At 38.1% G+C, this 144,179-nt stretch overlaps 1 protein-coding gene across 1 annotated transcript; it reads right to left on the bottom strand.

The window, feature by feature from the left end:
- Positions 1–82,339: 82,339 nt before the first annotated feature.
- On the bottom strand, positions 82,340–143,119 carry HGF (hepatocyte growth factor). The gene is made up of 18 exons (XM_086609859.1): positions 143,044–143,119; positions 128,937–129,102; positions 124,074–124,186; positions 123,364–123,478; positions 118,477–118,619; positions 116,657–116,777; positions 110,853–110,971; positions 101,128–101,302; positions 99,016–99,143; positions 97,483–97,585; positions 94,690–94,829; positions 92,627–92,665; positions 92,054–92,150; positions 88,177–88,251; positions 87,499–87,645; positions 86,704–86,810; positions 84,697–84,842; positions 82,340–82,510 (listed from the first exon to the last, which is right to left on the bottom strand). The coding sequence occupies exons 1-18, from the start codon at positions 143,117–143,119 to the stop codon at positions 82,340–82,342; spliced, it is 2,181 nt and encodes a 726-aa protein (XP_086465985.1).
- Between the last annotated feature and the right edge of the window lie 1,060 nt (positions 143,120–144,179).

Genomic DNA, 144,179 nt, shown 5'->3' with positions numbered 1-144,179 from the left:
ATAGAGGAATTAAAATAGCTCTCTTTAGCCTCAGATCCACATGGTCTGTTGTGCTTTTTGTATGTCAAATGTAATAGGCACCTTGCCACAAAAAGCCTGAGCCATACAGATGAAAGAAGTTGGACTCTTTTTATTAATTGGAAAATACAGATCTGAAAATGCTACACAGAGCGGGACTTCTCAATTCATGACCACCACTCTTCTTCATGCTATCACATCATTAACTTAAAGACACAGTTTATTTCTTCTGATCCATTGTACAAATAAAAGACAATTCAGAAGTAAAACTGCATTTTACCGAACAAATCTTTTTTCCTTTCCTTTCTCTCTCTTCTTTTTTTTTTTTTTTTTTTTTTTTTTTTTTTTTTACTTATGCAGTTTTGGTTTAGGCTAATTTCTGCTTCTAACCTTAAATTTGAAAATACTGTAATCAGTCTTCATAATGTAATGGCTTTCAGAATTGACACTCAATAACAATGAAGAGTATATTCTGATGCCAATGATTTCTCCAATTTAAATACACAGATAGGGATGTGAAAGAACTTTGAAATTTATTTCAAAGCACATGTGATTCACACTGCATGCTAGATAAGTATTTTCTCAAAAAAAAAGTAGTTTCTAAGACAGTTATAATAGGAACTGATACGTATTTGGACTAAAAAACAGATAAGCAGCATTTTGGAAAGGTTATTTTTCATTTACAAAGCATATACAACTACAACTATAGTTTGCAACTGTGGCTCTGTTTACATCCATATTGAAAACTGTGGAGCGTAGCTCTCACAGGATTGCTCTCAGCTATTTTCTTCAATAACTCTGTGAGCAGTGGCAATATGTTTTAATGTGAGAAGAATGAGCATCGGCTAATTTTACCAAGACTGACAAGTGCTGAGCTGAACTAGCTGGGCAGCATACTTCTGTTTTCAGAATGGGGGGGACGACTAGACTGTGGCATTATTTAAACTTAATCTTCAGATGTTTCAAGAAATCTTATTTTGTTTCTTTGAAATTCAGACATCCATACGGTCCTATCATCTAGTCTTTCTTTAGGTATGAAGATATATTCAGAGGGTGATTCATCCCATCCTAAAATCAATATTTTCAGGATAGTTTTGTAATTTTAATTAACATTTTATCTGTATATCAGATTTTTGTGCACTAAACAATATTCTTATATCTGAAGTCAAGCATACATCTCAGACCTACTTAAGCCTCTGTCCCATCATTCTTCTAGCTGGAGGATGAATGACACAGAGAAAGTTCCCTCCTCTGTTTCAAGGATCAATTATCAGCTGGATACAGGCAGTTAACAGTCAGGGAAATGCTGATAGTTTGACAGTTTTTATTTTTGTAAATATATTTGTCCCATCCCACTCATAGTTGAATGTCTGGAAGTCTTTGCTTCATCTCTGCAATTGCATTGTTAGACAGCTTGTGAATAATTCAAAAGATATTTAATAAGGATCCAAAAGACAGGTCACAGCAAATCCACACTTTATATTGCACATGCAATACAAACATGGACTGTGCCTTTGTTTCATACGAGTGTGTAAAGTTTGATCATATATTTGAGAAATTTGAGAGACTTTAGTCAGAAAATTCTATCTCTAGGAGGCTATTGTGTCATCTCATTGATGGAATATTCAAATCTGTCTGTTAACAATACATCAAAGTATTTAGTTACACACACACACACACACAAATTTACCAGCATGATATATTGCTTAGCACCTGTGAGAAGTGTGACAGAGATCTTTTCTTTTTAGCTGTACTTTCCTGAAATTCATTTCCAACTTCTCTGCTTTTGTGCCCTCTCCATCTTTATTTTCTGTACAGTTTTACAGACAAGTAATATAACTAAAAAAAAAAAAATTAAAAAATTGCTTTTTCAAGCTTTGTCTTGGAAAAGCGGTTATGAGCCCACCAATTTCACGGCTTGGTACTTACCACAGAGGTAGCTATAACTGGCTTTGTGGTTTGGTATTTCTCATCAAACTGCTCCTTGATACTTCTGTTCTTAGATTTATTACTGACAAATCCTTGCAGCTCACTTTATTGCTTCACTGTGATGTTTTTAAAACTTGGCTACCTCAGTACCACTTAAGTACTCTTCTATCAATGATAATTAGTCATCTGAAGCATAAACAATTCTCCACTCTAGGTTAAATCGGTGTCAGCATGTTGCGTTGGCTGGAGCCTTACTTATGTTTGTCTTCACTTATGTTAAAAGACTAGTTCTCCAACATGCCATGGGATAGTCTGTGCAGACCTCCACATGCTCACCTCTTTTGTTAAGTTCAGGCTCAGCCTTCCAGAGAGTGTTTCATTGCTAAATGGAAAGTTGTAATTTGGCTTCCCCTATTTTAAAATATACATGTACTTGTCTTCCTGGAACTCTACGATATTTCACTTGTCTCAAAGGACTCCTGGCAGACTGCTTTAATGTCATTTTTGTGTTTAACACGACTTGGCTGCAACTTCTATTTGCATGATTGGGATGGGACTTTAAACACTTTGAGGTTAAAGGATCTCTCAATAGTGGGTGGGCATTGTTGTGCAATTCTCTTTTACAGCAATTGCATTTTCATATCTGAATCCTACTTAGTCTGCATTACAAGATGCTTCCATCACCATGATAGCTTTTGAGTTTTCTGGGTGGCAAATAGATTAAATAAATCATAGAATCAAACTACGTTTATTAGAAGGCTTTTCCTACTATAAGATCACAAGATGTCTACACCTTCATAAACTACAGGGAAATTGTTAATAATGCTATGGAGACACATTTTTTCATTGTTGTTTTTTTTTTTTCCATCATTACAGCTGGTCATGAATAGTACAATGCAGTCAAATGACGATATTTACTCCAATGTAATAAAATCTTGTCTTAGAAACCATAAAATGGATCTCATATCTGAGATACACTTGACTGAAAATAAGACTAAATGGAATAAAAGCAGCATGTTTATTCCTAGTGCTGACCTATATTTGGTTAATTTTCAGCAATTGATCTTTTTTCACAAGTGCACCTATAACACTTTGCATGATTTGAGCCTGGTAAAGAAGCTTTTATACTGTAGTCAGTTTATAAAATGGCCTCATTGTAACTAAGTATCTAATCCATAATTTTACATCATGTCCATTAAATAAAATCAGGAATTGCAAAATGAAAACTCGTTGACTTTACTAAAAACATGGATGTATACTAAACTTGAGAAGACTAATAGAATCTCGTTGTGTGGCTACTGAGAAATAAAATAAAACTATTAGAAGCTGAAGAGGTAAACCTTATTGAGAGGGTAGTTATTGACTAAAAGATGATATAAGGTTCTGACACCATCATATAAAATAGTGGTCCTTAAGCAGAAAAATAAAGAAAAGGACAATATAAAAAAACCCTACAACTTCAAATACCTCAGCAAAGACAGCTATTAACAGAGGTCCAATGTATGAATGTAAATGACACTCTGCTATAAATCTTAAAGTTGAAATTTGAAATTGTATTAAAGTTATTAATTGTGCCAGTCAGTCTCATCTCTGTGCCCGGCAAGGTCATGGAGCAGATCCTCCTGGCGACTATGCTAAGGCACATAGAAAACAAGGAGGTGATTGGTGACAGCCAACATCGCTTCACTAAGGGCAAATCCTGCCTGACTAATTTGGTGGCCTTCTATGATGAGGTTACAGCATTGATGGATAGGGGAAGAGCAACTGACATCGTCTACCTGGACTTATCCAAAGCATTTGAAACTGTCCCGCACGACATCCTTGTCTCTAAACTGGAAAGGCATGGTTTTGACGGATGGACCACTCGGTGGATAAGGAATTGGCTGGATGGTCGCACCCAAAAGGTTGTGGTCAACGGTTCAATGTCCACGTGGAGGCCAGTGACGAGTGGTGTTTCTCAGGGGCCAGTGATGAGTGGTGATCCTCAGGGGTCAGAACTGGGGCCAGTGCTATTTAACATAGAATGGTTAGGGTTGGAAGGGACCTTCAAGATCATCTAGTTTCAACCCCCTGCCATGGGCAGAGAAATCCTCCGCTACACCAGGTTGCCCAAAGCCTCATCCAACCTGGCCTTGAACACTTCCTTCCTTGAACACTTCCAACATCTTTGTTGGTGACATGGACAGTGGGATCGAGTGCACCCTCAGCAAGTTTGCAGATGACACCAAGTTGTGTGGTGTTGTGGACACGCTGGAGGGAAGGGATGCCATCCAGAGGGACCTCGACAGGCTGGAGAGGTGGGCCTGTGAGAACCTCATGAAGTTCAACAAGGTCAAGTGCAAGGTCCTGCACGTGGGTCGGGGCAATCCCAAGCACAAGTACAGGCTGGGCGGAGAATGGATTGAGAGCAGCCCTGAGGAAAAGGACTTGGGAGTGCTGGTGGATGAGAAGCTCAACATGAGCCGGCAATGTGCACTGGCAGCCCAGAAAGCCAACCGTATCCTGGGCTGTATCAAAAGAAGTGTGGGCAGCAGGTCAAGGGAGGTGATTCTGCCCCTCTACTCTGCTCTCGTGAGACCCCACCTAGAATACTGTGTTCAGCTCTGGAGTCCCCAACATAAAAGGACATGGAGCTACTGGAGCGAGTCCAGAGGAGGGCCACAAAGATGATCCGAGGGCTGGAACACCCGTGCTATGAAGACAGGCTGAGAGAGTTGGGGCTGTTCAGCCTGGAGAAGAGAAGGCTCCAGGGTGATCTTATAGCAGCTTTCCAGTACCTAAAGGGGGCCTACAGGAAAGCTGGAGAGGGACTTTTTACAAGGGCATGTAGTGATAGGACAAGGGGCAATGGATTTAAACTGAAAGAGGGGAGATTTCGATTAGATATAAGGAAGAAATTTTTCACTCTGAGGGTGGTGAGGCAGTGGAACAGGTTGCCCAGAGAAGTTGTGTCTGCCCCATCCCTGGAAGTGTTCAAGGCCAGGCTGGATGAGGCTTAGGGCAACCTGGTGTAGTGGAGGGTTTCCCTGCCCATGGCAGGGGGGTTGGAACTAGATGATCTTTGAGGTACCTTCCAACTCTAACCATTCTGTGATTCTATGATTCTATAAAGGGTAAAGAGCTGACCAGCAGAAGTAGAGGCTTCAAACATGACTGTTCTGTCTTATAGACAATCAGAAGCCCAGCAGTAGAAAGTGTGACATTGTTTTACTAACATCTAGGACTTGTGAGAATTTAATTTAAAGTTTGTTAGTCCTTTATAAATGGAACTTCATTACAAATAGTGACCAAATAAGCATAGTAATTAAACAACAGGTGGCCTATCCTACTCACAGATAACAAAATCTTCCTTTCACAAGTCTTTAATTTGCTATGCTCACTAGAGGGAAGTAGACATCTGGAACCCCCAAACTAAAGCAAACATCTGCCCTGCTCCTGGGGCACTCACTGGGTGGAGTTCATCCTGCAGGGAGTGCCGAGATTGATCAGTCTGATCGGGCCCAGTACAGCTGCAGCGGACACAGGATTGAGGTATGAGAGAAACAGCTCTGCAGACACCAAAGTCAGTGCAGATGGAGCAGGAGGAGGTGTGCCAGAGCTGAGATTCCCCTGCAGCCCATGGTGAGATGTCAGGCGTCCCCCTGTCGCCCGTGGAGATTAATGGTGAGATCCACTTGCAGCCTGTGGAGAACCCCACATTGGAGCAGAGATGCCTATGCCTGAAGGAGTTCATCCCAGGAGGACTGTCTCCTTTGGAAGGGCCCTCCACACTGTTCGAGACTGATGGTGAAGCAGAGATGCATCTGCAGTCCATGGGAAGGGAATCCACGCTGGGGTGGGTGCTTGCCTCCTAAGAAGCTGTGACTCCGTGGGAATAAGTCTGCACTGGAGCAATCTGATGGGTAAAGATTGCACCCTGTGGGCAGGATTCCTGTTGCAGAAGTTCTTGGAGGAGTGTCTTTGCTGAGGAGAGGTCCCACACTAGAACAGGGGAAGAGTGTGAGGAGTTCTCCCCTTTAAGGAAGGAGCAGCAGAAACGGTGTGTGATGAACTGACCTGCAACCCCGATTCCCCATCCTCCTGTACCACTGCGGGGAGGAGCATATTACAAACACTCTTTTTTTCCCTGTGCTACAGGACAGAGAAAAGCTGAAATATAAATTAGTGTGTTTATTCCTGAAAAAAGGGATTGTAGGAAACAACAAAAATCTCACACCTGAAACCCCCCAAAAGCATTTCTCCTCCAGACTTACAGGAGCCATCTCTGCAGCCTCTCCCCTGCTACCAAAACCCCACCTCATAAACCCAGCACAGAAGATCAGAGACTTCTAACAAGAGATGTAAATTAGGAATATATAAACATCTTGGGATAGTGGACCTTACTAGTTCCATTAAGAATGCCACTGGCAGAGGCTTATGTCATTTTTAATGATTTCTATAAATACACATTAGCATTTCTATACAGCCAAATTATCAGTCACATGTTCTACTCCACAGCAACTTTCTGGGATTTTAGGTTTTTTCTATTTTATTTTTCAGACAAATCTGCTCTGTGCTGGAGACAGTGACACCATCATTTCTACAGTACTATGATTTAAACGAGGACTGGATCTAGTTAGAAATGGCGTTCTAATGCTGAAGCATGCAAGGCAATAAGCGCTTTTTTGCTGGCAATCTGAAAATGTCATTGTGCAACCACTAAACGATTAATAACATTATTTAAATGTGACAAGACAGAAAAAAAGAAGAGGGAAGGGAAGGGAAGGGAAGGGAAGGGAAGGGAAGGGAAGGGAAGGGAAGGGAAGGGAAGGGAAGGGAAGGGAAGGGAAGGGATGAGATTATAGTACCAGAAGACTGAAATTATCTGTCTATATGCCAGACATCGGACTAATGAAATATCCAAGCTAATTTTCAATGATCGGAATCACTGATAAAAAAGAGAGTTTCACATAGGTCAGTTGCCTATAAACCAAACACTCTAAATATTTAACTTTAGCATAAAACCTATGAAATACATTTAAATATTTAGCGTTTACAATGTTGTTTTACTTTCTGATCTGAAAACTTGTCAGAAACCACACCAAGATGATTTACCTTCCATGTAAATAACTCCTTGTATTCAACTTGTTTCCTGTCTCTAGGCAGTGTCATGTTCAGAACTTCACTTCTTTTTGGAGAGCTTCAGAAATACATTGTTCTTGACAGTTCTTCATTCCAGGGGCAGGATTTTGATGGAATTCAAGCCTCTCAATATAGATCTCTAAAGCAATTTGTCTTTATCAATCTGTGAACTCTCTCTCCTTTGAAGTTTTTAAAGTCTCACGGCAGGTTCAAAGCATTCTCAAATGCTCAAAAAAAATTTCTCAAATTCTTGAAGAGTGTTAAGACAGGTTGTATAAGGCCATAGCTTGATGACATGTTATATATGGATCTGGAGAGAAGACAGAGAGGAACAGAGGAGCTGGAAATGGATATGAACCGCTTCTTCTGGCAGAAAAATTGTTAAATCCTTTGATCTTTATTGTATTATTACTCACTTTAGGCAAAGGGAAAATGGGACAGAAAAGGAAGGAGATATAATGGCAGGTTAAATGTTTACATGAGCTAAGAAATGCTTCCTTCCTTAAGTACCAGCAGCACCTCAGCACTTCCAGGATAGAAGTATTAGAGCCTCCATGTGGAGCCAGTGATTATCAACACATCTTGTATAGGTTGGAACTAAGCTAGGTAGAAGACAGATGAGCACCAAGGCAGAAACACTGAACAAAAATGTTTGCTTTAAAAGATAAGAAAAAAGTAGATGCAGAATATGCTTTTTGTCTTTATCAATTATTATTAATGATATTATATGTATAAGCATTCTCTACTTATATTACATCAAATTGTTAAACAAGAGTGAGTTACAGCAGCAGAAAGTATCACTTCAAAACTCAGTTTATGATTTTCACAGGTTTTCTTTTATGGAATTAAACCAAAAATCACAAGCAGTAAGGTAACAAGAGTCTTGACTATTTAAGACTAAGTACACATTAACTTCTTGAACATCAAATAAATTGGCATTTATGTCTAATCCTATGGGGTGATGTTTTTCATGTTTACAAACATTTATTATAATTATTTAAATTAAACAAAACAGAAGAAAAGAGACATTTTATATAAGAAACATCGAATCATAGAAAATGATCAAAAAAATTAGGCTGGAAAAGACCTCTGTCTGTCATCTAGTCCAGGCCTCTGCTCAGAGTAGGACTAATTTCTGAGTTAGAGCAGGTTGCTTGGGTACATTTTGATTCTGAAGATCTCCAAAGCTGGAGATTCGCCAGCCTCATGAGTTCTGAGTGGAAAGAAATACCCTCCTCTGGTTATACGTGTCCTGATTATGTCCAGTGTGCAACTAGCCTTTATCAATACAAGGACATTGCATATTTGTCTTCAAATCATCTACATCATATTCAGCAAAGCTGATATATAGCTACTCAATTCATAGTCTCCACTGATCCATCCCAGATGCAGGACTTTGCATTTGTCTGTGCTGGAACTCATCAGGCTCCTTTTGACTCATTTCTCCAGCTTATTAAGGTGTTTTTGAGTGGCAGCTCTGTCTTTCAAGATAACACCTGCTCCTGCAATTTGATGTCACCTGCAAAGTTGATGACGGTATTTTCCATCCCATCATCCAGAACACTGGTGAAGGTTTCAAATGGCATTGTCCTCAGGTATCAACCCCTGAGAAAGGCCACCAGCTAGGATTCGAACTATTGACCACCATTTGACCCCAACAGTTCATTTAGATTTCTGCACACCTTGTAGTCCTCTCATCCAGTTCATACCTCCCCAGTTTGGCTACAAGGATTGTGCAGGATGCTATGTTGAAAGCCTTGTTAAAGAAATTGACAGCCATTGCTTAGCAAGTCACTTTGTAATAGAAACCAATCGTGATCAGGCAAAATCACCAGGTAAATCTCTGCTGGCCAAGTCTCCTTTCTGTCCTGCAACTGCCTGACACTGATCTTCATAAGGACTTGCACCACAATTTTCCCAGGGACTAAGTGGAGATTGACCAGCCAATAGTTTCCTGGACTCTCCTTCTTGTCCTTTCTGAAGATGAGCATTATGTTGTCTTTTTCTGTGACTGTGTCCTTTGAAAACAAGTCACCTGCATCATCTAGCTATGGGCCCACATGATCTCCTCTTTGCAGCTGATGATAAGCCATTATTTTGCCTTTAACATCCTTCACCAGTTCCAAATCAGGCCAAATCAAGCTTTAGTCTTCCTAATTCCATCCCTATGTGCCTGTGTGATCCTTCTACATTCCTTCTGGCAGACCCTCCCTGCTTTTACCCTCCCTAAATTTTCTTTTTGTATTTCCTCTGGGATTCTCCATTCAGCTAAGCTGGCATCCTGCTATTCTTTATAGAGAATTTCTCATAAATAACAGTTTTATGTTACAATAAACTGTTTTTCAGAGCTTTCAGTCACAGGGGCAGATACTGACATCAGTTAATCTGCTTAACTCCACTGAGTTCAGTGAAGGTACTTCAGTTTGTGTCAGCTCTGAATCTGGGTCATTCACAGACTTTTAATCAATTATGATTTACAATGATGAAATTATATTATTTATGACACTGTGCAAAATGTATTGACAATGTCTTTTATGCAGTAGTTTGATGCAAGAGTTGATACATTGAAGCCCTAAAGAAAGAATATATGATTTTATGAGAGGCATGACTGTTTTGCAATATATTCCATAAGTTTCATTTTTTCGTGTGTGCTACAACATTATTGCATTGCTGTGGAACACAGTAAAATTTTTAGAATACTTACTTCTATTCTAGTTGGGAATTTAATATTTCATTTTAAATTTCCTGTAAAATCTGTCCTTAATGCGTATATACGTGTTATCTCCTTCTAGTCAACAACAGGGATTTACATATCTCTATAGACATAGATATGACATTATCTCCTCTGTGTGCTCAGGAAATGGAAAAAAAGATACAGTTATATATTCTGCATGATATTTTTTTTCAGTCTATGATATAATCTCATGTTACTGTAACTGTGGTTTTCACACACACAGTCCTTCCTTTGAACAAACCAATAATGGTTTGTAGAATTTTGCAATTGTAAATTCAAGTATCCAATGGCACATAATGCATTTTTATATGTGAGAAAAAATTCAGTGTTATGTTTCTTTCTCTATAGCTAAAAATTTTGTTCAGTTCCTTATAAAATTGGAAATGCAGAACTTGAAGAGATCATATTCATACTCGCCAGGTCTAACTGCAATACACTAATTCTACTTCTGTAGTTTTAATATTCTTTTCTGCCTATTAGTTGACATCAGAGGTTTTTTAGGCTTAATCCTACTATAAGAGGGAACATATAAATCATCTTATTTACCAAAACATTGACTGTGATGACAGCAAAGGCAGTCTTGTGTCTGATGGGATCAAGTTTAGTGTTGCTACACAGATCTACTGCTCTAGCTGAGAGGGAATACTGAGATTCTGCACAATTAAAGTCTTCATGTACCTGGTAAACAGCTGTATATTTTTATCAAGCCAGATTTTTAATCAATTGCGGGGCAGGATAAAAAGGTCTAATTTAACCAAATTTTAACATAACTTTAGTGTGCAACTCTGAATAATCTTACTTTCACAGATTTTTAGACCATCATTTACTGTTATAATTAGATACATAATGGAAAGATTAAAAAAGAATTCTGCAGATGTGCAGATTTTTAAGAATGGATAGAGTCTGTATCTGACTTTCTATAAAATGCAAGAAGGTTTCCTAAACTGCCTCCAGAAGTAGTGTACTTCAGCTTCCTGAAGTTGGCCAGTCCTGATCTCCAAATATGACTCTCTCAAACATGGAGTCTGTGCAGCTATTGTCAAAAGTATTAAACATGTTTGTGTAAGCACTGGTGGCCTGTTTGTTAGTACAAATCTCTTTCACAATAACTGTGGCAATACCTGAGGAAAAGCAAATCAATTTATAATTATCGTATGATTACACATATTAGGAGACAGGACAACGCAAAACACAAAAGAAACCCAACAAAAATAGAAAGATGGATGAATCAATAGATAAAGCTTTGCAGCTTCTAAGTAGTCCTGAAAGGAGAACAGTTGTTTATCTCTTGACTGTCTTGTTCCCAGGTGTACTGTTATATATTTCTCCAAACACTTCACATGCCCTGCACTGACAGTGGTAAACGGCACTTCCCTGCACAGCACAAGCCGGTGGGTCTCCCGGGGGAGAGATTCTGCGTGCCAGCTGTGGAGCCTGATCAGCCTCTGGCCAAGCTGGAGCGTAGCTCTCCCTGTGGCATGCTAGTCGAACGAGGCTAATGTTGCCAGGGTCTTGGCAGCTCGAGCTTAACACTGTAACTTCTCAGCCTGCACTCCTCATCAAAAAGGACCCCAAAGTGCCCTAAATTCCCTGACATTTGCACTGTGTCCGGATCCATTTAGCTAGTTTAAATCAAAGCAATCGCCACAAAGAAATATGCTGCTTTAAACTAACGGATGGTTTGCTCCTAATTGTATATACGACTATATACCCAGCATTAATAATCTGTAAAAATATATTACCAATTTACATGTTCACTAGCAAACAATTAGAGTTGGGGTATTGTAAAAATACATAAAAACAATTTATTGATCCATGATGTTTGGGTTTTATATTTTTATTTGCAATGCTTGCCTCAGTTTTTGACAACTGTCTCCTTTTACAGCTTGAGGGAGTGTGAGTCTGTGGAAACAATTCCTTTATACCTAAGGTATTTTTGTGAAGTAGATGGGACTGTAGTATATTATTCCTGGACAAATGCCTTGGGAAGAGCTTAAAAGAGGATGGCTTAGTCACTTGACCCAAAAACTATTAAGTCAGAGAAGGTGATTGCACAAATTTAATGTTCTTATAGATGGTATACAAAAAAAATTATGCTTAACTTGTGAGCTATCCTTTCATGTTGCTTTCCCACCAACACAAAAGCCTTTGGGATTTCTGGAGCTATAAGTCAACTACTGACAGTGCTTAATTTTACATAAAGGCGTAATAAGCAAACCTATGTCCTCTGACATCATTGGAATCACCCCACTTGGCTTCAGCAATGTTTTCGATTTCAGCCAAGATGCAAGTTGAGTTTTCCTCTTTGAAGTAAGTGGTGTTAAAGACATTTCTACTAACTAAAAATGTTGTATTACTGTCAACAGGTACAGCTTATCTGTGAATAGATAGTACATAGAAATGTATTTATCTAGGGGAAAATGAATTTTCTACTTTGCTAACAGAATTTAAGAGAAAAAAATGTTCGGTCAAGTTAACCAGGAGGATCTGGCATGAAATATGAAAGGAGTTTTTTTGAGTGGTGGTGTTTTGGTTTTTTTTTTTTGTACTAAGAGTTATTTTCCACAATAGGAAAACTTTACACAAGCATTTTGACGAGCACTTTGAGCATGTATATCTTTCAGCTGCAAAGTAGTACAATTTATATCCTGTAATTATTTCCAAGGATTGCAAACGACCCCTTTGAAAGGAACCTTCTATCAGATGCATAGATCTTCAGTGTGTGCTAAAACTGCATCCTTGCAAAAGTGTCAGGATCACAATGTAAATGCTTAGACTCAATCTTTGGTAACAATTTAATCATATTAATATTTTTTCATGCATCTAGAGCTAGCACATTCTTTTGTATATGATTTATACTGGACTTTGAGGAGGGCTAAATATTATTATGTATGTTGAAATGCATTTCAGAGTATTTTCCTTGCATGTAAGTTTTATCAGCCAGATACTACAAGAAACATCATATTGCTTTTATTTGCACTTCTATTAAACTGAAATGATTACACTGCTAATACATACTGTAGGGTCTTTTCTTCTACAAAGACAGATACAGACATGCTTTATTTTACACAGCGTGAATGTGTATCATTAGAATCAGCTGGACTATTTACGTGGCATAACACTAGATAAACTCATAATTGTTTGCTGGGCTGAGGCTTAAATATATACATAAGTCCTTAATTCATTACAGCTTTATAAAGCTCCATTTACTTAACTGAGTTACTTTTAACACTTACTTAAATTATAAAAAGAGTCAGAAAGTAAAGAAGAAAGAGAAAATCCTTCATAGACAGATGCTTGGTAGTGATAAGTTTGCAACAAACTATTGAAGTCTGGCAAAATTATAATAAAATGACAAAAGGTAACATGCCTTCAGACATTAGGTTACGTTAAATGGATTTTACTGCTGCCATAATGATAATTACTATGTAGAACATGTTATGGAAAAATCAGTAAGATTAATAACATATTATTCCCCTTGTTCCGCAGTTACAGGAATACATTTGGTATTAATGTTAATACATTTAATTTAATGGATTAATTTGGAGTCAGTGCGCAGAAGTTATGGACATTTAGGAAATGATCATTTTGTAATTCCATATGTTTAATATTAAAATAAAGTGCCTCACACTGGTACTCTGGTCGATGTCACTTCACAGTGAATTAAAATTGCTTCAGACCTCAAGAATCAAAGAAGAATTCAAAATTATACTGCTATGTAGTCACACTCACGGATATAATTAAAGGTCTGTCAGCACTTTCATTACATAAAGCCATTTTAAAGCAGTTTGTAAGTTGGTCATGACATTTTGCTTAAAGCTGGAAATGGGTTGTGAGTCTCCTGCCCAGGAGTGAATTTTTGTTTCTTATGAATATAATTGGAATCAGATTGTTTTCTGATGTTTCCTATCCATGTCAAAGGGGTTAAAGAACATTGTCTGGTTTTTTGCATTCCTCCCACATGTACAAAATAGCTCTGTGCTTTAATTTTGCACCTTGCAGATAATTAGACTCAATCAGAATACAGGCAAACAAAACAGATCCAGGGCACAGGCTGGATCGCTGGCCCATAGACGTGTACTGTCTAATACGCAGCCCTGCCTACCCCAGTTAAAGCTTTCCTAGTGTTTGGGGGCACTTTGAGGAATACCACAAGCTAAAGGAAGGTTGGATGTAACTCTACAGTTTTGGAGGTTTGGGGGAAAGAGTTAATCATAACTCAGATGTAAACTGTGACAAAATATTTGGCCTCAGGGCCAGAGAAGAATCCCATTTTATTTACTTTTTTTTTTTTTTTTTTTATAGATGGCAAGTAGATGAGCCTGTTTTATTTGCCAGTATAGACCTACCTTTAGTATACTTCACAGAGACAGGCTGGTCAAAGATGTTTCCAGTATAACACGTGCTCACCATATTAGCTGGTATACAGTGGTCTATAACCATTTTAAGACACCAGTTTGGTTTGAGCTTAATTCTAGATCAGAAGAAGTCAATTTCCATGGAGGTTCAAAACACAGAATAAAATTGCTTAGCTATTAATACCAGTACTTATCCAAATGCATTATTAGTTAGACAGAGCTTCAAGAAAATCAAAAAGTGAGATTATGAAAAAATTATTTAAAGAAGGACAGTTCACAGATACGCTGCTTAATTGGCTGTTGTGGGCTTTGGAGGCCAGAGGCAAGACGAATGTATGCGCAATCACTGCCAAGGAATCCTTTGAAAGGAAAATGCTTGCTCACTCCCAAGAGAAATCATGAGATTGCTGAAGAGGTTAAAGGAGCTCAGCATGCCCATCCTCCATTCAGACAAACCTTTTCCAGTATATGGAATATTTCCAGCACTTCTCTCATCACCTTGAACAACATCCCAAGTGGAGTCACAAGTTGTTCTCACGACTGACAGATAAGCAGCACGGACTTCTTTATTTATGAGCAAGTGTCATCATAAATCAGGAAATATGAGTGAAACATTTACTTCAATTTCATTAGTAGTCAGAGTAATTATTTAATCATAAAACTGACAACGAATTAAATCCTTGGTGAGAAGAGTACTGTAGCCTGTTCCACCTCTACCCATGTGTGAGAAGGTAACTAAGAGTTATCTGAGAGGAGCTGTTTTGGGAACGTTAACAACATATGCTTTAAAAAGCCATTCAGAAAACTATTAACAGCAGATTAGTCTGTCTTACAAACATACAAGCAGCGTGGTAACATGACTTTTGACACACACTCTACCTAAACTAATGTAGTGTCACCTGGTCACCTAAGATAGAAGGAAACAATCTGCTTTCACTCAGAATGAATATCTGTAAATAAATTCAGTGGCTGAAGAAAGGAGAATCCCAGTTACAGAAGTATTATTGTTGTTAACAGAAAAAACAAGGAAAAAGGTTAGATCATGCTACTTCTGCAAAAAACAAGGATAGGCACTTGCTTATAAAATTGGGAGCAACATAACAAAAAACAGACAAGCAAACAAAAATGCAAGAAAGAAAGAGCAAAACAAATGACCAAGGATCACTTGAAACAGCCCTTTCCACAGATGCTTTACATTTAAGGCACATCACAGGTATGAGGAATGAGGAGAAGGATTCAGTAAGAACCAAACAGACAACAAGGTATGTTTTCCTTTCAAAAAGACCATGGCAAGCTGGATCTGCCCTTACAGAGTAGTGATGATGGCCTGGAGGAGCAAACAGCAGGGCTCAAAAGGGAAATTCTCCATTGTAGATTGCTTCGCTAGCAAAGTTAACTAAGCAATTAAAGAAATTCAAGGATTTGGCTTGAGACTGTCACTCCAAGTTAATGGAAACTCCAGACCTACTGAATTATGGACTCCATCTGCTGTGATTGACTCTCAGCGAATTGGAAGCAAATATAGTCTCTGTGTCTTACGCAGATAAGCCATGTGTTTTTCTTGCTATTTTTCCAGTGTTCACAAGAACACTTAATGCAAAATGCAATGTTGATGTTTGTCTGACATTTCATCTGATTGTGGGGTGACACAACATAGAAAATTTCTGAAAAGAAAGGGGAAAATTATTGTCTACATGAAGTAACAGGTACTTTTGCAGTGGTAAAATATATTCTGTTGCTGTCACTGTTCTGAAGCCCTCTGGTGAGCGGCAGCAAGTCATAGCTCGAGGAGACTGTAATATAATGGTACCTCAATGAAACATATTATGAAGAAATAAATAAATGAGTAGATAAATCAGAAATGCAGTTATTAAAAATTGTTTTGGGGTATCCTGTACAAAGCCAAAAAGAAAACAGAACATGAGACTTAAGGAACCATTGAAATGGGAAAAGGCCTGTTTTGATCATTTGAAAACTTACTACAGCATCCTATGCCAGTTCGTGTAAGGAAAAGCATATTTAGCCTACACGAACTGTTAAATACTGTTTCAGACTTGGCAGTACTTATTTACTCCTTCCTCTGATTAAGAGAGTGAAATTCAGCAGTAAGCACATAAGTTTTTTCCAAGTCAATAAAGAAAGTGATTTTTCTTGTTTAATAGTTCTCAAACAACCTCTTGTGACCTATGCGATCATTAAACAGTCCATCAAAATCTTTTGCAATTGCAAGATCTCTTTTTTTTTTTTTTTTTACCCCTGGTCTAAAATCTGCACAGATTTTGCTTTACAGTACACTGGCTAGATACAAGCTAGAGCATGGAAACAGGGATATTTCTTTACTACATAGCTTGTGTGTCTGAGGGGTTCTGGAATAATCTTATAACTCAAAATATGAATCAGATGGCTTTATCTGCAATTACCCACTATAGTTTTCATATTTTGTTATACAAGGGAATCTGGCCTCTATTGTTTACTGTACTATTCGAATACCCATTTCATTCATGCTCTGGGTTTTAATTTAGAACTTATTCAGAAGGGCTATTTGTTCTTAAAATATGTGTTTACCACTATTGAATTCCTCAAGTTGCATTTCCAGAATGAGAAAAAAAATCTTGAAGTGAATCTGAGATCTGGTCCTGGGACTAATTAGGAATGTGAAGGATCCACGCAAACTGGCCATAAGACTTAGGAAGAAAGTTGATGTCAGAGGAAGATTAGGCATAGCATGGCTTCGTCCTCCCATGGCCCAACACATCCAGAAACCTTCCCATCTGATAGTAGTGACAAAGTGGAGAACAGGGATATGGCTGGTGCTGATGGAAACAATTTCATTTCTTCATCTACACTAATAAGGCGTTAAAGAAGTACTGTTCTGCACATGGGCAGCTATTTTAAGCTCACTTCATTTCATTGTGCTCATTGAGGACTAGAGGAGAACAGAGAAAATGAAGAAAAAAATGCATGGAAAGCATCATAATCTTCATTGAATTTTTAATAATTCAATCTTATTGTCTAAATTAATCTATTTAAAATATTAAATATAAAAGAGAAACATTATTGACTCCAGGAATTGCTCTTGGTTTTTTGGACTTCAGTCTTTGGACGTTAAAAGTTGTGCGGGCTGTAGGACAGAATCTCAGCCAGCGTATATTACAGTCAACAGAGTGAAGCTTATTGATTAAGCAATCATTTACTTCTCCATTAATCTTATTATAAGTCTATAGGTTTCATGAATTTATGATGGGCTTTAGGCACCATCCAAGGTAATGTAGGGTGTCATATGTGCACTGCCACTCTACCATGAAAGCAGCGGTTACTTTAAAATGGGTAGATTTTGATTCTCAAACACGTTGTTTTGAATCTCATCTTTGGGAATACATTTTTTTATTACTTCACCCGTTCTAGTATTCTAGGAATGTTAAACAGTACTTTAATAATTAATTTTATAATGCAGCTTATAGACAAACTTTCAGGCTCTTGTAAAGACGTATCAAATGAACAGCTCAGGAAAATGACAAGGTATGTTTTGACTCTGTCGCAACCTCTCTGTGACGCAGAGATTAGACAATGTTTTCCTTTAAAGTCTATATAACATATAGGTACAGTAATACGAATACTACTGTCTTAAATAAAATGAAACTTCATCTTAAGCTTCATGATGGTGTATTCCAAAGTTAATTAGTTTATTGCAAATTCTTTCTTAAAATAAAGTCAAGCTATTATAAAAGTAATACAGCGTTATTGCTCTTAATAATCAATTATTATCTTCTCCAGTCCTTGGCCAGTTTAATGCTGTTTTCTTATTTTCAGGCCAACTGGCTGATTGGCAAGCAAACAACACAGCTGCAAGGCCTGCTAACTTCAGCCTAAACTCTGAGTGTTCAGCTCTTCTGAAAATTAAGTCAGACGGCTGAGGTCAGAGTCTGGACTGCTATCTGTTCCCTACCTTCCTAGTTTGGACTGTGTTAAAGAAAAAACTCAGACCGGCTGACTGAAGAAATCTTTTCTGGCTTTGAAGTTTATGAAATTATTGCTAACATTTTTTTTTTTTCAAAACACGAGGACTCAATTTTTTTAAGGTCGAAGCAAATGTAAATAAAAACATTTGACCTTCATAGGCCGATTTACATTCTCTGAGTTCATGAAAATGGTGTTGATGCAAGAGGTCATGCTGAGGTCATTATTATTGAGTACAACTGAAGGAAGATTGTTCCATTTGTACTGAAAATTTTCATTTTCCTAAACATTTATGTGAAAAAATATTTCTGAAATTAAAGTGATTGCTCTGGGAAAACAGGAAATTTCCATTTGTCTTCATTCCTTTTGTTACTTCATTTGACTAGTCAGACACAGGACAGGGAAAATAATTTTAAAAGTATAAACATGAAAAATTTCTCACAGTCTGTAAATATACCGAAGAACAAAAAGCTAGGATACTTTACTGAACAAACCATGCAGACATTTCAGTCAGGAAACCTAATCTTTTTCAAGGAATGTAAAATTTTTGCAAAGTAGAAATTATAAATTCCAACTGTTCTACTCAAGTTTCAAAACTCTTCTCAACTCGTGAACTAAATATTTCACTCATTAACCATCCAGTCTTCTGCCCCTCTAATTCTGAGTTCAAGATTCTAGTAACCCCTACTTTCATTTAAAACACAACATCACTGTGCAGATTCACAGCAACATGGGACACACCTTGATGTGTTTTAGGTCTTCAAAGACTATTAAGAGAGTGGATTTATATTTGGAAAGGTCTGTATTATTCTTTTTTTAGAACATTGTGTACTTCTGTTTTTTTAGCTAAGCTATACAGGAAATCACTGTCAGAAAACTTACTCAAGAGCTTGAATAAAAACTAAGGCTGGTTAACTCCAACCAAGTTTGGGACTATTGCACTTAACTTGAAGAAATATATGAAATAAAGACTTTGAAGTTAACTATCTCCCTAAAAAAACTGTGTTCATTTTGATTATTGTATTGTCGGTCACATCCCATGCTCACTTTCGGACTTGGAATGAACGTGTTCATTTTCATAGTCTGAGGTTTCCATATCCTAAAAACAAAGTAGTACAGGTATGACATAACGCAGTACAGATCCACTATTCTGCTTCTGTGTTACAATAGACGTGATTATCAAAATCCAACAGAATAGATTAGCTCTGATTAGATAATTAATTTTCATCTCCTACATCATTCTCCATGTTTAATATATACAGATGCTTTCCTTTGCAACATTTCCATTAAACAATTTTTTGGTGCGATTTTGATTTCTGTTACATAGCTGAAACTCCAGATTTACATCTGCATGCCTACCCATTAAGCTAATCAAAAGAGAAAATCAAATAACAGCAGTATTTTGTTAGTTTTAACAGTTTGAAAAGTACCCCTATAAAGCCAGATAGCATCTTACATCATGAAACAAAAGACATTCTTGTTGAAGGCAAAATAATATGTTGAAAATAGTGATTCTGAAGTAATCATTGAAAATAACATTGATATTATGTTTCATTCATCTATTAGGAAGAACTCCTCAGGCACTAGGAAAAGCAGACTTTCTCAATTTATTTTTACTCTTAAACTCCAGAAGCATAATCAGTATCTAAAATGTCACCTTCGATATTCTTTTACTTTGATATTACTGCTTAATTGTAAATAACGCTTCATATTTTTAAATATTCCTGGTCTAAGAAGAACTGATAGATTGAACTTGATCAAACTGCTTCTTATTGGTTTGGTCTTGTTGCCTGTCCCACTCCTGACCATCTGATCTGCTTTTGCTACTCCAGAGGTTAGACTTATTATTATGGTTTGCAGCAATGCTATGCATATTGCTGGCCAGCACATTTGAATTAATTATGTTTTCCTGAAGAAGAAATGGGATGAGAAACTAGGCCAATTATTCACTGTTAACCAACAAAAACACATTTACACTAGTGGTCCCAAATGTTCTTTGGGCCTCTGTTTAAAATTAATCCATCAGAAAATCACATGGAGGAGCTCAAGACCCCCCTGCAAGTATTTAAAATCATGTCATTAAATCAGACAAATGCTGGCACTGCAACTCAGCAGGCACTAATTTAGCCCATATGCTTTGGGACTGTTCCTACATCCTTTTTTCCTAGCCAGAATTTATGCAAGAATTATTTTTTTTCCTATAAAATAAAATTGTATTACAAGATAACCATACAATTTTAAGCCTGATGGGTTCTAAATGGAAGCTGGATAAATACAAAAAAAAACTTCAGCTCAGCAAAACATCTAATGACTTCTTGGAGACTAATATCACAGAAAGGAAGATTGAAAAAGTGCCAAAAATGTGAAGACTGGAGCACAAGCATGGATGTCCTGCCACCATGGAATTATATTCCATAACAAAAATAATCAAGATAAATTCCTAGAGATACATGATATTATTCTGGAAATACCCTACTGAAAATATTAAACGTGTGCCTTCATCTCAGTCTCATAGTCACCTTCCTTGTCTTTCTATGTTTCTCTCTTCCATTTCTTCATGTTGTTTTTTTCTTCATTTTTTCCTGTTTTGTCTCTTTTTAAGTATTTTCCCTTATTTCTCCTCGGTTTTATCTTCTCAGATAATTTCCCATTCTTTCCCATGTTTAGTATACCTTCCTTTGAAATCTGTAGTGAAAGAAAGGGACAAAACAAGTTAAAGCTTAACATAACCGGGATTTTTCTAAAATGATGTTGTCATTATGCACAACACATCGTGTAAATAACCAATACATCAACTTTACATATCGGGACTTCTAATTTATGTTGATTTTTATATGACTTGGTAATGAAACTGTGTGATTTTTGGTATTTAGAAAAATGGTAATGATAAAACAGCACTAACATTTTTGGGTTTGTTAAATACTAATAAAGAGAAAAAGGAAAAAACCTTTTCCAGTGTAGTCATGGCTGGTGATAATGCTCCATTGGCCATTTACTATGTGGTTAAACATGTTTCAGTGCAATAATCCCAAAAGGATGTTGCAGGAAGTACCTACCTACACAAAAATAATGGTTCTTCATTATTTCTAGTTTTGATATGTGTTGTGATTGTGCCAGTGCACGATTTAGGAGGTTTATATGGGGGGGTTTGGTTATTTTTTTGTCTCTGTAACCATAACTTGCCATCTGGAAATGCTAAAAGTGCATAAAAGAAATAGGATTTATACGCAGAAACAATAACCTCCTTCTTCAAACTTTCTTCAGTCTGAGCTATGCTTTTGTATGCAAGTTGCTCTTCCCAACTGTCATTTGGGTTTTGTTTTTGTAATTGGTCGCCACCATGAGACTCAAGTATATAATTCTGTGAACGCTTCTGTGTATCAATGAGTGCTTCAGTTGTCTAAAGAATAACTCTTTATACGAAATTCAAGGGATGTGTGCAGTTCAGGCTGAGATACTTCATTTTTGCAAGCAAATTGGGAATTCTGAAGAACATTTCCTTAAGAAAAATCAAAATACACTATTAACAAAGCAAGCTCATGTCTTGGATTATTAACTTTTCTATAAATCTGACGTTCTCGTCAAAGTCGTACAACTGAGAACAATAGTGAGCTTGATAAAAGCTTGGTTACAAAATGTGATGCGTGACTCCAGATCTTGCTGCCTCAGGGGAGAATTTCCCTCAGCCACAGACTGTGGGATCTCATCCCAGGATAACCAATCCTTCCTTTGCAGAGTTTCTAAGCTCTTGTAGCCTGCTTGCCCATAAAGTTCTTGAAGTCATAACTGGCAAAGGCTTTCCCTGCTGCCTTTACAGAGCATTGTGTTAGTCTCCTCTCTTCCTGATTGGTTATGCCCTTCCCGGTTGACATGCAAGTACAAAAAGCAATGACAGAGGATACAGAAACTAGAATTAAAAAAAGTAATCGACACATATTTATAGTAATTTCCATAGGAAATTTCCAAAGGTGAACTGGCTGAACCAACAGTATGGAAAGCTGAAGGATGGAGACTTTACAGAAGTAGTAGAGAGAGCAAAGGAAACAGTTCATACTAGCGGAAGTTTGAAGGCTAAAAGGGTACGGACTGTGTAAGTGACACATTGCTGATGGATGGATGCATTTGCAGAGTTACCAGAAAACATCAGACAGAACAGAGAACACCTTTAACTGGAGATCTGCAGGAATTATCTTTAATGATTTTTTTTCGCCACTATGACTCATAGCTGGGAGGGGCGGCTGGATGTGATCTTCCTAGGGTATTGGCTCCACAAAAACTGTTGCTGCTCAGTTTTTCTTCTCAGTTAGCAAAGTGTGGTATGACTAAGAGACCTGTGCAGTCAGGAATCTGTGCATACAGGCCAGCACCAAAATTGCCCTTAAGCTGGTCCTGCTATGGTAATTTGGAAGTTACCAACTGCTTTAAAAAGGATAATACCCTCAATAAGCAAATACTTCAGCTCTCAGTCAAGACAAATTCTAAACCCCTATCAGATGCCCATCTTCCTTCACATATTCTCAGGGCAGCTGTATGTTAGCAACAGTCTAAAAAATTCCCCTGTATAGCTGCTTTCCACCGGTAGATCATTAGAGGAGTAAACAGGAGCTTAACGTTTTAGTTGTGTTAGTTAAAACATGACTGAAATGTGCACAGTTACCAGAGCAATTAATGTGGTATAAGAACACATACAAGCCAGAATAACAAAGCTATGTGATAATTTATACAGCTTTTCTAAAAATATTTACATTCTTTTCCTTCTCCTCTGAGCGGCTGTAAAGCATTCATCCAGGAGTGAAAGTATCCTCAGCTTTGTTTCAGGGGACATGTGGCAAGACACACTTGTGTGATACTCATACCTCCATGGAGATGGATATATACTACCTGCTCAACAAAGCTCCCTTTACAGTTAGTGAAAAGAATAAGGCATCCCAAGTAGGTGATTAATGAAATAAATAGTTTATACAATTATATATTTTAACTCATTTGAGGTAAATCAGGCTTATTTAGCTCAAAACTAGACATCTGATCATCTAAAATTCAATTAAATATTTCCCTGCAAGTGTTTTCTTCATGTCTGTCTTTTTGCAGCGTCTAAATGTTGCATTCTGCATGCTACTTTGGTTTATTTTTTATTTTCCACAGGAAGTAGCTTCTAATATATAACAAATAATCATTCCATGGTACTTCAGGTTTTTTGACAGAATCCATGTAGAGGTAGCATTAAAGGTCTTGCAACTCAATTCAAACCTCAATGAAATCAACTGAAAGTCTCCCAAGTTTGTGCACTGGAATCATATTTAAAATTTGTTTTTCTAGGCTGTGATTTTCCAAAGAATCTCTCCTCAATTTCAATTTCAAGGAGTTTGTAGTGAAAACATATGTTAGTATGTAGTTTTGGACTGAGAACATGCTTCTATAAATATCAAATTCAGCTACATGTTAACAGCTTTGCTACAAGGTAAATTTCATCTAAAACAAGGGTCTGTGGAATTTGTAGGAGTAAATTCTTTCTGAAGACTTGCCTTTTCTATTGTCTAATCCTCTTCCTCTCTCCACAGGACTTTTATTGCACAATTGATCTTAGAGCAAAATTCCTCTTTAAAATCAATAGAAAGAAATAGGAAGAGTTTAACTATATTTTTGGAATAAACATTGTTTTCAGATCATTTTGTAGTCTTACTTTAAGGTCGGTTTCATAATCCAGAGCTAGTTTGGAGGTTTTATAAATTATTCACTATCTGGAACCACTAAAAAGAATGTAGTTGTTTTAGCTAAAGAATGCAGCAGAGAAAAATGAAAAACAAGATAGTTAAATGAACAACATGATTTTTTTCCTTATGCCTTTTTAAAAAGTACTCTTGAAAATAACATACTGTGAGCTAATATTAATCATATGAGGACAGATCACGTAAACAAAGACTATCTAGTGATCTAGTTCCAAACGTCAGAAGGACTGTGAATCCTGTTAAATTTTCATTTTTATGTCTTCAAACCATTTTTATAATGTAACATTTATTTTTGATAATGCTCAGAACTATAAATCATTTTACTTTACAACCCATGAGTCTTAGGGTTTATGAATACAGAAGAAAATCTGTTTCCTATTTGTACGCTCTACTGTTCGGAATTACATGCTAGTAGAAGAAAATCTATCCTTATACAAAATGTGATAACACAAAAATATATGAAGGTACCCTTGCTTAGGTATGACTAGTCAGCCTCAATTGAGTAGATCTGGTGTGTTATTTTACTTGAACTATATAATGATAAATAAAGCTTTTGGCTCACAAGAAGAGGAATGCTATTCTGATATATATGGGTCATATATTTCATTCTATTTCTGTTTTGTGACTGTAATTCACTGTAAGACTCAAAGGTTGAGGATCAACTGTTCCCAGTTTAACATAAATTTATATCACCTTTATTCTCAGTGAGTCTGCAGTCTGGGTACAATTTGTCTTAAGGTGTAAGTTCCTTTCTTTGATTCAGACCAAAATTCTATTGTGCACCTAAGTTACTGTTTTCCAATGCAAACTATTAGGCATTCGTCAAGAATTTATCGTCTTAAAATGTAAGAATATTAATGAAAAAATTCTCAAGCTCCCATAGTTGAATGCAAAGTAGCTTGCTGCTTTTTAAATACAGCACAGAAACATACAGTAAACGTACTTGCCTTTTCTGAATTGGTACAAAAAAACCCTCCATACAGCAATAGGCCTAAATTATTAAATAAAATTCCTTTATTCCTAATACACTTAAAAAAATAATTAATTTGAAGATAATGTGCAATTTATGCAGACTTCATTGGCAGAACTAGAATTCCATAGTGTTACAATCAAGATGCTTCCGCAATCACTGAATTCTTTTATAAAGTTACTTGATCTTTTACATGCTGAAAATTTAGATCTGTGAGCAAGGAGGATGACAAACAATATCGAAAGTCAAGACAACTTAGTCTCTGAAGGCAGTGACACACACAAGAAAACGTGTCTTCATTTTATGGTTTCTTTTCCTATGGGATTTCATAGAAAAAAATCAAATGTGGTTACTTAAGATTCTTTCAATAACATTTCAAGAGCATATCTTTAGACTTAGACAGATCAACCATCCTTCTGCTGGGAGTGAAAGCAATTTCACAAGAGCACTGTGAGCTTCACAACTCAGCCCTGGATTGAGTAGGTCAAGAGAAGAAAGATTAGGAATATATGACACCGGAAAAGAAAAATCTCCTGAGTCAGCGGCATTTTCCTCTCTTTTATGACTGTGAGAAGACTTATACCAGCTAGGAATGTTAGCAGGATTTCTGAGGTCTCATCATACAGTTTCATGTACCTACTGAAATCAGAGTTGCATTTAGACACAGAGGTCTACCCAATTGTCGCTACACTGCAGTTGCAGTATCTTAACAGAAAAGAAAAAGTAAATGAAAAATACCAATTTTATGAAAAAGTAATTAAAATAATTTACATTTTCAGTCATCCACATATATAATTAGCCAAAAATACATTCTCAATGCACGCTTTATCTCTTGCAGCATATGTGCATTCTTGTGTTCCGTGTCCTAATACTTACATTTAAATGACATTCCTATTCAATAATCCATCTGCTCAAACGATGTTTCAATCAATGGTAGTCAAATTCAGTTTGACAGACCTAACAAGCTACATCTTCTTTCCAGCGATACCTCCCTCACTGTTTTCCACAAGGATCTAGGTAGAGTTCTGTTTATCTTTGGCTTTTCTCAGGCAAAAATGTGGAAAAAGGGTATGCCTAGGCTGCATAATGCGCACTGCTTGCAAGTCTTGAAGTCCACAAGTCTATTCTGGAGAAGAATGGCATCACATCAATTTAGAAATTTTCCCATGGGAGTCTCCATCCAGGCATTCTCTGTGAGAAATCAGGACAATTTATGCAGCTCTGTTGATTATGTAGGACACTTTTTTCAGAGTGTTTTATAATCTATTTCAAGAATTTCTTCAGGATATGGATCTCTTGCAAAAACTGTATAGACAGCTACTGAAGTGGTACATATTTCAGGAATCAATGCTGATATGCCTAGGACATCAAATAAAAATAGGAAAAATTACTTTGAAGTAAGTTTGTCTATTTTTTTTTTTTAAAGTCTGATTTTATTTACATATAAATATGCATTGCATTAAAGTTGTCAACACGGACAACGTCAGTGCTTCAAATAAGTGCTTCAAATAAATGTGCTTCAAATAAGTGCTTCAAATAAATCTACCTTGGCTGCTACAGGAGGTTGCCTTAGTATCTAAAAAGAGGCCAGGGCACTTGTTCAAACAGATCCAGTATCCCTGGCTCTTAGCACAGCTAGCACGAAGGAGATATAGCCAGGCCATGTTTTGAAAAGCAGCTGTGAAGTGAGGGGTTATGTAAAAGGCATCTATTCTGACTCTCATCTTGGCAGGGGTGATTTCCAGATCCTCAGTTCCATTGCACTCTACCTAAACAGATCCAAGATACTTCAAATTTAAGTGACTAGACCAAACTTGTCTCAAGAAGCTAGCTGAACAGGCATGATGAAACACAGGAGTAGGCACAGTAATATTAGTTTACTTTGTTTGTTTATCTTTAGCTGCCATGCAGCATGCTGTAGGATCTGTTTTTTGCTTGTCATATTAACACGCGGTCTTCTATTGGTTGTGTCATTTCAGCTTTACTGTCTCCAATATAGGTAACACAAGATTTATGAAAGGTCATATTTTATAAATTTTATATTCCTTGTATACACATTGGTAGTTGCATCACACTGTTCTACTGAATAAACTTTGAAGTTCAGTGTTAACTTACTTGATCTTACTTTTCTGTGTGTTTTGGGATGTGGTTTTGTTTGTCTGTTTGTGTTGTGTTTTGCTCATTTTTTTAGAAAGGAAAATGAGCAAGGTCTCATTGAAATACACCATAGATTGCTATTAGGATGGCAGCAATTTTAACTTTCCTAGATACTTGAGAATGACAGCCTATGATATCTTTCTATTTATTTATTTTAAAATAAAATAATAATATTGGCTTAGTATGTCTTATGGAAAAATCAATTTCAGAATGTGGCTTGTAAAGAGAACATATTAAATGCAGAAAGCAAACAACTTTTTTTAGCAGTAGTCTAGTTAATATCCACCAGAACTGCTGAGACTGAAAATAAAATCTATCAATAATGTTGATATGGAAAGAGACATTTCAAGCATTGATAATGAATAAAATATGTCCTTGTGCTGCACAGCCCAGTGTGACAACTAAGATTCTTTCACAGCAGAGAAATTTCCAGGTAGTCTAGAGTCAGCATAGCTATTTTATGTCATTTCCAGGCTCAAAGTTGAATATTCATCAAATATTCTAGTTAGGGAGTGCTTTGTGATGGGAATAGTCACAGGCTGTCTTCCATGAATATTTTTTTTAAATATTTGTGAGCATAAAAACCAAGTAATCTTCACATTGTTATTGCCAATGTTCTTTTTGGTGACATCTGTGTTAGCCTCAGTAGCAGTAAAGTACAAAAACAGGTGAAGAGATGAAAACAGTATTCTGTTATAAAATAAAATTCTTGCTTTCACTTCTTGCGAAAGTCCTTAGCTGAAATTTATTTTATAAAAGCAAAAAGGAATCCTTGGAACTAAAGAAAACCCACATTTAAAGTTAAGAATGTGCTGAAAAAATAATTATTTTATCCTTGAAAAAAATCAAGAAAATATTGGATCAAGGCTTAAATGCTGTAGATCTAAAAACTGAAATACTACAGAAGCTGGAAATTCTCACTTAGTTTGACGATAGAAAGACACTAAAATAAAATAAGAACTTAGCTGGCAGAAGTTTTCTGGAATAAAATGAATATGTGAGAGATGACATAAGAATCATGAGTAGCTGGATTGAAAACATATAGGATAAACAGCAGTTTATAACACTGTTTAGAAACAGGAAAAGACATCTGGGCTTCAAAGAATTATGCTGAAGAAAGGAGACAAATTTCAAGTCTGCTCAAAAGAGATGACATTTTGGCAACTTCCTAGGATGGTTCCTCAGCCACATGTCCTCTTCATATTGTCCTAGTTCTGCTGATTTTCAACAACAACAAATATCTGCCAAAATCCACCTGAAATCTATTCTGGATACAAAATAGAAGATTACCAATTTAGTTAGAAGCACAAACCCAATAAAATGTTTTTAAAATTTCAAGAACCATGGTATTTTTTGATTTATCCATATAAAATACTGCTCTTTTTCATATACGTGAGAGATTTTACTGGTATTAAACAGCTCTGGGAATTGTCACTGTCACGAAGGAGATTAGTGTTTTACTCTGTCCTTACGGTATTTTCAACTTCTGAACCAGCCTGTGACTAAATTTTTATAGTGAAAAACGTTTGCAATACTAATACTGACCTCATTTATCTCTTAAATGCTAAATGAACTTTAACCTTATGAATTTAAAAATTATTCTGTAAAAACAAAAATCTGATCATTTATACATAGAAATAGAAAATATTAGACTTACTAGTATCCAAGTAAAACACTACCTGTGGAATAGAAAATGAACGGATTATAACACTATTAGCATCTCTTTCTTTTACTTTTAATTTTGTTAGATTTGTTCCAGTAGGTTTATTTTCAGTCACATTAACAGAATGCAAAGGAATAGTATCTCCCAAAGTTTTATTTCTAGAGAAAACACTACTGTCTTTTACTCCAAAAATGGAGTTTTGTAACTAGATTGTTGTGAACATCTGTTTTATTAGGTAAAATGAAGTAGTTTCAAATGTTAAATAATACCCTATTCTGCATGCTTTGCATTTCTTAGTCATCGTTAGCAACAACTGCATTTCAGAATTCAGGACATTGAGGAAGGAAGAATTAGTTCCCTGAAAGAATAACTCTATTCTAAGTATTAAAGCTCTAGTCACTCTGCTGACTATTAATGAAAACATCTATGTCTGCCTGCTTTTCTGAGTAACATGAATGAGCACAATGGGTACAAACTGAATCACAGGTGTTGTCTGAACATCAGTAAGCACTTTTTTTTTACTGAGAGGGTGATGGAGCACTGGCACAGGTTCCCAGGGAGGTTGTGTACTCTCCATCCTTGGAGATATTCAAAAACTTCTTGGACTTGGCCGTGGGCAATCAGCTTTACGTGGCCCTACTTCAGTAGGGAGGTTGAATAAGAAGACCTTCAGAGGTCTTTTACAAACTCAATCATTCTGTGATTTGGTGTGATTCTGGGTATATCATATGTTTATGCTTCTATTTTTCCAACTTTACTGGAAACTCCTATTTATTGTCTGTTTCCATAATGCTTAAAAAAGAGTGGGTAACTGTCCTGGCTTTAGCTGGGACAGAGCTAGCTCTTCTTTTTAGCAGCTAGAAGAGCTCCGTGTTTTGGTTTTACTCAGAGACTTGCTCTGAGAAGAATGCTGATAGCAAGCTGATGTTTGTGATTGGAAGTGAGACTCCAAGGACTTTTCAGTGTGCCGTGTTCTGGCTGGAGTGCAGAAGCATAGCCGGGACAAGGGGGCCACGATTCCTCTTGTGATTTGTGGTGGAACTTAAGATTGAGGGCCAAACTGGCCAATTAGTATTCCATATCATGCAGCGTCATGCCCAGTATAAAAGTGAGGGACAGCCGGAAAGAAGGGCTTTTTACACTTCTGCACTTTTGTTCTATTGCCTTTTTTTTTCTCTCTCTCTTCCAGTATTCCCAATCTTGGAGTACTATCTCTCTCCCTCTCTATTTTGGGGCCTCATGTTCATCCAGGATTGCAGCTTTGGGACGAGATGGGCTTCGGATAAGAGGGGGTGGTGAGCATCTACCCTGTGTATTACTTATCTGTATTAAATTGTTCTTATCTCAACCCTTGGGTTTCCCGTTTCTCCTTTAATTCTCTCCCTCATCCCTGGGGGTGGGGGAGGGTGAGTGAGCAACTGTGTAGGGTTTGGTTGCCAGAGCGGCCTAACCCATGACAGTAACTAATAATTACATAGACCAATTATCTTTCAGCCATAATACAAGATGAAGAGATAAATTACACCCTATGCCATTCATCTGTCACTATTTTCAATATCCTCATCTGTAGTGAAAATTTTTTCAGATTGAGTGAAAAACTGGATAATTCTCATCAATATCTCTTTTGGTTGTAAATAAAAAATAAAACCTTTTTGTTTTTCAAATATTGTTCATAAGTACTACAATAAAATATGAGCAGTGCAGACACAGTTGTATCTGTCTTTTGTTTCATGTTCCTCTAAAGCTATGTTCTGAAAAATGTTTCAGAAGTTCAGTCCAAGAGGAAAGCATTTTTCAAAACTAGTACTTACTTTAACCTTTTGCATTGGAAAATCTATGAAAGTGAATCTGGACTGATTTGGAAGTCAGGTCTATTTTTAAGGTTTTTCTATCTATTTTCCACATAACAACTTTAATTATTACCTTAAGAGTCACTGAGTTTTGATCAATACTAATCAGTCTCAATATATTTTTCTTAAAAAAAAAAAAGTTTTTATTTTAAGCCAGTCCAGGCTTATCCTTATCTAAACCTCTATAAGAATGGCCACAAGGCCTCATTTCCATTTAATTTAGCTTTAGCTGATGTTCATTGATCAGATTCTGTCCTGAACTGTCTTTATGATTGTCGCAGATGGAATGTTTCCACATGGTTATGATTTAGCAGCAGTTCAAAATTTATTAACCGTGTGAGATAAAGCAAAGGTTGAATTTTAGCAACACTTAATGATTAACCAATTTAATGATTAGCAAGATGATTCAGTAGAATATGTTATAATTAAAACAGTGACTTAACTACAGATTGAAAACTGACAAGATCCACACTACTTACTACAAGATATTCTAAATCAAACACAGAGGTAAGTACAGAGGTGGACGGAAGAGGCTAGCCTATAGGTAAAATTTCCCTGTCGAGTTGAGAGTAAATACAGCACATTGGTATTCCTCAATGTGTAGCAACTGAGACTTGAGAAGAATAACTCACCTTGGCCTTCTATCAGCTTTGTTGGCAGAGATCTGCGGAGCTGGCATCTGAGAGGTATCTCAGCTCAGCGGAGATGCTGGTCACACTCCGCTGAGATCCAGGAGAGCTCAAAGGGTCTCACTTAGGATTGCTATTTATAGGGTCTGAGATAATCGACTTTTGTCACATATTTTTCCAGTTTGACCATAATTCTTCTCAGATAATCTTGACAGCTTTCAGAGTGGTTTGCAATCCAGGCAAGAAGGGTGCATTTCCCCGGTCGCAGGAGTTCCAGGTGCAGTTAGAAAGTGCCTAACCATTCCAACTGGTTGTACTTGTACCTAGGACCAAAAGGTACCAGAGTGTTTCAACTCACTGTTCCAGTAGATGAGATCAAAAAGCATCACATTGTCCCAGCCCACTGTATCTGCAATTGAAGCAGGAACGACGTTGGCTGCTGCTGAGGCCCAGAGGGTGGGTTGCGCCACCACAATGATAATAACAGTGGAGAGTTATTGATGTTGTTTTCTACTTACACACGGAATATTGTAACAATGGACTCAGTCTATACATCAATGTGAACAATGTGAAGCTACTTCAAACTAAATCAGTAAACCAGATAAATAATTAATTAATCTCATTTCTAAGTGATTAGTCTCAATTCTGCTGTCAGTGGATGAAGACATACTTCATTACAATGAGCACTAGCTAATTGACAACCTTTTCTGAGCATTCTCAAAGACAAGTTAAAATCTGACTGTCCATAAAGTCTGAAGTTTCTTCTGCATGGGGAATAGGTCTCCTTATGTTTGAGATATGGTAGCAGAAAATGATTGGGATATTTTAAGACTTTCATTGTGTATTACTACTTCATTAGAGTCAGAGACACAGTTAGAATCACCCCTCAGTCAAAACTAACGAACAAATGCTCACTTCTATACTTGATTTACAATCAGCAGCACTCTCCTGGCCAGCCTTTGTACTTCAGGGGAAACTCAGCTGTACTTGCTCCTAAACATCAATACAATATTGTCCCGTGACTGTCTTAAAGCATGCCAGATAGAATGCTTGCCTAGGAATATTCCCTTGGTCCTATCCTAGGAGAGGATCATTTCCTGAAAGGTCACGGTGTATATCTCTGACAAAGGCAGGCAGGGCTATTTTCTCTCAGAAAGCTCATGTCATTCATAATTCAGCAGTTACAGAGAAAAGAGTTTGGGGAAGAAGCATCATCCTTCAGGTGTTCCTTTGTCATGGTTTGATGTGGAGGGGGGGTGGTTCCGGTGGCAGGAGAGGGGTTTTGCTCCCTGCGACCTCCCCGGTTTTGGAACCGGGTTAGGTTTGGTTCCAGCCACCAGATCAGACTGCCATCCCCCTCGGGATTGAGCCAATAGGGCGCCTCTGCGAATTGCCCTATTTAAGTCAGGACAAAGGGACCGGAAAAGGTGCTTCGCCCAGGATCGAGCAGAGAAGGGAGGAGGGCACTGCCCCCGCTCCCTGGATCCCGGCCGGGCAGCTGCCTGCGTCGGGCCAGCGCCGCCCACGGAGAATGGCGGCGGCGGAGCCAGCTGGGGAACTCGAGGGCACCCCACTCCCGGGGTGCCCACTGGGCTGAGTTCACCTGGAGAGGACTGAGATCTGAGAGAAACAGCTGCATCGACAGCAGGTCAGTGAGGATGGAGCGGGAGGAGGTGTGCCAGAGCCGAGTTTCCCCTGCGGCTGATGGTGAGATGGCAGGCGGCCCCCCTGCAACCAGGACGGCCTCGGTGGAGCAGAGACCCACTCGCAGCCCGTGGGGAGAAGATGCCTGAGCCTGAGGATGGTCGTGTTGGGGTGCACGACAAGGCAGAGAGGCATCTGGAGTCTGTGTGACGACCCACGCCGGAGCGAGTGGCTACAGCTCCCTAAGTACCCGAGACTGTGGTAAAGCCCACACCGGAGCAATCTGTGGGGAAGGATTGTTTCCAGTGGGCTGGACTCACACTGGAGAAGTTTGTGGATTTTTCCTCGTGGGTAGGGGATCCATTGGAGCAGGGGAAAAGGGTGTAAGGACTCCTTCTCCTTTAAGAAAGAAGCAGCAGTAACAGCACGGAATGAACTGACCTGCACTCCCCCAGTCCCTGCCCCCTGTGCTGCTGGGGGGAGGAGGTAGAGCCGGGAGGAAAAGGAGGGGGGGGGAAGGTGTCGGTTTTAAGATCTGGTTTTGTTTCTTTCTGTCCTCTCAAGTAATCGGTTTTTGTTTCCCTTTGTCCTTCTAAGTAATCATTAATAAACTGTTTTGCTTTGAGAAAAGCTCTGCCTGTTTTGCCCAGGACCATGGTTGGTGGGTGCTCCCTCTGTTCTTGTCTCAACCCTCAGTCCCTTTGGTTTTTTTTTCTCTCCTCTCTACTTTACTGGAGAAGGAGAGACTGTGTGAGTTTTAGTTGCTGGATCAGCCTAAAACCACTACATCCTTCAATAAATTTAGGACCAGTTACATGTGAGTTTTTCAGGAAAACAGAAAATATTTATTGTGAAATGCTTTCTTTCCCCATGGACAAAACATTCTTTCAAGTCGTCGATTCATACCTTTTTACATTCAGGACTGAACATGCTGTTATTTGTAATGACACTAGCACCTGAAAAAAACATAGATAGGCACAATTAGGTAATTTGCATACTTTCCTTGTCATCTGAAATGTGATTTTCCCTTAAAAAAGTATTTTAAATGATTTCACATGCATGCCAGATACTTTGAAATTTCACATTTGTAAATATGATTTCTGTGGAATGTAAACAGAATAAGGCAGAAGTCCACTGTATTAGGTAGAGGAAGACTTTTGGGAGATAGGAGAGGTGGGCTTTCCCTTTACTCTCAGTGAAAGATTCCCATGTCTATGTTTTGGATTGAACATCAGTAGCATCATTGGCATAGTCCAGTTTAGGTTGTTCTGGATCAGTTTTTAGTTATAGACTGTAATTTTAAACATATCTTAGAACCTCATGTTTTAAGAAAGTAAAAATTAACTAAGTACATGAGGGCTTGTAGAACTGTGGCTCATTAAAGGGACTTCTGTCTACTTCTACTGTCAATGCTGCATAAACTTCTAAAGGGCTTCCTTTACTGAAGTACATTGTAGTGGAATAGGAGCATACTCGCATGTTGTACTTGATCATGCTTGTGGAATGTCTTTTGTAAAAAGAAAATATTTTGGAAGCTACATCCATGGAATGAACACGGATTCAAAATCTGACTGTCCAGTGAAGTTGCCAATCAGAAATGTACTTAAATGATTGAGTAGGAAGAAAATTCAGAACTCACTGGAGTCAGTGCTGAATTCTTGCAAGTTGCCAACAATTCAGTAAGATTTTTTCCTGCCAACAGCAATAGGATTGTAAGTTTGGCCTGGTTTTGTGGCAACAGGCTTGATCTTATTGAGATTCACTGAGCTAGTGATAATACAAGATCAGCTGTAACCTTAGAAACCAAGATAAACAGAGAGACTGGAGCAAGTGAGAACCTTTCTAAAGGCAGAGGAAGATAGTGACATCTTTGTAACATAACAACCAAACTGATCTTCACTGTCAGAAGTTCTTCCCTCCAACATTAATCGAGTCTCCTAGCTGAACATCTTATTTAGGCACTGACTTCCATGCACCATACAAAAGAGCTGCATCAGTTTAAGGCAGCTCAACTTTCTGCTTCGTTTTCCTGCCAGAAGGTATGCAATGGGACTGGGTGATAGAAGCAAACGTGTTTATGCCTCAGTACACATTAATTGGTGTAACTCCACCCCTTCTACCTTCAGAGATGCAAGTACACATTTCTTCTCTCACCCCTTTTCAGATTGTCCAGCAAAGTGGACAGGTAAAAACTATCTTAAACCACCACAGGTAGATTTGCCAAAGGTTTTAGTCCTGTTATTTCTGGTGACTCATCTATTACCCTTATTGTTAATGTATTTTTAAATGTTCCACTTTTTGTATTGTTTCTCTTGGTACCGAAGACATCAGTCCTGATTGCAGTTTTCCTCAAAAAGACCCAATCACAGCACAACTCATGAGAAAGGAAATTTCCAATATAATTTATGCGGAGCTGTTTTCTCTGATGTTACAATCAGAAAATTAATGAAAACACACTTAGTTTGTATATTCTTGCAAACTCACTTTATGACAACCAGGGACAAAGTAGTGATGTTCTTATTCTCTATTTTTTTCTCTTGTTCAGCTACCAAGAAGTCAGCTTCCAAAAGTGAATGACTGCTTAGCCTCTCTCAGTTAAAAGTGATGAGATACACCAGGAATTTGCAGAGGAAAGAGAACAAACTGAAGCTGGTGAGCTGTTGTCTCCACGTCTTAGGTTTTATTATTTCATTCTCAGAATATCTGCACTTTCATAAGCAAAATTAATGACATATTCAAGGTCTTGTTGCCACAGATTTAAAGTACTTGGACAAAATGAAACACATTGAGCCAGGTCCTAACCAAGTTTCAAGGAAGCAACAACAGCTCATCCCAGCTCAACATGTAATATTTCCTTTGGATGTTTTCAAGCATAATTTACATTTTTCATTTGGACATATAGCGATTTTCTGCCCTCAATGTGCAGCTAAACTAGCTTATTAATATCAGGAGAGCAGGAAAAAATAATGTTTCAAAATTGTGTTCAAACCTGCTCCTGCACAGGATATGTTCTCCTGCTTCCTTTATATGAAATTGCTTAGAAACGGAACACAGTTGAAACAAACACTTCAGTAAGCTCCTTGAAATAACCCAAAGCCAGACATTTTTTTTTCTAAGGGGCTGCAAATACTTAGGTCATATTACAGTTGATAGTGGTTTGTTTTGTTTGTCTGCCATAGCTGCAGATGACAGAGATCCAAAACCCATTGCCTTGAATAGGCTTTGGATTGACTGTGGGGAAAGGATTTCCACTGTAGATAGGAATGCTAAAAACATAATCATTTAAGGCTCTAGTTTCAGAAAAATGATTCCAGCGTCTCTCTCTCTTTCTCTCTGTCTTGCACATACACACATTTGCTTAGGATCAAATTCTCTCTCCTTTGTTCGTGTCAGATAACTATAAAATCACTGAAGCCATTCAAAGAGCAAGGTGCAATCCAATGTGAATAAAGCTTTAAATACTTGCGTAAAGGTGGGATTTTTCCCTTCAGGCTTTGTTGAAAAGCTATCAGGCGCACCCTCAAATGAGGTCAGCAGATTCCCATGTGTTTCTACATACAACATTGTCATCAAAAAAGTCACTTGTATTAAAATCACATTAAGTTGCAAAGTCAGGTACTCCATGGCTAGGATATGCCAGAACTGGAATTGCCTTTTCTTCACTAGACAGAAACAACCTAGCCTCAGGCTGGCTGTGCTTTTCCAGGACTATAACTCACAGAAGCAGAGTGGCTGGTCCAGACAGCACTCACCAACACATGCATGTCTCAGACTTCCTCAGAACAGCTGAAAACAGGATTGATTCAGTTACCAAGAAAAGAGGACTGAGGTAAAGCAGCCAAGTAGCTTGCTGCTATCAATCTTTTATTTTCAAAAGAAAAGAAATGATTTAAGAGGGCCAGGGGTGCATGAGAGGAGGAGAGTAATAATGGGGAGGGAGAGAGGAAGAGGGAGAAAGGAAAGAGAACTCTGACTCAGTCGGTGAATCACTTTCTTCTTTCTCTAAACAAAAGTTCAGACTTATCATGAACAACTGAAGATCTTCTGAACTGATAACTTAAGTATCCCAAGGAGACAAACAGTAATCTTCAGTTTCATCTTTTTATTGTTTTTCAGTGATAATCCGAACAAGTCATAGTTAAAGGATTCATTAAATCCACAAATTTCTATGCTAACCAGATACTAATCCATCAAGATAGCACATAAATTAACTTGGAATGGGGAAAAATGAAATAAATTAATTAATTACCTTAGGTAACACAGAAATTGAAGGCACACAAAGTGACTGAAGCCCTTGGTGACTTGGTGCATCCAGCAGGACTTGCTGGGGGTTCTGGAGACTTAAGTGCTCTTCCTGGCTCTGTCACTGGCCCACGGGATTAATATGGACTAGCCATTTCTACTTCTGTCAGTTTACTAATGCCTTTTTAATTCACTTTAGGATTGATGGCAGAAAAACATTATATGAGATATGTTTCACTCAATATTTTAATATATCTGTTCCCTGAAAAAGCAGTAGACAAAAAGGATGTCGTTTTAATGTAAACAAGCCATGTTATTAGGATGTGATACATGACAGCCACTGGAGTGGACAGACAGAGGAAACTGGAGCCTGAAATCCATCTCACAAAGACACCTAGATTTACACACCAACGTGTCAGTGAGGTAAATAAAAATCTAGTCAATGGAATCTAGAAATCTCTTTGGGATGAGACCAGTGCATAGACATAGACAAACAGAGCCATTGGATACACTCTGGGGTAGCCCTCCTTGCCTCCAGCTGCCAGAAGGTTATGGACGTCCCAGAAGTGCTGTATCATATCTGTCAACTCCATGAAACTGACTCTGAGTCAACAACATCAGATGTCCATATTTAGTCAACTGAATCTTGCCCAAATACTTGTTTACTTTGAAGATACTCACTTTAGGATGACTCGAATAGGCCCTTGGTGTCAGTGACTACATTGTATAAGGACTAAGTACATTTGCCCTTATATTGGAGTATTTAGTGCCATTTAAGATGCCTTCAGGTGTTCTACTTGGACTCCAGCTGATGGTCCAGAAAGGCACAGTGTTTCCATGGGTCCTACGTCTTACCTGTCTCATCCAGGTATGCATTTGGGTACCCTAGGGCGGATATCCCAGATGGCACTTGAAGCTTATGTTAGGTTAATAATGCCAGTGACTGCAATGGGAATTAAGATGCTTATCTCAGACATAGACACTTACATTTAGATGCCTCAGGCTATGAGCTGGGTCTTATTTTCCAAACCCCAGTAAGATTTAAATTTAGGATGTGTCAAGTTTCTCTGCACAGGCATAGAAGCAGCTCTGTCAAAGCACAACAGAGGAATACATAGCACTTGCAGCACTTGGGGACTGATCAAAATATCCAGTATGTGATAATCACCTAACTTAAAAAGCAATACAACTGTAGTTTCTAGCATTAAATTTGTATCTGTAAATTCTACCTAGAATCTTGATCTGGCATCAAAGCAATTTTTGAAGTCTAATCCTAATTCACTCATGGACTAATGACTATTATTCTCTCTGATAATGGACCTGTTGGTAAGTTAAGATACAGTTTTAAGTAACTAAGGTAGGAACAGGTGTCAAAATTTCAGTTTACATACTTCAATTCATAGATATTTTCCATTGTTTTAGACGGCTAAGGTTTATTTTTATTCAGAATTCTCTGTGAAAACTTTCTTCTGAAATATAAATTTCCTGCAGTCTTTTTTTCCATTTCTGAATCTTCATAAAAATGTATGCCACAAGCATACTCCCGTTCTTATCTCCTCTCTCAGTAAAATAAAGAGAATGGATTGAGATAACTTTAGAAAACTTGTGTTCTTATTCCATACATTATTTTGTGAAATAGCATATTGTTTGAAACCAAAGCTTCCTGATTAAAATCCAATGTATCTATTGCATCCGCATGATAGTCAAAATTGTGAAGACACATGCTTTCAGTACTATGGACTACATGTGAATTAAACATCTGCCTAGTATTATAACATTAATATTAAAAAACCTCAAACTATTAGAGCATCAAATTATCATCTTGCAAAGCTGGGAGACTCATCCTCTCTCTGGGAACTTCAAGATGTTAGACTGATGCAATACTTGTTCTTAGCCAAGTAAACTCTGCTACTTTGTTTCATTATGTATAAATATGTACATGTATTGTTTATAGACTGTGTATACTAAGCAAGGTCAGGTCTGATTCACAGCTGTGAAATTAATCATGTTCTATGTACAGGGGATTTCAGGGAAAATTGTTTCATATCAGTACTCTGACTCTTCGGTGTTCCGTTTCTTGTGTGGTCACACAGTAAAACTGAAATATTACATCTACTATTATGTAACAGGCTCAAAGAACAGAAGATTAAAGTTACAAGCAAATAAAAGAGCACAATGACTTTAAATATATATTAAAACATAAACTTATAGCCTTCAAAACATAAGTCAACAGCTTAATGCATTAACTGTTTGTCATAAGAAAGACATTTACCCTATAAACTGTTCCTTCAGCAATTCCCTTCTCTGATGCAGATAGCAATGCACAGCAATGGAAAGTGGGCAGCCCTGCCAGAATGTGCAGGTGAGAGGAGCTCAAATGGAAAAAGATCATTAGGTGCCTCTCAAAGTGTGAGTCCAGACTGGTTTGTGAACAGCTTTCATGCACCATAACAGCAACAAATGCTTTTTGCTGGTTCATAACCTGAATTGTCATTTATAGAGTTGTGCGATTGATTGATGATATTCTAAAATTACTTTGACCATGAAGCAGCACAAACCAAAGGAGTTAAATTTGTCTTTCTTTTACAGTCAGGGAGATAAAAACTCATGGTTCTGAACAGAAATACAATTTTTTTTTTGTAAAGTAACATCGATGTATTTCAAATGTGGAGCAAGTTCTACTTCCAGATATTTGTGTGGGATTATTGGAAGGAAATCAAGAACCAACAGGGAGTCCTATGCAGTGAGATTCATTGCTGGCGCCCTATAAGACCATAGAAAATGCAATATCAGAGGATCTATGGGAATGATGTTCCCCTGGAACAGAAGCTATGGACAGAACAAGATCTCCATAGCACTGGTAATTACACTAGACAATGAAGAAAAATGAATCCTGCACATCGTTTCTTCATTTTTTCCAAAAAGATCTAGAGAGATCTCTCCAGATATGGAAGTGTTCGACGGCAGAATACCCAGCAACCTATGCAAAATACATTCTTTCTTCACTCTTTTTTTTCACCCTTCCCCTCGAGAAAGACTTGTTTAGAGGTGCTCTGGATCAGAGGCTGCGCTCTGGTAAAAATCATAAGTGAGGCAGGAGAATAAGATCAGGAAGTTCAGAGAAGATCCAATCAGCCTGCATTGCACACTTAGCAGGCTGACCCAGACTTAATGAAAATAACCAAAGGACGGATATTTCTGTCACGGATATTCTACCATGGATATTGTTGTCTCTGAGCAATAATTCTGAAACCTTGTGTACTGAGCAAAGATCCTGTAGTCACAGGACTTTTATGTCCCTCTGCTTGACATCCACATTCTAGGTCTCTCTCCAGAACCAGGTGGTTAGCATCTTTCTAAGAAATCCTGGGAAGAGACCTGGCAGCTCCCTCTAAAAGAATTTGCACAAGCAAGACTGCAGTCATTCCTCTCCTTAACCACTAATTACAGAGTAAAGCTTCCTCTTGCTTTCTCTGATTCTAGCACCCTTCTTTTTGAAACCAGCTCCAATGTATGAAAGGAGGATTACCAGCACGTGGGATCCTCTCTAGGCTTTCATTGCAGTACTGTCTTTTACTGAGAACAGATTGGGCATAGAGAGACTAGTGGGAATGGTCTGAACCCCAGAGTATTATGTGAAACGGAGAAAGTCACTCCACCAACAACTGTGTTTAAGAAAAACAAAAAATTTGGCACCTAAGCCCAGAAGAGGGTTTCAAGCACTAAACTATAGATTCATAGGCCTTCTTAGCCACAGCCTTGAGGTGTACACCAAAAGACTTTGGTGCAAGAATCTCAAAGATATTACTGTCTTTGACATTTCCTATTAATTCTTAGTGTTGTTGGGCCAGTTTCAGAGCCTGTCTCCAACTGAGTACACTGGATATGGACCAGAGATCTAACTCCATATTATGAATGCCACCTCCATGTTTTTGGTACCTGAATTTTAGGCAACGTAATGCAGAGTTGGATCAGCCCCTAACTTTTTCCTGAAATTCAAGTGAACCAAAAAAAAATATTTCGTTGATTCATTGAGCATTGAACTTCAGCAACTCTAAATACTTTTGAGAATTAAACTTTTTGTGTTAATTCTCCGTTTAACACTTTTTACAGGAAGATCTAAATTACTGGTTGCAAAATAGTAGAGTGCAAAGGATCTTAAAAATAAAAGTAAATCATAAAGTTAACAGCTGAAATTTGTAGAACTCATTGTTCTTCCTGAAGGCATAGACCCACGTAGGGAACAAGAGATCATTAAAGTTAATATTTTTCCATTCCATCTATCCATACTAATTTTAGGACTTTAGTGCTTTAGACTTTTGAAGCCAATTCATACTGAAATCATGATGTGCCATACAAAATAGAAATTGGAACATGCTTATTTTTTTGGCTCATGACAGTTAAGTAGGTGAAATCATTCTGTTTTAATTACAAAACAACTCCACCCCAACCATATTTCTTATGTTTAATGTTTTCCCCCAATAAAATGCAAGACATTATTACGATATAGAAAAACTTATGTCATTTCTTGACAAAGAAGAAATATATTTCCTGTCTACCATGTGTCTAAATACCGTTCACTTTTCTAGTTCAAACAATGTCAATGAGTCAAAAGCAGCTTTTGCATGAAACAGGTTTTGACCTCATTTAGATTCATGCTAAAGAAGATATTCAGTGAAAATGATTAATATGCTGAGAAATGTTATTCTGAAGTCACAGGACAGGAAAATAGGTTGTAGCAATCTTCTTCATGGTAAAAGTACATTTCATTTTATTTCATAAAAGTAGGATGAACTACTCAGAACCAGGTTTTGTTGTCCATTACACTGGAAATATGCCTACAAACTGAAGAATTGTCCCTCACCCTACAAGTATTCAATACATATTTTTGATTTACACCTTGAAGTGCAAATTAATATAAAGGACATCAAACATTTCTCATAACCATTGCAAAAGCTTGTATCCTGAAAATACCATTTCTTGGGCTCAGAAAACACATAATTCTACTTAGAAGTGCTGACTTCTCCTGCAAACACAAATGCCACGGGCATTCATTCAGAAGGACAGCTGTCAGAGAAGAGGAGTTAAATTCTTTTCTTGATCTCTATCTCAGTGCCAGATTATATACTCAGAGGCAAGAAACTTGAATTCAAAGCTCCTTAAAAATGAACTCTACTAGACATTTTCCTCTTTCAAGAAGAGAGCTCCAACTCCCAAACTCTGAAGATGTTGCCTGCTCCTCCTAGAGTAGCAGGAGGAGGAGCTTTTGAAATAGCCTCTGTCTGGAGTTGGAGCAAGGAAACTTCCTTCTCCCAATCTGTAAGCACACTGTTCACCTGAGAAGATTCTCTATTCCCACTGTTGTTCCTGTGTTTTACATGATTCCTCCTTGCATAGAAAGCATAAAAAACCCTGGAGAAGGAACTAAAATTTGCAATCTTTTGCTGATGTCCAGAGTAGGAAATCATATTACTTTCTTCACGTTCAATAAATTATTGAAGATTTCCCTGAAAAACAGAAGACGAGATTTTGACTCCTTCAGTAGTAAAAAAAACACTGAAGCAACATTTCATATGACCTGAAGCAATGCCTCAACTGTTGCTTTGTTAATGACTCTTTTAATTATAGAATCGCAGAATCATTAAGATTGGAAAAGATCCTTAAGATCATCAAGTCAAACCATTAATGTTTGTCTTGATTTGTTTTGAAAGGGATAGTTTAAGGAGTTTTCCAAGCTGTGAATCCTAATCTTAAATATGGTGAAACATATGAGCATCTGTAACACAAAACCTCTCTTTTCCTCAAATATGTTATTAACAGATGTCTGCCTCCCGCATACTCTGCAAACTGCTTACAGGTGGCAAGGAAATTGTTTTTAAACACTATAACAAGGGCTCACAGTAAGCATGTACCACCTACCCAAAGAGACCTTAAAAGATCCCCAGAAAGAAATCACAGAAGAATAACAGAATATTAGAAACAGAAGGGCATTCTTAAAGAAGTGGAAAATGCTTTCAAGCAAGAGAAGTGGAATTAAGTATAAACTCTGGCAAGTCTAGAATAAGATAGGCCAAAAATCACTTTGTTGAATAATTACATGAGGGATAAAAACTACGAATAAAACTTCTTTAAACATATCAAAAGCAGGAAGCGCGCCAGTTTGTCTTCAGGGTTGATAGATCATATAAGAGGAATAAAAGAATTTCTCCAACAAGATGCAGTCATAACAGAAATGCTAAATGAATTATTTATGTTTATGTTAACTATGGGGGAACGTAGGTAAGCTCTGATGCTGAGTCTTTCCTTATGGCAGACAAATCCAAGGAAATAATTCAAACTGAAGTGTGCTTAGAAGAGTTTTAGAGTTCTGATGAGTTTTTTATCATTGATAACATGCAGAAAGAAAATAGTTTTCCTTTGAAAACTCAAAACCTCAAAAATGTTTGAGATTGTCAGAATTGCTCAAATTGGCTCAGATGCTGAAAGACTGAAGATGCTGAATGAAATGGTGGGTTTTCAAAGAATCTGTCAGAAGAAATGCAGGAAACTACACACCAGTAATTCTATTCTGTCCTGGACAAAGTAACTGAACTGCATAGCGAATCATATGAATATATGTGATGTAATAGGGAATACTCAACATGAGTTTTGCTATGAGAAATCATGCTTCACTACAGACCATTTGAGAGAAACAAGGATTACAAGTGAGCTACCTAATATACTACACCTGGCTTTTCAAGGAACTTTCAGAAAGTTCCTCATCAAAGTTCTTGATCTAATAGGAAAGGTCCCCTCGCTGATTAATGGTCAGTTAAGAGCTGGGAAACAAACAATGAGAGCAAATAATGTGAAATGTAACTAGTGGTAACCCATGAAGATCTGGACTTAATGCGCGTGGCTAAATGTAAGTGGCCTGGGGTGAAAAAGAAGACAAAAAGTATGTTGATATACATTTTTTAAAGGCAGTCATGCCAGAAACTAGCTTTAGAGTTGAAGATATTGTATGATACTGGATGAGTAGATATTAAAAGGTCAAATGAAAATTGTGTTGATAAATAACAAATAGTTAAAAGAAAGTCTAATTAGAATCATAGCATCATAGAATCATAGAAACATAGAATGGTTAGGGTTGGAAGGGACCTCAAAGATCATCCAGTTCCAACCCCCCTGCCATGGGCAGGGAAACCCTCCACTACACCAGGTTGCCCAAAGACTCATCCAACCTGGCCTTGAACACTTCCAGGGATGGGGCATTCACAACTTCTCTGGGCAACCTGCTCCAGTGCCTCACCACCCTCTGAGTGAAAAATTTCTTCCTTATATCTAATCTAAATCTGTCCTCTTTCAGTTTAAAGCCATTGCCCCTTGTCCTATCACTACACGCCCTTGTAAAAAGTCCCTCTCCAGCTTTCCTGTAGGCCCCCTTTAGGTACTGGAAAGCTGCTATAAGATCACCCCGGAGCCTTCTCTTCTCCAGGCTGAACAGTCCCAACTCTCTCAGCCTGCCTTCATAGCACAGGTGTTCCAGCCCTCGGATCATTTTCATGACCCTCCTCTGAACTCGTTCCAGTAGCTCCATGTCCTTCTCGTGCTGGGGACTCCAGAGCTGAACACAGTATTCCAGGTGCGGTCTCACGAGAGCTGAGTAGATGGGCAGAATCACCTCCCTCAACCTGCTGGCCAAGCTCCTTTTGATGCAGCCCAGGATACGGTTGGCTTTCTGGGCTGCCAGTGCACATTGCCAGCTCATGTTGAGCTTCTCATCCACCAGCACTCCCAAGTCCTTTTCCTCAGGGCTGCTCTCAATCCATTCTCTGCCCAGCCTGTACTTGTGCTTGGGATTGCCACGACCCACGTACAGTACCTTGCACTTGACCTTGCTGAACTTCATGAGGTTCTCACAGGCCCACCTCTCCAGCCTGTCGAGGTCCCTCTGGATGGCATCCCTTCCCTCCAGAGTGTCCACAACACCACACAACTTGATGTCATCTGCAAACTTGCTGAGGGTGCACTCGATCCTACTGTCCAAGTCACCAACAAAGATGTTAAATAACACTGGTCCCAGTACTGACCCCTGAGGAACACCACTCGTCACTGGCCTCCACTTGGACATTGAACCGTTGACCACAACTCTTTGAGTGCGACCATCCAGCCAATTCCTTATGCACCGAGTGGTCCATCCATCAAAACCATGTCTCTCCAGTTTAGACATAAGGATGTCGTGTGGGACAGTATCAAATGTTTTGGATAAGTCCAGGTAGATGATGTCAGTTGCTCTTCCCTTATCCATCAATGCTGTAACCTCATCATAGAAGGCCACCAAATTAGTCAGGCAGGATTTGCTCTTAGCGAAGCCATGTTGGCTGTCACCAATCACTTGCTTATTTTCTATGTGCCTTGGCATAGTCGCCAAGAGGATCTGCTCCATGATCTTGCCGGGCACAGAGGTGAGACTGACTGGCCTGTAGTTCCCTGGGTCTTCTTTTTTTTCCCTTTTTAAAAATAGGGGCTATGTTTCCCCTTTTCCAGTCAGTGGGAACTTCATCAGATTGCCACAACTTCTGAAATATGATGGATAGTGGCTTAGCAACTTCATCTGCCAGTTCCCTCAGGACCCACGGATGCACCTCATCAGGTCCCATGGACTTGTCCACCTACAGGTTCTTTAGATGGTCTCGAACCTGATCTTCTCCTACAGTGGGCGCTTCTTCATTCTCCCAGTCCCTGCCTTTGCCTTCTGTGACTTGGGCTGTGCAGCTGGAGCTCTTGTCAGTGAAGACTGAGGCAAAGAAGTCATTGAGAACCTCTGCCTTCTCCATATCCCGGGTAGCCAGGTCTTCCATTTCCTTCTGGAGAGGGCCTACATTTTCCCTAGATCTCTTTTTATCACTGACATATCTATAGAAGTTTTTCTTGTTGCCTTGATGTCCCTGGCCAGATTTAACTCTATCAGGGCTTTGTCTTTCCTAACCTGATCTCTGGTTGCTCGGACAATTGCTCTGCCCTTCCCAGGCTGCCTGTCCTTGTTTCCACTCTCTGTAGGCCTTCTTTTTGTGTCCGAGTTGGTCCAGGAGCTCCTTGTTCATCCATGCAGGCCTCCTGGTGTTCCTACCTGACTTTCTCTTTGTTGGGATGCACCGCTCCTGAGCTTGGAGGAGGTGATCCTTGAATATTAACTAGCTTTCTTGGGCCCCTCTTCCCTCCAGAGCTTCATCCCATTGTACTCCACCGAGGAGATGCCTGAAGAGGCCAAAGTCTGCTCTCCTGAAAGCCAGGTTAGTGAGCTTGCTGAGCACCGTCCTCGCTTCCCTAAGAATCTTGAATTCCACCATTTCATGATTACTGCAGCCAAGGTTGTCCTTGAGCGTCATGTTCCCCACCAGCCCTTCTTTGTTGGTGAGAACAAGGTCCAGCGTAGCACCTCTCCTCGTTGGCTACTCTACCACTTGGAGAAGGAAGTTGTCATCCATGCATTCCAGGAACCTCCTGGATTGCCTATGCCCTGCTGTGTTGTCCTTCCAACAGATATCAGTGTGGTTGAAGTCCCCCATGCCCCCATGAGGACCAGGGCTCGTGAACATGAGGCAGCTTCTATCTGTCTGTAGAGGGCCTCACCTACCCGGACCTCCTGGTCAGGTGGTCTGCAGCAGACCCATACTACGATGTCCCCTGTCCCTGCTCTCCCTTTAATCCTAATCCATAAACTGTCAGTTGGGGCCTCATCCGTCCCCAGGTGCAGCTCCATGCACTCCAGCTGGTCTTTGACATAGAGGGCAACTCCTCCTCCTCTTCTCCCCTGCCTATCCTTCCTAAAGAGCCTGTACCCTTCTATTCTGACACTCCAGTCATAGGATTCATCCCATGTCTCTGTGATGTCAATAAGATCATATCCCAACAGGCGCGCACACACTTCTAACTCCTCTTGCTTATTCCCCATGCTGCACGCATTAGCATAAAGGCATTATTCATATATTATTAATTACTCATATATCATGGTGGAGTTCTCAATAAGGAAAGGGATATTTGGATCATTGATATATCTCTAGAAGCACCAGTTCAATAATCATCTGCAAGCAGAGCAACATAAGATGCTAGCAAAGACAGAATAAGAAATCTTGTACCGCTGTAGAAAATTGTGTGAAACACAAGCCTTCTATCCTATGTAAAGTACTCCTCACCATCCCGCTCTCCGAATAAATACAGTAAAATTTGTAAAGGTATAGAGAGCTGCGGCAAGGATGATGAGAGGTAAGGAATGCTTTCCATATGAGAAGATTTTAAATAGACTAGAACTCTTCTTAGAAAAAGAAGGAACTGAGAGTGATTTGATAGGTTATAAAATCACAGAAGGTGACTGGGGAATAATCATTCACTGTATTTTACAACACGAGGATGAGAAAGCACCAAGTAGAATTATCAGGCTGTAGGTTTGAAGGAAGTAAAAGGAGCACTTTTTCACACAACACCTCATTATATTGTGGAACTCACTGCCACAGATTACTTGCATTGCCAGAAGTGTAAATGGGTTCGAAAACACATTAAACAAATTAAGGATTGGAAGATCCATCAAAAAGTAATAAATCTGCTGATGTGGTGCAATCTTCAGCTTGAGAAAGCCCCAACCAGAGATGGCTAGAAGCTGTATGGCTGTGCAGTTACCAAAGCATTTGCTGACCACTCTCAACAATACGATATTGGCACAGATGAGTTTTAAATCTGACTAAAACCATATGTTTTTATATTCTAAACTTTTGTCGTAGTTTCCAGTGAGTTCCCATTACCCTGAGCACAATTTCTGAGGTACATTATCTCTGTGTTCAGTCTTTAGTGACTGAATGTATTTGGGCCTATGTGTTGCACATGCACATCCTCATTCACCTCTGACCCTTGGATTATACCCATGAAGAGAAACCGACATTTGCATTAGGTCATATCAGTCCAACCAGGACCAAATTTCTCCCTCTGGAAGCACATGTACTTTTCCCTGACCACCTACCTAGGTTTTTTAATCGGGCAATAGTTCCATTATAACAGTTGAGTAGGACAGATCTGGATGGTAGAGTAATTTCAGATTCTTTTGACTTTATTAAAATAAAAATGGAAAAAAAAAGAAAAAGAAAAAAAGAAAGGATGAGAATAAAGATGAGAAGATATCTGGAAACAGAGAGGGAAACTATGAAAATTAAGTTAAAAAAGAGGTTGAAATAATTTCTGATGATTGTTAAAACTTGAACTGTTAAAACTTGAACTGGCCAACAACATCAAGATGTAGTATTTTTTAAATGTATGTCCTGATTTCAGCTGGACAGAGTTAATCGTTATTTTTAGCAGCTAGAATAACTCTATGTTTTGGATTTAGTATAGAATTTGTTATGAGAAAAATGTTGTTAGCACACTGATGTTTATAGTTGGTGCTGAGACAGCAAGGACCTTTCAGCTTCCATTGTTTTGTCAGTGTGCAGGAGCAATGGAATATCTCATATTATATAACGTCATGCCCCGTATATAGATCAGGGTTGACTGCGAAGTTGGATTTGCTCTCTCTTTTGTGGGACTTTCTTGGTCCCTTCTTGGACTCAGACTCTTGGAGTTCTCTCACTGTCACTCATTTCAGGCCTCTCACTTACTCGGGATTGTAGTGTTGGGACTTATCTGTTTCAGGATCGCTTGCTGGGATGAGATAGGCATTTGTCACCAGGTGGCGAGCAATTACATTGTGCATCACTTTTTGGTATACATTATTATCATATTTTATGTACATTCATATATTATTTTTGTTATAGTTTTATCATTATTATTTTTGATTTTATATTATTATTATTATTATTATTAAATTGTTCTTATCTCCACCCATGAGTCTCCTTTGCTTTTCACCGTTAACTGTCTTCCCTATTTCCCCTGGGGTGGGGGAGGGTAAGCCGGTGTCTGCATGGCATTTAGTTGCCTGCTGGGTTAAATCACAAAAATATGCAATGCATTTCCACGAGTGAAAATTTCAGTCTTTAATTTTATTTTTAACTCATATTTTCCAACCTCCTATATATGAATAATATGAATAAAACACTGAAAATTATTCATCTGTTTACCCCTTTCCTTGTCATTGGACTGCAAAGGAATGCTATTGAAAGGAAAATACAGTAACAGTTTATAAAGAATTTAACTGAAGGTACAGTGAAAACTTTTTCATATGTTGTAGAGAAGACTAAACAATCTAAGCAGAAACTTTAGTGTTCAACATTTTTTCATCATATGCACTGTTTTATATTCCAGATCTTATATAGTATCTCTAAACAGATAATCCCACAAAAATGATTCAATATGACCAGGGCAGAAACAGAAAACAGCAAATAGTACTACTAAACACATAAGGATAAGATAGAAGACATTAACCTGAAGTTATCGGTCTCATTTAAAGAACAAGGGGGATCAGTACAGTTTCCCAATCAGCAGTACTGCTTTAATTATGGAAACTAAATGCATTCAAAAGATAATAAACACACTTTGCGCGAGTACTCTGGAAAAAAGAGACAAAATGCAGTAAAGTGGTTTAATTATGCCACAATGTTACCAAGTAATATAAGACCATGGCCGTTGTAGACAATAGATAGCCGTCTTTTCTCTGTTGGTTCCAATCTGTTAGGTATGGCATCAGCCCCATCTTTTCCTGTTTGGTCCAGTCACATCACTGCACTACCCTTAGACAAGAGTTTAGGAAGCCATATGCTTTTCTCCATTTGTGGATCAAAGGGATGAGCCAAATAGAGATTTCTTCTGCACTATAACATTTTCTAGCTCATCACTAGTTCATCACACAGGATGCCTCTTCTAATTCCAACTCCAGTTCAACAAGGAACTAGTGAATGACCGATCAGTATTTTAGAAAATACCTTTTTATCTTCACTAAAAGACCGATACTTATATTATGGTATTGATGTCAAAGAATGTAAGAGAGACATCCACTTTTATAGAGTGTGCTTTCATACTCGCTTCATAGGCAAGCCCAGCCTCATCAGAAACAAACCAGTAAGTCATTATGTCATGCTTATAGACTATGAGTATTTCCACCAATTGACCAATTTACATATGTCTAGGTTCCAGGGCCTACAAGAGTCTCTTTAAAGCTCTTGAAGCCACTTCCCAAAATCTGTCACGCATAAACCAGGTAATATCTTGAACTCCTTCATGTATGGCTACAATTTCAAACTTAGGTGAAAAAACATTTATTTACAGAGGTGTTCTGATTTTCATAGGTTCTGTACAATAAACCTTTACAAGGTTTTCTAGATAAAAATTGAAGCCCATAAGGCTGAAGCTGGCAAGATAACTTTTTTTTTTTCTGAGGGAACTTTTGTGGGAGACATTCTGCCTTTACTATGCCAAAGTGAAAAAAAAGGTATGCTTTGATAATAGCCTGCCTGTCTTGTTCCTGGGATGCTATTACTTTGTGTTTCAAACAGCTGGAGATTGAGAAAAGGTGTTGCCTTTCAGTACTCAAATTTCATGAAACATTGCTATTTTTTTTCCCATCACATGGGAAATCCCACACAGGAGAGAGGATATGTATGAGTACAACTTGCAGTTACTTCGAGATGACAAATACCATGATGAAACAAAAGAAATTTCCCATTAAAATAAACCACATGTTATATTTCAGCTCACATTCGGCCAGCTCTCAACTAAGGAAATATGCCTTAGCTGTAGATCACAGAGTACATACATATCTGTTTTACTCAAAGTGGCCCATAGAGAAACCAACAGAAATATGAGCTAGCCCTGACTATGAGAATAAACAGAAAAGCCTTCCAGGAGCAGGCCATCTTATGCTTTTACCAACATATCCCTGAAAGAAAGATGTACCCATCTACTTGGCTTAGGCAATACTTAATTATCTTATATCAAAATAAGCTGTGGAATTCAAGGCCAAACATATAGAGTGAATGTTAGACCTCATACCGCTCAGGATATATTCCCTGTTGCTAGATATAGAAAACATAAAGAAGTGAAGCTTTCCACAAGGTCCAGCAAAATATAATTAATTTCTTTTGCCATAGCTAAACAGATTTCTCAGAGACCTCTGTTTACCCAATTAAAAATATTAAAAATAGGTTTTGGGAGGAAATTAAATACTGGAAATAGGGAATTAAAAATAGAAAGACTACCTGTTACAAGAAATTAGCTTTCTCCATCCTTTAATTAGGCAGACTAGGAAGATATACTATGTGCTTAGCATTCAATTTAGTCCCCTCAGACTGACTCCATCCCCACAACAAGCAATGCTGAAGTGCTTAGGAATTTTTTGATAGATATTTTTTACTTTAGTAAAAAAAGCATTGTTTCCACAAGGGAAAAGATTTCTCAAAAGCGTATATATTAAAAAATTTTCTTTGAGCCAAGTTTCATGTCTACCAAGAAGAAAAGTTAGAGCAGGAATACTCTTACTGCTTCTACCTCCTCTATCTTTCTTTCACTCCCCCTTAATCATACTCCATTCTCAATTTCATAAAACCTAATTTTATCTTGACTCAGACATTCAACAAAATCTACACAATGATTGCTTTCAGGTCAGCCTCCTTTGGTGTAATTCCTTAGATACACACTGAGGAATAAAGTATTCCAGAAAAAACAGGTGAACTAACTTTCCTGACATGAGAAAAAGAAGTCTTGAATGGCTGACAGGGTTTCAGACCTGATATTTGAAATGTCCTCTCTATAAGGTACATCTTGTCCTTCTTGGATGAAAAGTCAAGATTAATATTTTTCTAAAATATTCATTTCATTCAATTGAAGACCCAGTCATGAGTAAATTATATAGGCTTTAGTAGGTCATCAAACGTTCTTTTCTCAGCTGAAGCTGTTGAAGAGCTTTTAGGGAGTTCTTCTATGAATGAGACAATTATTATCCACATACTTCATTGCAAAGAAATAAGAATGGATCTTTGGAAGGATCCTAATCTGTGTGTGAAGCTCCCATTCCAGTTAAAACAAGCACTATGTAGTAACAAAAGTAACAAGAATTCTATTTGTGGTTTTCTTTAGAAAAACAAAAGCAGAAGCAAAACCAAAACCAAACATAGTTGTATTTCATTGTAAAACTAAACAACTAAAATAATTTCTGGTGAAACACTTTAAACAAAAGTCAGACTAGGCAAAATAACTATTGTATATTTAATGGATATAGGGTGGAACTTCAATACCCACTGTCCTACTTGCAAGGCGCTATACCTTTGAATATTTGGATGATAGTAGATGTTTCCATTTCTATTATAGTGTTGACTTTATATTTCTTTAAAAGATCCCTTTGGTAACAGTTTTATTATTTATATTTTTGCTACAAACATACACTTATTGCTAGCACTTCTAACTAGATATCTTGGCTTTAAACTTTAATGATAAATGTTTACTGATGTTTTAAAACATTATGTTTATTACGGTATGCAAACATATGCACTCTCTGATTCTTTTTGGATCAAGATTTGATAGATACAAAATTTAGCTTTTTTAAGCAGAATCACACTTGCTTTGGGAATTAATTTGGTTCCCTTCTTTAGGATGTTTTACCCAATCTATTTATGTACTAATTCGGTAGAGAGTAGGAGAATCAGCTATATAGGTAATGTAAGGTACAGAAGTATTTGTGTAGTTAATACTTTCAGAGATAGGCTGATTTTCCAAGGTTTTGGTTCAGTTTAAAAATAATTTCTTCGTGATTACTCATACTAAATTATCTACACTCTTTTTCATGGTCTTCAGTATGTATTTCAATATGGGATACCTCAAAGCTGTGAGACATTAACAGTTCCTCTGCCTCTTGCTAGGTAGGCACAGATTAATTCCTGTAGGAGAGGTTTTGGTCTGGGTAATCATTTGATGCTATCAACCTCAGTTTCATCTTACTGAGAAACTAGTAAGATTCTCACACTTGTTTGCCATTGGAGGCAATGATAGTATCCACAGCATTCTTATATGGATTTTTCACTTGTGAGAATGAACAAAGAAAATATTCAACTGAGTTTGCTTTAAGCAAGAGACATACTTACAGAAGTCCATCAAGCCAGAGCAGATTTGAATATAAAATTGGAGATCAAGATACTAAAGTAATGAGCAATAATGAAATACAAATTATGATTATTTATTCCCATGCAGAGATCAGTTCCACAATAAATTGTAGATCTTTTTGAATCATGAGTAGGTAGGTCGTGTGATGGCTCCTCTGCCCAGAGTGACTTTCCCCTTGAACATTATCACTTACTCAACAAAACATTTAAGCTGACAATAAAAGAGAAACCATACAATTTTATATTCTTATAATGTAATTCTGGCCCATATTAAAAAGTCAAAATTAAAAAATTGCTTATAGTCTAAGGGTCATAATGCTCCAAAAGTCTTTAAATCGTATGCTCACTAAAACCTGCTGAAGATTGAACATAAAGACGTTTTTTCTTACACGTATTTCAGCTTTCATTGCATCCCATGATCTCCTGTATTTGCAAAATTTTGTATTATGTTTGGTTTTACCTCTCATAACTATTTGGAAAATGGATGTTTCACATGAATATAATGTAATATTTCTTTCTTTTTGATGTCCAACAGACAATGTCATCTACCTTTCATTTTTCTCCCCCATATAATATAGTTAACTTACTTAGTACTAGTTCTGCAAATACTGCCTCCCTCATCTTTGTTTCACAGTTACTATCTATCTTTTCTTCCCAAAGATCTAACTGATGACATATTTAGTAAACCTTGGAGCAATCTCTTTCTGGCTTTGAGGACTGCACCATTTTAGACGTGAAGAAAGGCTTCTGTGCTGAAAACGCTGTTTATCCAAATTGTATCAGTGGCTCTAATAAAGGTGTTCCTTTACAGGAAGCTGTCTGATTAACTGAGGACACCAATTCACTAATAAAAAACCATGGTTTCTGTTATTTATTAGTCTATATTTTATTTTTGGCTCAATAATAAAGAAGAGATGAAATGTGAATAGCAGCTAACATAGTGCTAATGTTACATGGTTAGCACAATATGACTGGCAACCTATCACATACCACTAAGAATAAATAATTCATGATTTTTTGTGAATAACCACTGAAATTTAATGTATTCACAAATATAATGATCACTAACAACTACAAGTAAAATCAGAAGTATACTGCAGTTAGTATCAATGATTTAAAAAATAAAAGACTAAGTTTTCAATGAACAACACAGCTGAGCTCAGGCTACATAAAAGACTTGGAAACATCATCATTTCAATTATAATGGAACTGTATGATTTCACCTTTTTTTGGTATTATATTTCAAAAACTCTTTGTTGAAAGAAATGGCATGATGGAGACAGAAGTGATGAATGCACTGAAAAATTGCTTCCTGTCATAAATGACTTTATAAACCTACTGGGAAATTTTTCATGTCTACATCTGGTAGATGGTGACTAATGCAGGATAATCAAATTAGAAATCATTCCGCCAGTAGGGACTAGTGACCACACGAAGGTCCAGTGACTAAAGCAAGATTAGATGTTGATATGTGTAAATCACAACAGATTCTAATCAGAAGCAGATGCCTGATTTTAGACAGGTCTTCATGGACAAAATGTCAAAAAAGATTAGAAATAATTGAGTAGATGGAGACAATGAAATGCAGACAACATAGCACAAAAAATTGACAGAATTCTATGCAAGTAGGTATACATAGTTTAAATGCAGTGTTCACAGAGAATATACATAACAAAAATTAAATTATATTCTACCTGATGATTGTGTAATTTAAATGAATAATATTTATTGTTAAATATATTGTGAAAATGTGGAATAGCTGATTAAATTGGACATATAAGATCATATTCTCTGATTTTCTGTAGGCTAGCACCATTAGAACTAAGCATTTGTTATTAATTTATAGACTAAAACTATGCTTTTGAGGATTAAATGTTTATATTTATCCTAAAACAATTCTACACTGTAAATTTACATTTTAAAATGTTCCTACCAGTGAATATCACTTAAAAATCATAGAATATCTGCAAAATAAATTTGCTGTGGTAATTATTATCTCAATTTCTTTGTTTTCTTCTGGAAATTTTGCTGCAACTCCATGAAATCTTTCTATAATTACTGACATATAACTTTCTTTTTATTTTACAGGTCCTATGTAGAATGTGTATCAGTGTCTACCAAAGAATATAGGAGCTAAATAAAGAGACAGTATATTTTTTTTCTATTCTAATCATTTTCACAATCCCTTGCCATAGTTTAGGAGAATTGAATACAGATATGTGTCTCCATCAGTACTTTGAAAAATAAATACTAAGCATGTAACACCTCCTCCTACCTTACTCACATAGGCACAGAGGACTAGATATCATGAATAGGATGTGATATTGCACAGGTTTGAATTTATGCAGTATGTCTTACGCAGAGAATGTTCTAAACTGTATCTGGAAGGATATGTGTTGCCATAGAAGGATTTCTATCGCTAACAGAACACACCAATATGCTGTCTATAAAGCCATGAGAATATTTTAGCAATAATAAACAACAGCGAGCATTGAGAAAGGCGTTTGACATTCAGATAACTGAGAGATTTTAGCAAAGTTCTTCTGAAAAGCTAGGGCATAGGGTTAATTTTACTAAATGAGACATTTTTATGATTCTTCAAATTTTAGTTCTTTTTTACTTTTGATTATGTGACTTTTCAGACTCTGATTGTTTGCCAAATTCATCTGAATATTCGTGTGACTCATGACACATTACTCACATTTTTTGATTGGCCAGCTAAGTCTCACACGGCTACATCTCCTGTCTGGATGACTGTTTTACAAATGATATTTGCTGATATTTAATTATAATACTGCCTGTTAGTACTCCTGTGAGTTGAGATTTAGAAGAACACATACCCAAACACTACACTGACATAAATGTTCTTCTAAGCCAAAGAACAATTTAGACAAAGTAAGAGTTGGAGGATATTAGTAAAATTTGAGTCAGAGGCTTTCCTGCAAGCTGGGTGGGTGGGCAAGGTTAATGGAAAGGACTGAGCTTACAATAAAGTTGTACCTTTACTTTCGCTGACTGAAAAGGGCCATAAAAAAAAAATCAAATGGATTTTTCCACCAACGTCTTGTAGTTAAATCTTCTTTACTGATTTTAATGGTAGAATCTTCAATATATGTTTGGGCATAATGCAAAAGTTTGCTTCCACTATCACATTTGTAATATGTCTGGATCCTTGCAGATAAAAGCGATATTTGAGCAACAATTCTGCACCACTAAAACAATGTTGGTAAGAGCTGGCTCAAGCTTTTGACTGCTTTAGAGCACATATAAGTCTAAATATAGTGTCACTAATCCAAGGATGAAATCATACTCCAGCACAGAAAATAAGAACTTTGACTTATCCAGCCATATACAATAGTTTCCTAAAGATCAAGACAAATGTTTGTACTTGTACTGTTTGTACAATGACTGATAGATTAAGAAAAAAAGGAATTTGTGTAAGTGTATATAAGACATATTTAGAAGAATAAATTCATGACTCAAAGCACATGTGTAAATAACATCTAAGTACTTTTCAGCTTCTGAATGCAAACACTTAGAAGCAGGAGAAATTAGTGAAAGCAGAAAGCATATTACACACACTCAACAGACAGGATTTTTCAGCATGAAAAAAAGACTCTTTTGTTAATTCTTCGAATCAACAACATATGTTGTTTACTTATTGGTGCATCTTGCAGAAAAAATAAAGTTGGCTTTTGCAAATAATGAGATGAACTTTGAAGAAAGAGGACTGTGTGGCTAGAATTACGAATACCAGACTAATGCCATTATACTGTGGGCTTAAGGTTTTTCCACAGCAAAATTATAGCCTGCCAGGCAGACAAACAAATTAGCTGATGATGGACCTCCCTTCCACAACTAACCTTTAATCCAAGACAGCCCATTTAACTAATGAGGAATCCTCCTCTCATACTACTATGATAATACAAAAGTGGTGTTGAACTGATAAGCTGAAAAGAGTCAGTCAAGTTTTTGACCTTTCTCAGAAGTGCCTTTGACATCAGCTAGACGAGAATGTGAGGACTCAGCCATTTGAGTTGGTCTCCAGTGATCTAGCCCCTAGAAAGTCTCAAATAACTTCCTTAGTCATAACAGGCACTTTGGCCTCACTCACAAAACAGACTAGCAAGTAAGTTCAACTCCTACTTAAAATTGTTAGTGGTTTGAGTTCATTTCACTTAGCGTTAACCAGCCTAAATATAGGAGTCTAGTCTAAATTAGTCACTTTCCAAGATTCCCACCTAAAGTCCTAAAAATCTTTCAGTTTCTGAATTTTCCTTGTGTAGTCCTTAGAATTCTGCTTTAAGACATGTTCAGTTTGAGTGAAATATATTAAATCAACTTATTGGCTGATAATAATAATAACTTATTACTTATTGGCTGATAACAATATAACTAATTACTTATACTTTACTCCTTTTGGACTCACAAAGCAGTTTTCCAACCTCTGACATTTGTTGACCAGTAATTTGAGAGTATATGCAAATCTTCACAGAGGTAAAGGAGGATGAAGTGCTGACCTTCTTCTACACAAACTTCTTTCTCTTTGATTGCTCAGATGATGGAGCATTCAGCTTTTTATTCCACTGTCATATGATACGGCTCGAACATACTTCCTTCACATTACTAAGACTGAGAAGTAGTAAATGTGTTAAGTAGTAAGCTCTTTGGAGAGAGGGCAAAAAGAAAGAAAGAGGTAACAGATTTTCTGCAGTTTTTACTTGGGCTAGTCTAATTTTCACAAAAAGAAATAATATTAAGCCAAGAAACAGGTGAGGGTATTTTGCCTTGAAGGCTATAGAAACAAGTGTGAAAACGTGTAAAATGTCATGTCAGTCTGATCAGAATTTGCATGACAAAAGCAAGCTACTGTAATGGAAATGACAATGTTACATTAGTATCTTTTTAAAAAATCGACAGATTTGTGGATAGAAAGTACACATTTGAGATAGATGTTCTCTTTATCTCAGTTGTCATTGAGTGCAATGTTACCTCACTTGGCAGCCACTCTGTAAGAAGACTTACAGTGTCAAAAAAGGAGGAGGGATAAAAATACACAAAGGTTTCTTTGCCCTTAATTTTTTTAAAGTCCACATTATAAGATATTCCATGAAAAAGAATGGATTTAAAATAAAGTCCACGTAATCAGGATTTTTCTTCCAAATCATCCTTTGTGTCTTTGATCCAGAGTTAATGATAAATGGCGCAGCAGATCACTTATTTTTCTCATAGAGCCACTGTGGATCTTCACTGAATAAAGTTCATATTATGCTCTGATACTCAAGAAGGAACACTGGCACAAAGCAGTAAGGATTTGTACAAGAGAGAAATTGCTGCGATGACTTTACCAGTCCTGATTTGCGTGACTCTCTTTCTAATTTCTGAAAACATATTTAGCCTCCCAACCCAATACAGCTGTCGTTCTAACCATACTCAAATCAAAGGCAAAGGGCTAGACAAGCATAACGTGAAAAGGACAATGTTTTTAGCTTATTGTTTGATATTATCTACAGAGTTGTAATCAAAGACTACTGCCATTATTGTCCTCAAGTTTTGTTATGGATTAAAAACATTATGAATTAGCAGAACAAGACCTATTTGTTCAAGTGTTCCCTTCATTCCCACAGTACAATATCATTTGAAGTGATGTGTTCTCCCTTGAAAGTGAAGCTTCCATGGTTCCTTTCAGCCTGCTTCTCCACGCTCCTGCAGATCTCACGCTTATGAAATTTGGATTAATTGTGTCCTGCTCTTTCATTTTCTCATCTATTACTCGAAATTCTTCTCTCTGCCTCATGCTTTCTCTGATAAGGTGTTTCTCTTGCAGAAAGTTACAGAGGGATTACTTGCTCCTTACTACTCCATGAATTTCCAGAGAGTATAAAGTGGAAGGACTACACCAATAAAACAATAATCCAGGTAGTGCAGAACTCTGGCTTTTTTTTTTTTTTTTTTTCACAAACCACCTGCCTCAACTGAATGTGATTTCAAAAGTCAGAACAACATGGGTTATTGGAAAAAATCCTTCAAGATATCTCAGACAAAGGCGACAAGAAATATAACATCTGGTGCTGCCAAAATATAAAAGGTTTCTCTGATAACTGCAGGGTTAAGTGTTTTGAATGACTAAAGTAGAACGGGGTCTTGTGAGACTTAGGTACAAATTATCTTCAAGGTTGGTGCAGACAGACCATGATAGTCAAAACCTAGGAAGAAGTAGATTTCAGTCTAGAACTCCCTAAAGAGAGCCAGATGAACAGCAACTACAAGAATTTGCAGTAGAAAGCAGCATAAATGAAAAAAATACCATCTCCTTTCTCAACTTATATGCCTTCTCTTAGCTTATCTGATTCTATTATTTTAATAATTTTATTATTTTTATTTAATATTATTATTTTAGTATTTTTATCACTCTTTGTGATCCACTGACCTCAGAGTTCTGATGTTGAGTGTGGATGCTGTACCCTGCTGTCTACAATGGAGTTAAATACACAAACCCAGTCACCTAAAACCTGTCAAAATCCTTCTAGAAAGCAGGCTGTGGATGCAGGATGGCAGATAGAAAATGCTTTCAACTTTAATGAAATAATTTATGCCCAAATCATTCAATCCAGTCAGTCAGATCTGCAGAATCATTCTTCTTAAGGACATATCTGAAAGACAGTCCAAGATGGACTCAGTCTACAAAGTAGTTTAGAAATGAATTAATTATTGTTGTTTTTAAATGACCCTTTAAAAAACGCAGTCTTCCTTTCTCGTGTACAGATGTCATATACAATTCTGTCATCCTTTGAAACATCAGGAGTTGGCTGTTATCAGAGGACAGATACAAACATTGATTATCCTCTAGATGGATGGGACATGACAAATTTTGTTTTGATTTGCCTTGGGGCATAGGATATTTCAGTTCTTGTCTTAAAACGATGCAATGCAAAAGTCTTGATGTGAAATAAATTGGAATAATTACAATAACTGTCTATTTATACGTGGCATGAAATAAACCTCAATTTCAATACAGTTCAGGAAAATCTAATGAGGTCTGATGTTTACACCTATTTCCTGGCTCCAAGCCAAGTTAATATTCTCATCAAATCTGATTGGCTCTGGCAGGATCAGAATATCTGGCAATATAGTAATACAAGCATTGAAACTAAAGTTTTATAACACAGTATTTTAATCCATATTTATGTTAAAAGTAACAAGTTTGTCTGTCTTTTCTCTCTTTTTCTACCACTTACACTTTTAACCTATATTTAAAAAAAAATGAATTTCATTCTCTTGGCAATCTCGATTTATAGGGATGGCTGTCCTCACTGGCAAATCAAGAACTAAAGCACAGGGTGGAATAAATAACTTGACTGAGTTATGAAAAAAAATTATAAAATCCAGAAAGCTCAGTTTTGCTTAGCAGTATGATTTGATGCACCTGTACTCATCATTTGCGCCCTAACAAGAGCTGTTGTATCAACCAACAGCAAGTTTCTGATAAGGAAGGATATAAGAAACAGCTCTATTCCCTCTTCTATGTAAACACCATAATGCTGTCTAATGCTGGAAATACAGGAGAAGCAAAATCAGATGAAATCTTACTGTCATAATTTCCCTATATGTTGGGACTTAGATCTCTAGAGCGTGCCACATCCAAAACAGCAGTTCTATTTTCCATGGCAGTTTAATCTTGTATTTGTGAACTGCCTCCCTTCACCACCTTAAAGTTCACCTCAGATTGATCACAAGTACTTCTTCTGATGAGATGACAGGCTTTTAAATAACAGCTAAAGCTCTGCTGCAATACAGTTTACAGGCAACCACACTAGAAATCTTTCTAAATGCTCTGGAGAAACCCTCAAAACTTTATGTTGTCATAATTGAAGCCAACTTTGAATGCAGACAGATACTTGCATGTAGATTAGGTAACTTTCATGTGCTAATTGACAGGTCCAGGTCAGTGCCTGCATGGTGATTCAGGTCAGCAGACCATGGCCTCAGGGAAGGAAACACTCTTTTGGGCTACTGGATTATATTCTGAGCAGAGGCTAGAGTCCTGCAGATATGAAGTATTAGTCATTTTGCAGATTTGGAGATTTCCACTTCTGCACTGAGAAAATTAGTAGGGTGCATCTCAAGTGAATGAAGGAGACAAAAATTTCCTGTTATTTCACTGTATTCTCGATGGAAAAGGATAGACCTGTGCCTTAGACTGGATTATTCTCTGATAGTGTCTAAATTACATATACAGGCTGCAGAGCAGACATTTAATTTCAGTAGCCTGGAATTCCATCTGCAGATCTCAGAAGTGTCTATTTCTTTTTAAAACTCTTCAAGGGATGCAGGAAGCTACATTGAGCTCAAATATTCTTTCTTCCCCTTTTTGGGGCCAGGCACTTCAAACTGGAAATGAACCAGTGCCTAAACTGAGTAGATTAGGCACCATTATGTTATAGCATTAAGCAGGAAATCCTGAAAGAAGGAACTCAAGTCTTTGGTTGACATAGAGACTCGAGGTCCTTGTCTGGAAGGGAAGTTCACAACTGTGAATTAAGCTGCCAACTCCCAGCATAAACCATGGTAAGAATAAGAATATGCATCTGAAAATAGGAAAAATCTGTCTGGAAACCAACTAGCAAGTCTGATTTTATGCTAAAATATGAGGAAAAGGGAAGGTTAAGCCTTGGCTTTCCATGGGCTGCAAATTTCTCTCTCCCTGTTAAAAGAAATTATTTCTTTAGGATTCAATTTCAGAATTTAATGCAGACACTCAAACTTCTTCTGGGCATTGATGCCCTTGCACAAATGAATGAGAGGAAAATTGTGCTTCTTCACTGTTGTGTAGTTATGATGAACCTTTGGCAGATGCATGTAGATAAATTGTGGGGATGTTACCTTATAATAACCCAAACCCTCTCCTTTGCCAACCTAATCTTTCCCACTAGATCTCCACCCCTGTCTTACAGCCAATAGTAAACTAATACACAAATCCCAGAAAAGAGTACTGCCATTACCTTGCCATTGCAAAGTCAAGTATCAGGGTAGGCTGTAGGAATTGCAGTCTGAACAGGGGCTGAGTTTCATGTGTCCATACCAATTTTCAGGGGAAAATATGTTGTAATACAAGCAAAGTCAATTGAGATTTGAGTACAGAAGTTGTTTTTGCACAGAAACCACAGGAAAATCAAGTAGAATTGAGACTATTGCAGTCAGAAGGGAGGATTTTAACTGATGTAACTTTTTACCTGTTGGAAATCAAGTGGACTGTCGCCACTATTCGTCAGCTAAAGGTTTGGTCTTGTAGATTTGGTTATTCATATTTCCAGGAGAGTGACTGGAGAAACCAGAGAGATGATATGCATGATACAGCCATTTTCAGAGACCTAGGGGAGATATTTCATAAATACAGGAGGCTTCATTCCTGCTCAAAAGGGTCCACATAGAATTTTAAAACTGCTGAACAATGTTTTATAAACAAAGAGAACACACTGAAGATACACTGCAAATTGAATTAGCATTTTTCTCTGTTTGCCATATTAACTAAAACATAAACTTAAATTTACACCAGAAAACTTTATATAAACTTGACAGAAACATAGCAAAAAACCCAGAGGGAGTCACAGTCATCATTTTATGTAATACAATCAAATACATTGGTAATGATTCAGAAAACATGATAGAAGTCTGCACTGTCCACGTAATTTCAACGTATTTAAGAACAAAAAAGAAGCAAAGAGAATAGTACTTCTTAGTGAGGATAATTTTACTGTTCCAGACATCACATGGGACTAATAGATCTGTAGAGACAACAATAACATTTTCATAACAATGAGTGTAATCTCACTGCTAGATTGTTGGAACTAAACTATAGTTTTCTGAACACAGTGATCTCCGTGGATCTTTTCTTCTAAATGACTACTGTGTGTTAGCCAAACAAGATTTCTTCAAAAATTACCTGGTTTATATCACTGTGTGTGCATGTGAGTGCCCATGTGTGTAACTTAGATTTTTTTAAAATAGTCTCATCTGAAGAAAAAAATCATTAAACATCACCCTAGCCACTACGGAACATCTTACAAATGAATGGGTATTGTTCTTTTTTGACTAACAGCTGCTTTTAGTTTTAATAGTTTACTGTAGCTAAAAGCTCTGACAATCCAGAGACTTTTTGCTATCAAGGTTTATCTCAACCTGCTAAAGTCTAGATAAGGGGTTGCCAGTTTTCCGGCTTCAAAGGAGACAAGAGTAATTGGAACTATAAACTCTCTCATTCATCATTAAAATGCACATTTTTATAGGACTACAGAAAGCATCTGTATCTTTACTAAGACAAGGCATGCATTAGACAGATTTAAACCGAGACTGCTCAATACAGCAGATCACTTGTCTGACATTTACAGATGTTAATGTGCACACACATTTCAGAAGAGGAGAAAATAGCACATGCTTAATCAGAAGATTATTTTATAGATTGAGGTCTTCATCCTGGGTAGTTCTTTGCTTTAGCTGAAGCCAAAGGCACTTAGTCTCACCAGAGTTGTTCAGTACCTTCCATGATCAGGCCCTATAACTTTTTTCAGTGCAGCTTCTCTCACTTGTGCCTTGGCAAAAAGACAGTTTTGCACAGCTAGATCCAAGACCCATGCAATCCTGAAGATGATTACAAACACTAAGCTTTGGCAAAGTCTGACAGTTATTCATTTTCACAGTCCATTAACAAAAAGTAGAATCTACCTAGCCCTAGTTTGTATAAGAGGTATCTATTTCCTTGTGGTCATTTTGATGGAATCTTCACTTCCTTTTTAATAGCTTGCAACATCATCAAAGACAGAAACAGTTTCAAAGTGAGTTGTGTACTTCTAGAAGCTACCATTATCATCAGAATATATAAATTCCACAGTCTAAAGTCAGAAATTCTGCAGCGTCTCTCTCCTCAAGAGAAAAAGTCAAAAATAAATAAATAAAAAGTTTGATCCCTTTCTCTTGTGCTCAATAAATCTAAAATGAGTCCCTGCTTGTTTCCACTGGAACACTGTAAAGAAGTTTGCCTGATAAGATGCCCACTAGTTTCCCTAGTAAAAGATATTTTAGTGTTATCATAAAAGAGGATTTTGGTTAACAAATCAGTGACACACAAACGTGCGACACCTCTAACAAATCTAGAGGTTTCTGACAAGTTTTATCCATTCAAATGCTGTCTCTGTATATTCTACAAATGGTGGGTTTTGCAGGATATGGGAGCAGCCTCCAGTAAGAAAGTTGCTTGTTCCATGAGAATGAATGAACAAGAACAAGCTGCACAGATGTTTTGAAGATTTTCTATATATGTGTGTTTAGATTGGTCTCCTAAGGAAACAGGACCACAGAATCACACAATGGTTGAAGCTGGAAGAGACATTTGGAGGCCATCTTTTCTAGCTCCCCCTCTCGCAGCAAGGTCACCTACAGCTGCTTGCCCAGGACCCTGTCCAGGTGAATTTTACATATCTCCAAGGATAGAGACTCCACAACATCTCTTGGCAACCTGTTCCAGTGTTCAAGCACCCTCACAGTAAAAATGTGGGGTTTTCTTTCTTATCTTCAAATGTAATTTCCTGTGTTTCAATTTGTGCCTATTGTCTCTTGTCCTGTCACTGGATACTACTGAAAAGAGTCTGCTTCTTTAATCCCTCCTGTACGGTGTTTATACTCACTGATAAGATACCCCCTGACCCTTATCTTCCCCAGTCTGAACAGTCCCAGCTAGCTCAGCTTCTCCTCATGTGTCAGATGCTCCAAGACCTTAAGTATGTTTGTGACCCAGCAGCACAGGAGGCTGTTGCCCTGTTTTGCCATGATGGTACACTGCTGGCTCATCGCTGAACCCCCTGTTGTTCAAGTCTCTCCTGGTCCATCCTTCTCTGACAACTTTCAAATCCTCTGATCAAGTTCACTTTAAGGTAAGATGGGAGTCTGCAAAACAACTGTGTTCCAGCGCAGGCAGAGCCCTGGATCACTCACATTATTGCTCCCTGTTGTTTGGTGAGACAGATTTGGTGTTACCACATAGGAAGATATTTAAGGAAGACACATCCATAGGAAATCAAACTTCCTTATTTCCTCTGTTAACAGAACTTCTTGTTTATTGTAATTGCATGGACTATAGGCATACTACAGCCACATTTGAAAAGTCACTAATGTCTGGAATTAAGTCACGTATGAAAATAAACCCTAAAATCAGTAGATTCTTGGAGAACTTAAATAGGATAATAAGGAAACTAGTCCTAAATTATTCTCTAATGAATATTATTTCTTACATGAAATAAAATTAATAAGTCCAAAACTCAAAAAAAAATTACATGTTTATACCATAAGATTTTGACAGATTATTATAAAACTTTCCATGTACCTTTTTTTATGTATAACTTCTTTAGAAGTCCTTCTAGATAGATTATTTTTTTAAAAAGAATATGTTTTGCCAGCCTTTTAGCATCTTTTATGACAAAATTATATTTTATTTGGTTTTCTTGCTTGTATCTGGTATATTATTTCTCTGTCTGAATGTGATTTAACTTATTCCTTTTCTAAAACCCCAAATGTATTTCTAATTTACTATTCTGAGACCAAGCTTTATGACAACAGCCTTTGATACTCTAACCTGGGCCTTAAAGAAGTTTTTATTTTGAAAGACCATCCCAAAAGAGAGGTTCTTCCATTATTCTGCAATTACTTTATACATGTACAAGGCCCTACTTGTGCCTGGCACTTCATGCATCTAAGAGCTTGCAGAACAGAGTTTGAGGTGGTTTGTTCAAGGATACTAAAAAAAGTCAGTGCTGAATTTCCTCTACTTAAAGAGCTGTTGCATGGCAGAACTGAATGAATTTTAAAACTCATTTTAAGATCTGGCAATCTGAACAACACTGGCATATAATTTTTCAGTAAGATGAAATATGCATGTGGAAGAAGAAAGAAAAAACCAAGATACTTGCAGTCTAATCCATTTAGCAATCTGTCTCTAATTTTAATGATGTATTTGTCATTTTATTACTCACGAAATGTCATTTATATGAAACTGTCACTATGATATTAGAGAGGAACAGCTTGTGTTAAACTGTGCAACGTCTTTGCCAACTTTCAATGTTAGTTGTGTTTTACCTCTTTAGAATTTCCCTTACGCTTTCAATTCAGCTTTAATACTTTACTTCATGTACCAAACTGTTACACATAGCTGCTGAACAAGACATGTGCGTTTAATCTTGGGTAGATGAGAAACTATTGTGTTTAGGTAATTCAACAATATGGAAATTATTCTGAAAAGCCTTGTGTAAAAATAATCTGATGTGAAATGAAAATCTGACAGGATCATCAAATATCTACCATAATTTTTAACATTATATTGAATATCATAGAATCATAGAATGGTTTGGGTTGGAAGGGATCATAAAGATCATCTAACTCCAAAGTCCTGCCATGGGCAGGGAGACCTTCCACTATATCAGGTTGCTAAAAGCCTCATCCAGCATGGCCTTGAATCCTTGCAAGAATGGGACATAGCTTCTCTAGGTAACCCGTTTCAATGCCTCACCACTCTCAGAGTGAAGAATTTCTTCCTTAGATCTAATCAAATTCTATCCTTTTTCAGGTTAAAGCCATTATCCCTTTTTCTATCACTACACACCCTTCTAAAAAGCCCCTCTCCAACTATCTTGTAGGCCCCCTTTAGGTACTGGAAGGCTGCTAGATTGTATTTCCTTCTCTTGTCTTCTGGAGAAGAGAGCCTTCTCTTGTTCAGGTTGAACAATCCCAGCTCTCTCAGCCTGTCTTCATAGCAGAGGTACTCCAGCCCTCAGATCATCTTCATGGCCCTCCTCTGGACTCACTCCAGCAGCTTCATACCCTTCTTCAGTTGAGGACCCCAGAGCTGAACGCAGTATTCTAGGTGGGGTCTCACAAGAGCAGAGTAGAGAGGCAGAATCGCCTCCCTCGACCTGCTGGCCATGCTTCTTTCGATACAGCCCAGGATGTGATTGGCTTTCTGGGTTGCCAGTGCACATTGCCGGCTCATGTTGAGCTTCTCATCAACCAAAACCCCAAGTCCTTCTCCTCCAGGCTGCTCTAAATCCATTCTCTGCCCACCTTGTGGATTCGTGCTTGGGATTGCCCTGACCCACATGCAGGATCTTGCACTTGGCCTTGTTGAACTTCATTAGGTTCTCACAGGCTCACCTCTCCAGCCTGTCAAGGTCCCTCTGAACAGCATCCCTTCCCTCCAGCGTGTGTGCCACACCACACAACTTGGTGTTGCCAGCAAACTTGCTGAGGCTGCACTCGATCCCACACTCAATGTCGCCGACAAAGATGTTAAACTGTGCCAGTCCCAATACCAACCTCAGAGGAAAACCAATGTCTGCTTATTATATTTCTATGGTCTCCTGAGGATTCAGAAGAAAACAACACCATTTTGTAGAGCATTTCAAAGCATTAAACATAACAGAGTTGTAATAAAGTTGTGTCATTGAACTCAACACTCAAACTCGAAAAAGGAAGCAATTTTTTTAAGATTAAAAGAAATTATGGCTGAAGTAAGATTAGAGATATTTACTAAAAGGATAGCATTTCTAAAATGAAAATTTCTGTTTAGGAATCTATAAACAATTTTCTTTCCACATTTTCTAATGAGTAGTCTTTGATTTTCACTTTGAAATAAAGTCGGTCCTTCAGAAAGTAACAATTTTCAGTAGGAAAAAAAGGGAATTTGAAAAGTTAAATTACTGAATGTGGGAAAGATATGGAGGATGTTTCATATTGAAAAAAACAATTCCAGCTGACACTCCTTTTCTCAGCCACAAAACCTTGACCACAGCAGGAAGAAGTATCAGAAGCTTTTTCTTGATTTTGTACTTCTTCTATTAAGGTTAAAAAAAAAAATATTATAATTATTTAAAAATAAAGAATCATTGTTATCATCGTGTGGGGAAGGCCAATGATTCCCTGGGCCAGGGGTGTCGGGAGCTCCCCAGGGCAGCAGTACCGGGCTCGTCAACCAAGACCTGTCCTTCACAGGCAGGGCAGGGCAGACCGGGCAGGACCAGCCCCGTGTATCAGGCACATCCTCCGGAATGGGCATAGGCTGATGCTGGGGTGGACCAGGGCAGGTGAAGACGGTGTCCTACGGCCTCACTGGTGCAGCGACTGATGGCCCCCAGGGCTGGAATGTGGTTCTGGGCTGCGGGTAGGGTTGAGGGAGCCCTGGAGATGGACAGAGACATGAAGGCTCCTGAGTGCTCTCAGGATTAAGACGGACAGTCAAAGTAACTCTTGACAAGCAAGAGGCAGAGTCAAAACTGAATACAACTCAGCTAAATTCTAGTTTCATGATCTGTATTGTCATTAAAAAAAGAAAAGTTTAATGGTAATAAAAAATTGATACGTACATTGATTGCAAAGGACTATTTAAGAACTTATTCTTCCTCTAGGGAGGAGCAAGTACTCAAGTTCTTCCATGTGAATCCTCATGTGTCATCAACATTTCTTTTTAATCCACAAATCCTCCATGCTAATCTCAAAGCAATTGCCTTGTTTGTAGAGCTGTGGAATTGAGCTTTGCTAAATGATGTAGTGTAAGTTTTTTTACATAATTCAATTGGCTTGAATAAATAGTTCATGTGACTTACGTGTTTGTAGTATACTTTTCAAGTGTATTTTTCAGGTCTTTTTAATCTGCAGAATTTTTTCCGAGGATGGACCAGAGTTTAATTTCTAGAAAAAATTTTGCAAAGCCAATATCTGGTGCTTTCACATATATACATAGTCTATAACGTAATCATAAAGAGGTTTTGACCCTGCCACATGAGCATGTTTTTGGCTTCATTCTGATCTTAGATGAAGTATGTATCAGATACAGTTATCATCATCTTATAAATATATCTCTATATTCTATCAAATAAATGTCAGGCATCGTACACAATCTGTCATTTTTAATTCTGAATTGTAAGAGATGTGTCTAGACAAGTAATATAGATGTTGCAGAGATATACACTCTGAATTCAGCTCCAGAGCACAGGCCAGTTGCAGGTGCTCCCCACAGACTCTGAAGTAATTGGACAAAACACCATTAAAATGAAACTATATTAAAAAGTTCTCTGCGTTACCTTTCAATTACACAAAGACATATAATAAGACATCTAATAAGACTGTGAAGACTAAAAACCACAATGCCGTATCTATTTTCACAGGGGTTACACAATCTGTGGTTAAAGCAGAAGTAAATTTGAATGTGTCCTCTCCCATATATGTGCAGTTGTTGAGCCTTCGAAAGCCATTTTAAACTGTTATTTTAAAAGAGAAGAGGAGTCGAAATAAGCCATTAATATTTTTTATGTCAGTTTTGAAATTCTTTTTTATGTTTATAGCGTTCCTGGTTTAGGTATTGTGTAAAAAAGTACCGTCCATCCCTTGAATCCTTACCCACATTCATCCGAAGTCACAATGCTTTATAATTTTCACTGGATTAGTTGTGAGTTCAAAGGAAAGCACTTGCCAATGAGACTTAACTTTATGCTTGAAGTTAAACATATGTTCAACTATAGTCCCAAACAAGGACATAAGTGGTTTGTTACAGCAGAATCTATTTATGTTGGTACTATGGTGCTAAATATGTCAGGAGGTGCATAGTCTATCTATTCCAGCTGAATTTCTATGGGTACGTCGTGGTTTAGCCCAGCTGGCAGCTAAGGCACCACATAGCTGCTTGCTCTGCTCCCTCCACCTCATCCCCACTCAGGGTGGAGATAAGAACAGGGAGAGGTCACCCACCCACCATGGCCTCGGGCAAAATAGACTTGGGGACAAATCAATTTAATTCATTCACAGTTCATTCAGAGATGACAACGAGAAAACAAAGCCAGATCTTAAAAACATCTTCCCCCTTCCCTTGCTTTTTCCCAGTCTCTACCTCCTCCCCCCCACAGCAGAGCAGGGGGATGAGGAATGGGAGTTGCAGGTCAGTTCATCACACATTGTTTCTGATGTTCCTTCCTTAAAGGTAAAGGACACTTCACACTCTTCCCCTGCTTCAATGGATCCCCTCCTCATGTGAAAAGCAGTCCACAAACTTCTCCAACATGAGTCCTTCCCACAGGATGCAATCCTTACCCATTTGGTTGCTTCAGCACTGGCTTTTCCCATGGAGTCACGGCTTCTTAGGGTGTAGGCACCCATCCTGGTGTGGAGTCCTCCATGGACTTCAGATTAATCTCTGCTTCACCATCAGTCTCCAGCGGTGTGGGGAGTCCTTCCGACGGAGAAAATTCTCTATGAACTCTCTTAGGCAAAGGCATCTCTGCTGCAGTGTTGGGTTCTTCATAGGCTGTGAGTGGATCTCTGCTCCACCATTAATCTCCATGGATGGCCTGGGGGCCATCTGCTGTCTCACCACAGGCTGCAGGGGAATCTCAGCTCCGACACACCTCCTCCAGTTCCATCTTCACTGACCTTGGTGTCTGTGTAGACATTTCTCTCAGATCTCAGTCCTCTCTCCACTGCAATTGTGCCAGACCTGACTGGCCTGACCGACCTCAGTGGTCCCGGCAGGGTGAACGCTGCCCAGCGAGTGTTCCGGGAGTGGGGTGCTTTGGAGCTCTTCCAGCTGCACCACCACGACCATCTTCAGTCGAGTTGTGGTGGCCCAGTGTGGGCAGCTGCCCACTGGGGAGTCTGGGAGGGGGTCATCCCTGCACCTCCCCCCTCTTCACTGCAGATCCAGCCCAGTTTGAGTTCCTTTGTCCCCATCCTAAATAGGACATTCTCAGAGGCGCTGATTGGCCTGGCCCTGGCCAGAGGGAGTGGGGTCTGATCTGGCACAAGACCATTCTGACTGGTTTCAGAGCTGGGGGAGCTTCTCGTAGCTCCTTACAGAGACAATTTCTGCAGCCTCTGTCCTGCTAACAAAACCCCACCACACAAACCCAGCACACGATATATTCAATATTTAGGGATAATGTCACAAAGTCTATGCATGAGATTCTTTTTCAACACTTTGAACATTATGACAGAATTTGCAAAGCATAAAAACACACACATGACGATAGCACATACAGATCCATCTCTTGCTATAAGTATGATGGATCCTGCTGTGGAATGTTTAAACTGGACAAAACCTAATGCCTTAGTTACCTGATTCAGCTGTCTTGTACACTAGAAACTGACTGCTTTGTCTCATGTTGGTTATGTTAAGAGTCACATCAAAGATATCCTGTTAGGAAAAACATCCACTTTTGATTCTTGTCCTCTACCAGCTACCAAAGCTTTATACCGCTAGCAGTCTCTAGGAACTACATCTTATTTTTTTTTTTATTTTCATGATTTGACAGACTGCACTGCATCTGCCCAGACAGAAGAATTAATCAAATGAAATGCCTTTGACAAGATTTGCCAGCTGGTTTTGACTGCTACATGGCAGTGCAAAACTGCTGTAAATACAGCAATTGAAGGAATTTATGGCAGCTCTGTATCATTAGAGCAAAGCAGCAATGACAAAATCCACTGCTGAGTCTGACCTTGGAACATTTCAGATTATTTTTATTCTTCATGTTATCATTCAACTGTTTCTTACTGAGATCCTAACTATAGATATCACATCGGTAGTAGCCTCCGGCCAATATAATTCAACTGACATAGCATCTGTTACAATAGGTCCTAAGTAAGGAGACAAAATCTCCCGTAATCAGATCCATTCCAGTTCATGTTATTTATTTCAAGGGAACGAAAATTAATTTTGGAGGGAAAATCAAGCCTAGTGAGTCATAACTCTACATGGGCTGTCCACCTTTGCAGCTGCAGTTTTGTGTCGGTTTACAGGCATGCAATCTTTATTGCACAAAAATCATCTACTGAATCATAGTCCTCAGTAATGTGACATACTGGACAATGTCTTTAAGGCTGTAAAGGTGAAATGTTAGTTACTTAAAGATGTTTTTAATTTCTATATTCCATGAAATACTTTCTTTTTCTAAGAGCCGATATTTTATTTGTTTCGAATGTAAGACAAAACATTAGGAAAGGCCTGGAGGAAGTCTAGCACACAAGTGACTAGTAACAGTCTAATCCCCCTCTACTATTGGAGGAAAATATGTTTTGGTTTCTTTCTTCTTAGTCAAGTAAACAGATAAATATATTTCCCTTGGCTTCCATTACAGCAAGTTGGCAGTTACAGAAGAATCCTTTCAGTTTTGATTTCCTGTCAGCTTTAGTAACAAATGACCACAGAGTACAGAAGTCTCTTGGTGTGGTTTTTATGAACTCTGTGCCTTGAAAGGAGTGTTTCTGAATGAAATCACTATATGTTCTCACTTGGAGGGGTTTGTTTTCTGTATGCAGTACATTTCGCCTTTTAATGAATGTGTGAAATTGGGTAAACACTAAGAAGGATGTGGCCTGAAAAAGAATATTTTTTAAAAAAACTTCTCTTCCCTTGATCTTTATCTCCTCAGTTGGAGTCAAAAGACTGACTAAATTCAGATGCAGACATAAACTGGTTCAGGCCACTTTTTCTGCCATGGCAGGCAGAAAAACCAAACCAAACCAAACCAGCTCCATGTGCAAAAGGCTGATCTCTGGGCAGTCCGTGGCATGCTGCTGAGTGCCTTCAGTAGAGCACGCTGAAATTTCTCTCTTGAAGTTGAATTTCTTCTCATAGGCCGGTGATTCAAAGGGACCTGACAGTGACAGGGGTCATGAGCTGTCGTCAGAAGCTGTGCGGTTCCTAAGCTCCCCGGTGACTACTCCTATGGACTGGGACCTACAATTATTGCCCTGCTTTCTCACACCTAAAATTCCCTGAGGGTAGCCCCCAACTTTTTCATTTGTCTCTACAGAACTTCTTTATTTCAAGCCAGGCATCAATTCTCTACTCATGCGCAGGCAGTAGCCCATCTTGATGAGCAATCAAAAACCTGCTGTATGAGCAACAGTCTTTTCTAACAGCTTTTCTCTTTTCCAGACTTGAGTTTTCTTTTTCTGCTCTCACACACCACAGAGTCCTGGTCTCTGGAGAGAGTAAGACAAACGTTGTAGAAATGCCATTCCACTCAGTGCATTTGCTATATTTTTTTCTTCGACGCATGTATGTCCAAGCAGCCCTTTGATCTGTATTTTGCAGAAGGAAAATGTCCTGCAGTGAAGTGCTCAGTACTGTTGCTGAATTTGCACTGAGGGATGTAAACAGCAGTGGGGGGAAAGGGAGGAGAGAGACAAAGTGACTTCATCACTTCCACCCTTACAGAGAAGATAATGAGGAAAGCACTTTCCAAATAGAGAAAGTGAAGTGCCTTCAGACAGCTAAGGAGACCAAGAAAACTGCCAAGAAAGAAGTGAAGAGCAGAACATTCCAAAAAGCTGTGCTTAGCAGACCATAAATCTTACCCAGAGGATAGTTCAAACACATCACTTGAACAAGCCCTACTATTCCTTGTTTATTTTCTTCTTGTCAGCATTAAACTGGAATAATAAAGCACTAAAGAAACAACCAAGACAAACGAGAAAATAAGCAAGAAAACTCAGTAGAGAAGACAAAGGATTGTAGTCCTTGTCTGTCAGCAGTGTTGAGGAGTCCCTTGGATCACACTGTGCCTGTGCAAACACCTCTGCCTCGCAGTGTTTGATCCAAGACAGGAATTCACAAACTCTTCTGAAGTGTCTGAAATAACCATTCAGGGGAATATGGGAATGCCAAGACTATATTTAAACATTTAAAAGGGAAGCACATCCAAAACTTTTTTTTTACGCCCAAGTCAGGTGTCTTCCTGCAAGTTTTGGCTACCTGAGCTCACATCAGCTTCACAAATTCCTTCCTGCATTTAGTGAGAAACTGTTTTAAAGGTAAAGACTATTTTATGCTCCTGAAGAATTTGTCAGGGAAATGGGAAGAAAAGTCTGTCCTCCCGAGTGTGGAGTGGGAAAGATAGGAAACTCTGCTGCCAATTTTGAAAGAGAATGTACAATCCATAACCAAATAGGCAGGCAAATACTTGTTTGGAGGAAGCCACTCAGAGCGGGAGCCTGGGGAGGTAAGCAAGCACGCTGAAGGGAAAATAAATGAATTTCAGTTGGAAACCAGCCTGGTCTCTGTCAAACATACCAATAAAACTGACATGTTCCTGCAGACTGAGGTGGTAAGATCTGCAAGTGATGATGGGAAAAAGTACCGATAAGTAAATTTAGTAGCTTTAACGCAAAGGCCAGCTAAAGAAAACTGAAAAGACTTTTTTTTTTTTTTTTATTTTCCAGTCATATGTATAAACTAGGTAGGAAGGTAGGGCTAAATAAAAAACTTTCTACTAAAGTTAAAGCAATTAATACTCAGGGATTAGTGTTAGGGAGTTATAGGAACTAAAAAGTTGTTAACACTACTTCAGTAGTGTAGCGTCAGAGGGGATTAAAGAGCACCATGCTTACAAACACAGGCCAGCTTCTCTGCGAAGACAAAGTGAGAACTCAGCCTGGAACTTTAGAAGAGATTCTTAACTGAATTAACTAAGACAACAGTCCAGAAACAACTCCAGTAAGGAAGCAGATTTCTACAGAAGAAAATATTTTCTTTTAAGACAACTTTAATATTAAGGCCAGCCTCTGGCAATACCTAACAGAATTAAAACGGAATAAAAGGAAAAAAGCACCCAGAAGGGTCTCCAAAGGCCCGTACACCATTTCAATATTGATTTTCTAGAGGACCTGAGCATCCTAAGAGCCAAGGCTGAGCTTGAATGAGCACACACACGAAGACATGTGTAAACATGCTGCCACTGCAGAATCGGTTCGATTGGTTTAGATCCAGCAAGTCCGGAGCGTGGGTGAAGGACCTGAGGCACATAAGACTTTTTCTCCCAGTTCAGGTTTGTGCTACAGAAGTTTGCCATCACAAATATGCAAATTGAGGATGTGAAAAATTCATACTCTTGGCTGTCACCACTAAGCTTCCCTTTGTTATTCTTGGTTATTTGGCAAAGTAAGATAAGTGCTCCTGGTAGGAACATCTTTCTTCTCAGGTTGTCCTATTCCTATACTAAGGTACTTCAGTTAGCCCAGCTCTGGGGGACAGGGAAAAATCCCTGCTTACAACCCTTTTCCTGAAGTATCTGCATAGACCAAGTAGTGCTTCATTAGTCAGCTAGATACCATTGTGAAGACATCTGTGTGCATTTGGGGGGTTGTGGTGTGCATTTGTTTGTGTGTCCATGTATAATTTGTGTGCTTTAGTGCTCAGTCACATCAAGCCTCTGGCCATGTGTGGACAGTTTGGTATAGAGAGTGAGCTGTGGAGCATCTCCCTAGGGATAGCCAAGCCTTGCTGATGTGGGATGTGTCAAAGCCATCTAGCCTACTAGTATATTTCTTTCCCTGTGTTACTGTACTCGATGGCAAGCTGTGAACATCAGTGTGGATAGCTGAAGGCTAGTATCTGAATATTTAAGTATTGCTATGAGTTTTTACCTCCTACAGGTATTCTTAGAAATGTATTCTAAATATGTTCAACAGGAAAAATTAAGGCTATGTAGGGACTTTGCCAACAGAAACGTAGACTTCAAAGAACTATAGGATCAGGCAATAACTAGGGCTTAGCTGCCTCACGAGGATGCACAGCAATGAAAAATAGAGTCTTTCAAGTGAATGCTTAATGCAAAGCTTCCACAACTTACTCTGCTGTGAACAGCAAATTTTCTGAGCTTTCATTTAATTTAAAATAAATACGGAAAGAAATAAAGGAGAGAAGAATCTATGTGGTGGCAGTTTTGTAACTGCTATGTAAAGTTACAGTACTGTTAAACACAAGGCTGAACAGCAGATGGCATATTTACACCCAAGACATGAGACTATTGTTGACATAGTTTGTAATAGCAATGTTGATGTAAATGCATATTTGCTCAGTCTGTGTATCATGCTGACATTAATTCTCAAGGAAAGAAAACCATCTGGAAAATTTTCAGTTAGTATAACCCAAACTGAATTAAATACTATTAGCTTGTGTACTACTCAAGGTAAACTTCTCTCCAGTGGAAAGAAGGACTATATCTTTGTTTGTGTTTTACTCTCGCCTTATCTAACCCAATGTATGCCTCTAACGAAGTATTTCCTGCCTTATTTTTGATAAAATGCTATGAATTGCATTGTCTTCTATATATTTTTTCTCCCAGTAGAATATATCAAATAATCCAATTGAGAGCAACACTAGCCTAAATAGACACAACATGAGATATCTCAAGCAAACGCCAACAACTTTTGGGCTCTGAAGTGGTACAGATTTTTGCACTAGTGGAGAGTTTTTCGCTAAGGAATTCCCTAAAAAAATTATTATTATGTGTATAAAAACTACATTCATAGCAACTGCATCCATCATGGTTTTTTAATTACTCTTATTTTAATGAAAAATATTTTAATAGTAAGCAAATCAACCAATCCTTATACTCAGTTAGGCTCTGGCTGAGCAAAGTTGATAATCTGCAGTGAATCTTTGATGCCTAGGTTTGAAATAAAACATATCTTTTCTCTTCTGCCACTCAGTACCAGTGTGGAACATGCCCTGGGTACTTGACTAAGCGAGGATCTGAAAGAGTCCCATGATAAGGTCCAAGGGGTTCAGAAGGAGGATTTAGGACCTGTTCATTACCCCTAGATGAAGTTTTGGCAGTGGTTTCAACGCAAGTACGAGCAGGTCCTCCGATACAGAAGCATAACTTGCACCACTACATCCTCTGTGACTATAGGGAGAAGTCATTGCACCTGTCCAAGTGTCCTGAACCCAAGTGAAACAGTTTTAGGAAAGTTCAGGCTGTTAAGCTGTTCTATTGCAGCTTTTCACATCGTATATCCTACGTTATAAAAACTGAGACAACATGAAAAAAAACATTTATCTATTCATTTTAGGGCTTACTTTGGTATTAACCTTTTATGGTTTGCCTTTTTCCTCCCAGCTGTTTTCTTTCTTATTTATTACACATGGTTTTTGTTGGAACATAGCAGTCCAGAAATCGGTGCTTTTGAAGGCAGAGTAGATACACAACTGAACTCTGCTAAATGATCTGCTCTGTTTACACGAGGCTTGTTAAATAACAAAGAGCAGAAAGCAAGTACTGAGCGTCGATGTGGGTTTTCATCATTTATCATTGCGGATTATAGTGTTCTTGCAACTACGAAAGATAAAATCGTAACGGAATGTGATATGAAAGCAATATTCCTTTACAGATCTTTGTTGTGCAAATTGCTGTACAAGCAGTTAATTCTTATGGCTCCCGGGAGGTAGACAGGTCACCTGAACATCCTTAACACTTTGAAGGTAAAACTATAGAAAGATATGGTTTTGACACATGGATTATGTCTAGGTTTTTATAACTTTGGAAACATTCCTGCATGGTTGAAGTTATTGGCAAGTCTCCCATTGATTTCAGGAGTTCCTGATAAAATCCACTGATTTTATGAATCAATTAGGAAATCCTTTTTCTGGACTACAAACAAAAAGAAAGTGATGTTTACCACGGAAAATTCAGAATCAGGCTTCAAACACTCTGCACATTAGTTTATTTGAAAAATGATTACTGTTAATACAGCTGGAGTTGTTAATAAATATATGTTTAAATCATCAAAATTTCAGCATAACCAGAAATGCTTAGGACTTTGAAATTTCGGCTGCATAACAAAAAAGAAAGAACGAACTTACTGTCCCTTATTTGAACTTACCGAACCAGAACGTCATGATGCTATAGGAGCTTGACAGTGGTCAGCTGGACAAAGGCACTAATCTGGTGGGGCTAGTAAGGGTGTTGCTTATTTCCTTTTTTTGCTAGCTATTGCTGTTAGCTGGTTTTGCTATTAAGTGCATCAGCAGCACCAAGGTTTGTGCAAGTTATTGGTCTCGTTTGCACCATCTTTGTACCACCAGTAGTACTAAGTGTCACAGTGAGAGGAGCCCTTTCCTGAAGAATAAAGTATGTTAAAAGAAATACTTAAAATTCCAGGCCTCTCATATTGAAATTGTAAGGAACTACAAAACTCTTGGCAAATACTCATGTTTAGGTTAAGTACACCCTTTCCACTGCAAATATACTCTCTCCGTAATATGCTTAAGCCATTCTCAGTGCAGAATTCCAGCAGGAAGCTCTTGGGGAGACTCAGCAGGATAACAGCATGGATTTGGCTGTGTCTTTCATTTTATGTCCAATTCTGCTATTGGACACATGAAGATGTTTAAAGAACCAGTCCTCCTTACTCTGCACACTAAAATCCCTCACTGAAATTAGAACTGGGAGCCACTCATTTTTCTAAGGCTCTGCCTAGCAATGAGATTCCAAACCTTTTTCTTTAAGTAAGAAACATAGAGTTAATTAAGGTGTTGTTTTTTATAAAATATTTTATTAAGAATAATAAGAGTAACAAGGTTACAAAAATACCAACTTTATTAACTAATGAAGATGCTGTTAATTACAGAAGATTTGTAATACAAGTTATAACCACAGTGTTCCCTTTTCATTAGGCATTCGGCTAGTTGTATTTAATGGGAGCATTATTTTTCCCACTTAAATATGAAAAAATATTTTTAACTTACACTGAATTCCACAGGCAGCTCCCTGAAGTTAGATCCTATGCAAGGAAACACCATACATAAATGTCCAAGTGTATGTTTAAAAAGGAACACTGTAAAATTTCAGGGTGAAAAGTCATGTTAGTTCCTGCCAGCAGTCCTAACATTCATAAAACAATAATATACCAGTGCACATGAGGGTGGAAGAAAATAATTGATAAGGAAACAAGGCTAAAGAACCAATCCAATAGGTTTTATACAGGTTTCGAGGGAGTCAACTGGTTTACAGCCAGCCTTTCAGAAGGATGGCAAAAAAGCCTCACCTCCTGTTGCCATTGATGGAGTTGAGAAGCTGTGTTTTCAGTGTACAAGGATGCATGTAGTTCAGTGAACGGCCATAGGGAAAAGCACTGAGCAACTTTCAGCCCCCACTTTTTTGACAATCACATTCACTCATTTCAAGGGACTTTTTGCCTGAGTAGATTTTGACCCTCAGAGATATATTTAGACCCTCGTCTGAAAAGCTTTAACTCAAGTGAGTAGCTCTATCAAGTACATTGGCTTTGCCTTCAGCAAGGGTCTGCAGAAAGCCTCAGAGAATTTTAATCTTAGAGATTTCAGCAGTAGCAGCAAAAATCTAGACCAGTATATTCCCAATGAGAGCTACAGTTTCTCTGAGGGTCATGAGGTTTATGAGAGAAAAAGAGATAGGGAAAAAAGGTTTTTTAAGGGAAAAATGTTTCCACTAATGAAAGGAAGAAGTGTCAGCCAGTTCCAATGCCCAAAGAAAATCAATCAATTAAGTCAAACTAACTTCAGTAACACAAAATTATTTTTTAGGTTTCAATTCCAAAATTTTGTATCCAGGTATTATGCTTTTCAGAGACCAAGGATTAGTTACAACAAAGAGAATGAACAGGAAATTCAGTGGAGTTTAAGAATGTCCTTAGATAAGAATTTAAGTTGTGTACACTTTAATTCTAATATGATTAAAATCACATTTACAACATAAAGTCCAGATCTCACTGAAGTTAGTAAGACCCTTTCCAGCAATTTAGATGGGCACTAGATCAGGTTCTTTCATTATTACAGAGAGAAAAATATTAGAACAGTGAAAACATATTTAAAGAGTGTCCTTTCTTAAGAGAATCCTGTAGTTATAACAGTTGCCTGGTACAGTACCATTGGTACCAACAAGAAATATTCACAGGAATAAATGAAGTACAAATTCATTACCACATATCATTATTCTTCTCTTCCCTTGCTCTTCAGAGTTGCACGTGCCCTCCATACTGAGGTAGGGAGAGCAAGAGCACCTGATAAGCAAGTGCATACAAACGTGTTAAGTTCTGGAGCATCAGCTCTGCACAATTTATTTTGCTGAGGTGCTGCCCAGAACAAACAGGTAAAAATCCTTACGCGTTGTCTAACAAAAAACAGTATTTTTATCATATATATATGTGTGTATATATATATAAAAAATCACAGTCTTCTGCACAGCAGAAGCATATAACTAAAATATTTTAGGATTTGATTTTTTTAGATAGACATTACAAAATGCCTGTAAATATAATACAGTGAGCACATAACAGTTCTTGGAATACAAAGAGTGAACATGGAATTATGTATTTTATCCACATTCTACTTGTTACTGAAAGCAAAACTCACTTGGAGTTTTTTAAAAGTCTCTCTTAAAAAGTTAATCCTTTCAATAAGATATAGTCAGTATATACTTAGTAAGAATATGCTCTTTACACACATGGCAAATACAACAAACTGCAAATACAACAGGCTAAATCCTGCCCTCTTTAAGCCTGGTAAGAAAGAGAGCCCAGAAGGAGCATAAAGTCTTCAGAGGCAGACAGAAGAGATCGAGACAGACTATCTGCATAGCATCCACAACCTCAGATCCACTGTACAGAGAAGTCGCAACTTGTCCAAAGCAGCTATTTACATCAGGAGGAATTTCAGAAGCTCTGCTTGCTGAAAGACTTCTTATATGCCAGTAGAATCTGCTGGACACAAATCTCAGCAAGCCAAGCCACTTAAACATGGGCTGAAACTCATCCCAGTTCATGAGGAGATGTAAGCACATTTGAGTCCCACTGAAGTCAAAGTGCACTGCTGAAGAGAATAATTCGGTGAGTCAACATGAGGGCTGCCACCCAGGACAGCTCCCCTGCAACAGTTACTTTCTGCCAGGGCAGAATTCAGCCCTGTGTCTTCTGAATGAAATGTTCTACACCATGATGTCAGCTTAGGGGCTATTCAGTTAGATACGATACACATACCATACAGTTTGCTCCTGGAAACATTTACAATTACACAGCCACAAGTGAAGTAACAGTGCAGTTACTTATGCAATTACAGGTACAGTAGTAAAGCTAACAATTGGATATATGTTGTATCAATTTTCCAGAAATTACAGGGTAATTGGTGCCACCTATAACAACATATTTGTATAATACTTCCAGCCATACAACTAAATGCCGAAGGGAGAACAAGCACTTTTCATAGATGATGATTATTCGTTCCCTCCCCCATCAACATAAAGGAAAATGATAGTTCTACATACAGGCAGGAAACACAAGTTACTAAACTATTGGTGGTTTTCCATATTACATACAAGATCATATCAATCTCTACCATGATTTTATTACCCTGAAAGGAATTATACAAAGGATATAACTTTGTCCAAATTTAAATAAAGTTTTATTAAAGATCTTAAGTCTCTGAAAGGCTATTAATGTATAACTTACTTTTCCCAGTATTAAGTCTCTCAGCCAGGTGTCAGATTCAACTATTCTTTTTCCTGCTGTAAATACAGTTACTTTCATGAAATAACTAGAATTGACTGAGTTTTTAACACTTGTCTATTGAGAAAGATTTGGGCGTATTTGAATGAGATTTCTTTTAATGGCCAAAATCTGCCAGTAGCTAATCAGGATTAATTTTTCAAACTGTATGAAATACTCTCTTTAGCATTGCAAATTCACAGTTATTTCTGGGACTAGCATTACAGAAATGATCGACAGTTTGCTAACCAATCTGCTTCTGTGCCTCTTTCCTCATCCAAAAGGGTTTTTGAGATATCTGTTAGAAGATCACACACACATTGAAGGAACCAAGTCTATAAGCACTATGTAAAACAAAGAGGTACTGACTTCTATGAGAACTCTGCTTATGGCAGGCTTGTCAAAGTCCATCAATAATGAAAAGATTAATTTCTAAAGAGATTATTATTTAATGAAATATTGAAATCTTTGACCTCTTATAAGGGAGGAAGAGAAATATGATCATATGTGCTGTCCTTGACAGATGCATATATCTCTCAGTAGGTCTTTTGTCATACATGAAGAGAAATATATGGCTTATTGAAAGAATAAAATGTGTTAAATAAAACTATAATTTGCTTCTCCTTCTAAGATAATCTGAAAAGCAGCATAAAAGAGGTCATATGATCTATTTCTACAAAACCATTTATCATCCAGTAATAATACCTTTGCAAAATTGTTTATCCATTCAAGTATCTTCAGGAGATATGTCACCATACTTGCATATATTGTAAGTCACTCCAACATTTATAAAACAACACTGATAGACAAAAACACCAAAACCACCCATAAATATTAAAAGATGCTCAACAAACTTGACTATCAAGTAGTTAAAAAAAGGGTTCATCTTTACATTACACATTAATTCCATGCTGTCCAAAATCTTTCTTTGAATGGAAGTTGTTGAGTTTTTCAGGGTTTTCTGTAGGTCATCATAATCTTGTGTATCCACCGGGAGTAATAGGAGACCCGAACAAAAATCCCAGGACGATTTCGAATGGCACATCCGCGGCCAGGAACAATGACACCAACTACTATCTTCAATCTGTTCTGTTCACAAACCAAGGGACCACCATAATCTCGCTAGGAAAAAAAAAAAAAAAAAACAAACAAAACAACATAAAGAATGTCACTTCTCAAAATGCTTCAAGACACAGCTTCCACTTGTGTCTTACTGGCTGGTTTCTTTTGGGGATGACCTAGATCCATGAACAGGCAACAGAATTCTTCTTGTCATAGGACAAAAAACAACTTCCAATACATTTTTTCACAAACAGAACTTGCAAACCAATGCCGAGGTTGGCTTTTGACCTTTGGTTGCTTCCCATGCAAATTAAACCCTCTGATCCATCTTTACATGTGATTCTAGTGACTTCAGACTACCAGATATTACTCTTTCAGCTATTTGCAAGTATGCTATGTGTTTATATGCATATAAACCAGATGAGCTGAAAGTGAGTTGACTGATAAACATCTTTGTTACGATAACAGGCTTTGCATCAAAGACTACTGATAGAAAGAGGTTAATATCCTTCTGTCAGTCAATCATCTTGCAAGGCCCTAGGATGAGAATCTATGTGTACTAATAGGCGGATAGGGGAATCTTAAACATATAAAAGGTTATATTTTACAGACATAATTTTGAGACATAACTTGTTAAAACACTCTTTTTCATTATTCTGAGTGAATGAGAGATCTATGCACCAGTATATGTATTCAGTGAAAATTTGGAGGTCTTATTTAGCACTAAAATACACCCAGTTTAAATTAGATTGAAACAGTAATTTAGATATATTCACATAGATTTGAGACTTGAACATAGATACTTCAGTTTTCACCAGGTAAAACGTACACTGAACCTAGTGAACTAGCTGCAAAACTAAACAGTAAATGTTCATATTGGATAGTGAAACATTGTTTCAAAAAATAAAAGCTGACAATTAGCATTGTGTTCTCTGTGGATCACCAGAGAAACAATACTGCTTGACCTTTATTTGGTTTGTTTGTGTTTTTGTTTTTTTTTTTCTGACTGACTGCAGATTAGTTCCCACATGAACAATGAACTATGTCAGTACCATCAGAGCGGCTCATAAAACACTTTCAGGAGTGGAGTTTCACCTGCCAATCTTTGTTCTCTGCTGAGGAAAGTAGCTTCAAAGGGGAACTCAGGGAGCAGGAAACCATGCAGTGATTAAGACTGATTGCTAATATTAATTCAGTCCATTTCTTTTTGTAGGGGAAAACAAAGTGCAGGATCCCCAGTAGATGTCCATGTAGATGTTTCATTTATAAGCCTTGACAAGTCTAAGAGCTTATTTATGATTAAATATTTGATTTTGAAGAAAACACTTTGCAATAACAAAATGATCCTGTGGAATATTAATAATAAATGGAAGAGGCCTGAGCGTGATGAAGACCTCATTCGTCCATGGTTTGGTAGTACCCTTGGGTAGTACCCTTCCACTACTTGGTTAACATCAACATTAGGAAATCATCTATTCTACTCCAGATATTAAATGCATAATAACGTTCAAGGCATCCCTCCTTCTAGATATCATCTTATCAGGCAGAATTTCCACACAAAAAATTATATCTTCCTGTGATAAATGATTTACAGCGTTTCTCCTCAGATATCTTTTCTCCATCATCAAAATAGTCCCAAGCAAAGTAACTGTATCAAGCTGTTGTTTCACTGAAGTAGTTCGCCTGTCCTCACTGATATGTTGGTCAGGCTTGATTCAGGAGATTAAATACTCCAGCCTTCTGACTAATTCTGAACCTCAGTACATTTTTGGATCTTTCTCCTTCCTTCATAACTGTATCAACTCTGTTAAGTAGTGATATTTTTTGTATTTTGCATACAAGTCCTCATGTAAGTAGTTAAGTTTACTCCAGCCTTTGCTTTCTACTCAATCACATTATACTGCTGTTGCTAGCACACAGCTGCCGTAGACCTTACGATACAGAATACAAATTTCTCTCAGTCTAGCACAGTGTTTAGTCATATTAGTGTATTTCACACTCATGTAAATCCTTTACTGGTATGGTGGTAAGGTGAAATTGAAGCAAAGGAACCTCTTCCTGCACTCTGGCAGAAAACAGATCACTAAAAACACAAATTGTTTTCCAATACAAAAGATTAAAATAATTTTTTGTGTACAAATTTAATGCAGAGAGAATAATTATAAAAAGTTCTAGTAAATTATTTCTGGGACAGAAATAGCCAGGCTAATGGCTCCTAAGAATCTATTAGGAAAAGTGATATTTACCTCACAAGGCCCAGCACCAATGGTTTCAGCCACAGCACAGATTTCTGACTCATTCACAATGATCTTCCCTTTGAGATACTGGTTGCATTTCTCATTTCCCAAAATAAACAGGTTTGCTACCCGGAGAAGGCCATCATAGTTAATCACTGGGATTGAAAAGAGAATAAAATCTTTATTCTATTTCAAGGGAAAAAAGATAATTGAAGATGCAGTCTGGATAAAATTACTCATGTAACTTCAGTTACCGTACTTTCTCTCCAGTACTCTCATTTTTGTCCGTCCTTGCTATTCTCATGTACTTGTCTTTTGGATTTCTTACATTTGCTACTAATGAGAATTGCAAGAAATTCATTAGATGCACGTCTGTTCAGTTCTCTGCCAATATCTGGAGAAGTTTTCTGTGTTAGAAGAAAGGGCTAGGTAACAGGACAGTTACCTAGTTACAGATCACGACCAGCTTGCCTTGGCACATCGTAGAAATCAGAAAAAGTGAGCCTGAGAATGCTGTCACTTCCATCAGTGGAGTGAGGATTTTGCTCCCTGCATTAAATACGAGTTAATGTGTAACAGCGCCTACCATGGCCAAGGGAAGGACGTGTGACTTGAAAAATACTGTAGCAGAGCAGAGTTTTTCTCGTTCTGTGCTGGCTCAGCTACACTCAATGACTTTGTGCCTGCAAGGGCAGAGTCACAGCTTTGTGCAATCTCCATTCATCAGTGTGAAGGTCAGGAAGCAGGAGCCCCGTGGAGCTTGCTCTTGTTCTACATGTCGAAAGACAAGTCTGTACAAGCTGCGAAGATAAATAAAGGCCCTGGACCTGCCTGTTCTTTGCACAGCCATCAAAAGAAAATGCCAAGCTTGCCCTTCACTGAATTACTATCTTGTTTTTTTTAAAAAATGGATGCAACACTTCTTCCTTCCCGACTAGAATACTGTCAGGATTATATTGAGTAGTGCATGAAATATAGTACAAAGTCCTTGGATGACAGATGTTATGTATTTATTGCATTATGTAACTCCATAACATTGCAAATTCCTTATCGGTTCTCTTAAGCTTTCCCGTGATGCTGGACCATGCCCCAGCTCAACTTCCCTGTCCCCTAGACAGCCATTCCCCTCAGAAGATTGCTAATATGGCCATGCTGGAACATCAAAGGCAGTCATCTGGGAGAGGGCTGGTACAGATTACTTGCCACCCACAAAGAAATGCGGAGTAATAGTTACAAGGAAGACAGCCTCAGAATTACAGTCTAGTTTCTGCTCTGCTTCCAGGACAACGTGAGCGTGTTGCTGCTGCAACTCAGGGTCTGTGGCAAAATGACATTTGAACACAGTAATTATTGGAGTAATTATTGTCAACTGGCAGCTATTAAATTTATCATCAACACATAATTAGCCAGATATAGTATTTACCAGACTAAATAAATATCTGTTCTTCCACATATTTGTATTTACTTCACACAAAAACTGTGTTTAATAAACAAGGTTGCAAAGTCAAGAACTCAAAAGTTAGGAAATGCCAGACTTAGGGCTGCCTCTGCATCCTTAGTTCACTGTCTTTGTGTATGTTAATTATGTCTTTGATTACATAATTCTGTACTAGTTTTTCCACAGGGCAGCCTGCTTCAGGATACAGAAAGAGACTGCTCAAGTAGATGAATCAGAATTTTTCAAAAAAGGGTTAGAACTCTGCAAAACAATTCTGCCAGATTTTATAAACACGTAGAAAAATATTTTTCTCTAGTTCATTCTTCGAAATGTTTGAATCATTTTGTCTGTCACTGAAATAAAAAAAAAGAAAAAATGGACTAATAGAAAATATTTCATATTAATGATCTTAGATAAAAAAATAAGATTTACAAAATTAGTGAAAAATTGAAATTACATATTATAACAAAAAGTGTTGGACAACCGTGGTGTCAGGCAATATCAGCAGCCTCACCTATAATAACAAGAGGAAGCAAGCTGTCAACGTATTCATTTAGTTTTTAAAAAGAGTTTCTTACATCCAGTGTATCCCCATCCATAAACACTGCAACTGGTCTTCTCTGGAATGGTACATCCAGAAATGGGCAATCGGATTATTTCTACAAAATTTGTCAATATGGCAGGTCTGAAATGAGAAAATAAATAATAGATATAATGGATTTTACTTAACCTTCTAAAATATATTTATAATATGATGCTAAATCTATTATAGACCACCGCAATTAAAAACTGTAACAATTCTTTTCCTTTCTTTTCCATCTTTGAAGAATATGATGGATTCTTCTACCTATTTTTTGTGCTACAGCTGTTAACTGTCAAAAGATTTCTTGAAATGCTGTCACCACTTTTATACTATTTAACTTGAGTTTTCATCTTAAAAGTAGGTAATGATGGCGTTTCATTTGAATATATAGTTTTGCTAATATGGAGAAAGTTTGAAAGCTCATACATACACAGGGATCTCAGTTACAATCTGGTGCTTATGCTATAAATTAAAACCACATACTAGTCAATGTGGATTGTTTTGTTCTTCTTTCTAAAAAAAGAAACAATAAACCCAACCAACCTAAATTTGTTTACCAGAAAAAAGATGTAGGCATGATTTTTCAGAAGTAACATCTGTTTTCTGAGTAAGGTAGATGGACCCGCATTTCTGCATATATCAAGTAAAATTTCTTACAATTGGAAGTATACCCCATGGAGGCATCATCTGCACTATCAGATATAGTAAACAAAGGAATTTGCAAATCTTATTTAGGAAAAATCTCATTCATCAGTCAGAAATCCTGGAAATGACAATAACAGCTACTAACCTGCTAAGTTTTAGTAAGACCAAATCTGACCCTGCAGGACCATATACCAACTGAGAGATATTCAGAACTTGTCTATGCTTCTCTTCTCCCTTTCCTTTGATATTATGGACTCCAAGCCAGGCTTTGTAGTCTTTCAAATCTTTGTACCTAAATGAAGCAAAGTTGGTTAGGATTTCGCTGAGTGTACAATAAAACCCAAAAAACTCTACTTAATATGATTATGCGAGATCTTAACTAATACTGTTCACCAGAAATGGGTTTATGCTGCTAACTGCTATTCCAAAATCAACAAGCTCAGATGTAAGTTTTTGGTTCGAAGCCACTACATAATTTTATCTTTAACTCTGATTAAAATCTGATTTTTCTTTCCTAATAGTATCTAAACATATAGATCCTTGGACAGTATGAACCTTTGAACTTCTTGAGATCTTCCCAACTTTTCTATTTTATTCTATCCATTTAAGCAGAAGCATGAGATTGTTTCCATAAAGAGGCAATTGTCTAAGTTGCTTGGAAAACTTGGAAAACATATTTATACTTCTATGTAAAATAGTCAGAGCTCTTTCAGATTAACAACAACAAGAAAAGAAAATACCAAGATCTCACAGGACTTTTACATCAGAAAAGTAGTGTTAAAGCCAAACAGGAGGGAAGACTGCTGGTTGCAGACTACTTTACCGAGAAGGGAAACACTGCCTTGCTGTTAGAACCCACTCTTCCTTTATCAAAGTACCTCCACAGATATGCTTATTCCTGGGGGAGGGAAATAAAAAAAAAAAAAAATTAAAAAAAATGATAATGTTAGTTTCTACACATTGAAAACTTTAAAGAGTACTTTTGCTCTCCACAAATTTTTGCTGGTGAAAGGTGGCTGACAGCCTGCAAAATACATGTCTCTGCCCCTTTTCTCCACAGTTTCAACACTTATAGTAGCATGACTTTACAGATTTACTCCAATAGTGTAAACCAGGAGGACAGAGACATTCAGTTACTTTATTCATTTAGTGGTTTCAAAACCGAATTTATAATAAAAGACCTAATTTAAAAAAAAAAAAACCACCACCAACAACAAAAACCCTATTTTTTTTTGTAATAGGAACTGGTCTGAAACATTCAAGCAAGTCCCCAAACTGTCACCAGATGTAAACAACATTTGGTCATTATTCATGTAGGTATTATTCAAAGCATTGACCTCAAGGTGGAGAGTTCCTATTTGATTACCAGCCCTATGAGATTTCAGTCCCCACACACTTCAGTTGGAAACAATCTGCAATGTATGACATCCTACATGTGATTATAGAAAACCTGCAGCATAATATATCAAGTAAAATTAAAGCAATTAAGCATGACAGTTCTTTCAAAAATAAAGACGACTGTGGAATGTAGATTAATTAGTTTCCTTCTTTGTGCCTCCAAAATCACATTTATTTTCTGCAGCTTTTTGGAGAGTGAATCAGAATTGTCAGCAATTTGGGAAAAGCTTAAAATCTCACAACTTATAAATTCAAATCACACAAATGTTCAAAGCTTTGCAAAGAACTGCTGGAAGGAGCCCAGACTCTATACAGAGTTCAAAGACAGAAGAATAACACAGATGCTTGCCTCTTTTTCTTTTTTTTTTTATTGTATTTTGGTTGAGGAACAAAATATCTGGTCCAAAGGCTGGATGCTTTTTAAAATATAGAATCTGACCAGTTTTGTTACAAAAATGTCACAATCAGGAGTATAAATATGTTCTTGCCTATTATGTTTGCATCACTAATTATCAAAAGGAATTTACAAGATTGCATCATCTACTTTAGAAGATTGACTAGTACACGCAGGAAGGTTAAACTTTTTATTTAAATGTGGCACAAATCCAGAGCTGATTCCATGAAATAGATGAAATTCATCCAAATATATTTAAACACGCCTGATAACAGAATCTGGATTCATAGATTCATAGATTCATAGATTTCTAGGTTGGAAAAGACCTTAGAGATCATCGAGTCCAACCATCCCTAATCCCCATTAAACCATATCCTCAAGTAGATCATCCACCCTATTCTTAAACACATCCAGGGATGGGGACTCAACCACCTCCCTGGGCAGCCTATTCCAGTGGCTGACAACCCTTTCAGAGAAGAAATACTTCCTAACATCCAACCTGAATCTCCCCTGACTAAGCTTATACCCATTTCCTCTTGTCCTATCACCCATCACTAATGTAAAGAGCCCTTCCCCCACCTCCCCACCATCTTTTCTCAAGTATTTATAGGCTGTAATCAGGTCTCCCCTCAGCCTCCTCTTCTCCAGGCTAAACAGCCCCAACTCCCTCAGCCGCTCCTCATAAGTTTTATTTTCCAGCCCCTTGACCAGTTTAGTCGCCCTTCTTTGGACCCGCTCCAGGAGCTCAATATCTCTCTTAAAGCGAGGGGCCCAAAACTGGACACAATATTCCAGGTGCGGCCTCACCAGTGCCGAGTACAGGGGCACGATCACTTCCCTGCTCCTGCTGGTCACACTATTCTTGATACACGCCAGTATCCCATTGGCCTTTTTGGCCACCTGGGCACACTGCTGGCTCATATCAAGCCGGTAGTCAACCAAGACCCCCAGGTCCTTCTCCGCCAGGCAGCTCTCCAGCCACTCTTCCCCAAGCCTATAGTGATGCTTGGGGTTTTTATACCCCAAGTGAAGGACTCTGCACTTGGCCTTATTAAAGCTCATGCCATTGGCCTCAGCCCAACGATCCAGTCTGTTCAAATCCCTCTGAAGGGCCTCCCTACCCTCGAGCAGATCGACACAGCCTCCCAGCTTGGTGTCATCCGCAAATTTACTGAGGGTACATTCAATCCCCTCATCCAGGTCATTGATAAAGATGTTAAACAGAACTGGACCCAGCACTGAGCCCTGGGGAACCCCACTGGTGACCGGCCTCCAGCCGGATTTAGCCCCATTTACCACCACTCTTTGGGCCCGGCCATCCAGCCAGTTTTTAACCCAAAGGAGGGTGTGCCTATCCAGGCCAGCAGTTACCAGTTTCTCAACCAGAACACTATGAGGATCAGATGTACCAGAAAATATGTCACTGATTAATTTAGCGTTTAGAGGTGGACCTTAGTTGCCAAACATGAATACAAGTTTCTAAGTATCACTAAGCCTTTGCCATTCAGATATGTCAATTCTATTTTGAGGTGAACGGTTACTTTTTGGCAGAAAGTCTTGAAGGTATAAAGGTTTTGTTTCAGACAACACTCTATTTGTTTCCTTGGAAACAATACAAAACAAAACTACGTTTTGATGTCCACGTGTAATGTATTTTGCTACTGGAGTATTCGAGGAATCCCTTTTTCATAAAAGAATCTACAATCATTTAAGCACACATCTGCTTAAAGGAAGTTTGTTGCATAGAATCAAGTCCAGGTTCAACTATCTTAACATTAGCTATTTAAATTTAAGGCACTCAGATGCAATTCACCTTACCTATCTAAAATTTCCTCAAACATCAAGGCTGTTTTGAAAACAGTGCAAAGATAAACTGTTCCAGAGAGTGATTCAGCCCACCTATCTGGTTATTTAGTCTAGGAATAGAGTGATGTTCCTCTAGAAACATCTTTCTGGACCATCTACTAGACTTCCAGAAAGGTCTAGTTCTGATTGAAGCTCATAAGATGCAAAGATTACCAAGGATGGGAAGGACTCCCAGAATTTCTCTAGCAATGAAGCAATGCAGAAAATAGGCTTTTTATCTTTTAGTTTACCCCAATTTTTCACTTAAGTTCTATTTTACAACCTGCTTTTAAAACAGATGTCAAATCATAAGCTAATAGCAGTGACCTGTACTTCAGTCTGTGCAGCAGACTTTTTTTTCTTTTATTTCGTGATAGGAGATTCAGGGCTGATGCATGAGATATATCCCCTGTTACACATTAATGATTTACACTTCCAGCTGACGAGTTATGAACTAGAGTAATGAATATAGGAAGCAGTAATTCTGTGTTCTGGCTTTTACAGGGTAGCAAGTAACATCTGTCATAATGTAATACACATTTCCAGCGGTACATGTTAGTGTCTTGTTTTACAGAATGCAAAGGATTTCCTTATACCTTTTACTTTTTTTAAATGAAGATTACATTTCGATTGCATGCAATGATATGAGCAGAAGTTAAATTTGAGATAGGTATGTATCCTGAATCCAACACTTCACAACTAAATATACTGCTGTTAAAATGAAAATATTGATATGCACCTCAAAATTTTTTGCAACAGTCTCTAGAACAGTTTAATGCTGGATGCTAAGTCAATTATAGGAAAAGTAACTAATTATAGTCTGCAGTAACTAATCAAAAGCAGAATGCTATGAGTGCTTTACAAGTTCATGTGTAAGGTACTAATAATGAACATATAAATATTTCACTGATGGAGTAAATACTATGGAGTCACCTGATGTTCCAGGAATGCTGATTTTCTGCTTTTACACAATTTAACTGCAATCTAGAGGTATTCTTATTACGGTCAACATTTTCTACAGTTTCAAAACAAATACCCTGGTGCATGTCAAAGTCATAGTTACCTGTATGTCAAACTAACCACCCATCCTTCGTTAGTTTGTGTTGGGATTCCATTTACAACTCTCAAATGTTTTGTTGAGGCACAAGGAATGACAGTATCTGAAAGCAGGTCCAGAGATCACATTTTACTAAAAACAGCGGTAGGAAACCTGTACAGTTGCACATAAGGACCACAAGAAGGTCAATATTTATTACAGATTAGCTTTCCTGTACTAATGAGGTATATTTTCTAGAGTATCTAAACTACTTCAGTGTAGCTGGGTCAGTCTATATAAATATTCACAGGGAATATAAAATACATCTATTTAAATAGGTTTGTTATGGAGATTTACGTAATAATAAAGCAAACATTGAAAATCATTACCATATCTCACCACTGGCAAGGACAGTGAGAATAGATAAAGGAGTATAATAAAGCTATTCTACATATTCCTCTTGTAAAAGCAATTTTTCCCAAGCTATATGGCTCTTTGTATCTTTGACTGACATTTCTCTTCTTTCTCATTCTGAAAGAAATGGCTAGTTTTAGAGCATACAATACATGCTCTGCACAGTACATCCGCAAACTTACTTACCATCTGAGCTGGTTGTAGTAGGAGTTGTATCGCCTTCACCTAGACAGACACATAAGATATCCATAATACAAAATGAAAACACTTCTAAAAATTGAATAGTAAAAAAATTAACAGCAAATAGAATATTTTAATAGTTCACAAAGTTTTAAACTTCAGTGATGTCTTTAATATTCTGCAAAAGCACAATTTGCTAAGGATTGACGAGAAGGCAGAATTTCATTCCAATAGAATGAAATCAGAATTAAACATTTTGCAACAGGAGTTTAAAGCATTTTTTTTCTTGGCCGAATCCTGAATACATCAGACTATCTATGATATTCAATTTACATATTTCATTAGAACGAGTGAATGCTGAAAAATGAAGTTGTGACTTTTCTATAAGCTTTCAGGAACTATAGAAGTCAAGCGATTAAATCTTAAAAATCTTTGAAATGTCAAAAGTTCTTTTATGTTGTTATTAACAAAACTTCATCCTTAGGAAAACAAGTTCTCCAAAATCTGGTTTGGTTCTTCCATCCAGTCCAAGTCAAAATACAGTTGTAACAAGGTTGCTTAAACTTGGTTCAAAATTTTTGCCTTCAGTGAAGTCTGCAGAGTGACCCAGCATCGTGAGTTAGAGGTATAGATGTAGCTAATGAAAAATCGTACAGGGAAAATTTAAACAGTTTAATCAAGCTAGATTTCCATCATTAAGCAAATATGTATTTATAAAAAGGTATATAGTCATATACATAATTAAATTTCCATGTGTATGTATACACATATGCATATATGTATGCATATGCGTACATATAAATATATATATATATAGGGTAATTTGAAGAGGCCAGTTAAAGGCATCAAGTAAGTATATTTGGGAACTGCCAGCTTTTTTTCTGTATTGGTTAAGTTGGTTATCAGCACCTGAGTGAGCTAGTAGTAATTTAGTACTAGTACACAAAAGCTAAGTTTGTAAAACAGACATATTCCAACTCTGGAGTTTGATTCCAGAAATCATAATACTCACCATTGCCATATACTCTACAAATGTTTGCTGTGAATATATCCTTAGGAATTTGTAGATCCAGATAATGAACTCAGAGTGAATGAATAATATTTATATTTCTTCAGCTGTTGTTCTTTAATACAGTGACACAGATAACCTTTTGCACAGTTTGTTTACCCTTCACATAGATGCCAAAATATCACCTGAGACTTCAAATATCAGCTCTTAGAAACACGGCAGTTCAGACTATGAGGAAATGTAGCAAATTGCTGCTAGGAATGAATGTAACATTATCCTTAACCTCTAGAGACCACAGACGTGCATTCAAAAGCCTGATTTACCATTTAAATAGTCTCTCAGGATATACAGCACAGTGATTTAGAAATAAGAATTTAAGAGAAAAATCTTGAACCTAAATGTGAATTGCACATTTTTCAGCATAAATCTTTTTTTCATTTAAGTTCAGTTTGTTACTGAATTCCCTATGATTTTTAATTCTGTTTATTTAAGCTACTTAGATTTTAACATACAGCTTTGAAGGAACGATGTTCCTAATTCTTGCCAGGAATTAAGTCATCCCATAAACATCCAAAAGCAGAATCTACACAGCACATATACACATCGGTATACACGTAGCGAGTTATCCTAACTTTACAAACAAATACAGAACACACAAAGAAACTATGAAGCTTGTAGCAGAGAAGATAACTGTCCCTGGGTTTCTCGAGGCCACAGCCAGCATTCTGACCACTAGACAATTCTTTGTCTCCGTCCAGCCCTCATTCAATAGCTAGATCTTCTGAAAAATGTTTGACCATCTGTAATAGCCCTTTTATGCTCCTGCTGCATAAATAAGCCTTGAAATCTCTAAGCTGGTCAAGGAAAAGGACCCCTTGCTCATATATTGCACAAGCAGCTTCTCTCCATCCCTTTTCAGTCATGCACAATTGACTCTTGATAGAATTACACATCTTCTGCTGCCACAAACAACAACAGAAAAGGTATGCGTACGCATGCGGCACCATGGCTTCACTGGGACTGCACAGTCGACAATGCCTGAGGCATACCAAGTACTCACATCGAGAAATAGGGCAGTAATCCCAGGGAACGAGAGGATCATCTGTGTAACACCAGGGACCATGAAAATCATCATCTGGATTGCGGCAATAGTTTTTCTTCAGTTTACTAACATCTGGTTCTCTGAATATTTGTATATGCCTACAGGGAAAAAAAAATTCAAAGTGCTGAAAAGCTTTATTCTATAGCCTAAATTTTCAAAGGTTAAACGTTGCTTTGCTCCACATTGTAATATTAGCTGATTGAGAAGCCTACAGGTCAGGATTTAGGGCTGGTTAAAATCAAAGGGGACCCAAATGTTTGCTGGATCTGTTTCCTTCCTTCTGTCCAAGTTTCCGCTGGTTAGTATTTTAAGCACTGTGTCCACTGGACAGCTGGGAGGTTTCTAGATCTCTCACTTGAGCTAAAATCCCTGGATACCCTGAGAGGGCATCTTTACACAGATTAGAAGAGTGCCTGTGTTGCTCTCAGCAAATCTGCGGGCCCCTCTGGGAGCACAGGTAACTTCTCCCTGCAGATTAGTGGTTAGCACAAAGGAGCACTGAATCTGCAAGGAAAGCTGAACCTCAGGCAAAGCAAAGAGAAAGAAACACAAGAAAGTCAGCAAGGCTGAGCATCTGGTGAGGGGAAGGATGAACAGCTGAGACAAACTGCAGTGGTAGGGCACCTAAGTTGCAAACCCACTCGAGGCACTTTGAAGGTGAAAGTTTGGGGTGAAAATCTGAAAGAGAGATGTTTATTTCAGGCTTGTCAGACAGAAGCATACAGGCTTCCTAAGTTACGGCTGCACTGCCCTTTTGCTTCATAACCAACCATGCCTGCTTCTTCGAGCATACCTATAACCAGAGTAACTGCTGAAGTGAGGCAGATAACTCCCCAAAGAAGTTCCTAGCTAGAAAATTTTTGAGAGTAAGAGAAGAAAGGCTTATCTGTGCTCAAAATTATATAAATGCAATTGCATAGAGCATCCAGTTGGTTCAAGCTGTCTCATTTACAGCTGACTTATGAGAGTTCTCAGAAGTCAAGGCTCCAGGGTGATCTTATAGCAGCTTTCCAGTACCTAAAAGGTGGCCTACAGGAAAGCTGGAGAGTGACTTTTTACAAGAGCATGTAGTGATAAGACAAGGGGCAATGGATTTAAACTGAAAGAGGGGAGATTTTGATTAGATATAAGGCAGAAATCTTTCACATTGAGCGTGGTGACACACTGGAACAGGTTGCCCAGAGAAGTTGTGGATGCCCCATCCCTGGCAGTGTTCAAGGCCAGGTTGGATGAGGCTTTGGGCAACCTAGTGTAGTGGAGGATTTCTCTGCCCATGGCAGGGGGGTTGGAACTAGATGATCTTTGAGGTCCCTTCCAACCCGAACCATTCTATGATTCTATGATTCTATAACTTAAACCTCTGCCTCCCTTACACAGACAGCACACTGGAATATGTATGTTGTCTCTGATCCTGTGTAGGGAAAACCACATATAGTCCAGTTGGTGATTCAAGACAGTACCACTGAAGTCTGCCTTTTGCAATACAGCTTCCCCAAAGGCTGACTTAGTCAAATTTGACTTAGTCAAATTCCAGTGAGCAATGTCTATTATGGTGGGCACTATAATTGTGGTGATCACAAGCACTAACTCAACGACTAGCAAAGGCAATATAGACATAATATGGTGTGAGGGGTTCTATGATTCTATAATAGCATCAACTTCAGAAACTGAAGGAAAACAAGGGGAAAACTGTTTTGGTCTGGGACACTAATGTGTGTAATATCTCACACATGGCAAAATTTTTGATAAATCTCTTTGTGCAGTATCTGAAAGTCATTTTTCTTGTTAATCCTGACATATATTAACCTACTGTTCTGAACAGGTAGAGACAACACTGAGGATCCCGGCATGATTGAAAAACTCACATCTTTTGCACCTGCTGCTGATCCATTTTTACCTTAACAAATAAATTAAAAGTAACTTGCTATTTCCGCTACTTGAATGTGAATCCAAAGTAATGAGAAACAACAGAAAGTGCAAGTCACTTTAATGGCATCTGATGTCAGAGTCATTAGATAGAATAATAGAAAGTATTGAGTTGGAAGGGATCTCAAAGATCGTCTGGTTCCAACCCCCCTGCCATGGGCAGGGAAACCCTCCACTACACCAGGTTGTTCAAAGCCTCATCCAGCCTGGCCTTGAACACTTCCAGGGATGGGGTGCCCAGAACTTCTCTGGACAACCTGTTCCAGTGCCTCACTGCCTTCACAGTAAAGAATTTCTTCCTTAGATCTAATCTAAATCTCCCCTCTTTCAGTTTAAAGCCATTGCCCCTTGTCCTGTCACTACATGCCCTTGTAAAAAGTCCCTCTCCAGCTTTCAGAGTCTAGATGATAGACTCATGATTCAGTTTCAGGTTGCAAGGTTTTGAGTCTAACCTTCTGCTTGAAGTAGTGTGAGCTATGAGATCAGATTGATAAGATAATAATTCTTACTTTATTCCTGCTATCCTCTCATAGAAGAAAACTTCCAAGGACAAAGATGGGGTAAACCAGGCCAGTACACTAAACACTAAGAAACATCTCAAAGCTTGCAATTAGCGGTTAGCCTGAACAAAGACATATTGCATAATATATTTAAACACCGAGAGGGGAAAAAAAACCCAAAAGAATTAAAAAATAAAAAGATACTAAAGCTCCAGGGCATAAGGGGCTATTTTAAAATCACTGCAGAAGAAAAAGAGATGCCATCTGGAGGCAGTATTTATTCAGGACTCACTGAACCATCTCTTTCTGTTTCATATGTACACACCTACGTAAGTCTTCAATATTCTTGTCCCATGTGGAGCAAGTTAGCCCAAATCTTGTCTTGGATAGATTCCCCATGTAACTCTTGCCATTGCCACGATAACAATCTAAATAGGAATATTGAGACAAAAAGAAGTGGAGGGTGATTGTGCAACATCGAAAACTCTTCCTTTTCATCAGTAATCCAAGTTATTAAAGACAAGTGTTATATTTAGTAAACATTAAATAAATCAGACAACTGTATAAATCAAATCCGAAAGAAAATGGGAGAAAATTACAAATGTAGATACATAATCTTCTGCTTGAGGCCTTCATTCTTAGCACAGGAACATTTTACATTTTGTCTTACTTAGATAAACCGGGAAAATGGTTAATTTAGAAGGGTCACACAGAATGTTCTAAGAGTCATCAGGAGTTGGTTTAGACAAAACAGAGCAAAAATGCCCCCATTAATCCTCCCTCCTCAAAAAACACGCGTTCTTAGCCTATTTGAAACAAGCTTATGTAGATTCCAGATACCAGCAACAGTATATAATTCTAGATTAAAGTTCTACTTTGACACAATCAAAAAACCAACATGACTTTAATTTAATTCAAAAACTCACCTGTTCACTCCAGTATAAGTTATGTTTAATTCATAAGCTTTTATCACAAGCTTTTTTGAAACTTTTCAAGAGAATTTTTTTAAATTATCTCTACTATCAATATTTTTTTGGATAAAGCATTTTGTTTCATATTCATCAGTATTTTTACTTTTTGATAATTGATACTTTACAAAAAACGCAGAGTGAAAGTCAAAGTTTAATCCTTACTCTGACAGAACTCTTGCAACTCTTTCAAATTGTAAGAGAAAAAATGGCTAGAATTTAAAGACGGAGATGTTAATGTAGCCTGATGTAGGGTTGTAGTTCTAAGGTCTTAGCTTCAGTTTATGCTATGATGGACATCAGTGCTCAGGATGCAACAGTCTTTACAGTAATACTAAGACCTCATGGGAAAAACAACATTTGCCTGAAGACTCTGAGTGGACTTCACAGGCACAAGTAACAGCTTGAAGCTAAGAGGTTCTATGGGAAGTCTTGTGTTATTTTCAGCATGATTCCTTTTAGACAAAGGGGTGTATGGAAAAAAAAATAAAAAATCACATTTGATGGCCTCATATGCAATTATAAAAAGACTGTGTACCAAGGAAATAATCTCAGCTCTGGAGAAATGTCTTTCAAATTAAGAAAGGTAAGACAGTGGAGCAGATCTCCAGATAATATAAAATGGTACACAGATTCACCTTGTCTAAAACTCAGATCCGATAGCAAACATTTGCTGCAGCTTTCTTTGCTGGAATCAAAACACGAACTGAGAAAGAATCTCATTTATGCCATGATGGATCCCAAGTATGCAAATAAAGCCAAAGCGGAACTACGCAGGTGTAATACAGATGTATCAACATCAACTTCTCCAGTTTTCAAGCCTGCTTATCTGCTGTTTGGAACAGTACAGCATTCACTTACAATCATGTTATCACCCTTCCCTCTGTTACCTTGTTCATTTGATCCATCGCACTTAGGAATCTGGGAGCAATAACCAATCCGGATGTTTGGGTCAGTGGTAAAACACCAGGGTGATTCGGATCCATCTGGATTTCGGCAGTAGTTCTCCCTCAAATCCCTATAAAAATAAATATGTTAGCTCACAGCAGGGATAACCTAAGACCACTGAGGCATTCTATTGTTTTTTATTATGAATTAGCAGTAATATAGGCTCCTTAAGGTCTGAGTGTTACTGATCAGTGTCAGGTGCAAGGAGATGAGAAACCAGTAAGAACACACTGTACAGAAAAATATAGTAATTGTAAGAAGAATATGGTTATGGGAATTTATTTTCAGAAGACCTATGTTTTGACGGGATATAAGATCTCATTTGAAGATTAACAAAATTTACATTATAGCTTATTTTTACTCAGGATTCTCCATCAAAATTTGCATGCAAGCTGACATAGGATACACCTGCAAGCCATTACAAGTGTTTTTAAATACAAACATTACCAAAGTGCTTAAAATTCCCTGTACTTTGAATGGTTCTGCTGAGTTTAGAGAAACAGAGTCCTGTAGACTGTCAGTGATTCATTTAAGAAATTGAATCTTGGAATACAAAAAAAAATGTATGTTGAAATTCTATACAGCTGTTACCTTTAAAGTAAGAGCTAGCCACAAGGGAACATCTTTAAATGTCTCTCGCAGCTTGCATGAAATAGTCAAACCTTTTAAATGTAAGTTTTATTTTCCCATCTCCTGACAGTTGTTGCCATGTTCTGTGCATCTCCATATTTCACTGCATTTTTCCATCTGCAGCACTTACTGATAACAGCTTATGGAAAGAATGAGCCTAATACTGTAATTCTTACTCTTGTGAGTTTTGAATAGTTGTACCAGCAGTTCTGTTGATATTGCTCAAGCTATTGGTCTCTATAGCCAGTACCCTCTCAAGCATCAGCTGAATAAGCAGTCCTAATACTGTTAGCCCTTCTGCACTGTCAGGAACATTGCTAAAACTGTACGAGGGCCTAATCCTGCAGCAAAGTTATGTAGGTACAGCGCAAATCGGTTCAAGCGGTGGTTTGTCTGAGAAAAACCTGTGGGATGAGGCTCAAGCACAAACTTTCAGGTAAACTCAAGGTGGTCCTGAGATTGGCAGAGGAGGCTCAGGATCAGTCCTATTTTCCATTACAATGATAGCTGTCAGGTTTTCAGTAGGTGTGTTACAATGCACAGTATTTGATCAGTAAACTGAACTATAGTAGTGAAGAGATGAAGACAACAATCCTAACTGTTTTGCTCAAACAAGCTATTGTTAGAGAGATAATCTGAACTCAGACTGGAATCTTTCATCTGCCTTGAAAGATCCACACTATTAAATTCTAGCACAAGCCCAGACTGATATTTAGCCATCAGCAAAGACATTTAGTACAAGTCGAGCTTTGGGTCCACGTTGGTCAGCTGGTTTCCTTTATGCTCAGTGAAAAAAAGACTGAAAGAACATGATAAAGATACCTGCCTAAAATAAGTGGGAGTTTATGAAGTGTACAGAAACATTAAATAACCAGTGGTCCTTCAGGTAAAAGCAATCCTAGTCATGCAAGTACATCTAATAATGAGACAGAAAAAGGATGAAAAAGATGGAAAATAAAAGAAATGTTGTCAAATATTATAAATGTCAAGTGTTGCCAATGAGATTGCACTTAGGTAAGATTTAGGACATACTAAGTTAACGTCAGTAACTAAACTGTGAACAAGTACTTGCCTTCATGGAAGAAAAACAATATTAATGTACCAGTACTATTGGGATTCAGGTCTTAGTCTGGAAAACATCCACACACTTCACAATCAATTAAATTGGTGAATATATGCTTGAAGAAAAAGTTCATTAAAAATCCTACAGTTTCACACAGGTTCATCTAGAACTGATATTTTGAGATCTGAATAACTGTTTTTCTCATGTTAAAGTGGTTTTCAGCATCAGCAAGTAGGGTAAATGCATCAGGTCACAGAGCAGGGACAGGGATCCTATGATCTACTTTGGTGGCATGAATTTCTAAACATTTAAAAACTAAGCTCTTTTCCTGCTGCAGTAATACCCACATGTCTCTACTCACTTGCACTTGAAGTTCTCGGGGGTGATGTTGTGCTGGTGAGGAAACTGGGAGTCCCATCGCTGGCACTGGATGCCACTCCACACGGTGTTGACTGTGCCACGGTAACCTTCACCCTGTCCCTGAATGCAAGTGGACGTCTCAGCTGCTACCTCCGTGCTGTTCACAACGCTTTCATCTGTAGACCCAGAGAAGAAGTGTTGTTTCATTTTCTTAAGACTGAGCCTGGCTCTAGGTGTCAGGTTTGAACTTTACATTGTAGTTCATATTGTCATAATTTAGAATCATAGAATCATAGAATGGTTAGGGCTGGAAGGGATCTTCAAAGGTCATCTAGTCCAAGGTTTTGGACTAGATGACCTTTCACCAAAACCTTCAACTAATTTGAAGGTTTTGGTGAAACTGTCAATTTGATTTTCTTCTCTTCGCAACATCCATTAAATCAAAATAGGTGTTAGCTCTTATGCTAGTTTATCCACTTGCAGGCAAAGAATCTGCAGCATTGAAGAGCTTTTGTTTAGTGAGATACCTGCCCTATGCTGTATCATTAAACGTCAGGAGATATACTTGGTTACTCTTTCCAGTTCAGCAAATATTTTCTCATTTGCTTAGCTTTACAAAATTGAGTGACCACCCATGTGCACACTGTTAAACATGTTAATACATGTTTGCAGGATTAAAACTCAATTGGTTTTCTCCAAAGAATTCCCAGAATATCAAGTCACAGAAAAAAAGATGCAGATACAAAAAAAAAAAAAAAAAAAAAAAGATAAATCTTACTGTAAAGTAATGTGCTAAATCCTCCTTGAAGCTTCTCTTTTTATGTCTCATACAGTTAGAGGAAAAAAAAAAAAACAGCCCAGCTTTTGGAAATCAAAGATCAGTATTCTCTACAGAGAGACAAATGTTTTAAAGACCAACAAATTCATCAGACTCAAGATCTTTTACAGATGTTGATATACTCTGCATTGACCCTGGTGTGGGCTGTCTTGAACTAAACTCAGAAGAACAGTGGTTTTTTAGATGACTCATTCACGTAACTTGAAAGACTCTTTTCATTTCTTAAGCAATTTTCATAATTGCAAATTAACGACACAGATATTGCATCAGATATATACAAAGTAGTACAAAACTAAATATACTACAGTAAGAGCAACACTTCAACAATGTCCCAAAAAGCTCTCAACGTAATATTTTTGTAAGTAACTGCCCATCTGTTGGTAATTGCTATTGTTCACAAGACTAATTTTATTAATTACTTTAAAAGTATTTGTTGCCAGCAATAAGTATGTTAATAAAACTTTAAAATTAGTTTTCTTTGAATGGTCCAGTGATTAGAACAATATTTATGTGTTATTCATAATATAGTTCATTCCTGGTAACTTCAGCCAGTTCCACGAACTTGCAGAGAATATGGATCTTAAGGAAACCAAATGTCATAGCAGATGGGTTTGGCTGATTTGCTGTTTAATCTTCTATGTTAAAGATCACTTCCCTGTCAGATGATGACATCAAGTTATCAAGTTGAATTATACATTTCTCCATGCTGGAGAAAAATTCCCTTTTCTCTTCATCTGGTTGCTGTTTTTACATCAGTGTTTTACAGTCGAATTAATTTCCTGTCCTTCCTTACCGAGGCACTTTGTTTGCAAAGGTTGTCCTGTTTCAACGGGATTGTGAGTTCCAAGCCCATTCCAAAGACAAAAGGACATCATCGCACTGTGATTTTTTTTGTTAAAAATGAAAGTGACGTGGTGTACAATTTGGAAAAAATAAAGTTACCCACCACGATCAATTTCAGCATAGATATAGCATCCTGGTTGCATGATATTTCTTAAGTAAATTGATGAATTACAACTATATAACTCTATCAAATAGTCTTCTTAAATAATAGTAACAATGTATAAAAATACAACCTAATACATGCTATTACAAAGACCTTTTTTATATACAGGAAGTTACTATGTCAACTGTAAGGAGCTGTACTTAGTCATACTAGGGAAAAGGTCATTAGGTTGGCATTTATTTATCTTTGTATGGGTTTGTTTTTTTTTTTTTTTAGATCACATTCCTGAAAGAAAATAACTAATGCATCAATTTAAGCAAGGCCAGAAAGTTATTCTTCAGAGCATTCCTTCTTATATACCTACAGATACACAGCTCATCATTAAACCTTAAGTTATATGTCTGTGCAGTGATCTCTATCTGTAGATCCGATTTTACAACAGTTTGCTCATGTCAAAACGTTCTGTTCAAAGGAACCAGACAAATGTAACTTTCACATTGTCATGAATACTTGCACAGCCAAGCCTCTACTGGAAAGACTTGTATTATAATGGCTAAAAGAGAATTTATTTCAAAATCTGCAATGTGTGATGGATTAGCTGTTGCTACTACATTGTGGCAGCTTTCAATAAGAATTCTAGTGATGAAAAGGATCACTAAAATATTTTTATTTGAATTAATAAAGAAATTCTGTCATTCCAAAAGGTCCATAGAACTCTCTTCAAACTCTTCTTGCTATACCAACTTACATTTCCTACAAATGTTAGTTTTCAAACATGAAAAATGACACCCCGAAATATTTCTGAAATATAATTCTGAAACTACAAGGGCTTGTGCCCTCAGAAACAACCTCTCCTGGCTCTTGAATCTCACAGAAAGCTCAAAAATGATCAAAAAAAAAAAGCTCAAGAAATCAGTCATTCAGCAGGTGATTTCCACAAAGAGACACTGTGGGAACAGTCTCCATGTTAATGAGAGGTGAGCTGGATGAGTAGAGGCTCATAAAAAAGCTTGAGGAGTGGTGCCTGCCTCATGAGGCATTGCAGAGGTGCTGTGCAGACCATAAAGCAGTTGCCAAACTTTAAGAAGTGTCCAAGTTGTCCAAGTCCACAACTTAAATAGTCATCTCCATTCTGTATTGATCTTGTTCGTGAGGCTGATTACTCATCACCCACATAACCAATTATTTAATGTTTAGTATATCCAAACTTGAACATCAGATGTGCAGAGAGTGAAAAAGTCCTGAGACAACACTCACCAGTTCTCTAACAAGGTGGAAACAAGATAAAGCTAAAAATCAGTAAGGCTGAATCTCCATCCTTATCCTAGCGATTCCTCTAAAATATGAATTAAAACTTGCCACTCCAAGGGCTTCTTTCAATGAGAAAGCCATTATGAAATAAGTTAGAAGATTAATTTAAGTTCAACAAGCAATTCTTATTATGCAGGCAGGTTAATTTCATATTAGAAGTATCTTTTCATTTTTTTGTTCCAGTTCAGTTTTTGTAGTTCTGGACTGAGATAAAAAGTACTGTTGAAGGAAGATCACACAAAATATCATCTTATAAAAGACTACCATTTAGGATTTATTAATTAAATGTCACTTCTTATTCCTGTACAAAGCTTCACTATCAACAGAAGAATTTGATAATTGTTTAGCAGCATTTTGCTTTTTTTGAACTTTGTTGTAATTTTTTTTTAATATTCTGGATGACTCAAATTAACCATGTAGTTCAGATAGCTACTTGAGCATTTTCTGTTAGTAGTATTTCCGCCTTTGTATGTTCACTCTGAAGTCCCCAATCAATGCAAAGGTTTCCTTTGTTCTATAAAACCCTCTCTATTTTGGTACCTCAAAATACATAACTTTATTAATAAGGGCCAGCTCATGCATTCATAGATGCTTAAGTAAAGAGATGAAACATTCTCCAGAGATTGATGTGTAAAACCACAGATTGTCTTCTTAGTTCTGGTTCTCACAGTAACGCCAGCATGAAGGAATCAGCAGGGGCCTTGAGTCATTCTACAGCTGAAGTAACAACTTTGAGTACCATTTCTGTCTTTAATCCCAATGACCCAGAAGAAAATCCTGCACAAATTTTAGCTCACTGGTGAAACTCCTACTGACTTAAAAGAAGATAGGGATTTTGCTGAAGTATTCTTGTTCTTTCATGGTAACCCTAGCCATGTATTTTTGGAAAAAGACATAGCTGGAAAAGAAGCAAAGTCCTAAATTACTTCATCAGGAAAATTCCTACTTTTGCTTATATTGTTGCAATGTCTTCCCTAGTGTGTCAGTCAACAAAAGGAAAATGTGCCCTGATTTGTAATACAAGATTTTTAAGTAGATTTTGAAAGATAAGAAGTGCCTAACCTAGTAAAGAAAATGTTCTAAACACAGCAAAGTCCTCTTTAAACATGATCCATGCAATTCTGCAGATGTCAGTAAGAAACCTGAGTGACATCATGGAGAGAAGCTGCTCATGCTCAGTTATACCGCCTCCACACATCCCGACCTCAAGCAATACAATCTACATTTCTGAGTGGTACAATAGTGGCAGTTCTTTTCTTTTTATGTGTTTCCTTCAATGTATTATCTCACAATACATGAAACGTGAAAAAAGCAAAACAAAACAAAACAAAAACAAAAAAACCCACAACCAACCCACTGATTTCTAGTGTTTGGTGGTGGGTTTTTTTTTTCAGTAAAAACATATGAGAAAGTGAAGAAATAAATTTGACCCAAGCTAAAGAATCACAGTACTGAAGAACTCATTGTCACCGAAAACGTGCACACCTACAGTTCGTTTGTCCTTGAACAGAAATATATCTTTCCGGGTTGTTTCAATATCTATAACTAGGCTTTAAATCCAAACAATTTTTAGTTTGAATCCATTTAAAAAAATTAATTTTGACCTCTGTAGGTTCAGAGCTCTTAAATCATAGAAATTACGAAAAAGATCTGAGAAGGATCGTTTTTAAGAAAACATAGTTTTCTATGTCGTTGCATGCACGATGAATGCTCGACCTCTGCTACGGCTCCGTGTGAAGCCAGGTGAAAGGTAACACTTTATCAACTCCTAAATATCAGCCTCTTTTCACTGCCTCCTTTCTATAAACATCTTTATCTTACATAAATGTTAAACTTAAACTGAGTGGCACTTGTATTTGTTTACATGCTATGATTCAACAAATAACTCTTTAATCAGAGCTTCACATTCAAACGGGGAGTTGAAATATCTGCTTCTAAAGTATAAGCAATCTAATATTGGTGATTCTTTGTCTTCCCAAAAGTTGTAGGCACACTGCGAGGGTTCATTTTACACCTAGATTCTCAATTTTGCTTTTCATTACTTGCTCTTTCCCACCAAATCCAGACCCTTATTAAATTCTCTCAGGGCTTTTCATACTCCAGTCACCCCTGCCTACTGCCTATGAGTACTGACTCATAGCAAAGTTTAGCAAAGGCTAAATCCACAGTAAAATCAGCTGGGTTGGTTGGAAATCAGGTAGGCAGCAACCAAGCACTGTCCTTACCATAATAATTCCCTGTAGCTCTAGCTCTGCAGCTCTTGAATGACTGACATACGTAGCTTACTCATTTCTGGGCCTCAGCACCTCTCTGCCCTGTAGCTCGTCCACAAAAGTGCAGCTACTCTTTGTTTTTTTTTAAAGTAGTATTATCTCCCTGCTCCTATCTTCCCTGTAGTCATGTCCTCATTCTTGCCAAAATAACAGTCATTTTCTTTTTTCATATTTGCTGTCACTGCTTCCATTTCTTCATTTCGTCCTACACTTCTTTATTGCTGTTGTAGTTGTTCTTTTATCCTCTCTTCTAACTAAAAATTGTCTCAAGCCAAAACCACAGACACATATGTGATCAACTTCAAACCATTCCTGGGGTCCCTGAAGTCTTAATCCAGATCCAATTTTTGCAGCTTGAGCCATCTCTAATCCCTAATTGCTCCTGTCATCTCTTTCTCACAGCCCTGGCTGTAAGCCACAACGTTTTATGCTGCCTTCTGTGCTTGGAAATAAAGTTACAATGCCCTCCTGTCTCTTCAGTCTTAAAAACATATTTATTTTCTGAATGCTTCCTTCCACTGACTTTTTTGCTGAAAATTTTGTATATGAGCTGCTGTCAGCATTTTGGCTATAGAGCATACTAGCACTCATGACATGTAGCAAAAGCCACAAGCAGCATGCTGCCTTGTGGTCACTCCCCCGAGGAGAGGACACCTACGTTTTTGTGTATGGTCCAAGGACTTGGAGTTGCAAAGCATTTTTTCTAATTAGTATTTCTTGTAAAATATATAAACAGTCCTCAACATAGGAATTAAAAACCTGTGTGAGAATCCAAACCACAAAGCTATAAAGACATATAACTCATGATGTTCTCTTTTTAGTGTACTGAGATTGCACACAGCCACAGCTTCAGAAAATGGAGCAGCCACTGAAATCCAGAACGGCCCAGTGTTTTGGGCTCCCTGCTAAGAGATGGAAAAACAGTTTTTCTCTGTGCCTCAAGAAAGACAGAAAACTGAAAACGGGGCTCTGATATTTTGTGTTCCTATTCTGATCACCAAGCTGGTGATACAAGAGTAGTATCAGTGATAAATTCCCTCTCTGGGTTAAAAAGGAAAGCACTGAGCAGCATCACATCAACGTAGAGGGCAATGCCATATGCCTGTGCTAAACATCCGGTGAAAGTATCTGCTGGATTATGCACTTTCAAGATCACTACTTTTGTATTCTTACTTATACAGATTGCTTCAGTAATTTCCAAAGATCTACAGTTTTCTGCAGTGAAAATACCGGTTTGCATGTGAAATTTCCACTGATCTTCATATACTTTCTAACTGAAGATGAAAGAAGAATTTCTGGTTAATTCTGTCAACTTTCGCCTAGAAATGAAACAAAAGGGTTTCATCACAACACTAAAATCATTACATTGTGAAGTTTTTAAAAATTTCATTCTGGTGATTACCTTTTCTTCACGACATTAATTGTGACTTGGGTAGACAAAGGTGACATTACAGTAGTTTGGAGGAGATCTCCCACCCAACTATTTCATAAAACTTAGGCCAGACTGTAGATACTGAAAGTTACATGAACTGTAAGGTTATGCGACCAACAAAGCCAGATGTGAATCCTCAGAACACTGACACATCAGCTCAGGAAATGCCAAAGGATAAAGGTTTATAAAAGTTGCATTTGTGAAACAGTCAGCTTCAACTTAGGAATTTTTCTTTTTCACAGTAAAACACTTTTACCATGGGAAAAGAATAGATCTAGTATGTTACATATGATTCATATATTATCTAATAATAATTAGAGAAATGTAGGCAGCACAGTTTAGTTTTTTTTAAAAAAAAACAACACACAAAAAAAACCCACAAAGCAAAAATAAAAAAAAAACAAACCACAAAACCCCCCAACTTAATGAATTAATTGAAAAACTGGAAGGACAATTCAGTCATAAAGCTAAGCAAGCTTGTCTTCACAATGGGGAAAGACTGAACTTTCCCCTTTATCAAAGATTATCAAAAACTATAGAAACAATTACATTAATAGTACTGTATTTCACAGGCAAGACTTTCAACACGGATGTGACTTAACGGGTGCCCGATACAAAACAAGCAGTGGTCCTGTTAAGTTTCTTCTGTCTCTAGAGAGCCTGATTACAGACATTGTCCAAAGTAGCAAATTAAACTCACTGTTTTACAGTGGAAAAATTTTGCTAATTTTAACTACCTTATACTGGGTTTACAATGACATATGACAGTGCAGAATAAGTTCAATTACTATGCATCAGGAAGTACATTAAAAGTATCCCTACTCAACCTTTGGATTTCAAACAACTGACTATTTGGTAAGAAGTGACTGACACTCCAAGACATTACACTGGCCTAAGCCAAGAACAAGCAAGAAGGGAAAATTCTGAACTATTGGTGGTGGGAGTAGAAAAGACTGAATAATTTGGTTTGATAAGAATTCCAAGTGAATATGGAGAATCCTATGCTTCCTCCTTTGGGTAACAACTGGTCACACATAAATGTTCATGCCAGAGCCATTCCTTCTTCTCTCCCCTCCAACCAGTATTTATTTAAATGCCAACATTATAAGAAAAAAATAGGATTACATTTCAGAAACATACTTTTTGTAAGATCCACCACTATCTCTATTTTATCTAGATTTGAGATACCCCAAGAATGATTTGTCTTCGTTTGCATAATAACAACAACAACAACATACAGAGAACCCTGAAAATTAAACAGTCATTAAAAATCACTCCTTTTACACTTATTATCTTTTTTTTCCTTCCTTTTTTGAATCCTTGTGTAAATCCAGTTCCAGGTGAAATCTATTGTTCTTTTTAATAGAATCTATTATTTTCTTCCTCCTCCCAAGAGAGTCAAATGCATACTACAATGACACAAGCCTACTGAAGTGACACTTAAAGCTAGATGAAAAGCAGAGCGACTGATTTTGAAGATTTTCTTTTTAACACTTAGTTTTGGTCAAAATTGAAGGAGGACAACACAGGAAATTGTAGTTTCCAAAATTGCAGATCTAAGAGAAACTGACTTTCTCATGAGCTAACATGAAACTGTGAGCTTCACTGAGTAGTTTTAGAAGGTTCCCTTTGCCTCTACTTCACAGAAAAGCCAAAAAGACTGTTTTCTCTTTTCTGCCTGTATTCCTGGGCCCAGCCACAGAGCTGAGGCGCATGAAGCTGACAGGCTTCAACAGTATGGATTCAGTCAAAGTCATGCCTTGTTTTTAGAAATTGCCTTTACTCCCAAGATGTTGTAAACAAAGTGTTTTGAGTAAAGAGAATAAAGAAAACTGTTTAGGTATTATAAGACACCCTTTAATGTCATGCTTGTATATTGATTATTTCACAGGTTGCCACTTCACTAAGGGCAAAAAATTGGATGCCAAATCTGGCAATGAGAAGCATAGGAGTAAAGAGAGGAGGCTATCACCTGTAGATCCCACAAACTGTGAATGAGGAAAGGAATTTCAGTGATGCAAGTCTCGTTTTCCTGATTAAAACGTGTCCCAACAAAACTTAATTCTACCATCTTCCTCAGCCTCAACATTACCATAAAAGTCTAGAAAAATTACTTTACACAAGTTTTCAAGGGAGGTCAAATAGTTTTACCTTCCTCATTGTCCCTGCTTATTTCAGACATCTAATTATCAGTAGAACAGAGCTGTCACAGCTACCGCCAAAGTTTGGAGGATATGGGCTTTGAAGACAGAACATGCCACAGAATGCTCTAAAAATTCCAAACTAAAGAATCTCAAAGTAGGCTTCCCATATTTGTACACCTTAATACTTCTTTAATTCAATTCCCTGTCTGTAAAGTGAGGATAATAAAAGCCACCATCTTGTAGTTGACACATGAAAAGAAATTAATTATCTGCAGAGTCCTTTGCTGCTGGAGTGCTGAATATCACAGAGAAACCCATGAGGAAGTTGATAATTCTGTCTTCAGCACAAGGCTGAATGTCATGCAGGAACCAAAGCCTAGAACCACACAATGCGCAAGAATAAAACAAAGCAATGAACAGCTGTTGACAGAGAGTGCACTGAGTAGGGAAGGTGTGTATGCATCTACTCACAAATTGTAGTGCAGATGCCCAGCGTGGCCAAATTGATGCTGCCTCACTCTTTCAGCTCTTTGTTTTCCTACATTTCAATGCAATTTCCTGAACGTAAGATATACACATATTCCAGTGCTAAGTAACCTGCAACTCTTTTATTTCCTGTCCAGACTAAATATAATATCTTTATACGACATCCTCTTTGAAAGCTATGTTTTAAAAGTCAGTGAAGTGCAATGCATGAACTATCTGTGGTCCTATATTGCTTGAACTATCTGTGTCCAGATTTTGGAGAGGAAAAGGAAGTAATAAATTTTGCTTGAACTCACCACACGTTTTAATTGCGCAGAACTCCCAGGGGGTGTTAGGGTCAAGAGTGTAGCACCACGGTCTCAGCTTGCCATCAGGATTGCGGCAGTAATTATCATCAAAGCCCTTGTCAGGATATCTGCAAACCACAACGAGAAACGTGTCAGAGAAGTCTTCCTGGCAACACTGCACTGGCTTATACAAGGTACTTAAAGGAAAGTCTTCAGCAGAGGCAAACGAGAACCAGTTTCTATTAACCTGGGGTCTGATCCTGTGAAGTGGATGCAACTACTTTTTTAACACTATTAGAAAGTTAATAACATAGAAACTCTTTCCAAATATGGAGCAGAATCAGACTTCCACTGAGGGGATTCCCTGCTGTGCTAATGCACAGGATACCGGATGGGATAACTCTGCTAATTGCTAAACTCTTGCTTCTGTGTCTGTCAACAGATGACCAGACTCTAAAGCCACTCACTTTTTTGAAACAGTCCAATTAAGTGTGGATTATATAAACACTGCCTGGCATGCTGGACTCATTAAGAAAACAGGTTCTTCAGTGCAACAGCCCTGGGTTCAAACTGGAAGCTATTTTGAATAGCTATGTTACTAACCATAGCTCCATTTTTGTAATAGAGCTCATTCTAGGTCGTGCCCTCATTTTAAGCATTGGGGCAAAAAAAGAGAAAAATAAAGAATTAACTTCCATCTCACTTTATCTCATTAAGATTTCAAACTATTGTGCCATTTAATTATTTCCACGTTCCTACTGTCATCATTGAACAGTCAGGCAAATATTCAAGATAAGGAGCTTCTTTTTGTATAAATGTGCCATGTGAAATTCTATAAACTTAAAGAGAAGGAGATAAATGCATATTTTTTTTCCTCCAGTGAATACAAATTGTCTTGGTTTTCCAGTTTTATTGAAACATGTTTGTAAAAGAAACAAAAAGTAGATTTGCCCCTAAGGGAAACACAAAAAGTACGTTAGAGAACAATAAAGTTAACTACCTGGGAACCTGAACCCATTTACAACTGCAAGCAGATGTGTTTCGCAGAAGCAGAGGAAAATATGATTTACAAGCATGGTTTTTTGCTAGGATGCTTTTTCTGTCAAACAATCATCCTAATTTTAACTCATGCATTTGCAACTTGAGCTCCCATTCCTCTGGAAAAATCAGATTCCTTCATCTATACAAGGGACAGGGACGATATTTAAATAGAATTAAAAAAAAAAAACACAAACACAACAACAACAAAATCTTCACAAAAAAAAAATCATAAACCAAACACAAACAAACAAACAAACAAAAAACCACAAACAAAAACCAAACCACTAAAACCACCAACAAGGATAAATCTCACAAAACTGAGAATTCAAGGACAGTCAAGAATGTGGTAGTTTCAGATCTAGTAGCAGTACTCTGTTTTCTGCTAGGTAGAAGAGAAACTGTAAGGAACAAATTGAGTCCAAAAATTTCACAAGAAAACAGTGAATGAGCTAACAATATAGCAGAACATGAGATGGTAGGTGCAGCTTCGATGTTGGCAGCACGTGCTCCATGTCATGTACCAATGGAGTGTCCATGGCACTACCCAGGAACAAAGTTGAGTCCAGGAATGGCAAAACATCTGCTGTCATAGCTCTCAAAAGCCATTTAAAACAATTGAGGATGTAAAGAATCCACTTTCTAGAAGGCAAGTGTCTTTCATAGCACTGAACGCTCTATCTTTCCTAATAGTGTATGATATAGATTTATAGATTCATAGATTTCTAGGTTGGAAAAGACCTTAGAGATCATCGAGTCCAACCATCCCTAATCCCCATTAAACCATATCCTCAAGTAGATCATCCACCCTATTCTTAAACACATCCAGGGATGGGGACTCAACCACCTCCCTGGGCAGCCTATTCCAGTGGCTGACAACCCTTTCAGAGAAGAAATACTTCCTAACATCCAACCTGAATCTCCCCTGACTAAGCTTATGCCCATTTCCTCTTGTCCTATCACCCATCACTAATGTAAAGAGCCCTTCCCCCACCTCCCCACCATCTTTTCTCAAGTATTTATAGGCCGTAATCAGGTCTCCCCTCAGTCTCCTCTTCTCCAGGCTAAACAGCCCCAACTCCCTCAGCCGCTCCTCATAAGTTTTATTTTCCAGCCCCTTGACCAGTTTAGTCGTCCTTCTTTAGACTCGCTCCAGGAGCTCAATATCTCTCTTAAAGCGAGGGGCCCAAAACTGGACACAATATTCCAGGTGCGGCCTCACCAGTGCCGAGTGCAGGGGCAGGATTACTTCCCTGCTCCTGCTGGTCACACTATTCTTGATACACGCCAGTATCCCATTGGCCTTCTTGGCCACCTGGGCACACTGCTGGCTCATATCAAGCCGGTAGTCAACCAGGACCCCCAGGTCCTTCTCCGCCAGGCAGCTCTCCAGCCACTCTTCCCCGAGCCTATAGCGATGCTTGGGGTTTTTATACCCCAAGTGAAGGACTCTGCACTTGGCCTTATTAAAGCTCATGCCATTGGCCTCAGCCCAACGATCCAGTCTGTTCAAATCCCTCTGAAGGGCCTCCCTACCCTCGAGCAGATCGACACAGCCTCCCAGCTTGGTGTCGTCCGCAAATTTACTGAGGATACATTCAATCCCCATAGTCCCATAGTATGTCAAAAATGTGTTATATACAAACTAAAACTTACATAGAGATGTAATAGTTCTTTAAGAATCAAGCTCTGAGTGTCTTTGTGGCATGGAGTTGTGTCCCTGAACTATATCGTTCCACCAACTATATCTATGTGCGCTTCTCTAGAGCAACAAGAGCCGCCTTAGTTTGATTCTTCCCACAGTGTTCAGGCACACTTTTGCCTTCCTTCGTATCCAACAAGCAACAGTTCCTCGGTTCCTATAGAAAAAGCCAGCTAACATCTTTAAGACACAAATATTAGGGATAAGAAAAACAACAAGGCTTCAAACTGTTCCGCACAATTCAACAGTGAGACTGTGGAGGATCTCCCGAGAGCCCATCTTTTTGCTCTGCACACTCCTCCTTCAGCCAGTACACTTGGTCACAGACTTCTCACTTGGACCCAACAAATAGCCTGAGGTTTCCAAGATCTTTCAGAACCCTATATATTTCATTTTTTTCCTCCTTGAAATCACAGTAGCTGTGTTTCACTGATGAAACTGTAACAAAGCGTTAAGATACACATCTGGTGTCACAATCAAGACTTTTTATCCATTTCTAGGGGAGCAAAAAAGAGTGTTAGATTGAGATAAGATTTATTTTTTTGAAGAGACAGATGTTGATCTCTAGCTCTGCTGGAACTAAACTGAAACTTAGTGTCTAAAACTGCTCACCAAGACTTCTTTTCCTCTTCTTTTTGTTTTAAAAGACATACAGGACTGGAAACTTGGTGTATAAAGTAAATTTTCATACCAGAGATATAAATCAGAGTATTTTAATAAAAGGATACTCAGAGTTATTCAACTCTCATGCTACACTTCTACCCCTCCATGCAGAAGTACCTATTTTCATGGTGTATTTGACTTTGAGCAGAAAATATGAGAAGAGGAGAAAACTTGCTTCTCTGTGCTGCTTAATGCCTATCTAAGTCATTATTCTCAACAGTCTTCCTTCCATACTGAGGCATAATCCTGCCCATGAGGAGAACACAAGAGAACTGTAGCTTCAGAATGCAATTCTACTTACAGGTCATGCAGGAGTTGTTTGGGGGAATCCCTACTGCTAGCTTCAATCACAACTAAGTAAACAGGTGCTACCAATTCTCTCCAGTAAGTGACTGTTGAAGGGAATAAACAATGGAACAATTCATTGAGGTGACAAAAAGGAAAATTGAGATGTATTCACCCTGAGCTGAAAGCATTGTCCAACAGAAGGTAGACTGAAGCATTTGAAAAGATTATTAGTTTTACCTCTCTTTCTTCACCATTGCAACTGAAGAATCCATAAATAAAAATAAGTTTAAATCTGTCTAGCTAGTCCTTCCTGGTTTCCAGGTAATTCACATTATCCCTAGATGGTATAGTATAAGCCACTCTAGAGATTGCTGTATTTTAATAGGTTATTTGTTCCAGACTTCTCTTATTGTCAACTTAAATGACTATTAAAAAAAAAAAATGAAAGCACATAATATTTTTAAAAACTAGCACAATCGAAGTATAATTGTCACTACGTTTAGTGACCATTCCATGAAGTTAAGTAACATCAGTGCATTAGAAATGTACTGGACCCCAGTTACTCTTCTGAAAACACATACAGATCACCTCGATACGGATGGCTTGCTTTTTAATAAAAAAGTATTTTTGTTACAGTCTGAAAACTCTCAAGAAGATGTTTTCCGAAGGAAATCTTTCAAGGAGGAAGATGATGATTTGTGAGACTGTAGTTAGTCTGAAAAGTCATATTGCGAACAATTCAAAATGAACGGAAAAAAATAATTTCCTCCTGACAGTAAAATTATTATTGTTCGTACCCAGAAGTTCTATAAATGTTTCACTCCCAAGGAACAAAATTCTTTCTGTGACTTGTTCTAGAATCCACAGCAAGTGCATGGCAAAACTCAGAAACAGATTATCTTCAGTTCCAGTCTACTCGTACAAAATATTTCTTACAGCAGAACTGTGGGAGAGCCTGCTATTATTCATAAAACAGACCATCCGAGCCAAGAGAAAAGAGAGGTTATGTCACATAAAGTCCAAAACTGCAGAATCCTTAATGTTTTGCTGAATAATCAGGCGCTCTAAAATCTACCAGTACCTGTATTTCTGAGTATAAAAATGATGCTTTATTTAGTGGAACACTTCAACATAGATGAAAAGATACTTTTAGTGGAAAGTCTCAGTCGTTCTGAGATTGTTGATTCTTGCAGTCTTCCTCTGGCAGTTTAAATTAATTCAATCCACTTTATAAATTGAGTTAATCCAAAACCCAGATTAAAACTAGAATGAAACTTTAGTCTGGTTTAAGAGAAACTCAAAGGCCCTACTGTGTGGCCTAAATCCCCACACCGAGCCCTTCCAGAAGGGTGTATTATAGATGACCTTCTGTGGTCGGGTGATTTTTACCCTCCAGGACAAACCCTGATGGGGATGTAATTTGCCTTGCTATTTCTGACATATCTTTTTTCATTATGTCTCTGTGCCTAAAACTTAAAAAAAAAAGGAAAAAGTATAATATATAAATTCATGTGCATAAAACACTAAACAGAACAACGAGCTCCTTTCCCAGGCTGAAATAAAATGTGTAGTGGGCAAACATTTTGGTCAAACAAATTGGATACTTAGACCCGGTTACAACAAAAGATGACCTACAACTTTAAGGCTGTTCAATATTTCAGAAAAGGTCCATACTTTGACTTGCCAATGTTGCAAGTTCATATTCACTAATTTCGTTAAGAACTCTAATAAAAATTTACTTTTAATCATGATATACTTTGTGTTGAAGATATTTTAAACAGACTGAAGCTGGATAGCAACATATACAGAAAAATTCAGAGGTTAACTTTTTACTGTCAATGAAGCTAGGGAGGAAATTTTGATCGATCAACACAGCACATGTACATACACAGCCATGGGATGTAGCTACAACTGCACAAAATAGCCTCTAGCCCCCATCCTGCATCTCCATCATGATGGTAGCCAGCCTGCACTCATCATAGGCCAAAAGCCCAAGCAACTAAAACTGTTGAACTCCACAAATTTCAGATCAGCTAATGCTGATTTTGCCCAGCTGGTTTCAGAAGCTCTGCAATTTTCAAATTATAACCACATGGATTTGCTTGGGGGAAGGAGGGGTTACCTCTCTGGACGAAATTTGTGCTTGTGTGGTCTCTGAAGATCCCAGCGCTGACACTCCTTGCCCGACTCAGTGTGATCCATTGGCCCTCTGTAACTCTCTCCATTGCAGGTCATGCATTCAACTAGGGAAGAAAATATCTACTAGTCATTTATTATGCTGATGACTTGTAGAACAAATTTTAAAAAATTAAATCATATCCCTGCTGTTATAAATTGAAACCAATCTAGAGAGGTATAAAGAAGTGATATCATTTAGTCAGGCTGGTATGGGAAATGTCCTTTGGAATAGAATTGCATCTCTTTCTTAGATCTAATCCAGATGCTTAAATTTGGTATCATTTTATAGGACACTTATGGTTTTGAGGCAGGTAGGTGCAAGATGCTAGAGGCATTCACGTTCCTAGTAAATTTTTAACCTTGCCTGTGGTTAGCAAGAGACAGACACACATCTAAGGGAGAGTACGTTCTAGGGGTGATATTTTCTAATTAAGTAACATTCATTGTTCTAAATCACACTAGTTCATAATATAATAACAACACACGTTTATGTCCAGAGTAATGGCTGAATCACGATTTCATGCAGTACAGTCTGTATCTTTAAATTCCCAGCACTTTCAGCTGCATATGATACTGTTTCTTTTCGATACTAATTCTTTTTGGCAGCTTAAACTATGATATATTTTCAGTCCTGGCTTGAGAAAGTGGGGGGTGGAGGGAGAGCGGGCAAAAGCTACCAAAGGGATTTGAAATCACTGTTGAGCAAAATATGCTTCATAATTTAGAATGAGAAGTCTTAAAATATAAAATAAATTCACTATAATTAACTGTAGACATATTTCTCAAGTGCCCCCTAATTAGACTGATTGTAACAAAGGAAGGATCACTTAGTAAACACTAATTTATGCAATTACAGATCTCAAAGATCTCACTCTTCAGCTAAAACAGCCACTACCAAAGTCTTCATCTTGCAGTGAGCTCCAGGTCTTATCCCATTTGAAGCTCACTTAAATTGATCTTTAAATGCTAGCTTTTAATAGATCTTGAAGTTCCTTGTAAATCATTCTCTTCCTCTCTCTCTCTTCCTCCCTCCCTCTGCCTTTTCTTCCCCCATCCCCTTACACATAATGCATTAGCAGGAAAATTAAAGGCATCCTATCTTGAGAATTTAAATGGGTTGATTGACTGGAACTGAATTGGCTGATTAGCGAGTTATACGAGCTTAGTTTGGAGGTCAACAGAACTTAAAAGTCAATAAATGCAATGGTGCACATGAAGTGTCTTTCAAATTCTGTGACTTGAAAGTTGAATGGGACCGGATTTATAAAAAGTTTTACTTATTTACAGAATTAATTTGGAAAAAAAAAAAGCATACTTAGATTGAGTTTTCATCCTGTAATTCAGTATCTATCTTTTCATCAAAAAGAAGGAGAAAAGTTGATTTTACCATGGAATGGCACTAGATGATTTTATCACATAGTAATACTGAAATCGTTAATGGATTCACTATGGACTAGACAAGTGAAAAAAGGGTGACATTTGTGCGATCAGCACAACTTCATTGTTCCAGCTCCTCTGTGACCTAAAAAAAGCTGCTGAGCCTGGAAGTTTGAGTCTTCCAGGGTACTGGAACATAACAAGATCTCCTTTTTGTCTAATAACTGCTTTTCTTGCTACACGAGTTATTCTCACTGAGAAATCACATATCCTTTCTCCGAAGTCCATGAGCCAGTGTCACTGAAACTGTTGTTGCGTTGTGCCTGTCCCGTGTACCTGCTGTTAGTAGAGAAAAGGCAACTTTCCGCGTGCGCCGTGCTGGGTTACCTTGTGAGCAGAGGGGGATGTCGCAGACTTCGTGGCGCATCTCGGGGCTGGTGGTGAAACACCACGGCCCTCCCTCTTCCCCTCGGGGGTTTCGACAGTAGTTTTCCCGCAGGTCTTTACCCCGATAGCTCGAAGGCAAAAAGCTAGTTTTAAAATGACAATCATTACAGTATAAGAGCATGCAAACTTTGGTGTTAATCATATTATTTTTTACAAACAGTTAGAAACAATCACATTTCTGCTTCCTTCTCCCTCCACCCCGCCTACATAAATGCACACACCCAAATATCTGTCCATACACAAATACACATCTTCAGTTGGGATTACTCAATCAATGGCCTAAATCTGGGACAATTTATCTAGCCCATAGCTTGTTCCAGCGAGTTTTATTCCCATCCCTCAGGCGTCCAGAGCCAACTATCTGCTGCAGAGGCAGAGGCAGCAGCACACTCCCTGCCAGCCCTCGCTGTGCTCCCCTTCATGAGCTTGTAACTGCTCACACAACGGTGGAAGGCCCTCGGACACAGGGGAGAAACGTACTGGGTGCAGAGGGGAAAAACCCTCTGGGTCCATAGCCATGTCAGACCCGCCTTTCCTATGCATGTTGTGCACATATATATAGCACACTCAGCTGGGCTTAGTGTGCACCTACTACATGAAGCCCACAAATAGAGAAACCTCTTCCCATCCCTGGTCAGGCAGCAGCTTGAACTGAGCATCAGGAGCGTGTGAGCATGACCAAGCAGCGTGACACACCACGCTGAGAGGCTTTCACTGCCCGAAACCATGGACCGCTTTGCATTTCGGCCTCAGAAATTTCCCCAGATCCCGCTTTAGCTGTCTTGTTTCATCTTCTGCCACAAGCCCCACTGTTGTCACCTTAGGGTCTGCTACTTATAGATCCACTCATCATTGCTATTGTACACATTAGGTCATTTAACAGTGACCTAGCTGACTTAAACTGTGCTCTCCCTTTCATTATATTTTCTGCTTTTGCTGTAAGGGGCTATTAAATAACAATACCCCTTAAGATTTTCCCCTCAGATTAGGGGTTCTCAAGCCAATGCTAAGCACTTTGTTTTTCTTTAGTGATTTAAGGGAAATGTGAGCTAATACTATATTTTTTACCTAACACGCATTCTCAGTATGAGACTGCTGCTTGTGCTCAGTCCGTCAAATCTAAACTCTCCAGGGTCAAGGTTTTGTGTTCTTAGCTGTCTGTAAAATTATGTGCTTACCTCTGGAGAAACCCCACATACACGCTGACGTATAGAGATATATGCAGGCATATATATATGTCTATTTATACATAAAAGTACTAGTAGTTATTTTTCCCCACAAACTAGGGAATAGCTAACCCCATAGTAAGGAGCCCAACCCCAGGGTCGGTTCTGTTCGATGCCACTGCAAAAGCTCATGACCACGGTCAGACTGCACATTGCAGACAAACGCGGTGGCACTTCACCGCCAGTTTCATTGTAGTGATGCTTAAACAGCAGCTAAAGCTTTGCAGTTAAAAAATACATTAAATTCAGAGTTATGCTCAATTCCATGAAGATTTTTCGTGGTTTGTTTTTTTGTTTTTTTTTTTTTTTGTTAATTGAAAAGTTGAGCAAACTACATAGGGGCTCACATAAACTTGTAATTCAACTTAATAAATTGATCTAACTTTTTAGCTTTTTAAGATTCGTTCCAGTGTGTTTCTTCATTTTATTTAAATGTTGATGGAAATATCACAAGTAAAGTGCACCTTTATTCTGAAAATGTCCAGTACTTTTTTTTGGGTGTTCGTTTGTCTGTTTTTTCCTTTTTGGTTTGCTGTTTTGGTATTTTTTGGTGTGTGTGGTTTTAATTACCAAGGGAATCCAAATGTATCTATATCCTAGAGGGTAAAAAAAAAGGAATAAAATTTAATCTAACTTCTTTTAGGAGACTGCAGACGCTTTCAGCTTAGGAGTCTAAATTAAGCACTTGGGACAGTCTTTATACACAGACACTGTTTTAATTCATGTACAAAAGCAGAAGAGAAATCTATGATTCCTGCTTTCTTTGGAAAATTCTATGTTACAAATGAATAAATCAAAAAAATTTTAAAAGAGAAACAAAAAGAAAATTTTGACATGTGACATTTTAATCATGTTTTATTCTCATTAATGAAAGCTTTGAACTAACCGAAGTGGAAAATACCTCTGTTAATCTCATTGTAGTTCTAGTCAAGGCAATGCGGAAGCATTATTTAAAAGTGCTTTTCTTATTTTTGACGCTTGAAGAGAATAATTTTTATATCATTACTGCTGCCTATAAAATTGCTGCTTCTGTTTTTCCTCTGTAGTCTTGTAATATAAATCTCTGAATTAGCTAAGACAGTCCTGGGTAAACTTTTCTGATGGGACATTTCAACCTGTGTATGTGCTAATGTAGTATGTCACTCCATATTAGAAAATGTTACTTAATTTTTCTGCTGGAAAATCTTTTTACTCAGAAATTACGGACAACAGAAAATATAGGGAAAAGGCTTTTCAAATTACACCAGATATCCTATCAGAACATTAAAAATAAACAAGTCTAAATTAATAGCATTAGAAACTCAAGATGGGTCAGATATTCAAATGTCTTCAACAGGTACTGAAGCAACATTCTTGAGGGAGGAAAAGATGAGATGCAGAAAAGACCCACCCAGAAATGGAAGACAGAGTCACTCCTAAAACTGTGTGCTGATTTAGTTCAACTATATGAGGTAAGAAAAAAAAGAAGAAAGCCAAAACGAAAGCCAATAAAAGTAATGGTAAAAACAGATTTAACCACAGTAAAAGTCATGCAACCTATCAAAAAGCCTGTGAACTACTGGTCTACGCTTTGATCATTTCTCTTTGAACCCTTTTTGCATCGGCTTTATCTATTTAGGTAAAAAACTCTTAAGAGCAAAAAAATATTTAGTCTTGTAATCAGTACTAGAATGGGAATGAAAGTAATGGAACCCTGATTTCAGCTGGAAGTTTCCAGGTTCTACTGGAATGCAAATCCTTAAAAATACAATTTGTTAATTCCAAGCACAAGTTTAAAGCCTGAAGTTATTTAACTACTTCCTAGAAAGATAATGAAAAATCAGTAAGTACTTTTCTCCCTTGAATATGAAAAAGGGACGTATTTTCCAATGGTACTTTGTGATAATCAGATTATGAGAAAAACTGACCTAAAAATCTAAGCCTTTCACGCTAATAAGTTCCAAACACATCACTACTGTCTACTCCTTCCCATCTCTCTCATGTCTCTGATGATGAAATCACATTTTCTGATGTTGAAAAACAAAATTAGCATGCAGCCACCTCATTTATCCAGTGACCTTTTAAAAATTAAACTTATTGCACAAGGCAGGAGGAAAGTCATTCTCATAAAATTCATCATAGAAGAGTGGCTGTCCAAATGTATTAGATAAAGCTGTGTATACTGTACAGTAAAATGCAATTTAGTGATGATATATACTATCCAGACACTTTTTTTCTTTAATTGCATAAAGTCATATGCATATTATATAGAATAAATGCTCATTCTTTCTTAGGCTGTAATTATTGAGAATTCTTTCACTTCTAAAAGATGAAGATTGTATACTTAAATGTGTTGAGTCTCAAGAGACTATTGCTGTGGGAGCTGATGGTATTTATCGTACATTCACAGTTAAGAGTGGGTCTGGTCCCGCACTGAAAATCAGACACACTACCATCTATATTATAAGCAGTCAATTCCAGTCAAGTCCGAGCCTGAGGCTAAGCTTCGTAACACATCATAAGAGGAGAGAACCCAAGTATCCTTTGCCTTTGATGCTGTTCCAAGATATCATCTTGCACACTGAATAGACTTGGTCAGGACAGGACTGAGCAGTGTACAGTCCAGTTCCTCACTAGTAATTTCTAGCTTGGCTCCTCCTAAGCAAAGTGCTGATGTTAAAAGTCCAGAGCAAAAGGCAGCAATGTGGATAGGAAGCTTAAGGGTGAGAAGACACTTTGCTTTTGGCTCTTAAGGGCTTATTATCTAAATAGCTAAAGCCATTACTAAAAGGTTCAAAGAGAAATGGTCACAGGATAGACCACTACTTCATAGTCCTTTTGCTAGTTTCCAGCAACATTTGTTGTGGTTGAATGTGTTTTTATCACTGCTCTTACTGGCTTCAGTTTTTCACCTTCTTCTCTTTTCCTTAGCCAATATAGTTGAACTAAGTCTACTCTCAAGGTGTAGATATGGCCTCAATTTCTGTAAGTTAAGTGCTATGCTTGCTGTATCAGTCTGTAGTTACTGCTCATATGATCTGAAGGAAAGGATTTCAATAATCTGCTCGATCTTTTCCATGTATTTATTGCCTGGTCTAAGTGCTTTATAGAATTTAACATATTCTACAAATAATAGAGAATTAATAGTAACTACACAAAATATAGTAAGAGTAATTACATACTGATCGAATATATGGGCTAATATCCCTAGTATCCCTCACTTCCTAATAATGCTTTTTTAAAAATTACTTGCTTCCTGAGATTCGATTAGAAAACAGTGATAAACTTTCAGACCCCAGGCTGAAGTTATGCAGATGTTTTTTTTTCTGCCAGTAGCTAAGAAATCAAAAGGATATAAACAGCTAAAAAAAATGACACAGGGAAGGGATCCAGACACACAGGCTGGCATTAAGAGAGACCTCTTTAGAGAAAGCTCAAGAAGGTAGGGATTTTCTGGGATCTGGAGAGTGACATCTCTTGGGTAAAGGTAAGAATACACCCAAGAGATTTTGTTGTCTAAGGTCAGTTTTCTCATAAATTCTTTGTCTGCTTATAAGTCAAATCATACTTTATGGAAGCTGTCTGGGCACTATTCCCATTGTCTCTGCTCCTGAACTCTTACCTGTGCTCATGGGGGATCATTGAATTCCAGGCTTGACACTGGATACCACTTTTAGTAACAGATATCGTTCCTTTGTAGTCTGCTCCTTTTCCGATGATACAATTCCTGACATAGTCTATTGAAAGAAAATCCAAGAAAATTAAAGGTTTGGTTAATATATTTAAAATTAGACCTCATCATCTGTTTTCATACAAAAACAACGTATTTTTGATAGCCTTTAAATAATTATTCAAAATACTCTTTAATTGTCCATATACATTCTTGTCACTATATTTTTCAAAATATTGATCACTAACTTCCCAAAGAAAGTTAGTGAAAATGTTTCCAAAGTGTCTGATTGACCAAAAGTCCATATCTGAGGACTGAAGTCCCTCGCTCATTAATGAGGTAAATAAAAGTAATACTAAGTGAATAACAGTAACTCACACAACTGAGCTTTTAAGTAGTAAACTGAAATAGTACTTCAGAGTAGTACATATGATGGTAGGCAAATATGTAGGTTGGAAAACTGAGCAAGAGCAAGTATGTAGACAAACTTGCATTACAGTAAAACCAGGATATTTGTAAATAAAACTGTAGGAGGCAGCTTTCAGAATGCATAAAACCATTCCATGCTCAGGATGGTCCTACAGCCAAAAAGTCACTGACTGACCTCAGCTTTTTTCCCTCTCCATAGCTGGAAAAACAAAATCAGTAAATAAATCAGTTACCCTTCTTTTCATACAGATCAAACGCATGGTCTTGCTTCTTTCTCACACCATTTGTCAAGCTGTTGAATGATAACCAATGGCACCGTTTTGTAACTTTGTCATAAGCAAAGGCCCTGCAAAGAAAATCTGGATCATAAAAAAATCTCTGTGTGGTTTATAATAATGACACATTGCCTGACAAGGAGCATGCAATGACATCAGATTTATTTTTACTGGGAAAGTCGGAGAAATAATCCAAATTACCATTTAAACCCACAACTGTGCTGACAAGAACAAAGGAAAAAAGAAAATAAATTGATGTGGTCATTACATTAAATACCAGCTTGGTTGTTCACACTAATCTAAGAGTTTCCTTGTCATTAAAGATCTTTATTTTTAAAGTGAGATAAATGTGACTGAGACAGCATTTGTGTCCCCAGTTGTGCTACTTTCTTGGGGGGGGGGGAATCAAACAAAAACCCTCCTCTAAAACATCTTCTTTGCTGTGCTTACAATATGCCTCTGAAATAGTTAAGTATCTCACACTGAAGGCTTGAGGAAAATTCAAGCACAAGAAGTCTGTTTCTTGCCTAGAACAACAGAGTTGTTTAAAAACAAGATTATTTTTATTTTTATGAATAATCCAAACCGTGATAATGTACCTACAGCTTGTCCTTGCTTTGCTTTTGTTTTATTTTTTTCTCTTATTTTTAACTGCTTTTAAGGATAGAGTACAATGTGTGCTGAATTGAGTGGATTTTTCAGGGGTAAGAAAGACAAATGGAAAACAGAAGAGTAAAAAGACTTTCTTTCAATATTTTAAATGAAATGTGCAGACCTTTTTCTCCTAGCATCATTTTGAAAGGAAAATCCTTAACCACAGGTAAAATACTTCAAAGGATTTAAAAAACATAGCTGACTGCCTAGGCCAGGGCAGGAGTTATTCTAATAAGAAAAAAATATAATAAAAAAAATCTGAAACAAAACCAAAAAACACCACTGAAAATTCATTTTTCCTTAATTTCTCATTAGCATCACATAACAAATCAATGACATGATACTATTGTCTCTAGTCCACCACAAAGACTACATTTCTGTCAGTCATCCCAAATCTTCTGAGATATTTCATTCTGACCTGAGAAAGCATTTTAACACTACTTGATAATATCCAAAAGACACACAGATTTCCTACACTTTATCTATACTTTGGCCGTGCCATGTTCCTGAGCACTGCATCTCTCAACTCAAAGATCTTTGATCTTCATTTAATTCACCATACAAGATTTTCTGTGTAAGATCTTGTTGGCTTCAGTTAGAAATATTACAAGATCCTATCCAATCTCGCCATTCTTCTCTCTTTCAAACATCCTTTTCATTATCGTTTCCATCACCAAACAGATTTTTCATCCAACTGCTCTCTCTACTCTGTTGACTCCAAATGTTTCCAACCTGCTAACCTTCATCCTTCTGCCCTTGTTCAGCCTTCTGTTCTCTCCTGGCTAGTTCTCAAATATGAGTGTATCCAAGTGTCTCTAACTCCATCTTCACAAAAATATCCTTGACCTTTCCTGCCTTTCCAATTACATTCTCCTTTCCCCTCCTCCCTCCTAAAGAGGGAATGCAGAAATCACTGTTTACAAACATTTGTTTCAGTTTTGGCCTTTCAGTTGCCTTTTGGTTTCTTTCCAGTCTGGCTTCAGCCACTTCTGCACACAAAAGTTTCTAACAAGTTTTTCTTGGACCCAAATCTGGAGAGTTTTTACACTTCAAAAGTCAACATATTTAAGCAAATTCTTGGACTATCTTCTACTGATACTGCCGATCACAACAATTTTTGTTGTTGGTATTTGTACGGAGATAGTCAGTAGATTTTCTGATCAGACACTGGAATCCTGTAGCCTATACTGGAACCCCTTTCTGTGTAAATACAAAGACGTTCCAGAAGTTAAGCAGATAACAAAGGATAAGACAGGCACAGCTTTGTAGGTAAGGAAATGACATGTCTGCAAAATCATCTGCATAGTCAATAAAATAGTAATTATGTTATCTTTTTCTCATCCACAAGAAATGTCGTGGGAAAACCTGCAAGGATGTCTGAAGGGAAACAGTGAGTATAATGGGCTGAAAATCGTGGTGAAACAAAGGAATTAAGAACAGCTTAACAGCAGATTTAAAAAGCTGATAAGGAAGGCAGAAAATGATGCGCAGAGTTACAAAGTAAAAAAGACAAGGCAAGTGAATCTAAGGGGTTCTTTGATGGAGGATTTTAGGAATAGTGTTATGAAGAAGAAACAAGTCTAGACAAGGATCTTGAAATTCAGTTGGAAATTATCAAGATCCGTGAAAGCATGATAGCAAGGGAAAAGAGGGAAGATCCATTCTTAGAAGTGACATATATTAGCTCCAAGAGGTGTCAGTTAAAACCAGCAAGAATCAATGATTATCGAATATAATACTCACAATTTACTTGCAAGTGATACAGAAACTTACCATAAATAAATCAAAAGATCCCTTCATTTTTTTCCCCCAGAAAATAAGGAGTGACTGATGCTTTATAAGTCTGTAGTGCCTAGAATCTGCTACTTTACCACTTTCTGAAGGAAAAGAAACTGAACCCTTTTCCTGCTTGTGTACATCACAGGGCACAGACCCAGTGGTTTCTGCTCCCAGTGTTACAGTCATAATTATGTTACTAAGTATTTCTATATTATTTGATCTTAATACTTAAACAAATTGAGTTTGCATCAGAAAAAAAAAGAAAAACACATCAGTGCTGTGACCCAAGTGATGGATAATTGTTACATGGGTATGGAGCATCAGAATCAAGCCATGAAAATGTCAATAAACAAAGGAAAATTCAAGTTTTATATTTCAAGTATTCAAAATGTCATTTTCTGTTACTTCTCTCCTTATTTTAGAATGCTCCCACAGCAACAAATGAACTAATTGGTTTTAACTTAAGCCAGCAACAAATTTCACCTTGTAGTAACCATATGCTGGTATGAAGTTAAATACTGTAGATCCTAGGAATAAAAGGGAAATGTTAGTAATCACTGATTCCTTTAAAAGGGAACACATGTCAAATACGTGTTTACAGTAGCATCAAAGAACTATGCACACTACAACAGGACTCATCTGGGGCCAAATGGGAAACCACAAGAATGTTCCCAGATACAGAAAATCCCTCTTTCTTTGCTGCTTAGTGGTAGCACAGGCAAGACCCAACCAACTACACCTCTGTTGCTAGCCTTTCTTGCTAAAAAAGTGCAGGGGAAAATTGGAAATTCAGAGCACAAGTAGTCAGATTTGCAATTTATTTTCATCTTCAGTGCAAAATAGTTACATGACTGATGGTAATTCTGCTATTTGTGAGGAGGATTCTTCCAAACTGTGTTCTCCAAGTCCCCCATGGCTCCTCTATGTTGCTTTAATGACTGATTATGACAGAGAGAATTTGCCCCTTAATAAATCCATCAGACACTGTCCCAATACAAAAAAAAAATTTTCCCAAATGGGAAGGTTTTAAAAATTCAGAGAGATTCTAGATTATTAATGTAAAATATAATCTATGAATATATTAACCTACTTTTTATTTTCAGAACACAAAACATACCACCCAGAGCAGCTACAACTAGCTTGAGACAATTTTCCTAAGCAGATGTTGGAATACAGAATTGATATTTGCTTGGTATCATTCAGAATTTTTTTATGCTGTGAAATCTAATTTTCTAATACTCCTCACTGCTGACCATCAGAACTCAAGGATCTCTTGAATACAACCTGATCCACTTGGCAATGGTATCAGTGGAAGCTCTGCCAATAGGAAAAGGAGTGGCTTGTACCATGTGAAAAATACTAGTGCCTGGAAAATATTTTTTTGACAGAAATAAGTAAGATCTGCTCAGTGTTTACTTATATAAATAGTCAAAGTACAAAACAACACAAACTAGATCTTGCAACACTGAAATTAAAGGCTTAAAGAAGGATTAAATTACAGTCGAGGACGTTTTCTGCCAAGAAAGAGCTTTTGTTATCGCATTTGGTCTAGCTTTCATTATTTATGTTTCAAGACCAAGCTCCCATTTAGCCCAGTACTCACCAGTACAGAAGCCATCCATTCTCTCCAAGATTCTCCTGCACTCGTATCTTTTCATTTATTGCTAATGGTCTAGACTGAGAGAGGCCAGGGAGATAATTTAAGGCTAATACATGGGAAGAGTAATAGTGATTTGTTCAAAAAAATAGTAGAGAATATGTACAAGGCAGACAAGCAATCAGCTGCATGATGTGTTTCTAAGAGACAGCAGATGCTGAAGAATAGCTATCGTATACTTATAGTGATTGTGCAGCCCAGAAGATTTGATTCCATTGTTTCAGATTCGTAGTACTTGCCAGTGAACTTCAGCAGTGCATGTATCTGTGCTCCATGTGTGTGGTTCCATTGATTTCAGTGGGAGTAATGTGCAAAGAATGAAGACAGAATATGGTCTGAAGTGGTGCTGAAATACTGCAGCTGTGATGTATGACAATAACCATTTTATAAGAGACGTAAAAATCCCAGCAATGTTCACTGAACACTACAGTGCAGCACAAGTCATCCACATCTTAACATGACTGCATTTTTTCAACTATGTTATGGTAAAGATTACAGACTGAACAAGCTAAGAAGACAGAACAACTCATACAAAGCCTCAGAAAAGACTGACAGTCTCTGGACAGGTGGAACAAGATTATGGAAATCAAAAAGCACAATCTTTAGATTGTCCTCAGTACAAGCTACCATTGATGACAATTACAGACAGGCCTTTGGTCAAAGGGTGTTAAATAGGTTCCATGAGGTAAAAAAAAAAAAAAAGAAAAAAGAGAGAGAGTTATATAACTTACTTGCAAGTGAACGAAAGGCCTTTGTTCCTGCTGCATCTCTTGGCACATTGCTCAGTGGTATTTAAGAGCTTGGTTTTTACTTCCAGTGCTTTGTTTACTTTAATGAGCATCAACTCTCCTGTTTTTTTGAAGTCATGAAGAGGATTTCTCCTTTTTCCTTTAGCCTCTAAGAAAAAAGCAAAGAAAAAAAAAAAACAACAAAAAACCCACAACACTGTCAAGAAGAATGCTAAGATTAAAGATGGAATTAGATATGAATAACATTTATTAGGAACTATAGGAACACTGATAGCTAAAACATAGAGAAATTCACAAAAATAAGGTACAAGCAGATACTTGAGAATAACTGATTATTTTAGATGGTGATGTCCATTCTTAAAAACAGGAATGGTAGGAGTTATAGCAAATTTAATTTCAAATAAAGACTTACATAATGCTAGAAAATCATAGAATCATAGAATCATCTAGATTGGAAAAGACCTTGAAGATCATCAAGGGCAACCATTAACCTCGCACTGCCAAGTCCACCACTAAATCATGTCCCTAAGTACCACATCTACATATCTTTTAAATATCTCCAGGGACCATGACTCAACCACTTCCCTGGGCAGCCTGTTACAATATCTCACAACCCTTTCAGTGAAGAAATTTTTCCTAATATCCAGTCTAAACCTCCCATGGTGCAACTTGATGCCATTTCCTCTTGTCCTATTGCTTGTTACTTGAGAGAAGAGGCTGACACTCACCTCTTTACAACACCTTTCAGGTAGTTGCAGAGGGCAATAAGGTATCCCCTCAGAATTCTTTTCTCCAGGCCAAACAACCCCAGTTCCCTCAGCCGTTCCTCGTAAGACTTGTGCTCTAGACCCTTCACCACCTCTGTTGCTCTTCTTTCGACATGCTCCAGCACCTCAATGTCCTTCTGGTAGTGAGGGACAGAACTGAACAGTATTCAACACGTGGCCTCACCAGTGCCAAGCACAGGGGGACAATCACAGTCCTGCTGGCCACACTCTTTCTGATATAAGCCAGGATGCTAACGGCCTTCTTGGCCACCCGGGCACACTGCTGGTAAGAGGAAAGTTTTTCACCTTTTTAAAAATTTTTTCAGAACCCCCAAAATATGCCTGATATTAATAATCCAAGATCTTATCAATATTTCCATGAAAAACTCAAGTGAAAAAGGTGAGCAAAGGTCTTTTTTGGATGGACAAAGCATAGTTAGTCAGAAGGAAAAGTATATAAATGCCGTAGAGAATCATGATCTCAGTGTGATAAATCGCTCTTAAAACAACAAACTTTTTATCATAAATGGTGAAAAGAAGTGGAGCCTAGAAGTGACATGAAACAATCATTTGTCCTCCCTCTGCTCCAGTGAAGACGCAGTGTGAGTGTTGTGTCCAGTTTAGGTGTGACTGAATTAAAGGTGTTAGCCCACAGAAAAAAGGATGAGGGAAGGCAGAGGCCATAGCATGGAAATAGTCTACACTGTTGCAAAGATTTCTGCAGGAAGGAACACACTGATCGGGTTTCCATGTCTCTGTTCAAAGGCCCAGAGGAAGGAGTATGAAATTGAGCAGGGAAGACTGGCTAGAGATGTTTGGCAAGAGGAAAACTCTCTCATTTTTGCAAGAAAACCCACAATTTTCTCCATATGTATGTATATGTTTGGGTTTTTTCCATAGAAACCAATCTGCCAGTGTAGGCTGCTACATCATCAGTGAAGGCAGATGAGTACCTCTGCAGAGTGAATCTCCCTATTCTGACAGATGAATGATACAGAGAGGATAAAATGCCCTTTGGATCTATTTCTTCTATTTCACTCAATGATCTCAGATGATATTTTTGGATTAGATGGTTAACCCAGGTACGGTTAGGTGAATGAGTAGCTCTTTAATTTACAAAGCAGGTAATAGTATTTTTCGTAACTTCTTTCCATGTGACTGTTTTCAGAGCTGTCCTCATTTTTCTGAATGGAATCTGACATAATGATAGAACACGAATGCTCGGTATCAATTTACTGAGTTTTGCCAGAGTCTTTCAAGTATATGAAGCCTCAGCCTCGTGCTCAGTTATCCTGAACAGATGATTCCTCATGCAAGTGCAGAGTGCACTTAGGTCAGTAAATTTCTCCTTGGCGCACCCTGTACAGAAGCTCAGAATAACTCTGTAAATTGTAATAGCTGAGGCTCTGAAGGAGTCCCTATCAACTCCACATTTCGCGAAGCCAAAGAGGACTTAAGGGTGTTCCCTCTGCAGAACTTCCTGATCATTAAGTGAGCTCACATTTTCAGTGGATTCAGCTAAATCACACCTCTCAGTGGTGAATTTTCACTAAGACACCTAAAAATACACCAAAGATATTTAAATTAGATTTCATCAATCTTCAGCCTTTAAAAAAAAAAAAAAAAAGAAAATCAAAGGAGTGGAATATCTATGCTGCAATGTCCCTATAAGGTAATCTTCTCCCCATCCTACTCTCCTTTTTGAACTGCTGAAGGTGAACTATGCTGTTCCTCTGCACTTAATAGCTCACAGTTTTAATTCCAACTACAAACATTTTCAGAAAAAAAAAATCATTTACCTCCAAATCCATGTTATTATTATATGAAGAAGCTTTTGATTAAAAGATTGAATATTGATATTTTGGTGTTGTGTTAGGGACTCATATCAGCTCTCTTAAACACTTTCAGCCCTTGTGTTTGTGAGTGCACAAGCACCCAAAATAGATCATTATGTGTAGGGAAATGCTGTGAGGACACTCTTGCCTTGAGTATCAGCACCCAGTTACTGGAAGCTATTTTGTCTTAACTGAAGCTGCTTTATATTTTCCTGTACCTGTAATAGAGCCAAAGAGCTGCAAAAAGGATTGCATCTGCTCTTTAAGACAACCACAGAAAAACAAGTCTTCTGTAAAGCTTTTGTGGTAAATTTCTCAATCTATTATCTTACAAGACATATTTGTTAGTCTTATAAAGTCTCAGACAAGACTTTTATGTCAAATGGAGGTAAGAATCTGTTAAGAAATATCAAAGTATTTTCTTTCAGTTACTAATGCTAGCATTTCCCATCTACTGATAAGTGTCATTATCTTAATTCCCAATGATAACAGCTTCTTAAACTCACCAGCTAGCATGCAAGAATATGGTTTAAAAAAATCAAGAAATTCTGTTCTGCCTGAAAAATATGGTTCACAGTTCTGCTTTTTTTTTTCTTCTTTTCCTAGCAGTTGTCCAAAGAGGATTATGGGTTTGATCTTGCATTTAGCAATTCATAATAGCCTGATTTACTTTAGCTTTCAAACAACAACATTCTATGACTTGCCTATAATCCAAAAGGCAAAGGGCCAAATGCATCTGTGGTGTGACTGTTAGAACCATCAGAATAACACAAAGCATTACTTTTACAACTCTAACAACAAAATAAATAAAAATAATTGAGCCTTTTTACTTCAAATTAGGTGGGTTTATTGTTAAAATCTTAAATCAAATAATGCCCTAGAAAAGTTTTACATTAAAGATTATCATTCAATATGTTACAACTAATGTTATTAATTTGCGATTGTCACTCATTTCAGTTTCCTAAACTTTGATTAATCAGGACTCTTGGCTGGTTTTGTGGGCCATGTCTTCTAATGTTTCTTGTAGTTGAGTATCATATTACTAAGGAAGTCTGACATTCCACTTAAATTTGAAAATAATAGTAGCTGATTCAAATACAAAAGAATCCAGTCAAATATGAATCAATATTTTTTTTTCTTCAATAGAAACAACCACATACTGAAAATATTTCTTCAGTCAACTTAAAAAATTGCTCAAAAGGGTGAGAGTGGTGCCTCTTTCTATTTCTTAACATGGTAGCAACCTTGGTTGAACAGAAAAAAGAAGAGGTCAGCCAGCTCAAGGAAATGGGAACTACCACATGTGCTCTAGTAGGATGTAGCATTGGACAAGTACTCCACGACCTCATTTGGAATTTCCACATTGTCTCCTCTGGAGCACTTCTGTTTTCATAAAATGCTTTAAATATCTACTGAAGAAAAGATGTTCCTCACAGTGAAAGACATTTACCTGGGAGATACAAGAACCCAGCTCTGAGTTCCCTTATGACCTTTTTCATATTAGGTTTCTGTATAATCTTCTCAGATACAAAGGTTTAACTGAGACTGCTCAAACTGTAGAGCATCTGAGAGAAAACATTTACAACAAAACCTTTTCTTGGAGTAGTTCAGTCCATGCCAAATCAACAATCAGAGATAAAGAAAATTATCATTCTGCAGCATTTTGCTGATAAAACTCACTAAGAGGTTCCAGTACCTGTATTTTAGAACTTCCCTAGTGGTAATTTTAATTATATTTATGCAAAAGAGAACCAGTAAACCAACTGAGAGTATGAATACCATAATATTCAATATCATAGATATTAAGACATTTTCTTGATTAACAAGAGAAAGACGTTTGAATCAGCAAAGGTGCTCGTATTTTGATCTCTCCCACTCTGAGATATTTTCTAACCATTGGGTTAATGGAAAAATGGCAGCAAAGTGACTTCCTTTTTCTCTTCAGGCCCTGTGTCCCACACAAAAAAGGGCTTTGGGCTCCCATACTATTACATCACTCTGTCCTGAAACAAATTGATTATGTTCTAGATCTGAATTCCAAATTCACACCTTGCAGAAAAGAGTAAGTCTGATGCTGAGCTATATAGGAGTCAAGAAATTCAATATAAATTGGGTTTCAGGCCATTAAGAGTTCAAATACCTAAGCAAGTCAGTTTTCAGACTCTCAGGTTTTAGTCTGACCACAAGAAGGATTTGGTTTTGCATTAGCTGTTTAAAAGTAAAAAATTAATATAGCCAATATGATACTATTGTTGTGATAATCAAAATAGCATACAAGACATAACAGGCCTAAAGATCGCCTTCGCCCACTCTAATGAGATCCCACCACTACTTGTATTGTCTACAGCAAAATTTTACAATGAAATTGTCTGACTTTATTTACTTCATTGTTAATGTCTCTCTCTTTCCTCTGCCAGTCCAGCTTTTTCTAATATAGATGTATATTTAGGCTTAGGAGTTACAGCCTTACAGAGTACAACTGGACCGTACCAACTGTCTTCCTAGAAAAATCTCCACTTTTATGGACTTGACATAGACTCTATGAAGCTTTTATTAAACAGGAGTTATGATCCATTCAGCATGTCAGCTTCCAGGGATTCCAAGTTTCACTCTGATCTATGCAATAGTTTGTGCTTTCTTAAAGAAACACATCATGAAGTCTTGTGATAATGTGAGAAGCTTCATTCCTTTCACTTCTAATTTTGCATCCCCCTTTGTTATACAGAACAAACACATCAAAACTCAACACCAAATTTTCCAGACGAGAGGAGAAATACATTTAAATTGAATGTTTATATTTAAATCAGGATTCTTAATGAAATCTTGATGGTTTAGTACGGAGTTTTATTCCCTTATTCAGCTTGTTTATACTTGCAGAACTTCAGCATTTTACTAAGTAGTTATTTGGGGGTTTTGTGCTAAACTTTCAACTGTCTGGAGTAATCAAAAAAAATTTTTCTATTATCATAGTTACTGATGTATGTAAGATGGACACAGGTCTTCATATGATAGATAGATAAAGATCTTTTATAATTTTCAGTTTTGAAAAAAACATAGACAGTCACATAATAGCACCACTGTTCATTATGTTTGTTAGATGTCAAAGATAAACTAAATCTTTGGAAAAAATAAAAATCAAGAAAGTGAAGGTTCCTAAATTCCTTAGGCTGGAAGATACTGTCAGAGAACTACAGGAATTAACTGCAGTCCTTCGAAATAGCGCAATGAAATGCAAAATAAAATGGCACCTGAAGATTCAAAATATATTCCAGTAAAGAAAAATGGTCATATAAAGTAACACAACTATTTCAGAAATACAGAAAAGATATAGCCCTGTTCTTTAGTATCAATCAGCATTTTAGATTTCTATTTAATGCTTTGTGTCACGTTTTTAATGGAACGAAGTCATTTTAACTGGAGCAGTTAACAGACAGACTAATAAGACATCAAATTATTTGTGTTATAACTAATATAACTAATAACCAGGTCAGAATGTCAAAATGAGATTAGCTGTTAACTTAATTTTGCAAAGAATCATCACTGCAAGCCAAAGTAAACTGGATTTCCCCCATGAGCTAGGAAAAAAAAAAAAAAAGAGATATGAATTTCATGTGACTTGAAGGAAAAAAACAATCAGAAATCTGCAATCATATAAAAGACCTTAAAAAAAAAGGAAGTAAAGAAAAACAGACTAACCCTAAACACATCTGAAATAAATGCAGGAAAGCACAGTTCCACACAATAAATGTAGCAAACATTTTATCAGAGAATACCATACTCAACAAAAATCGTATGGTAACACCTAAGGAAAGGTATTCATAAGTATGTATCTGAATAAAAAAAACCAACAAAACCAAGCAAATGTTAGATCTCAACCAAATGTACAAAGCAAAATTCTGCAAAACCATGGATTATCACAGAAATGTCAGAAAATATTCTTCATAAAAGATATCAAAGCTGAGTGCTTATCTCAGTATAAATAGTGACATTTTAATATGAAAATAAGAAATACAGTATGTTCAATTGTATGCATAAAATTGCATTTGGCAAAGCTTCTATACGAAGACAAATCAATGAGTAGGGTTTGAAATAAAGCAATAGTTCTCAGCATACTTGGGTTGAAGAACAGTATGTAAATGCAGTGAGGTGTTTAACTTATCTATAAAATATGGTTCATAAAAATATGAATTTAGTTAAATTCAATGATGTATTTCCAACACATTGCTTTTCAAAAGATATAAAACATCAAGGGTGAATTCCATATTAGTGCAAGGCCCAGTACGACAGTGCAAATATACTGGCTTCATTAAGAAAAAAAAAACCAAAACTTGACCAGATGGTGAAAGTACATATTACTAAATGATTCCAGACACCACATGCTTAAGTTAACAGTATACTTGTAGTAATAAAAGAAAAAACGTTGAAGGTGAAAGCTGACACTAAAATCATTAATAGTCATCAAACTATTGTTATCTATAAGAATAGTTAGCAAGCACTTTTTAACCAAATGTATTCAAGGCAGTTTTCTCTCTTAAAGCAAGTCCTAACAGAGTCACTTTGATAAACAGAACTAAAGCTCAGCACTTTTAACTTACTTTTAACTTAACTTTCATTTACTTTGATTTCTTCTCATGCCTGTTTCAGTACCAGAAATGCCCAGATTCCTGGCTAGAATGCAAAAAAGTGAACATCTTTTCCAAATGACTTCTCATTTGGAAAAAAACAAAGAAAAAAGAAAGAAAGATCAACATAATGAGAAACTTAAAGGATTCTGAAATGAGCCCAATAAAAGAACTTTGTAGATTGAATAGACTCAGATGCCAGGTTAAGATTAACATGGTTATTTATGTAAGACAGTAATTTGGCGTGCAAGATGTTTACCAACCATACGCATAAAAACTGCAGTCAGCAGATGGAAAGTCACCAAAATGAAGCCAACTGTCCAAGGAGGCATCTCGAGCTTGCCACAATTGAACAGTTTCTCAGAAAGGTATCTGGAAAATTATGTGATTATTTTAACTTCTGAAATTAATTTTCTTGGCAAAAGAGCCATCATGGAAAAAAAATCTACAAGTTTTAGAAAGTAGCTTGAAATATACAATGTAGAGATATTTTTTTTCCTTATTTTTACATTGGCTTTCAGTCTAGCTGTTAGACTCAGGAAATGCAAAAATGTATTTCTTTTTGGCTTTGCATTGCATATTACCACTCACAGACACAACCCCATGCACGCATACCCCTTGTTAGCAGCTGCAAAGATTGCCGTGTTACTTGGAACCCAACTTCATGTTTATGCTAAGTCCGGCCTTTGTAACTCTCTCCTATGGTGAGCGTGAAAGACCAAGAAGCTAAGGATAATGCTAACAACTGATAGTATATTCTAAAATTGGATGGTAGATGCGAAAGGACAGCTTTTTTTCTTCCAGGAAAAGGTTATCTGCTCAGCAGGATGCTGAGACCCATTGGCAGAAACAAATGTTCTGCAGTTTGTACTCTGACTTGCTGTATCTAACTTCTGGCTAAATTACTGAAAGGAGTTTCCCCTGTAAGATTTGTCTTCTTATGCATTTTGCACAAGAATTAAATCCCTACCATTTGGTATTGCATTCCACAATCTTTACAAGCATTTGTTGTGTCCTCCAAGGCACCCAGCACGTTGTGCGCTTCTTTGGCGACAGGGTCTCAGCTGCTGCTGAGGACCTCCAGGCATGGAGTGGAGGGGAAAGAGAAAAACACGGGTGGGCAGGGCAGGGATTTGGGTAAAACAAAGAGCGATCGACTGTTGAGGGCAGCAAACCAGCCCCTGTGAGAAGTGATGAGAGCCTTGCTACATGTTGTATACATAAAAACAGTACTGCCAGCCAAGGCTGAGAGTCACAGGAAAAGCTGGAGCTGAAAGGAGATGGATGGAGCAGCCAGTCTCCAGCTGCGCCAGCAGCACCGAAGACTGCCAGGCATGGCCGGGCTCATCAGACAGCTCAAGGGTGGAGACCCACAAGCCATTGAAAAGTTCTGGAGCTGGATTTTGCCAACACATCTGACTAATCTGGAGTATGTTCCCGGCTCTGCTCTGCCGCAGTGCTGCTTTACATATAGGTACTAACCACATTCAGGAACAGCTCTACTGTCCTCTAAGGGCACTGCCAAAAAAAAACTACAGAAAAAAAATGAGATAACAGCGAGGATGTCTCACCCCTTCCCAGTTCTTTGTAGTTGCCATATGAGCTGGGTTTATGTGATGGGGTTTTGGTAGCACAGGAGGGTCTTCAGAAATGGCCTCTGTAAGCAGCTGCGAAAAGCTTCTCTGGCTCCCAAACTGATGGAACTGGCCTCTGGACAGGTTGGACCCGCATCCCCTCGGGCCAGGGCAGAGTCAATCAGCGCCTCTGTGATTGCCCTATTTATATCAGGGACAAAGGAGCCTGAACTGGGCTGGACCCACACTGAAGAGAGAGGGGAGGCGGGGGGCTGGCACCCGGTATCCTAGGCAGGCGGCTGCCTGTGCGGGGCCTCCACTACGCAACTGGAGATGGCCATAGCAGTGTGGCTTGGAGGGTTCCGAAGCGCCCCGCTCCCTGGGCACCCGCTGGGAGGAGTTTGTCCTTCCGGGATGGCCGAGGTTCATTGGGCCCAGCATGGCTGCAGCAGAGAGAGGACTGAGACCTGAGAGAAACAGCTACCAGACACCAAGGACAGCGAAGATGAAGCAGGACATGTGTCGGAGCTGAGATTCCCCTGCAGCCCGTGGTGAGATGTGGGGCATCCCCACTGTCACCTGTAGAGATTAATGGTGGAGCAGAGAGACCCACCCACAGCCCGTGGAGAACCCCACGCTGGAGCGGAGATGCCTGTGCCTGAAGGAGGTCATAGAGAATGGTCTGCATTTGCTGCTGGAGACTGACAATGAGGTGGAGAGGCATCTGAAGCCCATGGAGAACCCTATACCAGAGCGAGTGGCAGCTCCCTAAGAACCTGTGACTCTGTGGCAAAAGCCCGTGACAGAGCAATCTGATAGGTAAGGATTGCATCCTGTGGGAAGGACTCACATTGGAGAAGTCTGTGGACTGTCCCGTGAGGAAGGGATCCATTGGAGCAGGGGAAACGACTGTAGGGAGTCCTCCTCCTTTAAGAAAGGAAAGGAGCAGCAGAAACAACATGGGATGAACTGACCTGCAGCTCTCCATACCGGTGAGGGAGGAGGTAGAGCTGGGAAGAAGAGGGGTGGGGGGGAGGTGTTTTTAAGATCTAGCTTTGTTTGTTAATGAACTAAACTAATTTGTCCCCAAGCTAAGCCCTGTTTTGCCAGGGGTTGGTGGATGATCCCTCCTTGTTCTCATCTCAACCCTCAGGACTTTGGTTACATTTTTCTCCTCTCCACCTCACTGAGGGGAGGAGTGAGTGAGCGGCTGAGTGGTGACTGAGCTGCCTCTGGGCTAAACCACGACACCGACACCATACTTCCCCACTGCAGGGTACAAGCGTTGCTCACGTGATGCTAATTCTCCTACTACTCATGCTTCTCAATCAAGCATGGAGATCGATCCTTTTTCACCTCCCTGATGCCTTGTAGCCTCTGCCCTTCAACCCCCCGCCTCAGCACTGATGGAGAGAAAGTGAAATTCCAACACTCACCCAGTACAAGTAATTGCAAAACGTTCGGGGCAATCTCTCTTCTCCACATATAGCTTTTACCCATCAAGAGGCCCAGTTATCCTGCTTTCAAATCTCCTTGGAAGAGTTCGAAATGCTTAAGTGGCAAACTAATGTTCAGCGTAAAGATCCAAAGGGGAGATATTACGCTTTCAGAGGGAGACTGCACATTTCCCTTCCAACCCTGGCCTCAACTGAAGTATTACAATAATGACAGATGAGCTCCTCCAATAAGAGACTTTCCTTTCCTTGACTTCAGTGTATAATTTTTCAGAGTTTTATGCAACATTTTAATCTCTTGTCTTTCAACTCTATACTCTCCTGCTATGTTGCTTATGAAAATGGCATTAATAGAAACAGAAAATCTGTTAAGCAGGGTAAATGCTGTATTACATGTGAGAGCAAAACAAGCAGCCCCTGGCACTGAGCACCAAAAGGATTCCATTAAACAGAAGGAATACAGTCTTCCAACTGGCAAAGTATCATTTCACTTTGTTGACAGTGTATAGTATAATGATTATCTACAGCTGGGATGGGGAAGTATAAATCACATTAAATTTTTAAAATATACTTAGCTATGTAGACCACAGGAATACACAACATTCATGCATCGATTATGGTTATGGGATTTTATTTTATTTTTTTCTAAGCAATAGTTATTTATAGGAACTAAGCGCAACTCCCACGTCTTCATTAGCAACTGCTTCAGATCATCCAAACTACAGAAAGTGCTGAGAAATTTGAATGAACACTCTTGGCTGATAGTCTTTTCACAGAAATATATATCTTAAATTTAAATAAATCTTTAACATTCTTTTTTTTTTTGCAATATACCAATCTACTTTTTGCTTTGATTAAAAAGTCATTTTTAGTTTCTCTCCAGTAGCATTATTAAGGAGATACTGTCTAAGAATACTGAATAATAAGAATATCTGAACAAGAAAGAAAGCTCTCTGATAATTAGCTACAGATTAATTTCTTTGTGCAAGTGCCAGAGACTTACAGAATATTGATAATGACTAGGCGAGTAGTCTAGAGAAACTTTGCACATTTATCTTTCACCAATCACCGTCTTATCTTTTATATATTAAAAAGAACCTCAGAAATTGATAGTGCAGACAGCTTGCTGACATGAAAATTTCTCAGTGTTTTCTTCACCCTCCTTTTTCTTTACCCATTAATATAACCCAACATGGATTAGTCTGCAAACTTGGCGACACAGGACTTTGTCTTCCCACAGAACTTAGGACATGGGATTCCAAACCTAAACAACCCATTCACAGAAGAAATAACATTCATTATTAGGTACAGTTAAAATCAGCTTTGACCGAATTGTAATAGAAAAGTATGGACACGCATTAGTGAAAGACTTCTTTTTTTCCTATTTTTAAATTCTGTTTTCATCACTTTGCTTGTTTTTCATATATATAAAAATAATAAATATGTAGGCAAATATTAATCTTTCTTAAAAACATCCTAATAAAAAGAATTCAACATCCTGTAAAAAGATACCGTGTCTGTTTAGAAAGAAATTGATATATTTTCAGAAAGAAATGGCACAACTTCCCCTTGCTTAGATTATAAAAATCCAGACACTAGTGTTGAAGATCATGTATTTTTAAAAAGCAAGGTAAGCACAATGGCAACATGTGGTAAGAGTCCTCTTTCTTGCCCATAAGGCAAACAATAGGTTTGATTAATATTAAGGCGGGTGGGGGAGGAAAGTTAAGAAAGTGAGGGTTGCCAAGAAACTGTCACTATGAACGCTGGCCAGAAAACAAGTTCTACTCTGTGAAATTCTAAAGTTTTGGAAATCTGATTTTCCTCCACATCAAGATGAACCATCCACTCTTAAACTGGAGAACCCATTGGTTAGGGCACAACCCTGACAGAGAGTCTACTGATACTGGCAGTGTTGAGGCTGTCTTTCAGTCTCTCCTGTTGGAATATTAGATTAATCTATCTAATTGAGCTAATATCCATTGAGCTTGGTAAACTACAGACCAGCACTAAGAGCCTACAGTCAAGGTGGACAAGGACTTTCCGTCATTCAAGAAAAGTGTCCTGACTAGAAAGAGAGTAAGCATGACCTATGTTCTTAGGAACTTGACTATAGACCAGTTTTTGTATCTTAGGCCCATGAAATAATGTTGGGGGGACTGTGTGTGTTTTTTGTCTTTTTTTTGTCAAACTAGCCCATCAATTGATGAGCTTCTGCTCACAAGTGAGGGTTTCTCAACAGCAGGTACCATAAGCTATTGTGAATGTCTCCTGCTGCAAATTGCTCTTTCATTTAATTTGGGGGAACCACGCCAAAAGAAAGTTTTTGTTTAAAAGGAATTATTTTTGTGAAAAGTTTTGATGGGTCAGCATTTTCCAGTAAAAAAAATATGTTTCCTCAGAAAATTCCTAACCAGCTCTAGTCATCACTTTTCAGAGAGGTCATTTCAAAATGGAAATTGGCAATATACATGGAAAAGGAGTTCAGAAAAGTGTAGTAGCATAGTGTTGTATCTCTGCATCACCTGCTAAGAATGCCCACATAAACAAAATCATCACTGAGCAGACTGAGTGCAGGAGCTCTGGTGAGATGTTCAGCATCCTACAGAACCACGCTCTTACTGTAGGGGAAGAATGACAGGTTTTACTGCACGTGATGCTGCCAGTCTTTTTGTGACTTTCCCTCCTATCACAAAATATTCCACTTTTAATTTCGATTTCAAAATACTTATTATTTTTAACTAAAGAAATGTACTTATGTCTTGGAAGCCATCAACATCACTTGCCATGCACGTTGCCTGATGCCCTCAGACCTTGCTCCAGGACCCAGACACTGTGTGCGCCTGCCCTTGCTCTGCCCGCTCCTGGCAGATCCTTTCCCTGAATTGTGGCTGTCTTTTGTTTCTGTCTGTGCAAAGGTCTGACCCGAACAATGCTGGTGGAAGGAAGGAAGGAAAGGTTTGTAGAAACCTTTGCAAACTTTTTTTTTTGCCTTAAACGTCTCCCCAGAGGGCCAATAGAAGCATGGAATTAGGTCTTCAGATATCCAGTCCAAGGGGGACACTTCAGGAAAGAAATTCAGCTAAAGAGCTTCCAGCACTTGATTACTTATTGTTTGTTCCTTCCTCCCCCCCCCCCTCCTCCCGGATTTCATCGGGAACGTCTAATGAAATTACAAGTATTTCAGTCTGGAAATGGCATGTTCATGCTGCTGAACTTCAGCAAGGATGTCTCCTTTCACCAACGTACTCTCCTGCGTTTTGGATACTCCTTGTCAACTTCTGTCATTTAACGTTTATTCTACCACTTGGAAATTAAGGACGCAGGTTTCCTCATGTCCTGATAAAGGCAGGGAGCACCTATGGGCAATGACGAGATTTCCTTCTCCCGCTCTCAGCGTCCCCCCGTCCCGAGCGAGCCCCCGGTGCCTCTTCACCCGGGGAGGAGGTGGTGGGAAGCAGCGACCTCCCCGCAAACCGCCCGAACGTGCCGTGTCTCCCCACAAACGCCCTGCCCCAGGCGGAGCGCGGCTTGTCCCGACCCGCTGCGCTGCGCTGCGCAGCGCTCCGCAGCCCTCCTCGGGCTGGGCGGGCACCGGCACCCGGCTCACCTCAGCCCCCGCCCGGCCGCGGGGCGAGGTGCCCGCCCCGACGAGCAGGTAGGAGACGACGGGCGCTGGAGGTGGCGGCCGCTCCCCGCCTGCCCCACCTGCGGGGGGGTGCGCCCGGTGCACCGCCCCGAGCAACCCACCTTCGCCGCGGCGGGGAGAGGGAGAGGGAAAAGGATGCAGCTGTGAGGTGGAGAGGGGGTCGCTAGGGAAGTGGTAGGAAAACTAACCTGCCGCAGGGATGGTGATGGGAAGCAGCAGCAGCTGGTGGAGCAGCAAGGCTGGCAGGAGTTGGGTGGCCCACATGGTGCTGGCGGCCCCCCCGGCGGCTGGCGGGGAGGAGAAGAGGAGATGGCTCCTCGGAAGGACCCTGTGCACAGCCGGTCACTAGAGGAGGCAGAGTGAACGGAGCTGCTTTTTATTGCGATGATCTAAGTTTGTTGTGTGATGATTAACTGGAAAGATCTGGGTCCCAACTCCCTCTTACGGTAAGAACTGTTTAACAACATCCCCTCACTGCCTCTTCTCCTCCTCCCCTCCCCAGGAGCTGCCTCCCCTCCGCCCCGCAGCCAGCCCAGGGAGAGGGCTCCCACCGCCTCATCCCTCCCTCCATCCTTCTCTCCCTCCTTCCCCCCCCCCGCCTCCCCACCCCCCCCCCCCCCCCCCCCCCCCCGCCACCTCCCTCCCTCCCTCCCTCCCTCCCTTCCTCCCTCCCTCCCTTCCTTAGGGGCTCCGGAGAAGCAGCCGAGCTCTTGCCCCGGGGCTCGTGGCTGCATAGCCCCCGGGAGCCTCCCCCAGCCTCTCCTGGCTCCCCAGCCCCCTTGGCCCTCTCACTGGCAGCCAGTACAAACCTCTCCCTCCTTGCAGACATTTCCCTCACAACCTTCCCCTTTCTCCACCTGCCCCTCGACCCCATCCCCAGGCAGCACCCTCATCCATAGCGCTTCAGCAGGACTCCCCCACTCCATGGCCAGGGACAAGGCAAGGCCATTTTCTCAGCAAGGAAACGTCTTTCTCCGACCTGCCCATGGCTGCCCCTGGCCACCAGCCTGGCCTTTCCATCACCCTCTTTGGCCATCAGACAAATGCCACTTCCCCAAAATTGTGGCGACTCTGGGGAATCTAAAGGTCAAGTATCAGCTGGCTGGCGTCACTCCACGGAGACAAGCCTCAGTCCGAAGCAAGTCCTGATCTTCCTTCTGTCACAGGCAAAGTGGTTGTAATTCTTCTATTGCACTTCATTTTAACCTCGTGGAAGCAACAGCATTGGTTTTTGTTTAAAGTCATGAGACCAGCCTTCGTGACACGCGAGTGTTCAAAAATAAACACTTCAGGAAAAGTTCTGCTTTAATTTAAACTGTTCCTT

Source organism: Tauraco erythrolophus, chromosome 4 (assembly GCF_009769465.1).
Source record: "Tauraco erythrolophus isolate bTauEry1 chromosome 4, bTauEry1.pri, whole genome shotgun sequence".
NCBI lineage: Eukaryota > Metazoa > Chordata > Aves > Musophagiformes > Musophagidae > Tauraco > Tauraco erythrolophus.
The sequence above is the reverse complement of the archived record's forward strand: the minus strand, read 5'-3'. Positions and strand labels throughout refer to the sequence as shown.

Coding starts and splice junctions, on each gene's coding strand:
- HGF (XM_086609859.1), bottom strand. CDS start 143,119: ATGTGGGCCACCCAACTCCTGCCAGCCTTGCTGCTCCACCAGCTGCTG. Junction 116,778..118,476: donor CATCCCCCTCTGCTCACAAG/GTAACCCAGCAC, acceptor TTTCTTCCCTAG/TTGAATGCATGACCTGCAAT. Junction 99,144..101,127: donor CCCGAGAACTTCAAGTGCAA/GTGAGTAGAGAC, acceptor TTATTTTTATAG/GGATTTGAGGGAGAACTACT.